Source organism: Lineus longissimus, chromosome 6 (assembly GCF_910592395.1).
Source record: "Lineus longissimus chromosome 6, tnLinLong1.2, whole genome shotgun sequence".
Lineage (NCBI taxonomy): Eukaryota > Metazoa > Nemertea > Pilidiophora > Heteronemertea > Lineidae > Lineus > Lineus longissimus.
Window position 1 is genome coordinate 14,593,461 of NC_088313.1, and position 126,876 is coordinate 14,720,336.

Sequence of the window (126,876 nt, forward strand, 5' to 3'; positions counted from 1 at the left end):
TCAGATGACCACATCACAAGAGTCAACAATGAATGGTTTATCTTCAGTATGAATCCCTCCTCAGATGACCACAATCACAAGAGTCCACACTGAATGGTTTATCTTCAGTATGAATCCCTCCTCAGATGACCACAATCACAAGAGTCCACACTGAATGGTTTATCTTCAGTATGAATCCCTCCTCAGATGACCACAATCACAAGAGTCCACACTGAAGGGTTTGTCTTCAGTATGAATCCCTCCTCAGATGACCACAATCACAAGAGTCCTCACTGAAGGGTTTGTCTTCAGTATCCCTTCTCAGATGACCGCAATCACGAGTCCACACTGAATGGCTTATGTTCAGTATGAATCCCTCCCTCAGAGTACCACAACCGCAAGAGTCCTCACTGAATAGTTTATTTTCAATATACCACAATCCCTCCTCAGATGACCACAATCACAAGAGGCCACACTGAATGGTTTATCTCCAGTATGAATCCCTCCCTCGGATGATCACAACCGCAAGAGTCAACACCCGATGGTTTATCTTCAGTATGTGTGTTGTCAGTACTTGTATGTTTTTCAATTGATGGAGGGGGAGGCTGTTGAGCTCGTATTTTCATGTGCTGTGGTAGGCCAAAATGTATCGATATATCTAATCTCGTCAGTGACTCTTATAGTCGTCATAGTGGTGGTACTCACGAAAAATCGAGACCAACACCACCAACAAGAGCTTTTTTTTACAGGTAGGTTCGTACCATTGTGTACATTGACAGCCAATCAGAGCTCAGTAACTTCGCCTGACGTCTGTCAATGTACACAATGGTACGAACCTACCTGTAAAAAAAAAACTTGCGGCCCGCTCTGGACACTGGTCTGCTCTATAGGAGACATGTTATGTGGCTTGCCTGCGCTCTAGGAGACGAGTCACAGGGATCACTCTTGATATTGGCTTGCTCTTTAGGAGACAAGTCCCAGGCCTCACTCTTGACGCTGGCCTGCTCTTTAGGAGACATATCACAGGGCTCACTCTTGACGCTGGCCTGCTCTTTAGGAGACATATCACAGGGCTCACTCTTGACAGTGGCCTACTCTTTAGGAGACATGTCACAGGGCTCACTCTTGACAGTGGCCTACTCTTTAGGAGACATGCCACAGGGCTCACTCTTGACGCTGGCCTGCTCTTTAGGAGACATGTCACAGGGCTCACTCCTGACAGTGGCCTGCTCTTTAGGAGACATTTCACAGGGCTCACTCTTGACAGTGGCCTACTCTTTAGGAGACATATCACAGGGCTCACTCTTGACAGTGGCCTGCTCTTTAGGAGACATATCACAGGGCTCACTCTTGACAGTGGCCTGCTCTTTAGGAGACATATCACGGGCTCACTCTTGACAGTGGCCTACTCTTTAGGAGACATATCACAGGGCTCACTCTTGACAGTGGCCTACTCTTTAGGAGACATATCACAGGGCTCACTCTTGATATTGGCTTGCTTTTTAGGAGACGTATCACGGGCTCACTCTTGACAGTGGCCTACTCTTTAGGAGACATATCACAGGGCTCACTCTTGACAGTGGCATGCTCTTTAGGAGACATATCACATGGTTCACTTTTGACATTAGCCTGCTAGGCGACAGAATGTACAGTTGAATTAACAAAATTGAATAGCCTTCTTGTTATGTTTCGATAAAAAAAACATTTTAAGGATGTAGTGATAGTTTTTTCATTACACTGCGAAGTGTATTTGTGTGAAACAGTTGTGTCATAGAGATGTAAGATTTTAACAATGATCGGCGCAGACACGGCGCTCGGTGTGATCAGGTGACAGCACGACCGATCACGCACGAAATGGCGCCAACTTCGAACAGAATTTGTGAATTTATGTAGGTTTCTCGCCATATATCTATTTTCTCAGCCATGTGACCTTCCTCGGCGTCGCTCAGGCAAGGAAAATTCCTTTTTGTTTTGGAACGTTTTCTTGCAAATTTGGACATTTGAAAAAGTATTTATAAAGTATATGCATATCTGTCTATACAACGGCATTGATGAAATTTATATTCAGGTCATATTTACACAATTTGTAAAATTTTCAAATTGAGGTGCAAATATCAATTTTTTAACGAACAGCGCAGGCCTAGGCCTTTAAGCACTCCTTCTGTCATTTCATACCTCTGTGGTAAAAACGTCTTCTCAAAATGCGTGTAATATACTGCATTGCAGAATGTCAGCATGGGTCTTTTATCGTTCAATCGCTCTATTGACATTGCGTAAAAGTCTGTTATTACAGATAATGGGTAAGACAAGTCCTAGCGGGATTCCTCTCGATTTTTGGTCTCGCGCCGAGAGCGAGTAGCGGGCATAATCAATTCGTTTGAGTCAGGTGGCAGGTTTATATCGAACAACTAATCACAAATTATAGGAATAAAAGACTAAGAAAAGGTAGGATGGATTTTACAAGTCTTCTTGGCAACTGATTTTTCTCAATACTGCTATGGTCATGATTCGCTTTAAAGGCCTACACTGTTAGGGGCGTAGCTAGCTTTTTGGTCTTGGAGGGGCCAAATAACAACACTTTTTGAAATGTTTCGGCCAAAATCACGGACAAAAACACACTTTTTTGCGCGACTTCTGGGGGGGGGGGGGGGGGGATTTGGCTAGCTACGCCCCTAGCCGTTCGTTCAGAGATTCGATATTTGGTACGGTGAAAATTTTCAATGGATTTTCCTCATATGGAATAAATAAAGAAATATGAATACTTTTATAGAAACCCTTTCAAGCCATTATTTCCTGTTTGGATTTAAATTGGAGCAAAATGAGTTCCAGGTTTCACTCACTCACCTACACTACACTCTTCTACAAGAACCAGCACCATGCCATGTGCACTGACTGTCATCTTATAAAATAAGCACTTTGGGATGGCGCTGGTTACTAGAATCAAAAATGTGTAGGATATGAGGACGCAAGAACTCTTCTCTCTCGACCTCTAACGCATATAATGTATGGAAATGGGTTAATAACGGTAGTCTTGTTCTGCGTAAATATTGCTTTTTAGGCCTAGTATTTGATAAAGACCTCAAGAAAACGCCACAGTAATCAATTTAAGTATTGTAGTACGAAAAACCAACATTGATTTAGTTAAGTCAACAGCAAGTAACTGGTATGCATGCTATTACGATCCGCGCACGCCAAACTTATGCCAAGGGCTGAGGTTTGTACATCAACGAGGCTTTGGGACCCGGGTCGTATGTTCTTTTATCGGGTTTGTCAACTCCGGGCAATAATATTTAAACTGGATTACCCGGTGTCAGTTAGATCAAATTAACGCGTTTGGTTTCTGTATGAATGGTTACGAAGCATGATATCGTCGTGATCTATTCGTAGGGTTGTTTGTACCTACAGGTGGTGAACTGTGTCTATCCAAAATGGTGGTTCCTATTGCCAACCCTTAAAGTTGACGAGTCATATAATTTTTGTTTTTGTGTAAGGCCGAAGCCGAGCTCTCGGGAAGGACCGTGATGTGGATTTGTATTTTCTTCCGTACCCATTAACCCCCCCCCCCCCCCCCCGGCACGAATCGAAAGCGAAGCTTTCAGAGATCAGTATATGAACTATTCGGACTATAAAAAGCAGAACACGACTCAATCAGACCCACTCGGTGTTTTAAGAGTACTAAAGTAGAGATGACGCATAAAGTTGTTGCTCCAAATAGGTTTTCGTTTTTGTGTTGAAGTTCGCCGCGAAAAATATTTGACTTTGATGTTCCCGTTTACAAAATGTTTCAGATAAAGCAGCGAATACAGCATGGCGGCAGAGATAAGCGATATACAATGTGTATACATATTGAGAAGGAAAATAAAGTTCCTCTGCAGTCTGCTTTCGCCCCGAGGCGCTGAGGGCTGCACCACACAACTCACATGCCTGGTATCCAGATTGGCATCGTGTGACCTTGGAATACCTCCGCCCTAAACGCACATCCCGGGGAAAACATAACTACTACTCTCTGTCGCTTGTTGCTGTCTTCATCTCGGTTTTTGGCTCCACCTCGAAGTTAAAAGAATTCAGGCCTAGCCAAATAAACGGTTAATTGTCTTTTAACAAAGCCGGCTTGCACCTAAGCCTAAATTCTCATTGTTCTACCGTGTCTCTTCAAAGGGTTATCAGGGCATATGTCGATAACATCGACCCTTAAGAAAGAGATTTAATGGGAGTCTATACGCCAAAACTGGCAAGGGTAAATAATGAAATGTTCGTAAAATGTTCTTTGGGATATTCAGAAATCACTGGCAATATATCGAGAAACCTCATCCACAGTGTTATGGGGAGGGAGGGAGGGGAATAATTCCAAAGCCAGAGGAAATTATTCCGGCAATTCGAAAGAAGTCTCCCGTGTCCCCAATATCCTCTGTCCTCCCAAACAGCACACCGCCACGATTGTCAGCAGATATCACCACACGCCTAGAGACTTGCTGACATCATAAATTTTCCCTATTCTCGCAACTCATGTTATTTTCGAAAGTGAATTCTGTGGGACAGCATTATATCTATTGTAACTTAAAGTGGATTATATTATTATCCCTGTATACTTAAACCCGAAATGATTTTATAAAAGAGGACGACATTATTTTGTTGGGGGAAATTAAGATAAGGTGTACCACACTCTTAAAAATAAGGATTTTGCGCGTTTAGAAAACCATAAAGGGTTTTTGGACCAACACAAATATGCACCCCCAGGGTAAATGAAAAAACCCTGAAGTTTTTTGCCCTTGTGAAAGTAGGTTTCCCTGAAAAGGTGCACATTATTGGTGTTGGCTGAAAAACTCAAAAAGGTTTTTAAGAACCTGAAAAACCTTTACTTTCAAGAGAGTAGACGGAATACATTGAACCCCGTCATGCGAGTATGTTCTTTTCTATTGTCACCGTGTCGATATGGCACCTGTAACATATTCCATCGATGGTCCATCCATACGTGTTTCCAAACAAATTGATTTTTATCCACTGCCTTCGATCCGTGAATTTCTACATTCCATTGTTTCATCGCACAATTCTTCTTTAATCTCGACCTTCTCCGTGAAAAACAACTCTTTACCAAGATGATTAAATATGATCGGGATGAATCGATTCTTAATAGGGTCAGTCCCAATTTATAATTTGAGTATATCTGTCAAGGCATCCCAGTAACTGACAGGGCGCACCATTTTTGTGCGGTCAGTCCCATGTGAATGTTAGGAAACAACGCATAATCCATTGCATTTTTGTACCCAATGCAAAAATAAGCAAGCGTATCAAAAAATATAAACCCATATTGTATCTTGAACCCTTGATCCAGCATATACAAGGGGAAGGACTTTTCAACGGTGACTGTGCTATTACGTATCAGTTGAAATAGCAATTCGCCATTTTTGGAATTCGAAATCGCATGGTACAACGTCACTGTCCATGCGCTGTTCCAAATCTTCTCACCAGTGAAAGCGAATAAAACCATATCATCGATATTGAAACCTTTACATTTCTCCGCTGACGGAATCAAGATTCGCCCAACGATTTTCCCGGCCGTAAAATCATAAATTTTACCATAACTACTAATGGCCCAGCATTTGGGCAATCGCTTAGTTGAAAACTCAATTATGTAATTAGAAACTAGATGATAAATGTGTTTTCCTGGTCCGGGGTAGTAAGAGGAATTGTAGAGCATTCGTGAGGTCTGAGCATTGCGGCCAAAGCTGTAGAAAATAGCCCTCACCCAAGGGACAGGATGCTCCGTATACCTTATCATAACTAAAGAACGTGTAGGATGGAATTCAATATTGTTGTGTTTACCTTTCCCCATCATAATCGGCGGAACAAAAGACACGAACTGGCCAAATGGATACTTGAGGATGGGTGGCACCTACAAACAGCACTATGTAGCAATTGAATTTATCATAGATACAAGTATGGTGTATAGACATCATTGCACTATTGGTGTACTTAAAGTGCCGCGCAGACGAGTGATTCAAATTGAGCCACCTGCGATTAAAATCATTGCTATGTGCGACAAAAGGATCTCTCATCCGCACGGGTAAAACTTGCATTCGCTTGGTTTGATATAAACTTGCAGGTCGATGTGGCCCGGCCTATTTAGATGACCGCCGCAAACGAGCAGTTTTAGTCGCATGCGATTCAAACGGTAGGTTGCAGCGATTTAAATCGCTGGTTTGCGGGGTGCTTTTAAGAGATGGGCATTCCATTGAATGTAACAAGACAAAAAGAGAGTACATCTTGTATGGTTTGGTGCGATGGTATGATATGTTTCGTTGTTGTCGCTGTGCGTGTTTCTGTGATCCCAGGTACATGTACATGTATATATCCTATGGAGAATCAGCTCACCAACTGAACGAGAATCTTATTATAATCCTGTGTATCCATACATATCACGTTAAGAGGATTTTTACTCTGCCCCCAAATGTTGTAACGAATTTAACCCCCCTTTTTGATCAGGCCCACGGCCTAGACTTCATCTCAATTTGAACGCGGCGGTTGGGCACGCCGGAAAAATGTGCTGAGTGTGAATACACTCAGCTTGTTGCCTTCTGTAGTCTTGAATGATATTTATTACAATCCTTTGTAAATTGCTACTGACGTGAAACATTCCTTCATTTCGGTTGTTTTTAATTTACACTTTATTCGCTGCAACAGTGATCCATCTTTTGGATTGAAGACATACTTTTCGCCGCCATTGACGAATTCAGGGTAGAAAAACGCGCGAATTGGCCGAACTGACATCTCAGCAGGCCGATTCGTGAGGAAACTGTCTTTTGTTTGACAGTACTCTTCCATCCCAACAGCAGCAAGTCGAGTTGAGCAAAAGGCAAAAAATAAACTCTCCGTAGGGCTAAACAACAAACGACGCTTAGGACCACAGGATGTTGGAAACGATGATGTGATCGGGAAAGCCACATTATATTGGTATCTATTTTCATGTTGATAAATAACAAGACTACAATCGCCACTTATGGACCACTGAACAGTGTAAATATCTTTGTTGATAACGCAGGGAACCTTCTTTCTAAAAAAAGGAATACGAACACCCTTTATGAGAAGGAGTTCAAACTTTCCAGTTACATTATGCTCTGCCGAGTCATAAATCGTTCTGTGTAAACGACCCTGGATGGTACAAGAGAGTAATATTTTCCCCCGAAATCCCATTTTAATGAAAAGATGCTGTCCAGGGGTGTAACATTTTTCTGTCGCAGGAATCGCAAGTCGACCAGGAAAGGTACCTTTCGCAGCGTCGTAAAACATAAAACGTGCTCTTAGCCGCTTTGGCCCATTTATGAATACCGTATAATGCTTGTATGCGAGGTTAGGACACCATTCAGTTATATCCTTATAAAAGTTTGATTTGTACAAAATGCGATAAGCTCTTCTGCTGGGACTGTACACAAGGACATTGACCAATGGCATCCTGCCTGGCGGTTTCACTACCATAATTCTACCTGATTTAACATCGAAATGCGACAAATCGCCCTTCGTCAACTGAATTTTTGGTAAAATCGGAAACGTTTCATAAAGCTTATATATCTTGTTGTTGCCCTATCATTATTCGAGACATTCGGTATAAGTTCACCCAGATCGAAAAAGTCTAGAGCACATTACTTGAAATAAAAACTCGAAAAAACTTGTAAATCACAGTATGTTTGTTAAACTCAAAATGCTATGGTAAGGTAATATTAATCTCACGAAGAATTGGGTAGTATAAGAGAGATGTTTAATTTCAGGATTTTATTTTATATTCTGGAACACCTTGGTTACGATTTAGCACTGTTTACGGTGTATAAATGCACAGTGCCAAGCTTTGGAGCCACTCGAATTGGTGCAAAATATCGCAGTAGTCAAAAGCACATTTCAGCTTTTAGTTGGACGTGTTCTAGAATAGAAATTTAAAGTACCTCACCGTTGATATTGGTTGTCTTACCAAACATCGCTCAGGAGAGCTGTCATTTTGCTGAAAACCTCAGCGAGGCGCCGCGGTTTCTCCTGCATTTTACCTCCGCCCCAGCGGTGTTTGATGTGAACCAATACCATTTCCTAAATGGGATTTCGCACGGCCAGCGATTCAACCCCCCTCTTTACATTTTCTCGGGCGGTGAAAATGAACTCTCTCTTTTCCTGTTTACAAGTCCGGCGCAAATCAGTAAACTAGACGCAAGGGCCCAACGCGCCGAGTAGCGGCAAAAAAGCGAAGCTGGCGAAACATTTATAACGGGTCACCGTCACTTATTATTGGACTTATAGCGCATTTACGGGGTTGCAACTATTTTGCTTTATAGTGTCACCAGGAAAGAAAAGCATGCGACCTAGCGCCGATCTATTTGTATAAAGTGATAATTGGAAGGTATATAGTAGGAAATATCAATAAAATAATCATTCCATGTCGTCTTTTGAGGGCATTTTCGATTGTAAAAAATATATGTGTACGTCACCGGAGTCTCTGCAATGATGATTTTATCACAGCAGTCTCGCGCAAGTAGAAGATCTTTACCTATTAGTTCTTCACTTATTAGTCTGGCGTAAAGCCAGACGTTTTCCATTACGATTTCACTACGATGTTTGACCAGAAGGAGCAGTGCGCGAGATATGCTAATGAGCAGACTTCCCTCGCTTGAGTTTCGGAAGAATGTTCCATATCGCGCTAAGCTGACCACTGCCATGACTGCTGACCATGACAGGCGTGCATTGGACTGGTACAGGTTGGAACTGAACATTGAATATGCTTGTGGTGACGCTTTCTGATGAGAAGTTGGTCGTGACTGATGCAGTATCCTTGGAATTGTCCACAGCATCGTTCAGTCATTGCTCTCTGAGCTGCCTTGATTCTGTACTTACCCAAATACTGAGACCAAATGCCTCGAGACATTCGGTATAAGTTCACCCAGATCGAAAAAGTCTAGAGCACATTACTTGAAATAAAAACTCGAAAAAACTTGTAAATCACAGTATGTTTGTTAAACTCAAAATGCTATGGTAAGGTAATATTAATCTCACGAAGAATTGGGTAGTATAAGAGAGATGTTTAATTTCAGGATTTTATTTTATATTCTGGAACACCTTGGTTACGATTTAGCACTGTTTACGGTGTATAAATGCACAGTGCCAAGCTTTGGAGCCACTCGAATTGGTGCAAAATATCACAGTAGTCAAAAGCACATTTCAGCTTTTAGTTGGACGTGTTCTAGAATAGAAATTTAAAGTACCTCACCGTTGATATTGGTTGTCTTACCAAACATCGCTCAGGAGAGCTGTCATTTTGCTGAAAACCTCAGCGAGGCGCCGCGGTTTCTCCTGCATTTTACCTCCGCCCCAGCGGTGTTTGATGTGAACCAATACCATTTCCTAAATGGGATTTCGCACGGCCAGCGATTCAACCCCCCTCTTTACATTTTCTCGGGCGGTGAAAATGAACTCTCTCTTTTCCTGTTTACAAGTCCGGCGCAAATCAGTAAACTAGACGCAAGGGCCCAACGCGCCGAGTAGCGGCAAAAAAGCGAAGCTGGCGAAACATTTATAACGGGTCACCGTCACTTATTATTGGACTTATAGCGCATTTACGGGGTTGCAACTATTTTGCTTTATAGTGTCACCAGGAAAGAAAAGCATGCGACCTAGCGCCGATCTATTTGTATAAAGTGATAATTGGAAGGTATATAGTAGGAAATATCAATAAAATAATCATTCCATGTCGTCTTTTGAGGGCATTTTCGATTGTAAAAAATATATGTGTACGTCGCCGGAGTCTCTGCAATGATGTTTTAATCACAGCAGTCTCGCGCAAGTAGAAGATCTTTACCTATTAGTTCTTCACTTATTAGTCTGGCGTAAAGCCAGACGTTTTCCATTACGATTTCACTACGATGTTTGACCAGAAGGAGCAGTGCGCGAGATATGCTAATGAGCAGACTTCCCTCGCTTGAGTTTCGGAAGAATGTTCCATATCGCGCTAAGCTGACCACTGCCATGACTGCTGACCATGACAGGCGTGCATTGGACTGGTACAGGTTGGAACTGAACATTGAATATGCTTGTGGTGACGCTTTCTGATGAGAAGTTGGTCGTGACTGATGCAGTATCCTTGGAATTGTCCACAGCATCGTTCAGTCATTGCTCTCTGAGCTGCCTTGATTCTGTACTTACCCAAATACTGAGACCAAATGCCTGTTGACTGTGCTTTAAACGAGACTGGCGCCATGCCTAGTCTCTCTTAAAGTACAGTCAACAGACACCAACCCCCTCAGACTCAGAAACCACAAACGCACAACCCTTCCTGCTACCTTAATACTTCTGGATATGGCCTGATGAACATGTGGACAATAGGGCTCGCAATAGGGTTCCATTCAGAGCCTTGCGCATGACTTGATGATGCATCAATAGCTTTGATATTGACTGATGTTGCAATGCTCGTGCAAAATCTGATTTTAGCGCATTTTACACCTTGTTTGTAAATGTTTTGCAATGTAAACCTGTGTAATTTGATCTATCCGTCATTTCCTTAGGACGCTGCGACAACACAGCTTTACGTTGATTGAAACTTGAGGTAAACGTGAGTCCCTCTCGTTGCAAGCGAAATGCAAAGTCTACCCGGGTTGCCGAACTGTGCAAGCAGTTATCATTGTGCTACCCAGCCCCACCAACCCTCACTGCTCCAAGGGTAGGTCGGGCGGGTATCAAACAAACTGTCGGCTAATGTGGATCATTACCAGCTATTGCGTGCCTGGCGAATTAAGCCACTGATCACACATGCTAAATTGGTGTTGGCGCACCTAATAGAAAATGCATTGGAAATATTAATAAAGTTGGCTTTTCGGGCAGGGTGTTAATATATTCCCGGCTCTCGACTTCTGACTCTATATTTCTACAATTCTGCAATTCTATATTTGTCAAGGTATTTGCAGACAAAAATGGAGCAATTTTGGATGGAAATTCGATGTGTCCATCTGTAGGTTGAAAATGTTGGTTTATTTGTACTGCTAAGCTCAAAACCTGTCGTGTGAATTCATGTGAAATCGGAATTCGGGGGCTTTTCTAGCTGTGCTAGCCCTGAAACTACTCATTTAATATGAATTCCAGATATATTCGAATTATCTCAGAATATTTGAAGAGAAAAAGATTCTGAACAATTTATTAATTTTCCGATTTTTACCTTCCTAAATATTTTTTGGATTTTTACCGTGAGGATTTTTACCGTTAGGATTTGTACAGTTAGGATTTTTACCGTTTGGAATTTTGCAGTTAGGATTTTTACAGTTAGGATTTTTACCGTTAGGATTTTTACCGTTATGATTTTTACCGTTAGGATTTTTACCGTTAGGATTTTTACCGTTAGGATTTTTACAGTTAGGATTTTTACAGTTAGGATTTTTATCGTTAGGATTTTTACAGCTAGGATTTTTACTGTTAGGATTTTTACCATTAAGATTTTTACAGTTAGGATTTTTACCTACATTCGATTAATTCACACCTCTCCCATCTCAAACACTAGGAATGAGTGAGTCGTCCTCTATTCAATTGAGCTCTGACAGGATGACGTCTACCTGTAGGTTCTCAGCCCCAGGCAGCGTGTCACAGTGCATCGGTCTTCACAAACATTATCTCTGCACAGTGGCTTCACCTGGGTCAAGTAGGAATTTAAATCCACATAGCATGATAATTCAGCCAATTTTGTATTATTTTTGAATTTTTCCATTTCAAGTGTTAACGATGCTAACTGCTACTGTAGAATGGAAGGTGATTCCGCAGCAAACAGCTTGGTAATCATAATAATGCAATTGGTCCTTTAAATCACCGCAATTGTTTCTGGGCATAGTTTGGAAGGCTGGTTATAAAACATCACAGAATGTTTACTTAAGCACTCAAACACACTTTTCTAGTACCATGTGTATACAAAGCATCCGGTCGCTACCCTCGATTTGCACTTTGACTCCAAACCCGGGTAAGCATGCGCAGTGTACTTCGACTCTAAATCCGGATAAGCATACGTAGTGTACTTCGACTCTAAATCCGGATAAGCATGCGTAGTGTATTTCGTCTCCAAACCCGGGTAAGCATGCGCAGTGTACTTCGACTCCAAACCCGGGTAAGCATGCGCAGTGTACTTGACGTCAGGGCCATTAGAAAACAAATCGGTCATTGCTTCTCCACACTCCTCGGGTTAAATCGACGTCGACCAAGCATAGATTGCAAAGCTGGCAATGGTAATCATCTTTACACCAATAAATTCTAATCTTACCTTCATGCATTATGAAATAAAACGTGTCACCTTTTTCTGATAGATCCGCGATCCCGAATTCTTGAAAGTCTCTGTCTTCTCCATACACGTAGCCTTCCGCTTACTCATCTGACAAGCAACAGATCTGGCATCCTCAGGCAGAACACTTACTGTCAAACATTTTGGATCATGACATAAAATAGCACAAGCTAAAAGGGAAACTGCATACTGGGCGCCCATATCGGGATTCATTATGCTCCAGTCCAGCGCAATTTGTTCAAGATGTGCAGTGTTGCTAGTTTTAGCCATTATTAAGACTCAGCCTTCTGAATAGAAGGCACCTAGACTGAGGCTTGAATGCTCATCACCGTCGCAAGTTCTTTAATTCTCGTGCTGTGTGAGCCGATTCCGAAGAAGTCGAATTCCTTTATCCGCGATCCGTGACATTTTGTATTAGACATTTTCACCATCTTCATAGAGGAGAAGTTTGAGCTTGTGGTCTCACTAACCAGTGGGGACGTTCCTGAGGGATCCGCCGTACTGGCAAGTGGGACATGTGAGAGGAAGAGTCTCAGTCGGTATGGCTGTGTCGAAAATCACATCGATGACTTCATTTAATCAATGAAGAGTCAAAACAATCTTTAAAACTTCAACATACCCACGGAATCACCTTGAAAAATATTATCAAATCATTCTGGAAAGAAATCGCAATCATGAAAAATGACATTTTATGGTTTTGACATTGGGATTGACCTGGTGCTTACAGCCTTTTTAAAACCAGCTTTAAATTGTCAATCTAGAATAAGAAACAGGTCAATACTAAATGTATTTATCGTGATGGTGCACAAAGTTATAACAAAATCCTCCTAAAAATGAACATTTCATGCGCTAAAGTTGCACGGTCACTTTCTCGCAAACAATGTTCCCATTCAGGTGAGATCTAGAGTATGAATGCATCGTGACACTCTTGACAACTACAGGCCAATGTAAAAAAGGAAATTGTCGAGGAAGGTACAGGCTGCTCAGCCACCAACAGTTAGTGAAAGTATTGAACTACTTTATCAAGTCTATTGGTGGAGAGACCAACCTGGGAAGATCATCAGTTGTATTATACGCGCTGTTCACCCAATGCATCCAATTCTTGACTGTACTCGACGCTGCCTAACTTCCAGCTCTGGGGCCATCCCGCCAACCACTTGGCCATAAAGTAAGTCCTCCATTGGCGGCCATAGAACTTGGGGTACAGTACAATGCCCTGGAGTCGATATCATCAACAACCTCATAAAAAGGCCTATTCATGCGATCAAATCAAGAGAAATCGATATTATCTTATTGATCGTATCATTATTATACTAGCCTAATCCTAAAAAGGCATCAATATGACACATAAAATTGCACATACAGGGCGCCCACAAAAAAAATGTGCAATGGCAATTTGCCATAATTTCTGCTGTAACTCTGCATGACTTTTTTCGTCATTTATCTTAATAATCAAAAATAAGTTTGATTTTCAGAATGTCACTTTTTCCACACTTCTGATGTGAACGTTTCGACTTAAATGGGGATGTGAATTAGGCCATACACATATCGAGGTTTCATTTCATCAGCAACCTCGATCACGATTACGATCACGCGCTATGACGGAAAACATTTTATGACCACGCGCAGTGACCTTGACACCGACGTCAGCAATGAACACATCCGCCTCTCTCTGAATAGCCAATCAGTGGCTCAATTATTTCTCACCGCATGGAGCAGCTCAATTTGACATCAACAAGCTCGATGAGTCTGAAAGAAAAGGCGTTCAACCCTAATCATCGGATTATCCCTGCGAGTCTACACCCTGGTGGGGTTAGCGAAGTAAACATCGTCAACTCGTGCAGGTCAGTTAGGGTCAAGCGGATACAGCAGATACACAATGTATATTAAAGGGACAACTTTGACTTGAGATATGTTAGATTTTTCCTACAAAAATCGTTGCTTTTTTATGCTTTAGCCCCGCGGAGGGTTATGAACTCTGAAGAGGGCCCAATATTTGGTTTGGTGTTAGGTTTTGTGGCGGACTGGTGACATGACGTCGTCAAGAATTCCCCTTTTTACAAAAAAACCTGCGATCTGCGACAATTGACAAGCGGAAAAGCAATGTACTACTATGGAAAAGAAGAAAAACGCATGTGATTGTGATTATAGCAGTAATTATGGACAGGCCTGTAGGAGTTTGCACTTTTACAAAATGCCCTTTCTTTAGGAGTTCAGAGCTACATGAGGTGTCATTCAACTTGTCTTGATCATATTGTAAGAATATAAAAACAGTGGGAATTTAGTAACTGCCCCTTCTTTAAAAGCGAACCTCTGTTGGTTTTTCTGAAGTTCAAATTAACACTTGGTATTATCAAGTATAGATAAGATTCTTCAATACATACTTGGTATTATGCAATTGCTTAGCAGTGTCGTGAAATAAAGATCACAAGGACCGATCTTCGGGAAGATAGCATAATGATTATAATAAAACGTACACATACACGTACTTCTACTTGGTATGGTAATTTGATTGACAACTGTCAATTAGTATCAATTAGTGTCCACTTATCGATCACAAGATTACACAAGAAATTTGTTAACAAGTTTGAACCCTTGTTTGGGGATGATCGTTGTGAAGATACATGGTGTTGCTTCAGCATAACATGACCTTATATTAGACTACCGTGTATGATGTACAGTTCATGTCTTTAAAGGAACAACTTTGGCGTGGGATTTACCTAGCCAGGAGGATAATGCCCCTGCTTGACACCATGCGCCGCCACACTAATTCTAATGTTTGTAAATAATTTTCGCCAGTGTTGCGGTGTATTTTTGAACTTGGCTTGCAAATTTCAGGCAGGCCAAATGCTACCTCCGTTCTATTGCATTGTTTATTGCAGTTAAATGATTTTTCAGTGATCGTATTTGGAGAAGTTTTCAAACTCAGAGGTATATATTGTTTTTTTTGTGACACCTAGTATGCAATGGACGGTCAAATTTAATTCCACTTTTGTCTTCCAAAGTACATGCGGTTATCTAAAACCGTATTGGAATTGTGAACAAAATTCTTCGTAGATGTTTGCCCATTTTCCGACATGATTGGTTAATACTTTGACAAGGTTGTGTCCGTGTCCTGTGAAGTCCCGCTAATTCAAAGGTCTCGGGTTAATATATAAACCGCAGATTGAATAATTCACATTCTTGTGGGGCCGTTACGACCATCGGGCTTCGCGCGGCATCGCGGGCAAATCAATCGCGGAAGTTCAACGCCTTGGTATCTTTGGTGGGGCCAGGGGGATTATTCAAGAGAACGGCTTCCCGGCGACTTCTCTTTCTTCCAGCCATCAAAGTGTTCGTCCCTATCGGTAAGCCTTCTTTTTAAGATCTGTATTTGTCGGTTTTGTTTTTTAACCTGGCTACACACAACTAATAGATCTTAAGCCATTTTCCTTTTGACATCAACTGCCATAACGTTTCCCAGTTACATGTTTCATATGATAGTAAACCAATCAGAAATTTGGGGTGATCATTAACATTCCTGCCATTCTTTCCATAGATAACTATCGCTTCTCCCCTATTACCAACCTAAAATCAAGAAAGCTTTATTTTCAAGCAAAACATCAACGGGTGTAACGTCACTCCGTGAATGGGCTCGGGTTTCGGCGTGAGTGCCACTTTTTGGTGCCGGCCGGGTAGTTATAGAATCGTCTTGAATGACGAGTCGGCGGGTTTTGTTATGACACCTGTGGGGCTCCATTCATTCAGGCCGAGCAATGCTAATTTTGGTCGTCCCACTTCACTCTCCCCCGGGGCGATTTTGAGACACTCGTTGCCGCGGTCCTGCGGGTGTTACTGCATTGTCCGCAGTATTTAGGTAAGGGTTTAATCCTTGGTAAACTTCCCCCCAGGCTCAGTTCAGAAGGGTATGGTAGTTTAGCTGTGCATTTATTCACTGGGTGCCTACTGTTGCAGTGCTCAGAGACAGTTTGGATGTACTAGTGTGCTGTGTGCATGTGTCATGTGTGCGGAGACAGTACGAGACAAAAAGTGAATTACAAGAATTTTGGCGTTTTTTTCTGATTTCATGTGTGGCTATTTGCTGAGATAGTTCAAGGTAGGACACGTTTTATAACTTTTTCTTTATAATCTTTGTTGCACACGCAATCAGTGTTTTTGAACTTGACTGGTTTTGATAAATCTTGATAGCATGGGGGACCATGCCAGTAAGGTGGTGGTCTTGTGCGAATCCAGATAGTTAAAAAAATTCTTCTTCTTGGCGTTCGATTTACTGTATAGGCCTCTATATAGTTGTATTGCCATACAAATAGTTTAGTTTGTGCATCCGATTAGGTTTGTGCAACTTTTTGAGGACCCTTCTTGGTCCTCACTGTGCCGGGCCGTTAGGCTTACTGGCAGGGACAGAACATCAATTTTCGTCCCATATATGCATGAACAGCACATTTCATGAAATCTATTTTTTTTGGTCTTGGGGGAGGAGGCAGTAGGCTCCTGGGCGGAAAAACACCACATTTCGTCTCAAAAGGGCCAAAATCTGCATAAAAACACGTTTTTCGGCGATGTCCGGGGTTGGCAGTTGCCCCTCTGCTCCCCCGCTAAATACGGCCCTGCAGTTTTACGGGAGACATATGTGGGACAGAGCCCGCTCCCGCTGCCAGCTACATGTAAATACGACCCTGTCTCTTAATGAAACTGCGGAGGGCCCCCCTCTTCGGCAATTTAGTCGGCCCACTCACCTCCACTTTGATCTCTCTTGGATGTTTGAAAGGCCCTTCAGTGCTTCTGGGGTCATCAAACCGCACAGGCCAGTGAAACATGACACGATACATGTATTATCGCCCAGTTCCACCAACCTAATTCGTTCTATATTACTCTAAAGTCAGCCTCGCCTATTCAAACGAGACGGACCAGTCAATAGATAGAGCGCTCACAAAACGTAGCGAAGCAGGGAAAACAGGGAATTTCTTCCTCCATTTGCATATTCTACAAGATGGCACTTTCATGGGCCGTGAACTGTACCAAATTACTTCCTGTTCCTTCAAGAATATGCCTAGCTGAGCACCATGGCCATTGTTGTAATGGAGAGCAGCCCATTTTCCAATTTCATTTTTTAATATTGTATCAAAAACTGCAAGTGTTGCATGTTTTGACACAGCCTGGGAATGCATTCCGGTAGGCCTCAGTGGAACACCGCTCGCCGAACACTTCAGTAACGCGACCACCCCGCCATGACGACCAAGATTCTCTGGACCCAAATAATTTCCTTTTTAAGTTCTATTACAAGACCGCCGGTAACACGACCACCCCGGTACCCAGACCGCGACAACTTACTTGGTCGGTCCCAATCTTCAATTCAAACCCCCTACGCGACCACGAGTTCCGGCAATGTTGTTACCTTGTTTATAGCTTTTTGTCACAATTACATGTTCAAGATATGTTTTTTGGGTCTGGCAAAGTTCGGTAAAGCGAGATAATAGTTACCACCGTATCTCTGCATTCTAATTTGGTCCCGTAATTTTGAGAGTTACGGAAAACCAGTTGAATATTGGCCTATTTTCGGTTCTTTTCATATTTACAAGTTCTAATTGCGGCACTTTCGATTGAAAGAGGTCATAAGATGAAAAAGACTTTAAATGCTCATTAAGGAAATTGATGATGTAAACATGAATGTTTTTATTTTCTCATAATATCGAAAAGGCCTATTAACGTTCATGCGATTTGACAGCCATTTTCGATTTGTTTTGCTAATCTGTTAAAGCGATTTTGATTGTTATTAAATGCTTTGGGTTGGCTACCTTCTAGCCAAGAATATGACTTGTAAATAGACCGAGCGGCCCATTTTGTTTAGAATAAACATATGATTACACTTATAAATATGCACTCATGATAAGGTCAGTGTGTAGGGTTCGATGACCAGCTAGTATCGAACTGAATTGAACCTTCCTGCCGAGCCAATTTGGGGGTAGGCCCGGAGTGGGGGTGTTAAGAAATCCGTTAGGCAACAGTTGGGACGACTTACCTAAACAGCCACGCACATAACACATCCTCGATTACCAGATTACCTAAATATCATGATACATGTATATACAAGGGACGTTGGTTGGTACATGGTCCATTGCTTTGATGGATTGTGGACTTAATTAAACACAATAGCGTTTATCCAGCCGAAAGTAGCCGTGTAGCACATATGTCACAACACCATGCACTTATGGTAATATTCGTCCCTCTAGAACAAACATATTGAAGCACGAAAAAATACACTAAAACAATATACATTAAAGCTGTAAAAACGTCTTTAGTTTCGCAATTTCAACATCGCAAATATACGAGACAAGACCACAATTGATTTTTTAAGCCTTTTAGCAGTTAAATTGTCAATGTTTGACCGCGACGCATCAAATACTGCGTGGGGTTGTGAATCTGAAATTTTGATACGATATTCCGGACAGTCGGGCAAGTGAGACAAGACCACTAATGAATATTCATAGGTTGGAGGGTCGAGGCCTATCAATTAGACGAGTGCATGTTTTTAACTCTCAAGTACATATTTGGAGAGGTATTGAAAAAATATTTGTTGTGGCAAGTCTACAGATATAAAGAAATTATTTGATGAAAAAATTAATTTCGAATTTTGCTAATTGGGTAATAGGGGGCGTGTTTTGAGTTTTTTCTGCCATTTGGCTGAAAAGAGTGGAAATATCAAAGTCTGTCTAATTTGTCGATTATCAAAAAATTTCCGTGGTCAATCACCATTTTATTTTTCACCATTTACTTGCCCGACTGTCCGGAATAACATAATCTAAATTTCAGATTCACAACACCACGCGTTCTTTGATGCGTTGCGGTCAAACATTGACAATTTAACTGCTAAAAGGCTTAAAAAATCAATTGTGGTCTTGTCTCATACCAAATCGAGATTAAAGGGCCGCCATGTTGGAACTGACCCTGACGTCATCAAATCTAGCCTCCTTTGCGGCCGCCATCTTAGATGAGCAAATGTCCAACTTCATTCGGCTAAAATACGACTACCCAGGCCCCAGGCACCTGTGTACCTGATCCCATACAATTACATGACATAGTAAACAACCGTAGAATAAAAAATAAGGCAAACAGTCGACATATATTGCCACTAATCCTGAGCTTATAGATGAATGCCGTGACCTTTTTCTATGATATAAACTTAGGGTCATGTTTTTTCCTTTACCTGGGATTAACCCAGTGGCCCTTAATATAGCGACTTACGTCTCATTACGAGCATTTTATTGATACTTATCATGATTGCCATGCACCTGCAGCAAAACCTTATGAGCTTGTTTAGCAACTCCTAAGCCATTTCTGTAGAGAAATTGGATTGAACTCGGCTAATGCAAATAGGTTTATAAGCTTTGATTTAAAGAGCTAATACGAAACCAGATAGTCTAGAGTCTCCTGCGCCCTGGTAGCTATAGTGCGATTTTCTTTGGAGCGTTTCCGTTTCTGAGTGCTTCCCTTATTGTTGGGAACGCTAAAATATAGATTTTGTATCTTTTTCTCTGTTTCCCCCTATTAAAATGTCATGGTCTTTCTAGCACTGCTGTGGTGTCTATTATGTCTAGAAACACTGGCATATGGGGAAAAGCGTAAGCTTCCTTTGGAAGTGCGCCAAGAAAAATTACCAGGCAAGCCTTGTTTGAGCGTTGCAAGTTTTGTCACAAAATAAGATTAATATGTGAGAAATCGTACAATCAAATACCCCACCAGCAATTAAACTACGATATCAGTTTAGGCTACTTGGGGTAATTGTGTGGTAAATCCGATAGCTCGAGACACAAATGTTTGATCTGCTAAAGATACTCTACTTGATTTCGTGATACTCTAGTTTCACTGATATGAGACTACTCAGTAAATTACGACGAAATTGTCACAAAGGCCATAGGCGGACATGACGTCATGACTATCGGAAAAGTTGGTGTCGCCATCCTATTGTTTATCCAAATTGAACACATTGAATGAAATCAAATGACCATGTGCACATTCTGGGGCCTGATGTTGGTCTTCGATCGGTGAAACTACAGTATGTATATGACCGACATACCCAGAGAATCAATTGATAAATCAGCCTTATTCGGTGAACATGATTTTTTCAAGTTACGAAACTTAGGGCAATTTACCCACTTTTTTTATTCGCCACATACTTTTCTGATTCGACCATGACCTATCGCTTCTTCTTTCACAAGCATCAAACCTCCCTTTTAAGGGGTACTCCGTTCGTTCACGTAGATTAATTGTTGGGCAAACTATATCTATTTCTTATTCCGAACGCCAGGCGTCGCTGATAGTCAGTCATAATGCATGCCACATGCATGCATGGTTCCAGGTTTCAGTTTTTTTCCGGTCTCTCGAAGGTCTGTCGGCATCCTTTATTCCCTCCTTGTCTTTAAGTCGCATTACAAACTTTGAACACATTGCATGTCAAGCCTCCCATGACGGCTTGTCATGAAAACATCAAAAACAGATCTGATGTGTTTGTGAGTCAGCGCAGCATGAACTATTGACATTTTGAAAAGATCGTCTGCTCGTGAAATATATCAATGGTCTTTCGGAAACCCGCGGTATTGATAAGAATCGTTTGGCATCAACAGGTTCTGAGGTGAATGTCTTCGCAATCGTGTCGCGGAGATCTTGAATCATTGTTTGTAGCAAATCGATTCGTTCAATTTGACATATTTTTCAAGTCCACGCTTGTGAAGTATCATACTTTTCCAGCTATAGCATATCTCGCCGCCGAAGTTATAACGGCGAGCACAATGACCCCGGCCGTTCCGTTTAATGATGTACTGTATAAAGATATTTCGAAGAATACGCTTGGAACCTTGATATCAAGGCTATCTTCACAATACATTTCTTCCATGTAAACATCCAGGGTCGAGTATCAATTTTTGTTCAGCTTTCTTCGAAACCTCGCCGTCCAGGTTACCCGATATCTTTATGAATAAACATCTTACCAATATATCGATGAAATCCCGGCGTTCCTGGAACAAAATAATATCGAAGTCCTACTCTTCCACCCCCTTATATTAGCTATTTAACTGATTTTATGTTATCATCTCGCCTTGCTATATCGAGTTTTATTTATCTCCGTTTGGGAGAATTTGTGCGAAACCTAGCTGTAAGCTGCAAAGTTGTCCAGAAACACGTCGTTGGTTTTAAGTGGAGTGCGTTCATTCTTGAAACGAAACGTAGTCTTGGCAAATTTCACGGTAAGGCCGGTTCTCCATCATTTTATTTTCGCGTCATCGTTTTATTCGATCTTGTTCACGTATTCTCGCTTTCAGGGTAAGGGTGTGTTTTCATTGAACGCGATTTTGCTTGAATTGCACAGGGCATGCGTAATTGAAATTTATACCCCACAGTTGGGTCTCTGTACGAAAATTAGATTGTGTCGTTATCTTTGCCTTGACAAATTCTGTAAAACAGGTGGTACAAAATTGTCCTAAAATTTCAATTTTTCGATAAATATTTACATGTACTGTACATGTGTACGATTAAAAAAGCTTTTCGACAAATGAAAATCCGACACCATCGCAGCAGAAAAATGTCGTACATTTATTTCCGTTGGCCGGCGGCAGGATGATTCCGAAGACACACACACTGAATGGCTTAGGGTCATGAGGGTAAAGCTTAATAATACCGACCCCCATGAACGCATTTCATGAGGGTCGGTTGGGCCTGAGCCAGCAAGTGCAACATAAACGTGATAAATCTATACCAACCAGTGCATTTCCTCGAACATGTTAAAAACTTGGAAACAAGACCACCTTATTACAAACATCTTTATGTTCTCATCGACGGACTTTGCCTTGAATCATGATATGGATTTCACCCTATTCAACCCACAGGTTTCTTGGATCGATCGCCTGTTTCCTAGAATTCTTCTCAGCGGGAGTTTTGTGTACTTGGCTGTTTATGATTGAACGAGCACCGGATCGCCTCGCGCGCCCCAAGGCGTCCAGGGGAGAAGGTTGCAAAAACATGATACGGTCAATGGGGCGACCCTGTACAGTTAACTACGTGGCATCCTCTGCTAAGTGGTTCAGATCTCCGGTCCTTTTTTCCGTCCAATGTTTTACATCGTCCATTCAAGTCTTCCTTGGTCGGTCGCGTCTTCGGTTGACTTCTACTGTGCCTGTCGGACTGATGATGTTCGCAAGGGTTCTCTTGGCTCTTGATATGTTGCCAAACCGCCAAAGCTTCCTCTTCTTATACCTAGCCGCAGTCAGCAGGCTGTCAGTCGTCCAATGTGCTGAAGATCCTGCTCGCTGACATTATTGATAATGGTGGTAGGAGACGCTGCCAATAAAAGACCTAATCTCGGGTATTGCCACGCAATGAGCGCTGCTCCATTGTGAAGCACAATAGCAGACGAGAATTTCTATGGACTATAGAAAACCACCCGAAAATCACCCAGGCTGCTGCATTCGCGAATCAGTCCAAAAAACCTGAAAAGATGTAAGTCACACTCTCTTTTAATGTTTCCGGGTTTCATTGTCAAGGCCTTCTTTAAACGCATGGGGTTGCGCAGTTTTAGTTTTCAGTTCTTCAAATACATGTATCTGCAGTTAGGGACCTGGGTTATGTTTGATTCAGCGACAAGTATATTCCTCACACACGCGGGAATGGCTTCAATGTACTGTGAGATAGGAGAGATCCCAATCTGATCTACCTGACTCCTGGCTATAGTCTCCCTTTAATGGTTGCAAAGCTCGGAGAACTTTTTACGGTTTGTTCTCCTCCTTCCTACATTTCTTACCGAGTGCGAATAGGTTTTTTAAAAACTCTGTACATGACTTTCACCTCAGTCGGTACCAAAGCAAATGATGCATCATCGCATCACACGCGACTTTCTGAATGGAACACTACTGCGAGCCTATTGCCCACATTATGCCGAATCTAGTTGACTGACCTGCGCCGGACTTTTAAACAGGAAATGAGAGGTTCATTTTCACCGCCCGAGAAAATGTAAAAAGTAGGATGAATCGCTGGTCGTGCATATATGCCAGTGCTATAAGGTGATTACAAGCCTTTTTTCTGCAAGCGGCTTATAGTCCCATTTGGCTTATTGGCAGTATTATTAAGAATTGTAGCTGCTTACCCGCTCTCGTTTTAAGACCCTAGTATATTGCACTTTAGCCATTTCTGAGAGATGCAACATGAAAAAGATAGTAATTTTCAACTTCAGTAAATTGAACAGAGTTAAAGGGCTACACCATTTTCATTTACTGGTGGCTCAGGAAAGTAGAAATGCTGTTGACGGTAGTGAAGCTATTCTGTATACAAATTTGTTGAAACTTGGTATTTAATCTATCTGTGCATTTATCTGTTTACCCAACGCGAACGGCATTTTTGAAATTTATATTCAGTAAATTTTGAAATTCAACTGCAAAGTTAGAATTTTTAACTAATGGCTAGGGCCGCTTTAACTTATACATGCGAATCGACTGCTCTTTATATATTTCAAAATTTAAATTCCCTCCGTTTTCGCGTTGTCACTTAATTATGTTAAGTGCGCTCGGCGAAGCCTGACATTAATTAGATGTCACTTAAAGGATAATAGATAATATGGTTACGTAATAAGTAAACGGACTGTCGGAGCGTCCTTGTCGTTTGAACATACATGTACCTGTACGCACATGTAAATGTACACGTGTACGCAAGTACTGACGTACTTAAATTTACCGATAGTTTAAAGCTGACCCGCTCATAATATAAGGCAGAGTTATATTTGTCAGTCTAAAATGTCCCTTGAAAAAGTGTCCGTCACTACTATGTGGTGACGGATTAAGGTATATTGTTCTATAGAGACCATGACTATCGGAGATTTAAACAGCGCATAATAGAATTATGTGTTCCCTGGACTTTCTATCCAAGGACATTTTGAACATTAAACGTGCTCTCTTACCGTGGCAGGGACGAGTTATTATACGTCACTTTTGCTGCAAGCAGGATTTACGCAAGGCTGGTCTAAAACCATTTTGAAATGGGTCCGAATTAACCGCGATAAGCGGAAATGACGCAAATCGATCCACTTTCGATAAGGGCGAAAAGCAATTAAATAGCTTGATCGGCCTTCCGCCAGTCGATCGAGGGCCCTTGCCTGTCTGCATTTCTAGCCCAACTTGCAACTCTCCACGCCCCCTCACAGTTTTTACTCTAAGGACTTATGCGCCACACAGTCATCGCACTTTATCATATAAACATGTAAAAAACCTCCTTCAGCCAAGGAACTGCGAGTAATGGTGTCATAGCTGAAGTAAAGGGGCACTTTATTTTCTCGTTCATGTGTTGGCGCACTTTTTACGTTCCCTCGCACGCGGCCTACGCGAATTCCCACCACTATTTTCTGATCTGTTTTTCCGGTATCATCAGCGAGCGGCGACGGGAAGCAGTGAATGTGTGGGAGGTTCCTTTTCACTTTCTGCCCGGTGTAGGATAATTGGAAGTGGCTTCGTGGATGGCTGTTAAAACATATTGGTAAAGGTCAGTGCTGCGGATCAGCGGCGCCGGGGCTCAGAAAGGTCGTATAGTCCCCGGGTGCCTCGGCAGAGCATCCAGCCAAAGTGACCAAAGAAATGTCAAGGCGACTCGTCCTTCTTGTCATTTGCATATTTCTCCTACATCTTCTTCGTTAGCATTTATTCTGCACTTAGATGTGTTATTCCAATCCATACCAGGGAGTATTTCTCCTCCAAAGCGAGATAAGCGCTTTTACGTGCGACTACGGTTAGGGGCCAATAGGGTTTATTGGCTTAGTGTCTCTGTCTTCTGCTGGAGTAGGATGCCACGCAAGTGGGATCTTTTGCTTGCCTGGCATTGACACCAGATACAAGGAACCTCGGTTTTACGTCTCATTTGAAAGACAATGAAGAGGGAATTTTTAGTAAATTGTTGAAAGCCACGCCAGTTCATCCAGATATACTTACCTAGGTTGTTCCCGGGATCAGACCCGGGCCCTATTACGTGCCAGAAGTGTCAACCACTAGGCTATCATTGAACTCTCCCTTGCTCGTCTTACCTTAGGATGAACGTTTGGTTAGGTTGAGGGTTCTTGTACTTAGTGTACTCGCTTGTCATGATATACAAATATGTAGTTTATTCATCATTTATTCATCTGTGAAAATGTCATGCCTTTGTCTCCAGAGAAGAGAGGGTTTTAAACCGCCGGAAAAGTAATTATGAACGTAAAAATGTACAGAGATATTTGCGGCCGTGACGGAACGTAACGACGAAAACTGGCGTGACGTAATCGACTGTCGCCACCTGGAACCTTCTTCAGAATTTTACTCGTTGGAGACAGTGTTACCACGCCCTCTGTGACATTGCTGCACTGACTAATTTCCGAACTTATATCAGGACTAGGTTTCCTTATTGTGGAAGAAGGGTCAAGGAGTAGAAAATGAGGGGTCTTTTTAATGGTAAAACTTAATCTATTATTTGACTTGACGACTTCCTGGTTGCCAACAATCACTGCTTGAGACAACAAATCAATGGGTCTCAATTTAACCTGTCACTTCTTGTGGCAACGTCAATGAGAGCCTGGGGTTGAGCTACCCTCGTGTCAGGTATTCTGATAGTCATACGCAACGCACACAAAGGCCCGCACCATGTGTCCAAAACCAACACAATCGGGCCCCAGCTGTGAGCATGCGCCTCCCGCCGCGTTCATTGAGCGCGCAGGTTCAAAATGTCGGGTTACTCGGGTCAGCCAGTTCGAGGAATCTCCCATTCATAGTCGTATTTATTTTTTGCTGATTGGCAAGATTAGATCGATCTCCGTCGAGTACTATCAGTGCACCTGAGATCGATAAAGGCGTACTCGCAGCAGATACTGCATTGTCGCGAGATTTTCGCATCGGGGATTAATCTGCTCGTCTTCGGTTGTCCTCGGCCGTTTCCGTGGTGGGGCCGGGGATTCCTTAATCAAGGTCTGACGTCACAGTTCTCTGCGTAACAGAATTACATGGTCATGGAACCTTGCATGCAACAGAACTAGTCTCTTTTTTTCAAACATTTTTCACTTCCTTTACTACAGCACCTGTACTAGGGATATGGGCTCCCTCTCTGCGGGGGGGGGGGGGGGTTGTTATTTTGTAAGTGGATCCTTGCTTTGTAGTATAGGGGTCTTTGTTTTGCAGTTGGGTCTTTGTTTTGTAGTGTGTGCGGGTGTGTGTGTGAGGGAGGGAGGGGTCATTGTTTTGTAATTGGGTCTCAGGTCTTGGCTCTCGGGCCTTTTTTGTAGTCACCCAAGGGAATACCTCTGATTGAGAGTTCAGAATAACAAACCCTGTCTTTTGTCGCTTACAACAATAATAATAAAAACTGACCTCGAGAACGCACTTTGTTTTGTGCAATCATGAATAGGGAAGTAATCAGTCAGTCAAGGTCACTTTTACTTTTTACATCCGAAGCTTAAACTATTGCTTGCTTTTAAACAACACAATCTTTCATGTTTAGCATGTGTATTCAATACGCAAGTCCGTCCGCTGCAAACTATTCACTACAGAGGCACAATTGTGTGTGTGTTTTCTCTGACAACAACATTGTACACATCCGCGGAACACACCAATGAAAAAACTCATTCCCGGCCCGCCATGTTTGCGTTAGGACCTAAAATAGGATTAGCCGCCGGATTTATCAGCCTTCGACAAACACTTCTTTCAACTTCCATTTTGTTGTCAAATTTATTGTCAATGGTGTGTAAGCTACTCCGAGACCTAGCTTATGTTTTTTAAGAAAAGAACACAAAGTTGTAATTCACGGATTTAATCCCGTACGTGACCTTATTTCTGAATCACTGAACGTGCGAGTATCATCTAGTGCCCTATTTCCCATGGCCCCTTAAATGTCTACTCAATCTGTTCGCTCGTGGTAACAAAATAAAAAGATTGAACTGAACATTTCAAATTGCGTAAATACATGCCAAGTTTCAGCGTATTTGCGCCTTATCGACTGTACTCTGGCAATGTTTATTTGTGCCACAAGAAAGCACATGTACAATGAACACCAACGCCGGGTAGGCCTTTAAGAACGGTACGGTCGTTGCTAGTGGTACCGTCGTATGCAGGGGTGTATCGGGGGGGGGGGGGGGGGGAAGAAGTCAACCCCCACCACAGGAAATACTGTAAGTGGCTAATTAGGCGTTCCAGATTTTTAAACAGTGACGTTTCACACCAAGGGCTTCCCCGCCCCTCGCCGCGCTCCCCCTACGGGGATTTGTGGCCATTTTTAAAGCTTATCCGCTCACTCAAAATCTCAGACACGCCCCCGGTATATTTCTTCTCATCAGTCTCTTGGTGGATATTCGCTCAAATATGAATATTCTCCCCCCTCCCAAAAAATCTCAAATAATTCGGTTGGTTTGAACAATGATAGGCATGGCTCAAGCTGCGGTGGACTAAAATGACCAATCGACCTCTGATCACCAGGCAAAAAATCAACAAAATCGTCTAATCGGCCTACAAGCGGTCAATCAAGAGTCCTTCCCTGACTGATATCGATTGCTCTCAAATGAAATGGCGAGACTCGGTGGCATCGGTGTCATTTCCAGGTGCCACATCCACTCACAATCCGATCAGGCGAAAATCAATCGTAGAATTGAATCGCAAGATTTGATCCACAGTCCTATCAGCCCTGATTCCGTCTCCAATGCTGATCAGTTCTGATATTGACAACCATGGACTCGCCATGGATACCCTTGGGGTCACTGAGTGCAATCGGTCGTCTGCTTAACTAATCTTGTCTCCAGAGAGAGGCTTGGACACCGCGGGTCCGCGCCATTCACCGGAACTGATCAAATTGCGGTCACCTCTCGACGGATGGGTAAACGCACTTGTTGACCCCTGATTTGGGAGAATGGACCCCTGGAATTAGCAACGGATGGATCGGGTCCGCTGTTGGGGAACCAAGGACACAAGGGTGTGAAGGCTAATCTGGCGACGCGGGGATTTGGGAAGGGTGGTGACACCGGAGAGGTAAAAACTCCCTGGTGACGCCACTGACGTGACTGAAAGACTTTCGAGTGGAAACGAGCACTATGTGAAAATGCGGAGAAAAAAAACGCATTTCGAAAATTTTTCTCTAATTTTGCCAGCACTAGTTCGCAAAACTGTCGAAAAGTAAAAGACGAAACATGTCGTTTTTCATATCAATGTTGTCTTTGAAACTATATCGGAAAAGGTTTATAGAAACCAGTAAATTTGAAGGTAGCGTTCATTGCTTTAGAACACAGCGTTTGTAATGGACATGTTCAGCTGATCGAAGAATTTGTTGAAGCTCCAGTTAGGTCAACGCGTGACACAAGAGAGCTCTGTCCCGACGCGCGTGTTTCGAAACGGACGACGCATGGCTTTGATGTTGAAATCATACGTTCCATGCTAGTTGCCTGACTCTTATTTGAAAGACTCTGACAAAGCCAATGGAGTACCTTGGTTGTTTTGATCCTTTTAACATTGATTTTGCGTACGCGTTTGCCAATCACTCTGATTCCAATGGTATCAATATCAATATCAATACAGGTTCATTGCTCCTTTCAAAATTCGGACAATTCCACGTCCAAAATCACAATAACCACCTGAGGAATATGCTAAAGAACCCTTTAATTTTCCATTGTAGTGGTTTCTTTGTAAGCCACGCGGTGGGGGCGTCAACGACGTCGCCACTGTCGCTGCCGTTATCAACAATAGTCACAATCAATGGCACTGTTTTTCCATTGGCTCCTAATTAACCCTCGAATTAGGCGCTCTCTGGGGTCATTCGGTGCACAGGCTAACCAGCGACAAGCCGCTAAGCGTTTATGTATACAAATTCACAAGGAGCTGCCTGGCACTGGGCCAGTTCTTAGCGTTCTCTTCAATACGCATGTGGATATTTTTTTCCCTTATGTTCAATATTTGAATGACGGGAATAAGTCTTGGACGTTATTGGTCATCGAGGTTCGATCACCTGCGGTCGCGTTTCCCTAGGTTAGCATTGGATTAGCATTAGCAAGGGAGCTTTTAGGACTGTTCTACCCGAGCATCGCGGACAAGTGTGGCGGGCCCCCTACGGACTAACAGGCAAAGATACGACATACTATGCAGTATGTTCATACCTTTAAACTACATGTAAGCGGCTGCTAAGTTTTGAACCAGGACTTTAAGGTAACCAATCGGAGCTAACCAGTTGCACGAAGTGTCAGATCATTTCTAGAGAGTATCTGTTTATGTGACAGAACACTGCCGGTCAAGCTGGCCGTTTACTAAAGGAAGGACATCTCCAGGCGATATGGGACTTCTAAACACCATGTCCTTCCTATGGGACAAACGTCACACCCAAACGAGACCATGCGACACAGAGGGACAAAATGTGTAAGTAAGCGAGTTTTATTTGCACAGGGGGAGGGGAGAGTGGTCAATAAAGGGCTCCATGGTTCTTCTTCTGGTTTGAGTGCCTTACTTCCGTCACGTTACGTCAGCTTTGCAGCAATCATCTGCAATCTTCACTGCTGATGCTTAGTGAATAGTTGTGTCAAGAGGTACGGCACCCGTCTTCTTCGATCAAAAATTTTGGGGTACGGGAGTTCCTTTGCGCTCACCAGAAAGTTGTTTTCCGCAACCCCGCAGATGTGCTTAGTTCTGGCGTATTTTCATAAAACAATAGGGAAAATGAATTATTATTTTCAACAAATAGGACATGTAAGCCTGTATCATTCTTGGAAGTTAGTAATCAAATGGAAGTATAGGCTCAGGGTTCGTGCGGGCCTCGTTTCATAAATACCTAGGGGTCTTTCCTGTTACCGGTACAAGGAAACTATTCACGCGTATAGTACGGGGAAAATAATCAAACACGGCACAGTCCCCCAACAGCATATGATCGTAGTCACCTGAAGATGACCAATGTAACCCCCTAGCTCCTGCCTATAGTCTCACTTGAAGATGAATCCATGGAAGGACAAGCAAACAGTACAACGCTATAGTTTGAAACAAAACGTAGCCTGCCAGTGGCGATTCTAATATTGTCTCGAAACCAGCAGAGCTATTGGCAATACTGTCCCCAAGAGCAAGCAAATACCGAGACCTTGGTCCATGACTTGTAAAGGCTGAACACTGCTGAAATAAAGGAACCTTAACTTAGGTGACCCCAAGACTAAGGACAAGCAAATAAAGAGAGACTCTGAAACAAAGGCTATCGTGCTCAGGGCGATACGGTTTCGTAAACTAAGAGGTAACGCCACGAAATCGTGCGGATTGGACGGAAATTGGCACAAGTGATCTACACGACAATTACTTGATAATAATCAAGTCCATCTGGTGATATTGACCGTTTAGGTGCGTGTAAATACGGGGATCAACAGTTATTGGTGAAGCAAACACGGTGAATGAATAAGTAACGATAAAGCAAGTAGGGATTTTGTTTTGGTTTTGGTGGGAATATGCTACGTGGTTGCATGAGGTGTCCTGCGCGACACATGGCGTTGTTCGAGCATTTCTCAGGCCAGGTTGTTCTTGCACGTGGCGTCCTGACACATGGGGCAGTTGAGCATGTCATAGACCAGTTTTGGGATTTTTGCCGGATGTTTTGAGTCCACTAAAGTCTACTGTCGACCAATGTGGTATCGTTTACTTGCCCAGGCGCAAGGGACCACGGGACATGCGATAGACCCTCGAAAATTTATGCGTTGTGATGTGAAGCTGGAGACAGGACTTTTAGCTCCTTGAAAACCACGCCGGTTTATTCAGAGTTCTCCCCAGGATCAAACACGAGCCCTAGCGGTCCACTTATAACAAGCGCGTTCCACTTCTTCTTCGGGTTACCCAGTATGATATGTCTATTAGACGCGACTTTAGAGTATCAGGCCGACGACATACAGCGCAACTTCATGCAGTTATATGCAATTCAAGTCATGCTAATGCACGACACTTGATAGTCGCCGCTTAAAACCGTGATATCAGCATTCAATGAACAAGGAAATAAGTATGATAAGAACTGCTTTGGCGGAACACTTTTTGCCACGTCTGCCATTCTGATGTAATTTGTGATGCTAATCGAAGCGCCGATATTGATGCCAAGCCCCAGGTCCTCGCGGCTGAGACGATTCCACAGTTTTCATATTGTTTACCTTTTTGCCCTTGGGTCCGGAACCAAAGTGACCGGTGATCTCTATGTACCGTCTTGGTCATGAAAAATTACATCCATGATTTTGGATATCTTCTGGTTTGCCGGTGTAGAAGTAGAAAATGTCACCATGGAAATGTGTCTGGCCCTATTGTTTTCTGCCGGATTATGGTGAATGGTTTTATAGATGACATGGCCGTAAATAGCTCAGAGATTAATGCGCTTAATAAGACCATGGCAATAAGACTTCGTTTTTTTTCCAAAATGGGCTACATATACTTATGCCATAGACGGTATGCAGTTTCATTTGATATATTCCTCTCGTTCAGAATACATCAATGGTAATTGATGCTATTGTGGTTGTGGCCCTGGGCCATTGCGCTTGTATGCGCTTGGTCAACGATGGGTCAGTCAGTCTGAATCGGCTCTCCTGAAAATCATGCAGATTGAACGAAGACTTTCTCGCTGACATACCCTTGCCCCAGCTCACCTGCTTCTGGTGTTATACGACGTCCGTCCCCTGTAGAACTTTGAGCCGTTGCTACTCCGGGCGATCAAAGTTGCTTGGAACTACAGAAAAGCGGACAGAAAAGCTGCATCGGTTTCCGTAAAGGTTAGTGGTATTCCAGATACAAGTTGAAATAATTGTCAGTTACAGCACGTCCTTACAATCTCTTTAGGCACGCCGAACTGGAGTAACCTCGTACTCGTTTGTGTTGTGTAATTTTACCCTTGTTCGACAAAGGAACGAAGATTTCAGTTCAACAAGTTACAGTTTGAGGCAGCACCACCTTGCCGCGACTGAATGCTCTTTTTGCAGCTTTGTAGAAACCCCGGCAGATACCAATTTTCCCGACTGGGCTGCTTGTCGCAAACAGTCGACGGCTGGGGTTTGGTTCGGCCGTCTCACGATGACAGACTGCAAGGTCAGTTGGTTTCCCAACGCCCATCAGCAACGCGCGTGAGGCATCTTTTCAAGTGCATTCTCACCCTGTGCTCCCCTCGTGGCGCCTCGGTTCTCCAGCCACACTGTACCACTCTGATACAATTCTCACTCTCAACGTGCTGGTTCGACTGTGAGAATGATAATCACGGCTTTATTTCTCAGTCTTGAGCAAGGCACTTAAGTACAACGTAGATTCTCCTTTCGATATGTTTGTTCTTTTCCTGTTTTATCAGAAGCCCATTTCTCTTCAGGTATTTTGCGTTTTTCCAATTCTGTTCCTACTCTTAGTTACATGGCGTAGAAAAACGCATTACTTGACATTTTCATCAGGCACGTACTAGGCCTGATGCGGGAAACTTTCCCGCCCATCCCGAGTGCACCAGATTTTGGACCTCGCGACACCCCGATAGCGAAACTCGAACGGATGTATTATATATAGCCAGGAATTAACGAAGACAAGTCTCTATGAAAAAATGCTAGAGCAGGTTTGTTTTTATCATTCTGCACTTGCGTAAACTCAAGTACCTCTTGTCCTTGGACACTCCTGATGTGACTATTTCTATATGTTTTCCCGATCGCGCACTCACTGATCTCCAAAATATCAAAGTAGGCCTTATCATCACTTGACAATGTTTGTCCGTGTTGTACTTCTTGATCTTTTCAAACTAGGACTATCATTGACGCGTCTTTTGACCTGCTTGTTGATCTGCCGCGGGAACTTACTCCAATCGCACTCGTCTGTCCCAGTTCTCGCTCCGAGGCGCCTCAAGCCTCGGCTCGCTGACAGCGCGTCGGGTCGCCGTCGGGGCCTTTGTTGATCTGTAGCGTTCATGGTGTCACCCGCCAAGCGACTTGTTCATTTGTTGGTCGATGTCCCACCGCAAATGTAAACATGACAGCAGACGACCCATCAATGGCCTGTCGTCTGTTCAATCAATACTATAATTGGCACTACGCCATTCATCGCTGCCCCTCCCTCTATTGATATATTACGATAAGTGGGCATATAGTAAGACGAAGTGGGTCACCCAGTACAGTATCTGTACTTTAATGACCCATCAAGACCCTGTCATTTTGTGAAGACATCGATCTTTCCAATGACCAGATAAACCTAGCCCTTCATTCACTCGTGAGCGTGCGTAATATCGGCTCGGACTTGATTGGCGGCGGCTCGGTCTTTAGTGAATTAAAATTCGGTGTCAATTCGGTGCTATCTTGATAACACCACTACTTAAAGGAAAAACCACTCGTGCCACAAGTATTTGTGGTTTGTTACCGCATTCAGAACGGAACAACATTTGTCAAATCTCGAGACATGGTTGATGCTTGGGACCTTCCACCGGAGAGCGCTCGGTTTGAGTTGTATCGCGAGCCGCTGCAGCCGATGGCGGAGTCTGACATGTCCGAGTCAAGGTAGGCTCTCTTCATTTTCACGTTTATTACTTATTTCACTCAAGTTTTCAATCAATACATGTAAATCATTTATCCGCCAAAAGTCGTATTCCATTTTGCCAATCTAAGAAACACCAAAACTCATCTAAAACCCACAAAATGGTAAAAGCATTACCCGGAGGAGTTTCCCGTCCCAGTCCTACATGCAAAATAAACATTTGATGAACGCTTCTTTTTCGTCAAATAATGCGTCCCGAGACCTTTGGTCCATGCGAAATAACTCTGCGATGCTAAGACTGCTTGCTTCTTTCCACCTGCAAACAGTTTCACAAACGTATAAGAATTGGCAAAAACGTGATAATAATCGTGATTTTGTCACACCCTGTGTGCTGACGATTCCCAGTAATTCATACAAACGTGTCGCATTTCATTTGACTCTGATGTACTATCGATTCCTCGCAATTTGATCGATCCCTGGATGTTGCGAGTTTCCCGTCTGCGGCCAATCGAGTACGAATATCGATCGCTTTCGTAACGGCGCGGATTAATCAAGGTCATATCACGGACCTTTAAGTCCGTGGTCAAATAAACCTGAGCGTTATTTGTATTATTATGCTTCCAGTGAGTTCTTTTAATGTTACATTCAAAATAAAGGAAATGTTAACGGTGTTGAGAGGCTGAGTTGTAGGTATCAACCGTCATAAACAAGCTGATTGAGAGTTTTCGCTAATCCCCTGAAACACCAACCTGGACGCCTATCTCAGTGTGTGACAAGGAAGTCGTACAGTGGGATAGGCGTTTGTGTTGACATTTCGGGGGCTTGCGAAAACTCCCTAATTGTCGTTGACGCAAACAACAGCACCCTGTAAACGAGCGATTTTCGTTGCTGCGATGTGTGATCACGAACCCATGTGGCAGAACTATCTCGCAGGTAATGAAGTTGCTTGCGAAAATAGTTCAGTTTGAGATCAATGCGTGGTCTCACCATACCAGTCGTATGATATTTTCTATTTAAGTTATATTTTTTCTTAAATTGAGAATAAGTTGTGTTTAAAATGAAGAAAATGATGAAGTTTCAGTCCAATTGGCTTACTTATGTGGTTTTGAGGCTCCATTCAACCCGTCGTGGTGAAAAAGCTGACTCGCGGGTTAAAAAGCCGTCACCCCCCCCCCCCCAACTTCAGACCCCCAAACCCTAAAATTATCATGCATAATGTACAACGAAAATTTGATGGTTTGACAGGCTAGGATAGGCCTATTTGGCTTTGAAAGCGTTCCTCCGGAATTACGTCTCGGAAAAAGATATGAGCATGTAGAAAGTACCGTTTTAGAGGGATAACGGCTTAAAACTTTATTACAGGTACGTGGCAGTCTTACCCATGTTGAACCTGCAGTCCACATTTCAGCATTAACCGTGCGCCAAGCGGTTGAATGTAAAATCACGCTTCCCGCCAATTCGCGCTGACGATGATTGATTTCCCTCTTTTGACGCGAAAAATGGGAAGTGACAGGATTATAATGAACGTGAAAAATGTGTCTGATTTATGACAGGAATAGCCATGTGCATTCATCGGAAGGCCTACCTTCCGTTTCAGATACGTCTACCTGAATAACAAAGGCAATACAATGCTATACATTTACAACACAAGTTGATTTAATTATTCTCTTTGAGTAGACCTTTCTGTTCTTGGAGGTAAATACTGCTTCCTCCTTCCTTGGTGTGACTTCCGCACATCTACCTCAGAAATAATTGCAGTTTCCTCTTCCTACCCATCAGGAATTTATGGCGTTTCGTTGAAAGTTCTCGAAAAGTCAAATGTTTTATAACAAAACTGTTTTTTTTACAGTAAGCGTCACGCTACCTTGAATATCTTCTTACCGCAGTTCATCTTTGTCATTAGGTTTATTTCCCACTGGTTGTTTTGGCCTATCAACCCCCACGGAAGCTGTTTCCTCGGGGTCGGTATTGTCAAGATTTCCCTTGATAACACATTGAGAAGACAGTAGAAGTTAGAACAATGGGAATTTAGGCCTAGGCGCGAGAAGGCTTTGTTCGAAGTAAGGGGCAAAAAAAGAAAGTAATGGTATTTGATTCGTTCAAGGGTAAACGGTCTTTATTTGAGCCATGACCAAAATTCGATTTGATGATAAAATTGCCTGTGCTGTAGTTCATTACCACACCTGTCAAATGTCAATGCGCGTTAATATATTGGCTTATGATTCTGGAACATCTCAGCGGAACCTGACTACTTGAAATACAGTGAAAAACACTAAAGTGCCAGTAGTTAAAGGTCAAGGACGCCGTTCGATGAACATTTGCAATTTCTGATAAGATTCAAATATTTCCAATTGCGTAAATACATACTGTATAGATTCGAATTTCAGCATTGCCATTGTGTAGACTGATATACAAATACTATGAACACCAAGTTTCAGAAAATTCGTATGAATAATAAATGCACCACAGCTTTCTGTATAATTGCATTTATATTTTACTGTACGAACGGCGTACCCGGCGTTTAAAATTTTGGCGACTTTGTGTAACTTCATCCGGCGTACCTTAATTCATCCTACATGTATTGACTCCCTTTAAGAGCGTTATATACGAGAAGATCCTGTATATCAAACTTTATCATTTTATATCCCATACATACTGTTTGATATATTGCTATCTAATTGCGTTACAAGTGACAAATTGGGTAAATCTCTCGGGAAGGAGTGATATGTCGGCATTCTCAGAAATAGGTCTGCCCCATTTTTTTTGTATAAATTGGTCCAAGGCCAGATTTAGCATCCAGTTCCAAGAAATGTCAATTTATGAGACATTGAAGCTTCCTTTGCGCTAGAGATAGGAGAACAGTATGACTAGACGCATTTGAAATAGCCCCTGGGGAGAAATTGAGTTTCCTTTAAATTCCGGGAAAACCAGTTGATTATTGTTAAAGGAAATCGAGTCCCCTCGCAATACGGTCGTATCGAGAGGGTACCGTGAAAATTGTGGTTGCATTGTTTCCCCATTGAGGTAAGCATAAAACTGTGTATGTACAGTTGAACACTGGAGGTTCTGTATAAATTTCGATCCTTATACGTATAAGGATTCGTTATAAGTCACTGATTTCAATCTCCCGAATATGTCTCCTTGGACCCATCGACTTCGAACCACCTCACATTCCGCCGAAACCATGACTTCTGCTCGTTGTGGCGCCTACGACCGTGACGGCGCAGCCTGTCATCTGTTGATTCAGCCCCCGGGATCATTCAAACACCACTCAGAGCGATATAAATGCCCCGATATTTCACTTTACGCAGAAATCATGACTTGTGTTATGATTTGGCGCCCACGCATGCGCAGTGACTCGCTGTAGTCCCGCAGAACGTCGACATAATCAAAACAATGATTGATGTCGTCTGCAACCTGACACATTACAAATCAATTATCAGTCATTTTTCTCGCGATTTGGATCCTGGTGGCTATAAATCTGATGTGACAATCCTTGAGTCAGACGACCCAGGAGGTTTATTGACTGGGGCAGGTTTATGTACTGGTGGTTTATATTTACCAACAAACGGTTCTGGAGGGGAGAGAAATCGTTGAAGTTATGTGAACGTATGGTAACAGTGTGTTTCGGGAGGGGGGGGGGGGGGGGGGGGGGGGAGGGGTGTTTGGCTGATGGGTTATGGTGAGGGTTTGGGGAGTGACTGAGGGGATGGGTCGGGGGCGAGCGGGTCTAAGGGGTTTGTGGGCTAAGGGGGGGGGGGGCTTAGATGAGGTTAGGTGGGTGGAGTTGGGGTTGGATTGGGGTGAGATGGCCTAGGGTGGAGGCAATCAGGATTTCATTCAATCAATTGTTTGTTTTTTGCATAGTGGAGTCGGGCTTCTGTATTTTTTCCGAAAATGAATTTCATCAACTTAATAGTGGCCCCTGCCCTTCTCTGTTCCTTAGTCAAATCTTGTCTGTATTTATGAAATCTTACAATCAAGTATTTCAGCTCAATGTATCGATATAACAACAATTTCCGAATTCCCCGAATTCAGCAAAACTTTGCAATGGAACACGTTGTCCAGCGGTTATTCGCAAACTGTTACAAATAACATTTAACCTCCGTATTATCCCATAATACGGAGATAAAAGATCGTTTAGAAGTTTATCACGGGAATAACGTCAACATCATTGATGACAACAAAGCAGAACTTTGTTGATATTGTAGTAAGACACGCATCGCTTATTTCGCTTATCGTGTTAATGTAATTTTATATACGTTGAGGATTTGTCCGTTTTTCCATTCTATCATATTCAAACAAAATCTTTATTCTGGTGGCCAACCAATCATGTTGGACTCGATGGATATTCCACGGTATGTCTGGTAAGAAACCCAACCCTTTTCATATGTTACGGTGGGTTCCATCATTGTGCGTGTAAAGTGTGAACCAATTGGAGCGACTGTAACTGTCTTCGAAGTTCTTGAAGGAATAGTTCGACATTCCAATATCAATTCTATGGTAGTCTTTGAATTCATCAACTCTATAACGTATTCCGTCATAGAATCTATGACGGGCCATGACAGAAGATATGATGATTGTCATCCGTCATATTGTCATCAGTCATAGATTCTATGACGGATGACAATAATCCGACATAGGTTCTATGACGGGTGACAGATTCTTTGACTGATGACATAGATTCTATGACGGATGATAATAATCCGACATAGATTCTATGGCGGATGACATGGATTCTATTACGGATGACAATCAACCGACATAGATTCTATTACGGTAACATTTGCCTGTGGGATAGCAAGCCAAATCTAATTGGTGCGATAGTCGCATCGCACTATTAAAAGGGGTATCTTTTATTGCGGCTACTTAAACGATAGTTACGATTCAGCAACCGATTAATTGACATGTCTCGTTATATACTTATGGGATGTCCGGTTATAAACTTGTCACAAAAGTCACCTATATGCCATTACTGTCAATGATACTAATTTTATCGGGTGGGATATAAATAACCGATGACTATCAATTGTGTCAGGGAGAATGATTTATACTTCGGAGTAAAACTGACGATCGCAAGCCACAAGTCGCAAACAAGAAAAACGACAACCAACCCGCGATCGTGCTTGGGAAATGTTTTATCATATTTGGTGAGGTTGGTGAGATCATGGCCGCGGTGAAAAATGGTATTACTAGAATAGCAAAAAGTCTAGAATGAACTGCAGACCAAAACCTTGGCAATTTTTAAGATTCCTCGTTTTCTAGCTCCCTTATAATCCATGTGCCGGCCCAGTCACTTTGACATGCTGAAAGATTTAGGAAGGGATGACAGCAACTGTCTGTGGCGGAACCACGGGGACCTTTCATTTTGTTTACATTCGAAAAGTGCACTCGAACTTTGCGGAAACGAGGGAAATGGCCAAGTTATACAGGTTGGAATAGCTTGTTTGGGCCAACTGCAGTTTAATTTATTTGCGTTATATTTCTGATCAAAGATCCCGGCTTGCTGTTGATGAATATGACGATGATGATGGTGACGACGACGACGACGATGTTAAGGATGGCGATTGTGATTAGCACATTCCAAATAAACGGACTATCTCTCTACCTGCCGGGAGACTGTTGCGATGTCCAAGCTAGGGGGCTATCCAATCACCGTGTTCGGTCAAAAGTGCCTCATTCCAAGAGCTGTCCTCGGTGACCCTGCACAACTCATGGCCACAAACAAGGTTTGTGTCGGAGGAACTCGGTTAAGTACCAAAATAGGGTCGAATATCGACCAACAGGCAGACTCCAATAAAGTACAGTTCAGAGAATATCTGGAGGACTAATACCAATCCCTGGCATATCGTAAAGAAAATAGCCGAGCGAGTGTGTAGTTGAAACCTTCGACAATTATCGCGGTCTAGAGCGAAGGAGAGTGTTCATCTGCGGGTATAACTGGTTATCGCTAGTATGATATTGAACGCTGGTAGGACACAGATTCTATTGGACACGCGATTCCTTGGTCAGTCAAGGTAGCGGCGCAGCCTTGGAACCATTCATCGCTGACTCTCAACTCCAGGAGAAGGTTCTTGACACCAAATCTCCCCCGTTAAGCGGGTGCTTTTAGTACATTTTACTCGGCGGATGAACAATTCTATTTTCCTCACAAAAGCCGCTTCTTCTGGTTTTAATGACAGGTGCGCTGAGCTAACATTCGCACTCTCGGCTGCACCTAACGTGCCTCACACCGTTCTCCGTCACCTCGTGTTCGTCTAACCTTTACGCGGGGGTTCAGCAGGTCCTGCGAATCTAGCTAGACTAGTTGTTGCTTTGAGCGACGATAGCCAAGTCAATGAGCTGTCTTTTGTGATTGCTTTGACACGCCGGGTGAAGCAGTCTAAAACTTCCCGTCGGAAAAGTGTCCGTCCCAAAAGTGTCTGGTGACGGATTTAGATATCTGGTCCCGAGACCATGACCGTCAATACCTCAGAGATTTACATCACATAATGTACTCATTTGTTCCCCGGACACTCTTTTTACGACACTCAATCTTTTACACCTCGGGTCTCAAGACCAAGCATGCGGATAGCAAATCCGTTAAAACAAACTTGTAAAATCAGGGACTTTTAGGGGATATGAACATTCTCACGAAGAAACTGTAGAAGGTTTTTATCTTTCCTCACTGAACTAATATGGTAATAAGCAATTATTTCAACACTTCAAAAATGTCAAAGGCTCAGTTTCGGTTCGGAATTCCCCCAGTTGTCTCTGAAATATCTAAAACATTTTGAAAATGCGCTTTCAAGTTGTTCACCGCAAAAGCGCGAAACGGCACCCCGTGTTAATTGAGTGGTATGCGTTTGGAGCGATGCACCGGTTTCACTCGCGGCTAACCCCATGTTTACGGCTCTCGCCACGGCTATCCCCGTGTTTACGGAGTGTTCTCAGTAGCCGACCAATTTAGCCATACAGATACCTTCACTCGAAGTTATGCTAATAGGCCTATCTTTTTCAAGCTTTCGCCGATTAGTCGCGTAATTGCCTCTCTCCGGCGCTTCGTTCATTCTCAGGTGCGAGTGAGTGCGGTTCAGATATTTAGGGAAGTGTTCCAAGTACGTTTACCACCAAGCAATCCAAGGATGAGAGGAGGACTGAGGGTTAGTTCATCGCTAATTGATTTTATATCCACTGATCGAACGATTGCACTCGCGGGCTTAGTCGTGATTTAGCGCTTTCGGGACTCTCTCAAACTGGCGTCTGTACCGGAATAACTTGAGATATTCTGGTCTTGAGACAGATCATGTTCTTGAATAGAGTACCCTCATTGCTTTTTCTATTCAATGAATATCATATTTAAAGCCCTACGTCGTTCGTTAGGAAATTGATAACTGCATTTCTATTTTCCTTGACCACCAGTAATTACGATCGGGGTACCCCTTTAATGTTTTGAATCGAGACGCTGAAGAGAGTGATTAAGCACCCGTTTCCTCTCACTGTAAAACAATGCCATCTAAAAATTTAAGACCATATTTTTATGTTGACCAATAAGATGGCTTGATATCATCATTCCAAGATTCGAACAGTCACATTTTAAAACATTTCTGCTGAGGCCGCGATTATACAGCGTAACGTGTCACTGTTCACTTTCTTCCCTGACATGAAGTTAACAACCCGAGCAGCTACAAACGATTCGCAAGGTCACTTTTCACCCTCACGTCGTTTTCGCAAGCCAGTTAACTCGTGACAGGAGACAACTTGAATCCTATATGACTACGGCCTGATATACCTCACACGAAAAGCAGTCCAGTCGATTTCGCGCTATAGTCTTTTTGTGCGCTGGATCTCCCTCAATTCTTTGCTGGTCTTGATGCCGGGCGGGAACGGAAGAGCGCAAGTTACATCCGCCACAGCTTCTCAATTCGGCGCCGGGCAATTTCCCGACGAGATGATTGCATTTGATGTGTAAATCATGCTCCACTGGGTATTGGATTCCGTTTCATTGATTTTTGAAGCAGACGACAGCGGCGGGCATGTCGATTCTCGCATGAGTTGTCATCTCGCGTGACTCACGTGGGATCCTAACATCTGCGGATGATTCAATCGTCGATAGGATGCGATGCTGCTTATCGGTTTCGTAAACTCGGCACGGCAGCGGAGGGGAGGGGAGGGGGGCAAATATCCCTCACTCCAGAAGTCAGCAAAAAATATATTTTTGATCGTGATTTCGGCCGAAAGTTTTCAGAAGTGTCATTTTGCGCCTCCCCCAAGGCCAAAAAGCTAGCTACGTCCCTGTTACTCTGCTTGGATAATTTGGCGGAGGGTCCCAACTGAGTGATATTATCTTTACTTTGGCTTTTCTCCGCGCATCGCCAGCATTCCTTCTCTCACCAACATCGCAACCAGGGCACGTGGTTACACCCAGGAACTCCACCATCTAGAAAAATAATAATTATCAAAGATGCCAAGAGATAATGCGGTGAAATCGACAAGACCACAGCGGGAGAACACCTGGTCTGGTTTTGTTAGCTGCATTCCAAGCTTTGCGCCCTTCAGAAGGCATCCCAAACATCCCAAACACTGGAACGATAATACAAGAATGGCACCCTGGCGCGAACTGCGCATGCTCCTCCCCGCACGGGTGTAGCTAAATTAAGACTACAGTTGACGAAGTGCTAATCTGTGGGCAAATTCCGGGCCCTCCCGGAAATAACAACTCCAAAGCAAGTTTCAAATGAAGTCTACCCACTTGCAGTTATTTTTGCCGCAGTTTTCCATTCATTGCTCATGGCTTCTAATTGGAATTTCATGCTTTTACGCAACTTTTTTACCTCGAGGCACGCTCGGAGGTAGTTACTTAGGTAAATTAACGGGACTGAGTCGAGCTTTTTCTTATCTGGGGTAGGGAGGGCTACTTGGTGATATCAAATGAGGCTAAGCATATATCTACAAACTACCTACAGCCGAGAAGTCTTGCACCCTACCCTCTTTAAACCATCCGATGAATTGCCAAAGAAACCTCAGATGATGCAAATTTTCGGTTGCGTTAAACTCGCTAAGTATTCCTGTCTACTGTAAAACGCCAAATTTCGCGCCTCCCCTGAAAGAGAATTGTATTTTTTTTGAAAAATGTCTTCAAGCCCGAGCACATTTTCTTTCAATGAAGCTATTTACCAATAAATTATCCAAATAACGAACACCCACTCGCCTTCTTCTAAATGATCGCGATACACATTAACAGTAACCCACTTATCTAAGTCAAGGGACTCTTGACACGGCCCCCGAATCCACCTGTTGCGTCCGTTCCCAACAGGAACAACATCCCGACGGTAGGTCCGCGGCGCGCGCGGAGGTGCGCGCGAGCACAATATACGGAAGAATCCGCTTTCTTCTAACGTACCCGTTCCCCCTCCCCTGCGGAGGAGAGCTTCGCGGCCGTAATTGGTGGCGGTCCCTCTTATAAAGTCTGACACATGGCAGACTCATAACCAGATTGTGCTCGACCAGCTGAGCGAACGGAACACTTGCATCCCACTCCGCCTCCGCCGTTGTAGATTTCACTGGGATTCGTGATTGTTGATTTCACTTTGGACTATCGTCTTGTCTCTGCAGGTCCACCATGGCGATCGGCAGCGTCATACTGACATTCACAGCATGTTGTCTTATAGCTATCTATTGGTAAGTACAATATTTCCCAATTAGTCTTTATTACGCTTTATTTTATTATTGGTAATGAAATGTGATCTGTATCATCAAGAATAAATATAGTCTTTATCTATTCTTGGTATCATTGATAGTGCAATTTATATATCTCATAACCTTTTGCCCGACTGTCACTTTTAGCGTAAGTGTTAGAAGTGTAGTATTTCCGCGTGTAATGACTACACTCCTTTGACGACTTTTATTTTCCCGTGACGATTTCGGCCTATCGAACCCCGTGAAAGCCGTTTCATGGTGGTCGATTCTATCAAGATTTGCCCGGATAAGGGTTTGGTGTCATGTGTATCATTGATAGTGCGATTTATATATCTCATAACCTTTTGCCCGACTGTCACTATTGATTAAGTTTTACCTGAATTAAAGAGGAACTATAGGCATGAGCGAGGGCGTCATATTGATGGCCTTCAGGTAATTAATAATGCACAGTAAGTGGCCTGGGTTGAGTTTGATTCAGTGATGATTATATATATACATTATATGCATCATACAATCGTGAATCGTTTCGATGTACTGTGAGAGAGGAGAGACCCTATCGCCGTCTTCGTGAAACATAATCTTACCAACCTTGCCCCTGCCTATATGCCTCACTGTAAGGTATGTGTTTTTCTTCATGTCGGCTCTCCTTTAATTACAGGTACAAGAAATGGCGGCACAACGTCTTTAAACAAATGAACCTCCCCGGTCCACAGCCAAATATCATATTCGGTAGTCTTCATGAGAGAGTAAGTTTTTTTCCAATTCTTTTTGTCAAAAGGGACTGAGAAATCCGGCGAGCATCATTTCGGACTTCATTCTGAGATCATTCCGCGCATGCCAAGTTGACATCTTGCAATTCTTCATAATGACTGTCCGTGGATGGCATGAGAATAATGTCAACCCGACGTTAGTAGAGATCTTCTCTGAGAAAAGTGCAAATTATGCATACTTTAGTGATACCTTTAAGTTTATTGATTTATGATACGTCATCGTGGAAATAAAATATTCTGCTAGTGTACGGTACACATTCATCATTAGGCAGGTTTCGCTACCTTGACGAAAATATACGAACGACGAAATACAAAGTATGTAAATCGACGAGTTTTTAAAAAGTTCCTCCGATTCCTCTTTAACGTAGCACATGAACAGAAGATGATTCAAGATGATTAGTGAATCAACGCAGGACTTGATGACACGATAGACGTTCGTACTTCGTCGTTCGTAGGTCTTGCTAAACCTCTCTATTGTTGAGTTGTATCAGAATCTTAAACGAACTCTTTGAACTTGCCGTTAAACATTCTCTGTACCAGACAATGATAAAGGAACCCTTCCTCGTATGTTTATGTAATAAATTAATCGAAAAATTATAAATGTTTCAGCCGCTGTTTAAGAACTTCCAAAAATGGACAAAGCAGTATGGGAAAACTTTCGGGTAAGTTGTTTCATCTTGGTTTATGTTTCCTAGTATGCAAACGTTACTTCTTAACCTATTGTCTTTCAAATGTTACTACGCTACGATGTAACTTGTTGAAAAATAAAGGCGGGGTTCAAAGATCTCTGGAACTTCTCATTAATGAAAAATGATATAGTGCAATAGTGATAGCGTCTCCCACCCTATTTATGTATTTTGTAACAAATGATAGGGACCCTGGGCCTAATTAGTGTCAATATCAATGCAGTGATGTCGAAAGGCCTGCGTGCATGGTTCGAAGAAATTGATAAAATTAATACATGCTATTCTCGTTTGTTACGAGTTCATCTGGTACATCTAGTACGTCGAGACAGTTGTTTGATAATAGGGAGTTTTCGCAAATCCCCGAAACGCCAACGTGAACGTCTATCTCATTGTTCGACCTCTTGATAACGATGTCGAACAATGGGATAGCAGTTCACGTTGACATTTCGGGGGCTTGCGAGAACTCCCTAGTATGTGTAAAATTCAACGCGGAAAGGCTAGCAAGCTGGTGTAGTAGGGAAATATGTCCTGGGATTGAGTGTCCTGGGTGCAATGGATTTCATGTATATTATTCGCTTTGATGTATCAAAGGTGTAGGCCCTGGGTATCTTTAGAAACCTTAATCCGCCACTGTACAAGTGGGTCGGTCTCTCTTCTCGGGTGACATCTAAAATTGTCAAACACATGGGTATGTTAGGTAAAGTTTGACAGCAAAATATCAAATAATCCAACAGCTTCATCATTTTTTAGGATAGGGTTAAGTGAATTATAGCAGGTCTGTACTTGCTTTTGGTCGTTGGGGCGAACACTTCTTTTGTTCTCCATCAGTCTGAAAATCGGCGAAAATCGGCATTAAAAACAAGTGTTTTGTAACCCTTTAGGGCACTTTCCCTCATGGCATCTGTTCTTCGCGTGGTTACATACTAATTTCTCCTTCAACAGGTACTACGAGGGCCCCGTCCCCATCATCGTATCCTCGGACCTAGAGTTTCTCAAGCAAGTCTTCGTCAAACAGTTCTCAAATTTCCATGCTCGAAAGGTAGGCCGCATTTCGTTTAAGGGTTGACCGCCATTTTGGCTAGAACTTGAAATCCTAAAGCAATCAGAACTCTTTCAAAACGAAGTGAATGCCAAAATCAAGGATGGGAGTCAGTTGTTTGTCTTCAAACGAACAGACTCTTACCCTCGACATTGGCATTCACTTCATTTTGAAGGAATTCTAATTGCTTTATAGGATTTCAAGTTTCAGCAGGGGTGAATTTCACGCTCGTATCGGTTTCACGTATGACCGCTACACAAATTACGTTACATCATACGTAAAATCGATACGGATAAGTCACACGGGAGAGATTTTTGTCTTTGCTGAAACTCGCTGCCGGTACCTATGGTCAACACTGAAGGTTTTATATACGATCAGATCTGTTGTACATTTTGTATGCAATGACTGTACACAGATTTTCAGGATAGGTTTTTTCTTAGAATTTCTGTCAACCCCGGGTTTTCGGGCTTGCTGTCGTACTCGTACCTTCAGACTTTAACATATTACAATTAAATCAAATTCAAATGATTTTAACACGTTATTTGTAGTCAATCATTCTAACGATATATATGGTCAAATATTATGAAAAATTGCTACTGGTTTACTCAATCAGAACACGTTACGGTTATACAAAATACTCTACATTAGTTCTACACATGTATATACAAGGAATGCTGCGGCTTGGTAAATCTTGTTCGCCATCAAAAAGTTTTAAAATCCATTCGAAATTAGATGTAGATGTGGATGTATATTTCAAATTTAATCAGTGACGTGTTCTATGTGGTCACAACTACGTGTATGTCACAACCACATCACGCTCTACGTCATTCCATTGAAATATGAGAGCATGAATATGTCCTCGAATACTTCCTACAACATCAGAACAAAAGCAAAAATGCGCCAACGATATTTGAGAGTAATTCAAAATGAATTTTTCCGTACTCCAAAAAAACTTAAGAACCTCTTTAACAAATAACTCTGAACTTAAAAACATGGCGGAGGACAGTTTTATACAGCGGAAGTGGGCGACGAGGCCCCTTGATATTGTATCGGCGCACGCAATAGGACGGAAGTGCATTTTCGACCAGGGCATTATTTCACACTTTCCCACAGTGTCTGTTGGTGGTACAGATGATGTATAACCGGAAGTGGGTCGAGTGCGGATGTAAACATCGCTATTTTTTTAGGATGAAATGGCATTATAACATATATCGGTAGTTTTGCGATACAATAGTAACCTACTGAAGTCGTTGTGACATTATGCAGCTGGACAACATTTTTAATTCCCGTGAAAGATATCCCCTGCCGCCCGCCCACTCCGCCTGCCACAGCCCCTCCCGGCAAAATTTAACATATGTTACGAAGCTAATCGGTGAAGAACAAGCTCTTTAACTTTACCTGCACACGATATTCCCTTTTTTATTACCCCCCCCCCCCCCACCATGTACGCATGCGTACGCTAGAGCCTCTACCACCACGTGCGTACGTACTCAAACGATCGCCGTTGCTTCTGGTGTCTGTTATCTAGGACATAGATGTCGTCATGCTGCAAGATAAAACACACAGAAACCTGAGACCCCCCCCCCAACGCACACGCGCACACCGTTACGCAGGCGTACACAAAATGGACATCAAATTTACAAATGCCCTTCCCTCTGTGCGTACACACTGAATGAACGGCCCCTTATTTCTTTAACCTCTCGACCGGCCTTAGGCGCATCGATCAAACTGCACTGACTGACACCTCGAGATCGATTGTAAATCAGGAAGTGGTTGAAACTGGATATGGGTCAAGGTACACACGACTAGATATCAAAATATTTACTACTTAATCAATAATCTGACTTATCAATCGATGGAGACCACCGCGGTGTCCAATTAAAACGTTAATTTGACATCGAGTTGGTCTCGATCGATTGATAAAACTGATTGATGCTTCGTTGATCCAATCAAGTGCCGTGTTGACCTCAGTCGACTGCAGACGACTTTGGTGGGCGCAATTTTTTCTCTCGTGGTGATTGATTGTTTGTGAGGTGGTTTGGAAACATTTGTACAAGTGTATACCAGAATATCGAAGCCACCTGTGGCGTTTGAACACCTTTCAAACAAACTTGAATCAACTGTTAGTCTGTGAACAGAGCGCGGTAAATAATAGTAGCTTGCCTATCAGTTTTTTTATTATTTACGACCTACTCCATTACAGTGTTTTCTCAGTACTCCTTTGAGGTATTTTAATCAGCGTCGCGGTCGGGAGAAGTTGGAATTAAAAAACGCCACCAGAAATATTACTTCCATTCGAATAGAATATCTTTCGACTCATTCGCGCATTCTTCTCCCAACACTCGGTTAGTCAAGACTAATCTTAACTCATTCACCTTTCTATCATGACGTGGTCACAGGTGTGGGCGGCGAAAGTAGGCAGGTTTCGCAAGCCTTGCGAAGAGCTACGAACGGCGAAATACCAAAATTGTAAATGTATTTTACCGAACATTTCTTTTGGTTTCCCATAACTCACAAATAAAATATGATTTACGAGTGTCGCCTAATGAATTAGCACATGACTTGAAGATACCACACTGTCCTTCATACTTCATACATGTACTTCGTCGTTCGAACGGATTGCGAAAGAGCTACGAACGACGAAGTATGTAGAAGCATTTTATCGACAATTTAAAAAACAAGCTTCCCGATTCCTCCCACAACCGAGACTTGGTGACACCACAGACTCGTACTTCGCACTTTGTTGCTTCGTACGGATTGGGAAAGCTGCCTCTTGATGAAAGTCGTATCGAAAAAGCGAAAGTTGACCTTCTCGTACAGTTTGCCGGAGGAAAAACCTAGCGCTCGCCCGGCAGACCAAAAAATCGACATAGCAGTTACTGGTATCAGACCCATGACCTTTAATCCGCTAATACCAAAGTTGAGGTATGCAAGCAAGACGGCGTGACATCCGCTTCTGAGACGGGAGCGAGTCTGTCTGACCTTATGTAGTGCTAATTTTGAAGCAGTTGTTAGTCTTAGCAAAGGCAAGAATACGCCGTATTCTTAGTTGATATAAATGTTGTCACTTTTGTGTGGAAAAGCTTTTCTGAGCAGTTGAAGGAACTGGTGAAATATTTATTCGCGATGCGTCGTAATGTTTTGAAAGAAGCCTGCACGAACGACGGCGAAAGGAATGGCTGGCATATCTGGAGCGGCCAGAATGCATGGTGGGGTCGAAGCATAGCGCGGTGACATTGTCGAACTTTGGTATTCTACTTGTTCAAAAATACACAGTGCCTGCTACAGCACTCGTTTGGGCCCCATTATCAATCTTTTATAAAACATCGTCAAAGGGGTCGAAGGATTAACCAATATGATATTGACGGATGCCCCCTACTTATATTGATGAATAAAGAGATCAAAACCTCTGCTATAATCCTAAGTGATTGCTCACTTATCTCTTCTTAATAGTATATCGTATTGGTGCACACTTATCGTAGATAAATACGATACAAGAATGGAGGTCTCGTGACCTTGCTCTTGTTTGCACAGGTTCTGACAATGGCGGTCGGGGTTCATCGGGTGCAGGTAAATCTCAACGCGAGTCAAACGAAGCGGGAGATGGGGGGAATGTTGATATGGCGTTCCAGTCGATCAGATAGCCCGACAGACGATCGTGAATGCGATAATTTCGGCTCAAAATGGCGGCGACTGAAGACCACTCTGTTGAAGTTTTAAAGGGACAATTTGAGCCGGAATGACCTTTCCAGGAGGATGCGTCGCACATGTAGTATGAAACTTATGCTGATCTCTAATAATGACATTTCGAGGCAGCTTGGGACATGGGTTAAATTTAAAGGCAGTCCTACCGTGACATCCTGTTATTCTCCTCGATGGAGAAGTCACGGTCCTACTGGAAGCCATTTTGCATGGAAAAACAAAGCAGCTCATGCCCAGGTTGTCCCTCTATCGAAGCAATAGCCAAACATGAAAAATGACGTCATAGCATCGGACAACTTGGTGTCGCCAAGCCTTTATCATAAAAACGGCTCTCAGAGGTGGAAAATGGATACTTTTCAAAATTTTGCGGCCAAAATCATGCTCTGACCTTTTATAGTCGACCCGCGACCTTTAAGAGGCCAAGTAACGGCAGAAAACGAATGGCATGATGAAACCTTTTCGATTCAACTTTTCTAAGATAAGTGTAGGGTAAAGGGCCATCTGGTGGGTGCAATCAGTGTCCAGTATCAAATTAAAGGGGCCGATTTATATATTGGCTAAAAATCGTAGTCCAAGCCCAATAAGTCCAACCCCCTGTCCCTTGAGATCGTTTAAAGCTTACAGCGTTGGTTTACTTTGGTGGTCGTTTCAATGAAAATGACACGCGCCACTGCCGTGCCAGCACCAGAGAAAACTTGCCGTTGTTTTGCAGATTTGCATGCGATGATTGATACCTCTTGGGTGGCTAAAGGGCTAAAGATGGTCTTACTTTCTTCCCAAACGGACGAAGAGGTTTATTAAGCCATTATCCCCCAGACGATTAGGGAACAGGAAATGCCAAAGAGTTGATGAAGAGATGGCTTCAATATTGAAAATGTGGTAGTCAACTTCTCGCTAACAATCTCACCAGCTAGACAGGCTCTTGAACGTTAGCACTACAGGTTAGCAGGGCAGGAATGCCATTTGATACATTCACGACTTATCATTTTCATATCGTCTTTTTCGAAACATGACTTCGATTATTCTATTATTACTTACTCGTTGCGGGCGGGCTGGTGCCGGTGGGCCGTTTGCACTTGCCAAGTCGAATTTTATAGGAAGCCAATTGGCCCAGAATGCCATGTTGAATCGGAGCATATGCCGTTTTTGATAAAACATTTAGCGAATTAAGAGGACACGGCCTGCTAATTAAAAATCTATTGTAACACTTGGACTTATAAAATGTTTATAACTTTCCCTTCTTGCAGTGCTCTGGAGCATGCGTGCATGTCATGTATTGATCACTCAAATACAGTAGAACCTCTCTACTACGGGACACCCTTTGAACTGGCAAATGCTGTCCTTTGAGATATGTCCTGATTACAGAGGTCAAATTTAATGGAAATCACCCATATTGAACGAGGAGGTGTCCTTAATAGAGAGGTAACTGCTAAGATAGGTTCCACATGTATGGTATCTTAAAATCATTTCCAATTGAGTCCTGGGGTATCCCGTAATTCGAAAAACAATATCTTTACGATATTCTTGAAAATATCTTATCAAAGTTATTTTCGGGTTACGAGTGTCTCAATAAATCACAGTGCCTAGTGCCGAGTAACCCCGTATTCTGACCGGTAATTGCACCGGAAAAATAATACTGCCCTTAACCACATTGGTGGAATATCACTGGCAGTTACCCAGTCCATCGCAATATCACCGAATAACTCCAAAGAAATTTTGTTATGAATAGAATAAATTGAGTTGAACTTGAAAACCAGCGAGTTGGAACGTTCAAAACATTTGATTAGACTACCGTGGGTTACTCAATACTGGCAAACTGTCAACATTCTTTCTAGGAAGCCCAATAAGACCTCAAAATGCATTGTTAGGCGCGTCAACTATCGTGCTGGATAACCCCCCCCCGCGCTCTTCCAAGGCGAACGTGAACCAAGTTCAGTGCTGCGAGTTATCCCAGTACAAATAGTCTATTCAATTGGCGCACTTTGATTTTTCGCTTCTGGTTGTTATATAAATATTATGAATCAGGTGCTCTTTGCTCTATTTTGAAAAGACATGGCCCATTTTGCCACCGTTTACTCAAAAGAAACCGAATTCTATGCTGAGGTATGAGATAGAAAAATCCTTTCTTAGAGATCAGAGATCGCACTTGCAAGTCCTAGGTATATTGATAGATCTCTCAAAAAGGCTTTTACGGACCAGCAGAGCATTCTGGTGCAGATTTTCAGTACAGTGAGACGGGAGAGACCACTACTGGTGACTTCGTGTAACATTATCTTGCCTACCTAGCTTTTGTCTATAGTCTATTTCACTAACAGCTAAAGTCGGACATCTTAACATTAAAATGCGTTCTTTGATCTTCAAAGATCGTTTTAATGCTTACACAAAGATAGCGTTCATATTCCCTTCTGAAGTTACGGAATCGTCTTAAAGGTCAAGGCCATGATCATTTTAAGGTTGACGTCACATCATCACGATTATCTAATGATTTTTTTTGCGTATGGCGTTGTTCGGAAGGTTCAAAAAGTACATTTTAGTACATCCTCTGCATTAAAAAACGTGAAGGTCAGTCCAGTCGCGGCGACAAAAAACCGCTCGTTTGCGGTGTACTCTACGCGACACTTGTAAATCATCTTCCTAACTTATTTGAACGAAGAATCGGGAATCTTTGAAAAACATTATCGATTAAGAACATTTACATGCTTCGGCTGTAGCTCTTCGTAAGGGTTTTATTCGCCGCCTTATTGTGACGTTGACGGGCTAAAAGCGAAACATCAAAAGGCACTTTACTGATAATATTGAAACCCTATGATTTCTTACTTTTACGGGCTTCTGTGCTTGTCTAGAGACGTACTTTTTCTGAAAATAGGGAGGTTTCGCAACCCTTACGAAAAGCTACGAACGTCGCAATACGAAGTATGATGTCCTTTAGCTTTTTTTGAAACATTACTTCGATTCCTTCTACAACTTAGATGATTTACAAGTCGCCTAAATGAATTATCATAGGACTTACTGACACGACAGGTCTTCGTAGTTTGTAGTTCGTCGTTCGTAGGGGTAGCGAAACCAGCCTAATGGCCGGCATTTTGAGACTTCAAACGATGAAAAAGGTCAATTCATGCTGATAATGAAACAGTGCAGACACCAAAGTCAGCAGACGATGAGATGAATAGTAGCTTTGATAATATAAACGCTGAGATCTATAAAAAGCTCTCCGTTTGTTGACATGTTTTTGTTAGTGTCAAAAATGACGTGAACTGGCGGTGAAATGACGGATGGCGGTCTAGGGGTCGACCGCACTGGATGGGCGAGCTGCCAGTGATTGAAAAGGCTACCGCACTTGCCGACGACTAGTCTATGCTTTTTGCTTACCTGCCAAATCAAAGATCATATCAAAATAGAATAGTCAAAGACATCTTTATCAATACGTACACGTTTTGTCCCAATAAACTTAGCGACCCACGAGTTTTTGGGTTTGACTATCAAAATCCACTCGGCTGAAACTGATATCAGTGGTTTTGAACTGAGTGACTTTTAATGCGGCGAGACCACCAGTTGTTGAATGTCATGAAGCCCGTCGTCTGCTTTTGTTAGTTTTATTTTGTAAACGTTTCCTGACGTCACGTGTTGACAAATTGAACCTAACAATTATAGGGCCGAGTACATGTGGACTCTAGCATGAGATTTGTTTCGAGTTCATCGTTCTGAAGGGAAGATGTTAAAGACAAAGTCCGTCCGTTAATAGCAGTTTCAGATAGATCTGCCTCGTGGTTCGTGGCTGTCCTCTGGTCGCTAAACTGTAATAGAGTGTGATCACAAATAGTAATGTCACACAGCCATGGGAAGCCGCTGTTCCTCAATGGAACCCAGAAGCACTTTCATTACTACCCCCCTCTCGTCCCCTCTTGCTACGACGACCATGCAAACATGCAATCACGTCAAATATATGCTGCCGGACACTCATCAACATTTTTTCCCGATTGTTTCTTTATACAGCTATTCCCGATGCAGCCCGACCCCGATGACGTCATGTGTTCCATGTTCTTCGCCACCGGAAACAGATGGAAGCGGCTGCGCGCGATCATCAGCCCCACATTTAGTGCTGTTAAAATGAAGCAGGTGCGTAACCCCACAAATAAAAAAGCTGAAGTCAATCAAAGCGAGAGGGTGATGATTTCATGATGCTTTGATGTGTGTTCAAGACGAGTGAGGGACAATAGAGCAAGTCGCGTGTGGGGCAGACGTTTCGCCGCTACATCTGGTGTCCAACTGAATAACTAGTAGTTTATTCCGTTGACGGGTGACGGCGACATCTGAAGTCTTCGTAAATCGAATATTGATTGCGCGAAAATTATCTTTCATCAATATAAAACTCTCAGATAAATAAGCTGACATTACATCAAATGAACAGACATTACATGAAATGAACTGATATTGCATAGTTCTTTTTTCCACCCGTAGATGTCGCCACTGATGAACCAGTCAATCGATGACATGATGGAGCTCTTAGAGAAAAAGGAAGAAGACGGGAAGCCATTCAATGTTTACGCGTAAGTTTATGGCGTCATCAGTTTTGTTTGAGTGTGAAAAGTTTGTCATCACTTTCTGTTGATTGGGCAATGTCATGAGATTCATCGCAAAACACGACGCGCCGTGTCCGATATTTGGGACTAACCATACCATGGCACATGTCCTCCACATTTCAGAGCAATGATTTGATAACACATGTAAACTTAAATTTCCCTCTTTCTCGTGTACGACGACAGATGACAAACTGTGCTAAGTGCTACTGATGAACATTCACTGTATAAAGTATTCAATATGATTAATTTAGTATTCCAACACAAGCGAAATTTGTCAAGAATTTGATCAGAATTTCCATATGCCGTTTCAAGAATAACCACTGGCTCAAAAACATTTCTACAGAAGGCATACATACTTCCAATGGCAACTTAATTCTTATACTTCCTATAAAATCCTTAAAGATTAACCATAGGGATCACCACGTCCTTCAAAACAAAGTGAATGCCAATTTCAAAGCAGTGAGTCAGTTCTTTGCTTTCCAGACAACAGACTTCCACCCTTGAAGTTGGCATTAATTTCCCTTTGTAGTCGTTATAATTGCTTTAGGATTTCGAGTTCTAGCAAAAAACGGTGATGCCTATGTTCAATCCTGATTAGAACGAAGTTCCCAATGCCGAAACATAGTATGACTTTTTGATTGTTTTCTTAATTCTGTCGATTTCAGGATGTTCCAAGGGCTGACGCTCGACATTATCGGCGAATGTGCCTTTGGCATGCGAGTGGAGTCCCAGAAGAATCCAAAGGACCCCTTCCTTCTGCGATGTCGCCAAATATTCCTCTACGGCGCCCAGAGGCCCATTCTGATCTTATCCGCCATGTTGCTGCCGGAGTTTCGGAAGTTCTGGAACTCCCTGTTCAAATTGCTCGGTCATTTCCGTGAGGACCCGACCAAGTGGTTGATGGATGCGCTCTACGGGATCATGCAGCTCAGAAAGAAAGAGCAGGTAGGTGGCAGCACTGTGATTTATGGCCTCGCCATTGCTAACGGTTGTAGAACAAAATGGAGAAAAACATTCTTTTTCACTTTTGCCCTTTTTCTTCCTTGTCTTGAAAGCGCCTGTTTTTGCCAGGGCAGGTCACATGTATATCAGAATAATGATGTGAAAAATTGTAGCTATAGTGTTCAGTCTCAATCTGTTTTGAACTGAAACAACCAATTGATAAACTATTGCTGTTCTTCCAGTACCGGCGTGTTGATCTCCTCCAGTTGATGCTGGACGCCGAGGAGCCACCAACCTCACGGTTCGAGTGGATCCAGTCTTTATCTCAAACCGACGACGTTAAGCTAAACAGCAACAACAACGGCTACAAAAATGGCTACGCCAACGGGCACGTGAACGGACATGCGAACGGCATGAGTGGACTGAACCATGAGTGTAGGAATGGATTCACAGCGCCACATACGGAGGATAATGGGACCTCAAATGGCATTGGGAATGGACACGTGGGTAATGGAGTGGCCAATGGACACCACAAACCAGGTCACGTGAATGGGTACAAAAATGGCGTCAAAAATGGCGTAGAGAAGAACCATACAAAGCGAGCTCTCACAAAGGAGGTAAAGACTGATGATATCAAATACTTTTAAAGGCAACAAACTGGATGTTTATTTTTTTGTGCCACAAATAAATAGAAATAAATATTGTCACTGGAAGGTGTCCTAAAACACCTTAATTAAGAACGGCAAAGTCCTTGAAAGGAGTCTAAATGAAACTACCGTCTTTAAATTCCGTGTTGTCCTTTTGTGCTGCGTTGTTGAATTGAGCGGGTCCCTACGTTTCATTTTTTTAGGAGATCACTGCCCAGTGCACCCTGTTTCTCCTGGCTGGCTATGAGACGACCAGTAACACTATGGGCTTCGCCGCCCACGAGTTAGCAATCAATCCAGATATCCAGACCAAGTTACAAGATGAAATCGATGAGCATTGTTTAGACGGGGTAAGTTAGATCAGAGGAGTTGAAGGGATGATGAATATACTGTTTAGCCGGCCATTCGGATCCCGAGTAAACAATTTCGTCACCTGCTACCCAGCCAAAGTGACCCAAATGCTTTATCTCCAGTACTAGTCTCCTTGAATAGCGAGTTGTTTGGCGTTGCCCGGGACAGGTACGTTAGTATATATCTTCGGATATAGGTGCTCTTTGCTAATTCATTAGGAAGGTGTAGAAGAGCATCTTATCTTTATACGTCTATGAATAAAACTCCGTAGAAAAAAGGACGAATGTTGTGTACATTTGTATCCGGAGGCGTATAAGGATCCGTCACTAGTGTCAACTTTACCTGACAATCCTAAATCATCTTCCATACTTAGTTAGACGAAGAACTTGGGACATTTTCATATAAAGTCGTCGACAAAGTACATTATTTACATCTTTCGTACTTCGTTGTTCGTAGATACCTGTCTAATTATACATGTTTTAATTGGCTCTCTCTTTCAGAATCCGACTTACGATACGGTACACAACATGCCTTACCTCGACATGGTCATTTGTGAAGTTCTGAGGAAATATCCACTCGCATCCCCGTAAGTAGCGATATCATTTTTCATCAACGAGACGTAGGGAAAGTATCTGGTACTAATCCAACACTCTGAATAATGAGGTGTTTTAAGCTTTTGAAGAACCTGTGACGTGTCGGCCAACAGAAATCTAAACCACATGGAGATTTTCTTTCGGAGAAATGATAAGCCCTGAATGGTTTTTGAGCTGATGAAAACCCTCAAAGAGTTTTTCATTCCCTGAAAAACCTCCGTCGGCTGCATATTTGTGTTGGTCGAAGAACCCCAACAGCATTTTCAAAAGCAAAAAATGTCGTTTTTAAGAACCTTTGTTAAAAATATTCCAATTCCGATTTCTTTCTCTTACAGTGTGATATCGCGGATGTGTACAGAGTCGTGCTCAGTCGACGGCATCCATGTTCCAAAAGATATGGTGGTCAGTGCAGATGTGTGGTCAATACACTACGACCCAGAAATATGGGGACCGGTTGACCCGGAAAAGTTTCACCCAGAAAGGTGTGTACATGCACATTTTTGGTTCCAAAAAGCTAAACTAAAAAGATGTCGCATAAGTAATATGAATAACTATATTAAAAGGCTGTAGTGTGTAGAGATTCCCTTTTTTATTAGGTTCGTTCACTCTTAAAAATAAAGGTTTTTGAGCGCCTGAAAAACCTTTGAATATTTTTCGCCCAACACATACATTCACCCCGTAGAGGTTTTTTCGTAAAGTGAAAAGCACCAAATGGTTTTTGAGATGGTGAAAATTTCCTTGGTTAATGGTTTTTACTTCGCGGAAAAGTTCCTCTATTTGTTTGACTCTTGTTAGTGTCATATGAAGGCTTACATTAAATGTTGTCCGTTTTCTTTCAGATTTACGCCAGAAAAGAAAGCAACGCGTCATCCACTGGCCTGGATGCCATTCGGAGCAGGACCACGCAACTGTGTGGGGTGGCGGTTCGCCATGATGGAGATCAAGATTGCCTTGTGCCGAATTCTACGGAAATATTCCATTCGACAGTGCTCAGAGACTCAGTTCCCGCTCCAGTTTCAGGAAGGCGGCACCGTCAGCCCACGTGATGGCATCGTCATCAAACTCGAGGCACGTGACTGAATCTCGTCTGGACGATATCTTGTTTTGATAAGATGTTCGATGACCTTTATACCTCATCGTAGTTCCGCCTCATTAGGAAAGCATTTAGGAATGAAGTCGTCTGTCGGAGCCCGCGAATGCCTTGTTTGCGAGTGGGCCGACGGGGCAGGAGCCGGTAGTGATTGCGTTGAGTGTGGAACTGTGACGTCAGAGACTAACGTAAACATGTGGCAATAGTTACTTGTATTGATGAATGACATTACTGCTTATGCGCAGGAGGTACATTTTGGGAAACGTGCAATTGGTGACTCTTCTGTCAGCTCTTCTTGATGTGAACATGTGAGACACGCAATGGGTGGAACTGCCACTGACTTTTCTTGATGAAAATCTGTGAGGCACAAAGAGGGTGGTTCGTCAGTCAGCTGATTTGAATCTACCAGAAACTGTTAGTATATTTTTAGGATGTAGCAGCCATTTTTCGAGGGATATGCACGGGTTTTAGACAAGGACATTGCAGGTGTGACTGTGTATGGTAACCATTGTATCATAATCTTACCATCGAACTCATGGACGCATAAATAGTTTCATCCCCCATAGCTCCTAGCTACTGGATAAATATAAAGTCTCGACTCCCGATCGTACAGTGATAGATAATTATTCTTACCTTATGTGAACAAATAAGCCAACATAAGCATCAACCCATACTGTAACCAGCTAAATTTCGCGTTTTTTTTCACCGCGAAAAAATATATTTTCGTGAAAATAAAAGTCACGAACATACAGTTTTTGAATGGAATATCGAAAGAAATTTCGATATCTGTCGTCAAAATGAAAATCGTCGCGTGATATTTTAAAGGAAATGTGGTGAATTGCAAAAATGATGCGGCGCAGAATACACTGGTTCACAGTCATTGGTGTTCAGTATCTCTCAGTGTTCTTTGTTCGTAGTGTGACAAGTATGGGTATCATTTGTGGTCGACGGCGTCCAACGTGATCTTCACTTTCGTAGTCAAATACAATACTGAAAGGTTGCTGCTTTTCGCCATTTTTCCCAACTTAAAGACTTCTACAGTGGTTTTTCCAACAATATGTAGAATAACTTCTCATTCTTTGACAAATGGTGAATGAAGTCACCAAGAGGGAACTGGGTCACATGACAACTGCCAAATTTTCTGATTTCAGAATAACTAATTTTCATGTACCGTAAATGTGTGTTCTTTTGGGATGCGTATCTCGATGATCTGAAATTTCATATGTGGTTTAGGTGCTGCGGAGGAGCCGATGTTAAAGGGGTACGCTGTTCGTAAAAGCATTCCGCGACGTTACTATTTATAGCTCACAAGGACATTTGAATAAGATATTGATGACGTTTCAGTCACGTGACAGTCGGACATCGACACTTATTTCTACGCATTTGAGCTTATTTCAAAGTCAATTATCTTTGACCCTGCATTGTTTTAGCATAAATGATACCATAGAATCAGAGAGAGAAATATTCAGAACAATTATGTAGTATTTCCAACACTCGGACATGTGCTAGATTGAATCCAACTGCCCTAGTTAGAAAGCCTGAATCCATTACGAAACCGCATGTTTGTCCGACATTGCCTGTAATTCAGCGATGGGGAAATAGAGGGCAGCAGCTGCAGTGACGTCATCTTCGCGGAATGCTATTACTGATGGTCCAGGAGAATAAAAATGCAGTTATACACAACGCCGTGGTGCAGTTATTATGCGTACGAATTTGCTGAAACTCTGTATTTCTAATATTTTTTTATCTGTCGATACAACAGCATTGTTGAAATTTATATTCAGTGAATATTTACACAATTTGAAATTTCCAAACTCAAATATGTACATGTATTTCAAATTTTTAACGTATGGGGTGGGCCCTTAGAATGTGGGCATTATCGGTGGGTATGGCACGTACTGTGGTGTGCAATTATCGGCCATATTTTAGGATGGGCCAGTCTTTCATCCTAGGGGATCACACTAAAAATATCAAAGGAAAGATATCAATACACACTTTTTGAGAGTGTTAATAAACTTATTAAAGTTTTTAGGCCGGTAGGTTTCATTGAAAAGGTTTATATACATACGAGTACCTTGAATCTCATGTGAGCAGGCAGTTTATAGAGCAGATTGCATAACATTATATTCTCCAGCCAGTGAAGCTAAAGGTATCCACTACTATCATGCAGTCAAAATAAGGAATTCGTACCCGAAGATGTTTTAAGCAACATTATCTCTCTAAAGGGACATCTTTGGCGTGTTGAAGAGAAGGCTTCCAGAAGGACCGTGACAAACATAATCATTGAGAATCATTAAAACAGTGCGGACTTGAACGAAATATGACCGCAGGTCTATATCTGAAATTACCAAACTATTTGAAAACCATCTCTCAACACCGGTGTAATGTTTTTGAGTGTTTCTGTTTTTGAGTGTTTCCCCTCATTGTTTGGGAACGCTCAAAAATAGATTGATGAGTTTTTCTGTGTATCCCCCTATTGAAAAGTCATGGTCTCTCTAGCTGCCTATTGTTTGAAAACACTGAAACATGGGGAACAACCACAGATGTTACACCGGCAAAAACATATTTTAATTTGTCCCTTTAATCGTCTCCTCTTCGGGAACCCGTCTGATGGTCTGATAATTTTTTTGTATACATATCAAGTTTAAACCTTGATACACACTGTACAAACTGTGCTTTGTAAATAATCGAAAACAAATCGAAATCGGGTAACTGTGTAAATTTATTGTATGTTTTTGTCTTGTAAATGATGGTAGTACGTACATGTACGTGTATATTATTGAAATATTGAAAATAAATGAAAGAATATATGGTTTAGCTTTTAGAACTTTTTACCTTCTTCTTTCTACCGACCTCTGTCAAAATGACCCTCCACTTATCTCGGGGACTGTGAAAGTGACCGTTGTGCTTGGAAACAACAACAGGTCACGCGGGGGTTTAGACTTCCGGAATGACAAGGACTTTTACAGTCGCGTACGTCAGCCATAGAACATCTCGATTCGAGTTTGATGCAAGTTGATCGAGCATCGTGACGCTTGCGCCTTGTATTACATACACGTAGTCTTTCGCAACTTTGACTGGCGGAAAAGTATAGCCGACACATTTCAGAATATGCGGGAACAGGAGAAATCCGAAGATTTCATTCCAAAACTGAGGAGCACAATCGATCTGATACCCTGACCATGCATGGTTCCACGTGTCCTAGCATAGCCTCGCCACAGTGTGGAAGCTGTATGTTAGATGTACGTTACATCAAGGGCTATTGGTCCGACTAGCACTCAGCCTGAGATAAGATTCACTCGGAGAGGTGGCTGTCCTTCACTCGGAGAGGTGGGAAATCCTTCGATAAGTACTGCGTATTCCCAAGGGTAAATAGGTTGCCTGGAAGAAATCAGCGAGAAACTCGAGAGTGGTTGATAATGGTATGCGTCATTCTACCTGCTTTGCGCCAAACTCACTCACTTGTTTATCTTATCCGAGATGTTTGTGATATATAACGCGTTTTATATGCTTCCTACGAAAGCAAGGCGATATGCGGTGTAATCGGACCTTTTGGCAGGTTGCTGGCACGGGGAAGTAAGAAAGTTGGTTGATCTACAGAAAGTGCAGGTGAAGGAGCATTAATAGTATCCTGGACTCTGATATCTTCGAGGTGCAATAGGTGCCGTATTTTACTCCAAAGTCTCTGAGGCCTTGGTCAATTCTAGTGCAATATCATCTGATATGACGCGATTCAACGCTTTGTCGGGATACCATGCGGAAACAAACTTATCTGAAATCGCTTGAGATGAACTACGAGTTAGAGCGCTGTTGAGCGGATCGACGGGTGTTGAATTTGATGCTTCTTCGTTTTACCATTAACTGAATATTGAACGAATTTCAAAGTTGATTATAGGAGGAGATAACACTTTTACAGAGCCGCACATCATATTTAGTAATTCGTTTCGTTGATTGCTGCGATTTGCATCGTCGACATTATCGCTCAGTTTTTTACCAAGAAATTTGTGAATACGAAAAGAATGATGGACGGTTTCAAGTGCTTTGCAACCTTTTGCATTTTGATAACAGTCGCATTGGAGAATTTCGTTGGTGGAAACTTCCAAGGTAAGTTTCTCAACGGGTTTTTGAAGTTTTGATATGGACATGTGTAGGCGACAAATAATCCTACAGACTACACTCAAAGACATTTGTAGTGCTGTTCATGAATATAGAAAATTCTTGAAACCAAAATTTAATTGCTACCGCTGCGATTGGCTACCAATACCATCGTGACTACCCAGTTCGAAAGCCAGTGAGATTTTTACAACTTGGTTAACATCTTGTCAGTTCCGTGTAAATGTACAAACGTGTACATGTACAATCGATTCAGGTTTAAGATTAAGGAAGAATTTTACAAGAGTTGTGGAGATTATACATAGATGATGCATACGAAATGAAATAGAATATTTAACTTAGAAACTTGTAAAGATGGTACGCTGATATGCATAAGATTTTAAACAGAAATCTTATGACTTGAGGGTAAAACGCGACCTCGTCAATCCTATGTATCCGCCTCTTTGGAAATGAACTTACTGACGCGTCACTTAAGGGTTCACCCTGGGTACCACCATTTTGCTGGAACTTTGAATCCTAAAGTAATTGGAACTTCTTCAAGTAAATACCAATTGCAAGCTGAGGGTAGACGGCTGTTCTCAGGAAACCCAAGAACTGACTCCAACAAAAATATTCTATCACCAATATTGTTGTACGTATAAAGCCTGGTTTACATACGATCCACGTTGTCACCTTTCATGGTTCACATGTGTTTTTTTTAATTGACTTAGGCTCGAAAATGTGACATGACTTGAATCAGTTCGTGAAGATGCATCACGAATCCTATGTAGCCCTCTCTTATGGAAAAACTGAGTAACAAGTCACAAGCTTCAAAATGAACTATATGTGAATTCATGTTGATACGCAAGCAATACACTTTTATGCAGCTTTTCTGAAAGTAAAATATGCTTCGACATGTCTTCGCTTGGTCTTGAATTAGATGTACCACCACCTCTCGCAGTAGACATTCTTGCCTGACAGGTATTTAATAAGTATTTGATGGACTACCCTTGGCTGCCAAGAAGATCTCCTGATGATCAAACCTGGTTCTAATTGAGGATGGAAAGAGTGATGAATTGCACTCAATAATGCATTGCCAGGTTCCAAAGGTATGGGATAATCATGCCTGGGAGGGTATGCAAAATGAGGTGTCACCCACTCTCGGGCATTGGTATCAAAATGCATTATGCGCTGCATTACCTATGGGAGCTTCGCAATTCAGTCGCTGTATCTCAGTCATTGGTCTGAGAACCGGCCACAGACACGTACATATAAGTGCTCAATATCCCCCACAGCCCCCCCCCCTCCCTACTTGACTGATGAACACTATCCCACTGGCAACACGCGTTCTTTTACGTGTTGTCAGTGCGGGTGCGTGTGTGTGTTTGGGGGGGGGGGCTGTTTTTCAGTCGAGGGGGCAGTCGGCGGCTATTGCGCTCTTTCTTTCACGTGCCTGTGAAAGGACTTCACGAAACTCAAAAAGAAATTGAAAAATATGCTGAGGTCACTAATGGTCAATTCGATATACTTGCATCTGCATTTTTCTCTCCATGTGTATCGTTTATAAGTAATTATTGTTGATCTGATAAGATGGTTTGTTTATGATTTCAACGTTTAAAATGATCTTCTCGAATAAACTCTTTATAGAATCGAGAGGTTGGCGCCATGATTGTATCAATGGCGCTTTTAAACTAAAGTTCGTGTCAATTTTCTTGGACTTGATCCAAAGATGCGGTTGGTTAGGGACGCTCGGGCTAGAACGCCTGCCTATTGATGATAATAAAAGTGACATGCTTTCCCCAACTGGAAGACGTATCCCCTGACTCATCATAGAAGCAGCCAGCATCAAGCACCACTTCAAAAACCTGATATAGAAATTATATGAAGAGAGACCTGAACGAATTTGCTCAAGTGTCGACACGGTATTAAGAAATTCCGATACCTCAAATCAGATTTGGGAATATCATTTGCAAAAGTGTATAGATCATGAATGTTGGTTCTGGTATCTCACAACTCATGTTGTATTGCATCAAAACGTGTAACTTTAAACTGCTCTAAGAAATCGAAATAGTGTTGCCAGATAAGCTCAACTTTTTCATTAACGAGACATACATTCATGATCTATACACTTTTGCAAATGAGATTTCCATATCTGATTCGGATTTTTTAGTACGGTGTCGACACTTCAGCAAAATCGTTCAGGACTCTTATCCTTGCCTGGTTTCTATATCATGTTTTTGAAGTCGTGGTTCTTGATGCTGTCTGCTTCTTTGATTAATGAAGGGTGACTACGGCCTGCATCAGTCACAGCCACGTGCCATAGTTCGGCTAGTCTAATCGTCATAGCGCCAAGTCGCCAAATTCAAATACAGAACGACTGTGACAGCAGCGACAATAAATATTTACTGCTAAAGAGAAAGGAAGACAAGTGTATTAGCGCTGTTGAAGGGCATATATCTCACAGTGAGTAGTAAAATTTTGGAAAAAACAACCTTTCTTTGACAAGAGCAAATTGACAGTGCTACCATGTACATCGTATCATCAAAACTATGCATTGGTAGTGCATTTCATTGGGCCAGGCTTAGAGCACGAAGGACACAAAAACACTCATGATGCATAATTCTAATGATAGGTGGTGACCCGGTCTATCTGCTTTTGTCAGCAGTTAAGACCTCTGTGTCCTCTGTCTTTTGTGGTCTTAATCTTTCGTTTGAACACGTTTATGGAGTAGATTTTTCCCTTTTCAGGTTGTGCGGGCAGCGGATTCATCGCGTTCAAAGACCGCTGCTACTTCTTCAGTATTTCCCAATGGCTGAAGATCCGGAACGCTGACAACACGTGTAAGGCCCAAGGAGCGGACCTGGTAGGCATACAGACAAAGGAAGAGTTCGATTTCCTCGTGGACGAGATTGAGAGACGGATTGGACTGACTGATGATGATCCGTTCAAGTAAGTTTGCAACACTTGCAAGGCGGGGTTACATAGGATTCACGTTGTCACGTGTCACGGTTCACGTGTTGATCATATGTCACTAGCATGTTCGCTCATTGACTCAAGCATGAAAATATGACGGAAGGGTGAAAAGGGAATCATATGTTGCCTACTCTTTAGAGAGACTTCTTCGTTACTAAAGTTACTCATTGCATGTGATCATGACAAGGCGAACTTTATGTAAACATTTCGACACCGACCTGGTCGACATACAGACCAAAAACAGTTTGATTTCCTTGCAGACGAGCTTGAAATCAGTGATATAGGCTTTTCAAGCTAATAAGATAGTGGTATTATAATGAGGTCCAAAATTAAACCCCTCTTTGAAATGCGAGTATCCACGATTTCGCGCTATGGCGCAATGATTAGTTCACTTAAGGAACAGTTGGGCTGGCCTTTTGATAAGGAAATTGTTTTTACCTCTTCTGAAGTTCTAAAAAGTTCTTAGTCTTTATTCATTCTTGCAGATACTCAACGTGGTGGCGGAAACAGTTCTGGACGAGCGGACGCCGTGAGCCTGGCAAGCTGGGGTGGAGGTGGGACCAGTCTCGTATTCCGATGACACAGGCAGAAGTCAACCCGGTTAGGTAGGATGTGGACCATTTCTTCCCTAATATGTTCATAAAAAAACATGTGTTGTTACTTCCTGGGTAGCACAGCCAAAACAGGATCTATGATTGGTTCCAAAATTCGATTCCAGAAACAAGGAAACATTTTGGAAATAACCAGGCAATAGCCCATAGAAACGTTGGGCATGATTTATTTTTTCTGCCAATTATATCATCTAATATGACTCTAAATCTAATCCAGGTCCACTGAGGCACTGACGTTCACCGCGTGGCTTCAAGATGAACCAAGCAGGGTCTACGAGAAGGGAATCACCCTGGTCTTCTCAGGGGGAGTCTGGGGATGGAATGATTACGTCATCACGGATGATCTCAGTTTTATTTGCGAGAAGAAATTGGCTTCGATCAGATCAAGTGAGTTAACTATACCATTAAGAAATTTAAAATACTTTCACTTTACCAAATTTTACCTGGCTAGCGTGCTCCAATTACCTTGGCAATAACTACGTGTATCTAAAAAACAATTCATGTCTTGGTATCTTTCCACTGAATGCTTCTTTTTTTCTCTATGCAGATTGTCCCCCCGACTTCCGCCGCTTCAGGGACAGTTGCTATTTGTTCGTAGATTCGTCCGACAAGGGGCAGAAAAGGGCCAAGCTCCACTGCAATGAGTTCGGCGCCTACCTGGTAGCAATTAACGATGAGCCGGAGTTCGAGTGAGTGTCATCCTGATTATTATTACTATGCTTTCCGCCGTGAAATCATCTTTTTGTGAAGTGGAACCACATCTTTCATAAATGATTAACCATTTCAAGACCCCAAGAAACCAAATGAAATGGCCAGGGCCATTGTGCTCACCTCATGTGGAGGAAAGATGGATAAAGAGCATGGTATTGTGTCATGTAGTGTTAGGTTTGATGTAGGTCCAAGCAATTACAATTTCCCCAAAATGGCCAATTTACAGTACATTCGACCTCTGTGACCTTGAAAAGTAGGTCAAATCAAAGAAGACCCGGGTGACACATTGAATGGTTGTTAGAATTAGATGTACCTATGATATAAAATTGGTGCCAATCGGGCAAGTCATTACTAGGAATAATGGCATTTTGAAGAATTTAGGATTTGGCCCCCTCCCTGGAGGCCAAACGGCAAATCAGATCGCACCAAACTTCGGTACCTAAGATCACCTGACCAAGGGGTACATGTGTACTTAATTTGTGATCAATAGTCATTGCAGTTAAGAAACGTGCCATAGTTACGGCCTGACGGCGAATTTACGCCATTTGACCTCTGTGACCTTGACAAGAATGTCAAATTAAAAACCTGTGTGACATATACTGTATGGTGGTTAGATGTACCCATGATATCAAATTGGTGGCAATCGGGCAAGAAGTTAAGGAATAATCACATTTTTAAGGTTTTTGGATTTTGCCCCCTGGTGGTCAAGTGGTGAATCATATTGGACCAAACTTCGGTCCCTGAGATCACCTGACTAAGGGGTAAATGTGTACCAAATTTGGTATCAATAATCATTGCAGTTTAGAAACGTGCCATCGTTACATCCTAACGGCCAATTTACACCATTTGACCTCTGTGACCTTGAAAAGGAGGTCAAATCAAAAACCCGGAGGATATATGATGCACCTTTGCTAGAAGTACCTACCATATTTTTTTCAAAATTTCCCGACTACTATTAAGGGAGATATTGCATATTTTCACTTTTAACGTTTAGCCCCCTGGTGGCCAAACCATGAAACGAATCGGACCGAAACTTGGTCTCCAAGGTGTCATTACATAAGGGTACATGTGTACCAAGTTTCAACTCAATAGCTTTAACAGTTACGAAACGTGCCCTGCTAACGGACGACGGACGACGACGACGACGACGACGACGACGACGACGACGACGACGACGACGACGACGACGGACGACGGACGCCACGGTATGGGATAAGCTCACCTCTGCTAAGAGGTGAGCTAAAAAGTCTGTACCTTTAATCATTGCTTTCTGGCGTGGAAATATATTTTAGAATGTACCAACGACTTTCATTATATATCATGTCATAATTTATGATTACGATGCCGAACAATGTGATGGGCATTTGCGCTCGCGTTTCGGGGGCTTGGCGAATACTCCCTAATAGTCTCAGTAAAAGATCTTGCAAAGATTCTGCATTCACGTGTTTAAAAAACTGAATGTCTAGAAGAATCTTGTCGGGACTTTCGACCTTTACTGTTGCATGAATTGAGTTTTCTATGTTTCCTGTTTTGCAGTTTTCTGTGCAAGTCCCTCGAAAGTATCAAGCGATCGCAGGGGTTGAGGGTGGAATACGAAGAGTGGTGGACGGGAGGGACGCAGACTAACTTCAGCGCCAGTATCCTGAGTGCGCCTTGGATGGAATGGGTCTGGGACACCACTGTACCGCAGCGTAAGCTAATTATCTTGCAGTGATTCTGACCCCGTGTCGGCAATGACAATAAGATGTAAAAAGAAGAGGGCCAATAGCTCAGAAACCGGCCGCGAGGAACAGTAAATGATACCTAATTTACCATGCCCTTTTAATGATAATTTTCTTGCAGTGACCCTAAGCCCGTGGTTCAGGAATCGGCCGCGGGGGATGCTAGATGACACCTACCTTGCCCTTTATTTCAAAGATAGCCGCTGGTGGTGGTACGATGAGGATCGGACATCGAGCCTCGATTTCGTCTGCGAGAAGGCCATGCAGAGAGCATTACTTGGGGGCGAGGATGAAAAAGGTACCGTGTTCATGATTATAAGGTGTTTCTGCCAAACATTCTGATGGACTCAGAGCCTGATATGTTTTGGGGATCAAATTAACCCGCTAAGCCTTGAAACGTGGTGGACGGGTGAAGTTAAGACAAAACTGACCCCCCAACTTCAGCCCCCTAAACTCTGAAATTATCATAGTCATGACCAATGAAAAATTATATGGATATATCATGCCCTTGGGTCTCCCTGTCCTGCAAATAGTAGGTTCGAGTGAGATGTTGGAAAAAGCTATGGCAGTTGATATCTGAAGGAAAATGGCTTAAAAATCTATAAGTGGTGTAAAGCGGAAGATTGATCTTAGTTGCAGCGGGCATGAGTGGCGGTGGCAAACCGGTAGGCGTAAGGGAGAACTCGTCAATTTGAGAGCCTTGCCTAACTGGTTACGAATGGTAAAACGATTTGCACTTGTCTTTCAGAGTGCCCACAGCGCTGGCGAACGTTTCAGGGACATTGCTACTACTTCTCGATTCATAATAACAAAGCCCGCCAGGGCGCGGAGGAAACGTGCATGCACATGGGCGCGCGTCTCGTTGCCTTGGAAACGGAGGCGGAACTAGAATTCTTGAGAACGACGATGCGCGAGGTTAAACATTTTGACGATGTTAAGTGGTGGACTGGAGGTATTCCGATAGCAAGACAGTGGGTCTGGAGCAAGGACTACATGTTGTTCAAAGGTACGTTATTTGGATGAAGGTATCGGCCACAGCAGTAAAGTAGGCTCTGTTCTTAGGCTTTTTCACCCCTTCTTTGAAAATCTCATGTCGCAAATAAAGATTGCCAAAAGATGGTCGGTTTGGGCGAAATTTATTTCGTGGTAGGGGGTTTGAGACGGTTACTCCAACTCGTGACTAATTTAAAAGGAAGCTACCAGAAACGGTACGCAATACATATATTACGAAATTACTTAGTATCATATGAGTGGCATGGGTAGATTTTGCTGCTGTTACAATTTTCATGGATGACGAACTGGTAACTTAATTACATGTAGAAATAAGGCATATGCAAATTGTATAGAGGGACTTTGCGGCCGTGACATAGTCCCGTAACAACGACACCCGGCAGCACCTCAGTCTGAGTTAAAGTTTTAAAGGCCTACGCCGTTCGTTAAAAAAATTAGATTTGCAATTGAATTTGAAAATTTTTCCATTGCGTAAAAATGCGTACCAATTTCAGTATTGCTGTTGTGTAGACAAATATGTGTACATCAGCTGCATTATTTTCCTGGACCACCAGTAATTACGAGCGGAGTGTCCCTTTAAGGGCATCTCTTCTTTGTTGTGTAGATTATCCTGACCAGTTCCTCGGCTGGGCACCAGGGGAGCCAAACAACTGGGATGACCAAGAGAACTTCATCACTTTGCTCTACAATAATACCTGGGGTCTGAATGACGTACCTAACAGGGATCACATCTCCCTGCCTTTCATCTGTGAGAAGCAACGACAAGGTTTGTACGTTTAAAGCGTTTCGGTTCCGCGTTCCGCTCCCTAGCTGTAAGTGGCAAATGACTATGAATCCACCTGTTCTACCCTTAAGAGATAGAGTACTAGTACGTAGCTGCACGTAGGTTGAGGGTTGACCATCAGGCACCATCATTTTGGCTAAAGCTTAAAATCCTTAAGCAATTCAAAATCCTTCAAAATGCAGTACATGTAAATGCCCATTCAAAACGTGGACCATCACTTCATTTTGAAGGCGTTCTTATTGCTTGAAGATTTCAAGTTCCAGCTATAATGGTGGAGCCTATATTATAGCCAACCCTTAAAAACGATATTTCTTTGACAACGTTTTCTTTTCAGATAATGATGGCGTCTACTGCCCAAGCAAAATCGGCCGGACCAAGCTCACTAAGCTGCCGGTGACAGGTGACAACTGGGCGACACTGATGCTAGATAACACATTCCAGTGCAGTGGGCACATAAAGATCTGGCGTTATTACCGAGGGCATTCGAATGGGACTGCATACGCCGGTGTCTGGCGTAAGATCAGCGACCAGAAGTACCGGCTGATCAAAAAAACAACATTTCAGCCAGCGGGCATAGGAAGAAAAACGGTCATTCTGCGCCATCCAATTGGAGTGGCCGCTGGTGACATCATCGGCGTTCATTACGATAACGCGCATGCGCACGGTGGCATTATCACGTCAGCAAAAATGGAAGACGACGCTGTCGCAGAGAATGAACTGTACACGACGCTTAGCGCTCCTATCTACAATGACCAAGTACATGACGGAATGATAGTTGACTTTAATCTGCATGACCCTAAGGTTGCCAAGAAAACCTATGCACTCTTCGCTAAGCTGATGAAAATCGACAGAGTATGAGACCTTTGCGTCAACATCCCTCTTGGTAAGGTGATCACCGCTTGGGTTGGTGCAAAATATGGAGGCGGTCAAAAAGCATTTAAATTTTTGGTGATTTCTTGTCAACATCATATTCAACAAAACATGGAATTTGAGGACAAAATCGACACACTTACTAATGAAGTCTACTTGAAGTCGATTACGACTCACACTGTCAACGCAATTTTGAATGACTTTGATAATTATTTGATTTAAAGCATGACATTTCTCAAGTTGTCTGTGGAAATATTTGGGTAATTTCAGAATAATTATCGTTTGTTTGAAACCATGCGTTTTAGCATGTAACCTATACAGTCTGAATAGGTTATAATTGGCATTATACCATTACGACAGTGTCGTTCCGCCATATTTGCGCTCTTCGCCACCAAATTTATAACGGCATATTACAGTGTAAACAACTTCAGCCTTCAAATGAAATGTAGCAGTTTTGATGATTTTCGAGTTTCCATTTCCCCAGCGGGTGGCTAATGAAGGTGAGATGACGGGCAGTTATTGATGAAGTTCAGCAAGGGTTCAATTTAACCATAACTCATGGCGAATGGCGTACGGATTTAGTGGTCCTTTGGGGATATTTGATAAGGTCACGGAGACTTATACGTGAAATTTGATGGCAGAATTTCGCAAATAAAACTGACATCTCAAGTTTAACCGCTGCTTTACCTTGTTTATTAATATACGAAGAAGAGTTGGCAATGTTTATCAGATTGCACTGGGTGATATCAGGAATCAACAAACACCGAGAATTTGAAACTTCAATATTACCAAAATATTTTCCTTTTTAAAAAGCTCGGTTACTAAACTCGGGCTGTTATTTCTATTACTTATTGAAGGATATGAATAAATCATAACCATAGAAATCATAATCATATAAATAATCATCATTTAATTTTTTCCTGCGTCAAAACAAAACGAAACATCATTTAGCTCCTGCCCAAAATAAAGAAGATATAGGGCAATACGTCAGTGGTACTTGTACTTGTTGTTCTTCTTCTTCTGCGTTAAACCTGCCTAAGCTATATGTGCAGGCACCCGGTTAGGCCCTACGACAACGTCTATCTATTGTTCGGGTGATATCACACAATAGATAAACGTCGTCGTAGGGCCTAACCTGGTGGTTGCAAAACCTCACTATGTTTGCGTGCGCACGCGGTTTAGACACCAGTGTGGCCGGTGCGTTTCGTCTTCGGTCAGTTTTTGTTTTGGAGTTTCAGTCGTCTCCGAGACTGGTTGCCATTTCCCGGCTGACTAGTCCAGACTTTTCCCGGTTCCATTTCGGAGTTTTCTCTGCAAGGCTGGTTGCCTACCAGGGCCAAGGAGGCCAGTCTCCTCCAGCGTCAATGGTACGAAATCGTACGATGTGATAAATTGTGGTAGTGGGCAATCGCAGGACCTCATTAACATAACTTTACCAAGCACTACCATGAACAATGTCGTTGAAGATGCTTTCGTTGGTGAAGGTGCTTGTGGGACTAATAAGAGGCATTTTCATCGCCACCTATCTGCTGAGCTGTTCACGAATTGCACAGTCACGCATAATCTATCGATCCTGAACCTCATGTTATGTCCGACTTACGTTTCACGTATCACGTTTCCGTATGCGCCATAGGTATGATCCATACGGATACGTGATACGTTTGACGGTGCTGAAAGTCACTATCACCAGAATCTTTCAAATAAATTTGAAAGACTCTGCTATAATCCAATGTCAAACGTACTCTACAAACATCAAAATCAATTGATTTCTGATTGGCATGCTTGATCAATAGCAATAGCAATCTCCGAAACAGTAATTCTTCTACGCATGAGCGATCCGCTAGATCACGTGGCGAGATGCTTGGAGTTTGACGGTAGGACTGAAGGAATGCAACAATCAGGTCACAGAAATCCTGATACTCAATCGCGTCGGTAATCAAAATTCCAAAATTTTGAATTAGGATAGAGAGATAGACTGCTGCGACTCTTAGAGATCCTTGTTTATCACATCTTAGTGGGATAATAAAGGAACAAAACTTTTCTTTTGGGAGGTGGAATATCTTTAAAAGTCATCGTAAAACGCTTTTCTCGTTAGGCAACGGAGTTCGCCCGAATATCAGAATGAAAACCGGAACAGTTGCGTGCTTTCTTTTCGTCTGCATGGTAAGTAAACCGTCGATGTTGTCAGGCCATATTCTGTTGGAAGATGAGCAGTGTTGCTGTTAAAATCGTTACTAAGTTTTATGGCGAGAGAATTTCAAAGGCAAATGTTTGCGATGAGACACATTCCAACCAGTGTACAAGCAGTGTACAAGTCTGAATTGTCGTTATCTGATGTACAACCAAATTTTTTGCGATTGCATGGCAATATCAGAGCATATGATGATACATTGTGAAGTACATTGAGTAGCATATATTCATTGCTCCCATTCTACGCATTCTTCTACAAGTTCAAGAAAATTTGAATAATTTATTCCTGACGTCACAATGGCCACCTCCACTGACTCAATTGTCAATGAAAATGGATTGAAACGATAATGCAAAATTTGGTAAATGGCAGCGTTAGTGACTAACGCTAATTGAGCAACTTTGCCCATGGTACGATTACTTATACGCTTTCCCTTTTTGGCGAAGATAAAGATAACGCCAAAATTTGGTGAGAGAATTGGGTAACTTTGCCCATGATGATGCGATCATTATAAAATATGGGGACTGCGCTGTCTTTGATACGTTCCTATCTGTCTAACAGGTCACAGCGTGTACGCATTGGTACTGATGCATCAAGTCCGGTGGGTTTTAGTTGTGACGTTCCACAGGGCTCCGTTCTGGGACCGGTTCTCTTTTCCCTCTACACAAATCCCCTGGCTGACATTCTTTAACGTGGCGCAGATGACAACCATGATGGAGGGTACCTCTCGTATGCCGACGATACTCAAGAGTACTTGCTGTATTCCTGTCAAATGCATGTGCCGCTGTTGAGACAATTGGTGAAAGTGCCACTGACGTTAGTCGATGGCTCGGCGAGAATGATCTTGCATACAATAATGACAAGACTGTGTTCCTGTTCATACGACCTATGTGCACTCGCTCTATGCCAGATATCTGTGGACTGTAATGTTGAGTCATCTGACTGTGCAAAGAATCTTGGAGAGATTTCCGACAGCCTGTTTACTATTAAGCAGCATGTCTCCTCCACTGTCAAACGTGCGAACATGACAATACGCAATATAGGCAAGGTCAGGAGGTATTTTTCAGCGGATACAACTCGCTTGTTTACACAGCTTCTGGTAACTTCAAGACTGGATTTCTGTAATTCCCTACTTGTGTCGGCCTCCCTGCGATCACAGTGGGGTCATTGCAGAAAATGCAGAATGCAGAATTTGCTTAGAAACGGTAGAAAAGACAGCGATATGCAACATTTCTCGACATCTTGCAGTGGAGCAATCTTTATCAGGCGACACTGATGACACATAAGAGTATTCATCGACACAGATTTTACCCTATTGACTCAAATTTCAACGCTCACTGACCTGTGAATTTCTATTATATGCAATTGCCAACTTTCATCAAATAAAAAAGTTATAAGATTGCCACGAAAATCTATCAGAAACATATTGCAATGTTGACAACGGAATATTGTGTCCTTTTTCTTCAAGCATGACGAGACTATATTTCCACATTTTATTTCAATTACATGCATTACGCCATGTGTGCCAAATCGTCGACGACAAAGAATCCGTTGGTAAGTTACGTCCCACAAACAAAACGTTATCCCCTTGGGCTTACTGTACCATCCTCCCGACTCAAATATCTCCTCCTTGTAATTATTATTGCCTCTGAAAACAGTAAAATCAACGTCTTCTTCAACGGCGATGACGTCATCAGTATTGGTCATCACTATATCACTTTGACTGACAAGTTCTAATATTTTAATGACGTTCAATTTGAGCGTCAAGTCAGAAAGGCCATCAGACTTGTTGTAAGTTTTCATTACTTGATACAATAATGTATATTGACCAAAGCATTGTCCGACTGCAGTTTCACCTCCGAAGAAAATGTAAAAATGGACTTTACCGCAGATTCTGGCGTCGTTAAACTGAACACTTCCTCTTTGTTTTCGCCTAGCAGGGTCAAAAAGTATATGGTGAATGTTCCCTTTCCGTCCACAATTCGTAATAACTAAAAGGTCATTGAATTCCATCTGTACCTGCTTGCATTGTCCGACATAACGCGGGAACCGCCAACGATACTCCGATTTTGTTTTCAGGTCGAATACCAAAATTGCTCCGAGAATGTTGTCAAGAAAAATAATCAGCAGGTTTGAAATGACCGTCGTGAGCACGCGGACATCAACGCCTCTTGCCGCAAATGGTTTCTTCAAACGGTGTGTTTTCTCGGGTTTTTTCTTGAATGTATGCTATCACGGGCAAACAGCATTTAAGTGGTATTTTCTTCGGCGGGTAAAAACATGCAACGCCCGAAGGCTTTAAGGGAAGTCAAAAACCAAACAAATGGTTTCTTTCAAATTCGTCATGTTTTTTTTTAAAGATTGAGACGAATAATGTTTAGTGTTGTGTTCTCGAGCAGCCTTATTAATAGGTAGGGTGGTTGCTTCGTTGCAACCTAAAACGCTATTAAATGCCAACTGTCCATTTGATATTCATTAAATTAGCTAAACATGCCACGCTTTAATTAAACTTTTTCTGCATGCCCTACACACACCAACTTGTTATCATATTATTATGCCATGTATTGTTTGAATAATAAAGGTTGGCAATTGTGAAGCAGTTCGCCCCCACTTGTTGAATAGATGAGCCCCTTCCCTCTGATTCAGACCCAGCCAGGGTAAACTCTTCAAAACCCGAGGCCCCATGATAAACTTTTTTTCGCGACTGTTTATTCTGCATGGTTGAAGTAGAATGCATTTACAGACAGTACCCAGCTGAAATGTTTCGACAATGCAGTCACCCTCGACAAAAATCGCCTTTTAATCGATATTTTCTTGATATTTCTTGAGACGTGTGGTATAGGATAAAGAGAAAACCGCACTCTTGTCTAAGATGAATTTCTCTGGCCTGAATACTCTCGAAAACTGCGGTATCGAGCTAGATAAAATCATCTTATGCAATCTGGTGATACGGATCAGCCATTCGACGTGCAGTTTTTCTTTGTTCTCGATGATGCTCAGCTCTCAGCTCTCAGCTCTCAGCTCTCAACTCCTATTTTCTATTCTAATAAAGATTTAGAAATAGGTACATCTTGCGACAAGCTCATTAGCCATCCAAAACGTCACTTGCTTGCATGCAACGCAGCTCCTGGCAGCACAGCTCACAGACCGGGATCTAAAACAGATATAACTGGCCTGGCCTGTGAACATGATGGCCGGGCTGATGCTACGCGCTCTGAATCGGTGTTTTCTAGAATATTTTTGTTTCGCATGTATAATGATGTATTTGCAGCTGACTTTCGTATCGAATGTCAATCGTGATTACATACATATACTGTGGGGAAGCTATTTGCCGATTTTGGTGTATTTGTTTCACATAGACCTATCACGTGCAATATTGGCATTTTGTCCTGACGCCCTTCGACCGGCTTAATTGCGTCTACACTGTTTGATCAGGCCGCCTGTTTTTGTAAGATTTTGTTTATTTCATACGTATGCTTGATTAGGGATGACATAATAGGGCCGTTTAGACGCTTTCCAAAAGGACCGCATTCCGATCCGATCCGATCGAACCCCATTCCAGACCGGATGTGGTCTCATTTTAATGTACCCGTTTAGACGCTAACAGCAATGAGGACTGATGTGGACTAATTTCTTTTGGTTCCACCAATAATCCGCAGGATGTCGCGGTGGCGTCACCGATTTAGCGCCACAATGCGGGTTATAATGGTACTAGGCAAGCTCGTTCTTATGGTAGCTGCTGTCTAGCTTCCGCTGAATGGATTGATCGCTCCAAATATGTATGAGATCGAAAACAACCGTGTCTGTGAACTTATCCTTCACCATATTGGAATAATGAAAATAAGCCAAGAGAAAATACTATAAAACTGACAATCAAAATGACATTAATTCCCGCAAAAATACACGCGTTCATAATGAAAGGAAGTATTGCCGAAGTACCATATCCAATACGCATGCGTGTAGGTAAACAAATTAGTCCAGATGAGACCGCATTAGGCCCGATCGCGTTTAGACGACCAAATTTGATCCGGATGCATCAATCGAGTGTCTCCACAACATCAGATCACACAGTAGGATGTCGCAAAGACCCTGTAAGCAACTGCCGACACGATCAAAGTGTCTCAATCGGGAACCTTGCTTGATATGATGTCACAACCTGAGCATAGATCAGTCCCTGGGGACACACAATCGAGTGTCTCAACAACATCTGATCACACGGTAGGATGTCGCAAAGACCCTGTAGGCAACTGCCGTCACGATCAAAGTGTCTCAATCGGGAACCTTGCTTGATATGATGTCACAACCTGAGCAAAGATACCTGAGCATAGATCAGTCCCTGGGGACACACAATCGAGTGTCTCCACAACATCAGATCACACGGTAGGATGTCGCAAAGACCCTGTAAGCAACTGCCGACACGATCAAAGTGGGATATCCATATGAAACGCTTTCCTCCTTTCTTCCTCAAAGAAAAATGAGAAGTGATCCCAATCCCCTACACGTGACTATAGATACAGAATCTTCAAACAATGGCGTGGATTGACGAGCAGCAGCCAATCAATTTGTAAGGAGGATTTCAATTGGCCAGAGTAATTGGTGGGCGGGACTAGCCAATATAATTGTGATCGCTTTCGAGCGCTTGTAATATCGTCATGTCGAAAATAACGCTCAAAATACCCGACATGACAATATTAATAACGACATTAATATTGTCATGTCGGAAATAATAATAACGACATGACGAAATTAATAACGACATGTCGTAATTGATAATATCGACATGTCGTAAATAATATCGTCATGTCGTTATTATAGAGATATGATCGCTTTGGAGCGCCATAGATGGGACTACATGCGACCCGATCGGTTTGCGTTTACACCAGGGAAATTTAGACCGCATTCGGATTCGATCGGATCTCATCGGGCCTTTTTTCTGTCGTCTAAACGGCCCTATAATAATACAGGATAAAGCATGTTTTTGTAACAATCATTTTACATACATGTATAACTCCGGACGATTCTGAACAATAGCTGAAAACCATCGATTGCACACTCGGGCGGCCATTTTCGGACAATGACATGTTAAAGCAAATAAAGGGTTCCCGATGCGAAATGTATATACGCACACTGACAAAACTGACCTTAAATTTACAGCCCCTTCAATGTGTACTTTTTCTAAATGAACGCCCCATGACCCAATCAATGAATAATACTTGCACAAATTGACCTGGTGAACCCCGTTCCCTCGCTCACGTCATTCACACACGGCCGGTTAAAGATGCTTCTCTCACACGACGAGTTCCATTGTCGGTAGCCGAAGGTAGCACATTTACTCACGCTTTAGGCATACAAGACGCACATCATTGAGCAACCCAGCCAAGAACGAGCATTCACTTTTGCTAAACTGGGCTGACGTAATGCTTTATTTTTCAGCTGAAATTGCAAGAATTTGGTACCACAGATGAGTTGGATCCGTACAGCATATAATATGATAATCACCAAATGCTCGTAACATGGTGAGCGATTGGGGTTGAAATGTTGATGGTTTCGTTGGCGAAATTTGTAGAATGATGATGAAATTCTGAAGGCAAACGATTAACAATGTGTCCCTTTTATACGCATGGACCGGACCGGAATATCGAAGACTGATACAAAAAAATGAGTTATAGATTTATGACAACTTCATGCTAGGCAAACTCTCTGCCTCTGTTCGGCTGGGACACAAGGGTAAAGTAGGAGTGACACGTGGTATTACGTCATATCTAAAATAATCCTCTATCGTCTCGGATTTATTGTCCCCTGATTTTCGAGTAAATGTCTCAAAGGTTGCTAAGTTTGTTTGAAAATAATTCAGCTCTCAATTCAATATTTTATTTCATCACGACATCTCAAAAAGGAACTAAAATTAAACTGAAGATTTGTCTGCCTAACTTTTCCAGTATTCATAAGTAAGAATAACAACCGTTGTCTCTCCGGTCGGCGTTACTAACACCGCGATTGCTATCCCATTTCGTCGATTAACATTGATTAAATATAAAGAAATTGCAACGAATGTCGGCGAACAGGTTCGCCCCCAATTGACCAATAGGTCCATTTCTGGCAGTATATACCATTCCAATTCTTCGACGGAACTATCATTAAACCTAAGTGTGGATTTGACCTTTTGTTCCCAATACGATCATTGCAATATCACGGACTGCGGACGAGGTTTACTGTCGTGGTTGTTTGTTTCACAAGCCTGCGATAGTTTGCCAAAACAACTCATGTACATGTACATCGACGGGTACCGTTGAGCCCGACCATACATGCAATGACGTATAGCGTTAAAGCAATTACATGTAGATGCATCAAAGAGCGTAACAAAATGCCTTGTTCGATGGAAATTGTGGTATCTCAACCACTTTATTCCGATTCTTTGACATCTTGTTGAATGAATTATGTTTTGTTTCCCCAAAGAATTCGTGTTCTGGGGTTTTTGTACATCGATACTTACAACAATGGTTCGAATCCGTTCATGTCTCTTTCGATTTATTGATAATATCTTACGCATTGATTTTGACAAGTATACAAATGAATATACCGTCTTTTCATGGTTCATGCCCAATTCGCCTTGTCTTTTTTCGCCTTTTCCCATTTTGCCTTTAAAAAATATACATTTCGCCTTCTCCTATTTCGCCTTTTCCAATTTTGCCTCTTCCCAATCCGCCTTATTCTATCTCGGCTTTGTCTTTTTTCGCCTTTTCATTTTTCGCCTTATGCTATTTTGCCTCTGTTTTATCTTGCCTTATCACAAGTTGCCTTATCCATTCTTGCCTTCGTCTCAGTTTGCCATTGTCTTAATCTGCCTTCTCCTATTTCACCTAATTTACCTTTGTCCTAATTTGCCTTCATCCTATCTCGCCTTTACCCGCCCCGCCTTTGTATTATTTCGCCTTCTTCCCATTTCGCCTTCTTCCTACTTTGCAACAAACTTTGTGTCTTTACCCATGTTTGTTGAGTCAATCTTTCATATGAAAGTGTCTTCAACAGTGTTGAAGGGCTTCTAGGGTCAATTCGGGGGTACCCCCAACCAAAACCCGGTGGACATTGCCAAAATTACAAGTGTAGATAACTTCTCAGCCATTATAGTCATATTACATTACATACCATATTACAAAAGACTTTTGTCTCTTTTACCCATATTTGTGGGGCAAGTCTTTCATATAAGAGTGTTTCCACGAATTATGTTTTGGTATCCTACCCAAGGCTGTTGCTTAATTACCAATATTTTCAAATCTTCATAACTTCTGAACCATCTACATGTAAGCTTACATGTATCTCCAAAACCAACTTAGTATCTTTACCCATGTTTGTCAAATCTTAGAGTTTTCCAAGTCTTTCATGGAAATATTTTGGCATAGTGTTTTGGCATTCTTTGATGAGTAAGACTTGTGACCTGGTACTATATAGGAGGGATGGGGGTGCTAAGTATTTTATTGATCATTCAAAGTGTGAGTGCTTCTGAAGTTCTTTATTATGGACTATGGTCAATAGGCCTACTCAAATCCAGCAATCTGGAAGATGTATTCCTTTGATCATTGGGGAATTATGAGGCCTTCTCACAGAACGAGTTAGCTCTCAAGAACGTCCCACGCAGTGTTCCCTTTAGATGGTTTTGGTACGTTTGATGTTCTTCATTCACAGCAATGCTATAACTTAGCATGAGATAATACAAGTACCAAAGTTTTTTTGAACAGAATCATTAAACTACTCAAAACACTGCCCCCCCCCCCCCCCCTGCGAATAATAGACTCCTTGCTTAACGAAGGGGGATTGATAAAAGGCGAGGTGAGATATGGCGAAACGAGAGAAGGCAAAATGGGAAGAAGGCGAATTGACACTACAAAGGTCAATCAAGAAAAGGCAAGATGAGATAAGGCAGGATGGAACCAAGGCAGAATAGGACAAAGGCGAAATAAGAAAAGGCAAACTAGGATGAGGCAAGATGAGAGGAAGGCGAGTTAGGAAGAAGGCCAATTGGAACAAAGGCGAGATAAGACGATGGCGAAATCGTAGAAGGCGAATTGAGAAAAGGCAAGTTAGGAGAAGGCTAAATGGGAGAAGGCAAAATTGGATAAGGCGAATAAGGTTAAGGCGAAATGGGCAGATATCCTTTTCATCGATGTAAGACCGGTTCATTAGGCTTAATGCATACGCCTACCGCTCGCGTTTATTGTGGTTCGCGGTCTGAGTTTGCGGTTTCAGTGCGGTTTTGCGGTTTGGGTCTGTTTGATAGATCAACGTTAACCCTTTCTCCAATAAAACGCGTTGGAGTGGGCATCACAGGCCTTTTGGGGGCTCTACCAGCATCGCTTCAAGACAGCGACGCTTCATGCATTCAGGTTTATTCAGATTGGCTTTCATCCAATCTTTATTCATCTTTTTTTGCCTTTATTCAATGTTTTTATTTTTTATTTTTTATTTCTCATTTCTGTTTTTTAAATTTTTTTATCAATTTTTTGGATTTTTACTGGTCCGGTTGCCGATTGTCTCTGTTGACCCGATTGCTTACTGCCCTGCTATCTCAGGCTCAAACTCATCAGGCAGATTGAGGAATTCTACCCCCTGTTCGTCGTCATCGTCGTCATCTGGAACTGGGTGTGGACCTGCGTCTATGTTCTGTGGGCGTAACGCTTTCTCAAATCCATGCTCGACGACCTCTGGGCTGATCGCTTCCAAGGCACGGCTGACGATGTTGACAACATCTCTGAGTCCAATTGGATCACACTGGCCTGCTTCGTTGGTGTTTTCGGTCTTCCATGACTTCCATGCTTGTCTGGCGTGACATTTGAAGGATCTCATTGACAGCCACATCCAGGGGTTGTGCCAAAGATGTGCATCCGGCCGGTACAAAGTTGAGTCTGCCCCCTTCTGCAGTGAGACGATTCCTGAAGTTCTCCGTTCGATGTACTCTGAACTGATCGTCCAAAAGTATGAACTGTTCAGCATGGGCCTCATGGACGTATGGTATGAAGATTTCGTCAAGCCAATGGTGAATCGTCTCCTGTCTGACCCATCCCGTGGCGGACGATGTGACCACAACGTTTTCGGGCAACTCGGCCTCTTCCAGAGCTCGAAGCGCGCGAACAAATCCTCTTCTCGGAAAGGTGATGTGGGCTCGCATCTTATCGCCATTCGCCGCCACGCAAAGTGTAACAGAACATCCCAGCTTTGGATTCTTCCTGGAGGTTCGTACATCAACAGCCGTGCCGCCTTTCTCATTGAGGGTGTACATTAGGCGGAGGTCAAAAAGGAGGAAAGTCTGGTCCATGTTAAAAAACAGGCGCATTGGTACACCAAAATTTTCGATGGTGTTGGTTATTTCATCGCGAAAGTTTCGAACCAGGACAACGGCGTTTTCTGGAATGGTGGTAGTGTTCTACGTGACTTTTCGCAGGCTGATGTCCTTCCTCTTCATAAAAAGTTCCACCCAGCCGTTGGATGCATGGAAATCATGCATTAGTGGTTTTGCTTCTGTGGCGAGTTGTCGGCGCTCTTCTGGGAGGGCATCCCACCAGGTGTGGAATAGTTGCACGGCCTTCTCCTGGACATCCTGGATCACAACAGGTAGACGTCTTTGCCGAACATCCCGGAACCAAATTTCTAGTTGGTCTTCGACCTCAGGCCAGTAACCAATCAACCTCTGCTTCACCTTTCGGTCTTTGCCCCGGTTCTGCTCCTCCTTCAATTCCAGGTCATGACGGTTCCACCTGCGAAACGTCTCAAAAGGTATGTTGTGGTGGTTGGCAAATTCTGTCATCGTTCGCACAGTGCCATTTCCAATGGCAATCTCAAAGTCTTGCAGGTATCGCAGCTTCTCCGACACGGAATAACTACGCTTTCTTTTAGGCAGTGGCTCATCCATATTTCTACAAGTTGTAGGCAAGGCAAGAAGAGGTTTCCGACAGTACCCAAACTTTATATACGCCTGAAACCTCACTGATTACTCAATAGTTTTTGCCCTTTTAGCCTACGTGGTGTCCCAACTAAAATGCTAAGGTAATTCTCCCGGATTCCAAACTATGGACCAGACATTGTTGTTCGAAGTTCCTTTCTTTCGATCATCCATTACACTTAGCAAACAAGCCTTGATATGCCTTTTTTACGCTTTTTAAGGTACTCAAATTTTGAAATTAAACACCCCGTAAAAACCGGTGGAGTATTTTGTGGGACACCCCGTATTATACCGCCGCGGCACTCGTCCGTACAAATGACGCAACCCTATTAGGTCACCTGTGAAACATACAGCAGCCCCTCTAAAACCTAGGCCTGCCTTCCAAGTTGACAGTCCACTGCTATTGGTCGTTACCATGCGTGTATTGTGATCCTCTACTACGTACCATCATAAGGTGGGTTTGGCCTGAATATTAGGAACCTGTGTTTATCGATGAAAAGACAGTAGACTTACAGCTTTTTGAATTGTACATGCAAATGTACCCGAAGTTAAATAAGATCTTACGAAGAAGCAGTAAGTATTTCATCTGGATGACCAGCATTTGACCAATGGGTGATCATGAACATTTCTTAATAGTATTCCGCGAAGTAACTATTTATAGCTCACAAGGTCATTTTCATAAGATATTGATGACGTTTTAGTCACGTGACAGTCGGACATCGACACTTATTTCTCCGCATTTGAGCTTATTTCAAAGTCAATTATCTTTGACCCTGCATTGTTTTTTAGCATGAATGATACCACAGAGTCAGAAAGAGAAATATTCAGAACAATTATGTAGTATTTCCAACACTCGGACATGTGCCAGATTGAATCTAACTGTATAGTTAGAAAGCCTGAATCCATTACGAAACCGCATGTTTGTCCGACATTGCCTGTAATTCAGCGATGGGGAAATAGAGGGCAGCAGCTGCAGTGACCTCATCATCGTGGAATGCTGTACTGATGCAATTTTTTCCTCTTCTTTTTTAGTTTTTCCTTGGGCTGTTGCAGATGGCACACCAGAGCGGAGCGGTCAATTCGCGGCACCCACTAACCAAGTTTCAGATGTTAGACAATGGTAGGTATCGTTGAGATAAGAAGTTTTGTCGAGTGCCACAAGAATATGCATTGCACCGTGCATCTGAAGAAAAAAATATTGTACCAACTTTGCAATTGTAATGCTCATTTAAAGTCATCAAATGAGCATACTAACATGCCGAAGGGTGTTCCAATAAAACAAGTTGATGTAGAGCTAGCCCGTGGTCAATACACCAAACAATAAAAGTGTACGTTTCTGTGTTTCAGGTCTTGAGTGGGTTGTCTACAAATATGGCGGCACCATGACCTTTTGTTTCTGTACGGAGGGTGACATGATGTTTCCCCTAACCGATTGTAAGGATCCCGTACCATCTTACTGCCGGAACTACAGGCGTAGACCATAGGCAAGCATTCATCCAGTGTCAGGTCACGGTGCATTTATACTGCCATAACTATATCGGTGCCCTAGATAGTCTAGCTTCAGCATGGAAGGTTGCACGGTGTCCGAATGATCTGCAGACTGGAGGAGGACCTTCAGCAAACTTTTTACCAGAATTGTAGAAGCACCTAACATTATTTGACATAAAAGTTTTTGAGCTTTTGAAAGTACATTAAAGTTGTTTTTGTGCTAACACATGCAACTCGTAAAGGTTTACGGTATATGAAAACCCCAATGGTTGTTGAGATCCTGAAAAACCATGGAATATGAGTCTTTCGTTTCGCTGAAAAAAATCTCTGGGGTACACATTTGTGTTAGCGAAAAACCACTAAAGATTTTTCAAAAGCTCATAAACCTTTATTTGTATCTCTTCGAACGATGCCTTTGATTCCTACGGAAGTGTATACCGCTGAGCCAGCCGTTGCCTACGTAGCAATCATATTACGCACAGGCTGGTTACCGTGAGCACCCGCTGAACAGTTGTTACCATTGTAAACCCAAAGTTGCGCACCATTGAGGAGCCAGTGTGCATTACAAACGACGAGGTACTGTAGGTCATTTCAATCTGCCCAGGAGCGGAGTTCATATTATGAATCGACTGTTTAGGCGAATCAATATCTCAATAAACATAAATTCGGGAAAAGTATCAAACTAGCGTGTAGTTGGTACTAGAAATGTTGGGGGTCTTCTTGCCTATTGAGGGTTTTTTAAACAGTAGTAGAACCTACTGGATTCCTGATATTCTTTGACAGGGGAGAGCATGGTGATTGAGTTCTTTTATGATAACTTCGGCTGCAAAAGATATGCAAAAAAACAACATTATGCACGTGCCAATGTTAAAAAACAAGATGAACTTCTTTATTGTTAAGATGTTATTTAGTTTCTAAAACATACACCCAACTTGTTTGCTTCTCATGTATTGCTTAGTGGTTGTATGAAATTAAGAATCGGGGTGAAACGTAACCTCTCAAATACCCACCATTCGAATTTCTGGCCCAGTCATAATTTGAATAACATCAGGAGATTGGTTAGTTATACCTTGCTTTGATTAAAGTTTTTTTTCACCATAACCAGCTCGTGTTATCCATCGATCATCTCAAATGCATACGAACCCAACTTTTACGAATTCATCGATTAATACCTCTTGCCAATCGAGTAATTGCACAGTGAGACGCAAATGCCAGAGACGGAATTAAAAGGATATGTTTGAATATCCCCCACAGGCCAAAACCGATCACTTACTCCATTAAAGCTGAATTAGGTCCATTAAAAAATTCCAAATAGCGACAGAGCTAAAGCGAGAGCGCCCTGAAGACCGTCTGAAACATGATATATCGGTGATTGAACTAACCCGCTTGATCCACACACCAAGAACCCCCCGAACGAGGAGGTTTCAGGAATTGGTCAAGTGGAGTTTCAATTTCCGACGGATTTCCGACGGCCCTTCTCAGGCGACCATATCAATGTTACGGTCCTTATACGAGTGTAATGGAAAAAATATCTCGTGTAGCAGTTCGCCTTTGATATTTAGTATGAGGTTTGTAACGAAGATTACCAAACTTATATGGACATTGCTTATAAATTCCTGATATTTTACTATAGCACGTTGCGATATGAAGTCAATATTTCGAGCATCGGGGCGATGCTTAAAGGCACGCAGCGTACTACAAGACCACCAATGCCATTTGTGATGAAGACATATACTTTAAGCCAATCGTATAGTTTATGTATCATTTATTCAGATGTGAAAATTTCATGACTACGGCTTCAGAAGAAGGAGTTTGAATCCACTGAGAAAGACATTCTTTATGTAAAAATCTACTGAGGAATTTTGCGCTGTGACGGACGGAGTGTCGCAGCGTCGAAAGCTGGTGTAACGTAGCAAAGGCAACTCCCTTTCTGAAGGCTGTTGTTGCATATACAAGGAGTGTTGCATGGCGTGATGTTGCTCATTAAAAACATAAGAATCAATAGTCGAGTCTCAGGTCATGTAGTTTTACTCGCTTTTTGGAAGGCGTTACCCCGGTCGTCGGAGCATACCTATAATTTGACTCCAAGCTTTGCTTCTCGAAGGCAGTTCAACTTTAACTTGGCGTTGACGTGACTATTGACTGATTGGCCACAGTAATTATGGGAACATTAGCTTATAGAGTGGTGGCAGATCAATCGAATCGTTAAACGTGATCTAGTGGTGGATGAAATCAATAATTCCTCCAGCGCTATGAGTTAGGACTAGATTTGTCACGCTGGTAGGATAATTAGCTGATTTTCTCATCGGGTTTTGAGAAAGAGGGGGAAGCGATTTAAGAGTGTAAAATATGCTTACTCTGCTTTTGAGTTCAGCAATAATACATTCATTTAGACAAAAGTGTCAGCCTTTACCAAAAACACCAGACAGAGAGGTCATTTCAGCAGCATGGTGGAGGTTTTTGAATTGAAATTAGATATAAGATTTATATACGGTGAAATAACGCTTGATTATTGCACAATGAAGTACTACTGTACAGGCTATTTTTTTAAACTTTCAAACCAGAACAATGCATTGGGATGAAAGCATGGACAATCGATTAGGATCATTTTTGTTGTCAGAGGATCGATATAAGAAATTGCTTGGCATTGTTTCGAAATACAATTCACAGCTACATTGAGCCGATGATGAATAAAAAAGCGAATCTAATCGATCGAATTGTAAATGTAAAGTAGTCTGATGGTTTGGGGGAAATGTTATTTACGAAATTATTCATTGAGAGTAACGCACGCTTCTGATATGTTTACTTCAATTTTATTATGCTGCGTTTTGACAATTTTTCATTTCCACCGCCCCAGCTGGCTGATAGTTGTCATGATGAAGAACCGTAATCCCTTGTCTGTACGTCTAACATATCTGTGAGTACTGGGTGACTCAAAAAATATTTACCACTTTTGATTATGAGATTTCATTACGTGCATTATACATGTAGTTATAACGTAGTCTGAATTTTTTCATTTTTCAGCCATTTTGTTTCCGAACCAGTTCAATTTAGTGATAAGTGGTCAAAAAGCAAACACTCGTACAGTAAAAACCGATGAGTGATTATTTTGGTGCTTGGATGGGGGGGGGGGGGGGGGTGGATAAGATAGCCTTATACCATTATATGCCTAACTGATGGCGCCAAATCGACTACTGTCGAAGGTCTTATTATACCCGTTCTATTTCTGTTATGTGACAGGATTTTTGTCAAGGCATCATCTTCGCCAAAGAATAAACTGATCACTTCTAAATGTTCTACCCGACGCAAAAAAAGTTGATTGTAGCTACTGAATCTTCGCGTCAGGTGTCTTTTCATTAAAAACTATACAAAAAATATTGTGATTTTGATTATGATTTTATTCTATGAAATGTGTCATGTGTTAAAATCAACAACCTGAAGAAAAGAAAAACTAGCCATAAATGTTTGCCTATGGCTTGTTAGCATTTGGAGTAAAGTTGTGCTCTTTTGCTATATAGACATGGTAAAACGTATGTCAGTCAATATCTCATTAGAAAGTTTTGCGTAAGATAACCAGACTTGTGATATTTTGCGTGAGAAAACCAAACTTGGGTATTTTGCGTGAGAAAGCCAGAATTGTATAATCTGTGTGAGGAAGCCAGAATTGAATATAATAATCTGTTTGAGAAAATCAGAATTTTTAAGCATGTACGGGATATTGCGGTATAGAGGAATACACATAAACTCCAAAAGACCTTATGGGACGCCTGTTGAGACATCCTCTCCATCAAGGATACTAGTTTTTGTCCCGAATTGGCGATTTACATCCGATTTGACCTCTCTAGGACATCACTTGACGACCTTAATAGTGCGGTTTTACAGTATATGTTATGTATGGTGCGTTATCGTTTGATCGCAGTTTGTTCTTTAGTTTTCTATACGACCAATGAAAATACAAGATCTAATTCGTATTGGAGAATCATTCGTTTCACGCAAATGTGTACAACAGGTGACATACAATACAAGTGCAATGGACACTGATACTGGCAGAGTCAATATTGCTATGTCTGCTTTCGGAGAATCGTTCTTAATCACAATGAATTATGTATCAAGTTTTCTTGCTTTTACAGCTTTATCAATTAACGGTCCTCATCTGTGTAATAGCACTTGGAGAGAATTCGTGCCTGAATTAGCAATGGGCATCTCGATCGGGTTTTCAGTTGATTACATGTACTATGTGTTTTCTCTTTATATGTTATTCGCTATATGTCAACATCTTGCCTCCAGTAACACGACTTTAACTTTTAACATGATTGTCGTAAATGGCTCAATACTTCAACCAGACCTGGGGAGTCACGGACCCCTATCTCTTATTCAGTGTTCAGCAAAGTGCTTCAGGAGCCAACTCTGCCACACATTTGACTTCTGGACCTCAGAAAAGGTGTGTAGACTCAGCAGCACCACGAACGCGGGACATCTAAAGCTTTATGACAGGAAAGATGGCAGCCTCGTGTTTTCAAGGAGTCGACATGATAAGGTAGTGATGGATTCGCCTGAAGAGACTGTGTAAACGAAAATTGCACGATTTTGAACACTTCTGAAATTCGCCCCCTCTGTGCCCCTGCTCTCTTTGCAAAGGATTGACCATAGCAGGGATGCAGATTTGCCCATGTTGGTAATCTCAGGAGTGCTGCGAGTGATGCCAGGGTTGCTAGAAACCTTCCAAAGAACTTTTACCCCAGTGATCAATTTCGACCAGCCAAAACAGATTCCTGCAATTTCAATGTCTATTTGCCCTTATTAGTTTATTTACCCAAGTCATTCGACCCCTATGAAAGCCGTTTTGTTGGTGGTCGATTCTATCAAGATTTGCCCGGATAACCGTTCGATAAGACAGTAGAACAATGCGCATTTTGAGGCCTATGGTGTGAGCGAGCTTCGTATAAAGACAACATACCGTGTATCGGGTCGGTCTGACTTCCTTTAACTGAGAGCAAACAAAATGAGATTTTGCTAAGTGGAAATGTCAAAATAATATAAGTTTTTAATTATATCATTATCAACCATCAGTTTCGCGATTAATTTTCTTGTTGTGGTCGTTTCCGTAGGTAAAACTCCTCAGATACAGTTATATTCGCAATCGTTTATATCCCGTCAAGGAGAGGTTCACTTTTGATGACATCTTCTATCACAGTGAAATGGATGTACTAGTTCTTCTCAAAAACTCGCAAGGCCGAAAAAGTTACACCATTGCTCAAATCATCCGATTTCACGACAGTGGTTATTTAACAATCAAGATCCACACACTCAATCACCGCATCAGTTACTTTGGAAGATATGGACGCGTTGTCGTCTCATCAATGTACTCGAGATTTTCTCTCTATGACATGGAGTTTGTGCAGGTGGGTCGAATACATTACGTTTTAAGTGCCCGATTGCGCCACTTGAAACTACTAGTGACACACACCAGCGTAAAATTCGTTTTTCACGAACAAAGGGCGACAACGAGAGCAATTACATTTTTGAACCCGAAGCCCAGACGTGCTCTTCCGGCGTTGGTACTGCATTGTAAGGTTATGGAAGGCGAAGATTGGAAGAACCATCAAAAGCGAATGCTCGTGACGGTACACTGCAACACGATTCTGCATGAAATAAGGAGAAGTTTCGTATATTTTGACAATGGCCTGTTTGCCGAGAGAACAGGTGCAACTGACACATATGTAATATACTTTTATGACCCAAAATCTGCAAAGATATATCATCATTCTCAGACTTTTAAGACGGGTTCAAAGGAAATTGAAATCACGGATCTTTTTATTGACAATCGGACACTTATTGTACTAACCAATGGTGTGCATATGTCATTTATTGATTTGGATAAATCAAATCAAAACTTGAGTGAAAATACTATACCGTTTAGTGGATATCATCAATTCTATTTTCGTAAGAATGGGGATATCATCACGCATGATTCAGTTAAGTTGCATCTTGATGCAAAGATTCGATTGACCACAATTACTATTTATGAGGCAGTTCAGATGCAGAAGATTTAAATGTCCTGGGATAATTGTCCGATGATGTTTTTAATATTCGCTTTGAAGCCGAAATGACCAAAAATAGCGGCTTAGAAATTAAAAAATCTGTAGAGTTAAAGTGAACAATGTCGCGTCTTCATCATGACGGTGATGTCTTACGGAAAGGTTGTTCAACCAGAAGTTTCAGTCTGTCGGATGAGACTTAAAGCCATGGTCCCGCGTGTGTACCTGTGGGTGTCTTACACCACGTCAGGGAGTAACTGTTGAAAATGCAGTGCGGACTCAAAATTTTTCCCAACTCAAGGCCTAACATTGAATCAAAAGAGCTGTTGACAATGTTATGATGATGATGTCTCATTAGTAGATTTCAAGATCTAATTTTGTCAGTTGCTTTCGAAATAAATCACAAACATCAGGGTGCCATCTGATCAAGAATTGTTTTCAATTTCAATACGACATCTGTGACACTGTCAAACAGTATCTAATATAAGATGATCTGAGCTTGAATTGCCTTTCACACACCACTGTCAGACTGTTAGAGTTAAAAGAGGCAAAAGGAATCATCTATTGCCGCACCATCTATTAGTGAGATGTTGCCTTCACAAGCCCCTCGTCATCTGCTTGGATGCAATCTGAGATTCAGGGTTTTTCACTCCTTCGTCATTACAAAACCCTGCACTGAGAAAAACCAATGAGATGCACTCTGGAGTAGCTGTTCTAATTACTTGACACAGACCCGTATATGTGTTTTTTTATTATTAAAAAATACAGATTTTAAACAAGTTCAATAAAGACTTTCTAACGCTTTCGTTTATTAATTTGTATCTATTTTACGCGGTTAAACACACTGCTTTAAAGTGTATATGGTGAAATGTATTAAACCTGCAGGGGGGGAAACATGACTGGTATAACGGCGATGACCGATAGCAGTTGATAACAACCAATGAAGACGCGTGTTTGAATAACGTTGCTGCAACGATGATGATTCGGATGCAAGCCACGCTCTCATTGGCCGTTTTTTATTCTTCTACCACAATTCGTCTGAAGGGTATGATTTCACCAGGGGTTTGAAGTGTCGAGAGGCGGAGTATATTGAAAACCACTGGTGCGCGGATGGCTGGGATGTTGGATTCGTCTTGCATGCCATGGTGTGTTCATCGGGATCAGAATCAATCCATACGGAACCTGGCAACGAAAAAGATGAGTGCTAAATTAGATAGTTTGAGCACGCAACGCTAAGGACGTATGCTCCATAAGATGGTTTCAGCACGCACACTCTTTAACAGAGATCGGGCCAGAAAGCCCTTTTCTCCTCGCACCAGTGGTTAAAGTATGTTTGCCGGTCAGGATGTTGATCAGTCTTGAAAGTTCGGCAATATCCTTGATAGGCGTATTAAGCTCGGGCACATGATAATGAGGAAAGCCATATTTGAAATGAACAGATGTTACTCGCTTTACTACTCATGCAATGATCAGCATCTTGTGGAGACTGATCCCTGTGAGGGTATTGCGCATTGCAATCACCTGGTATCTAGCTGTCCTGCGCTGTCCATGTCGTTACGATGGCGGGCTCTGAGTTGATGTGGAAAATAGTGACAACGTTCTGGCTCTCCTGTTCTTACATGGAATTGGTAAGCATAGCCTCATTACCCTGGCGAGCTCTGAGTTGATGTGGAAAATAGTGACAACGTTCTGGCTCTCTTGTTCTTACATGGAATTGGTAAGCAAAGCCTCATTACGCTGGAGGGCTCTGAGTTGATGTGGAAAAGAGTGACAACGTTCTGGCTCTCCTGTTCTTCTCCTCGTCAGAGCCTAGGCCAGCTCGTTTGTAGAAAGTAGAAAGTAGAAAAGGTCACCCTCGGAAAAGTGCCCAGCCGTATTCAGACGACTGTCTACCTCAGAGATTAAAGGAGCATGATAGAATCATTTGTTCCCCGGACATTCATTCCTACATGTAGGACATTTAAAACTTCTACACTGGACAAAGGCCATGCCGAGGCCATCAAGTTGTTCGCCATGTGTACTTCAGGACATGTGTGAGAGAGGGGACACTGATAACTATACGCCTGATAATCCTTAGCTTCAAGCATAATCTTCTTCTCGTTTCAGGGTATCTGCCTCTTTTTACTCGGACCCACCCAACTGGACATCCGCGACCAAAATGGTGTCGATTACAAAACGACAGCGTGGATATACATTTCTCAGGGTATTGGTATCATATGCGGTTTGCTTCTGAACTGTCTTCATGTTTTTACTCGCCTTGATGGTCAGTTCACGATTGGACTGAGTTGCCTGTTGGCATCCGTGGGAACTTTCGTTGCAGGCTGGAGCAGGAATTTCTTCCTCACAAACGCCGGTTTCTTTGTCCAAGGGATTGCTATTGGTGTGGTTGAAACAGGTATGAAAGTATTTCTTCTTGTTTAGATTGACGTGTGCAAATCAAACAGGTATGAATGTATGTTCTGTTTACGTTTTGCAAATCGAGCATATTAGAGTATTTTCCTCTTTAGATCAATTCTGACATTTTCGTCAACTTACTTTACTGCAAGGACTTATGTCAGGTCTGATTCCACTTAAGCAGTTTCCCGTCGCGGTTTAGCAGCGTTCACAGGCCTTGCAGTCAAAACTAATTCATTCGTTGTTTCTTCTCGGTTTCAGTTGGATTCTTCGTGTGTGAAGAGACCTGGGCCAGCAAGGCCCCCGCAATGTACCAGGCGATAGTGGCGGGTATGGGGCTCGGGTCGCTACTTGCCACCTACCTCGCTGCCACATTCTCGCCATATTCCTCGGCCACCACACCTGAAACACCAGAAGTTTTCTCAAACCTATCCAGTGTAGTCAGTACCAATGCTTCAGTAGATACAGTGATGGTCAGTGCTCCAAGGAACTTCTCAAGCGGGTTTGTTTCGACACGTGACGCCTCATCCAATCAAATACGATTCGCGTACGTCATCACCAGCGCCATGCTCCTCTCAACCTCGTTGTGGTTTTTAGGCCAACATGCCGTTAGATGGCGCTCCTGCTTAAAGATGATGACCTATGAAACTCTGAACGTGGATAATTTGGATTCTTCACCTGAAAAAAAACGACGCCCGTGTTGGTATTTTGTCTATGCTCTGAACGCACTAATGGTTTGTCTGGCCACTGGTGAACAAAATGTATTGGGAAACCTCCTCCCGATGTATATCTTCCGAACGTACACGGCGCAAAACCCCTATCTTAATACTGCCCTCTGGTGTGAGTTTCTAGGATCACGATTTGCTTGCGTATACATCACGTTAAAAACAGGAACTCGCAACGTCATGCTTTTGAGTTTGACATTTGCAACAGTAGGGGCTTTGATGTTCATGGTCTCTTTCGGAAACATTGCCCTTCTCTGGGTGAGTGTGATCATCATTGCCTGGGGCATTGGCCCCACTTTCCCCGCCAGCGTCACCTGGGCTAAAGAGAACCTCGGGATCGGTCAGGGGGGCCTGAGTCTGATCTTCATCCTGGCTACCATCAGTCATGCAGGCCTTGGCGCAATCGCGACGTATATTCTCTCAGTTGCTTCACCGTGGTATTATGGTTGTAATGTCTTTGTGTTAACAGGAGCAATGTTAGTTAATGCCGTGGGTATCGCTTGTTTTAACAACTTTACAAACTCCATAAAACATTAGCTCCAGGTGAAAGTCAATTGATTTGGTGAAACTCCTCTCTTGGGAAAACGACATCTCCTTTGATCAGAAATTTTAGCATACCTATGACATTTGTCAAGACTCCGTCACAATGGGTGAATATTCACAAACAATGACAAAGGTCGTTCGAGGAGTTTCGAAGAGTTACGTGTTGAGTAGCTGTGGCAGACAAAACGGGCGCAGTCTGATCGACGGGGGGATAGAGAGAAGTTTAATCAGCCTGATCTGGCTACCCCACGTGGATCTAGAATCTTTGCCTTTCAGTTTATGTTCAGAATTTATAACCAGTGTCAAAGGCCGGCATTCTCCTGCGCAGTAACAGTAGTATGATGAGGCTATTGAATCTAAACGTGCCCCCGGTTTGAGCACGCACACTTTTTAACAGAGATCTTGCCAGAGAGCCCCCTTCTCCATACACCAGTGTGGTTACAGTATGTATGCCGCTATAAGTCTTAACAGTTCGGCAATATCCTCGACGATAAAGAGCAAATGTTGTGATACTCCTGATCGTCGAGCAAGGCTTATACTGATGGATGCTGGACGAACTCCTGAATCTGCAGAACTAGCGAGAGAGCACCGTTGAATGGATCAAGTTAATATGGGCCAAGGAATACTCAAAGTCTGTTGTGTCTTCAAAAATTTGTTGCACTTATTATAATTATAATATAGATGTTCTAGTACAGATGTTACTTTGTTCGGATCGCCTCTTGGTGTCGGCAGGAGGGCAGGCTGTTAAAAGGGCAGATTAATTGGATGACATGTGATCAGTCACCACGATTGTCATTGGTCAAACGACAATTTGTTGGTCCAGCAGACTCCAAGGAGGTGGCGACCCCACTTCCAAAGAGTCACCTGCTTCACAAAATGTTCCTCATCGTACACGTTACATTGCACCCTCATGATATCGACCACCATGCTACAATTTACACTCAATTTAGGATATTCCTTTTGGAAAACAAGTTTTCAACACTAACCCAAAAATGTACGTAAAATAACTTCATGTATGCTATGAATGCTGTATGATGGTTTAATTTTACTCTCTCGAACAATGGTAGTCATTTGAAAAGGCTTGAAATGTACTTTATAGAAAAGTAGAAAGGGCATTTGAAAGTGTTTGAAACATTCTTGATAACACATATAGAATTGAACAGATGTTGGCTCACTTTATCTCTCTCACTGTCATTGCTACAACGCACGTCTAATATCATCGGGGGAATTGAATTGAACAAATGGTCTCTTTACTCCTCTTAATTGTAATTATGGCAGGAGGCAACGGAGACAATGCCAGCTTGAAGTTCAGTATGACTGGCAATAAATAACAGCTCTTGGGGGTAGACGCCTGTTTGGGTATAGGCGCATCGCAATTACCAGCGCTGCCCGTGTCGTTGTGATGGCGGGCTCTGAATTAATTTGGAAATTAGTGACAACGTTTTGGCTCTGCTGTTCTTACATGGAATTGGTAAGCATAGCCTCAATACGATGGCGGGCTCTGAGTTGATTTGGAAAATAGTGACAACGTTTTGGCTCTCCTGTTCTTACACGGAATTGGTAAGCATAGCCTCATTCCGATGGCGGGCTACCTTTTTATGATGGACGACCGGATCTTTCACATGGTCTGGTCGGAGCCTGGGCCAGCTCGTTTGTATATATTGTATATCACGATCGAAGAGCGTAATAGATTCCGTTGTTTCCCTGACATTTTATCCTCGGATATTTAAAACTTCTACACTGGACAAAGGCCCTGACGAGTCGATCAAGTTGTCCACCAAGTGTACTTCAGGACCAGTGTGAGATAGGGGACACTGATAAATATTCGACTGATAATCTTGAGCTCTCTCTCGCCGATTCCAGCATAATCTTCTTCTCGTTTCAGGGTATCTGCTTCTTTTTAATCGGACCCACCCAACTGGACATCCGCGACCAAAATGGCGTCGATTACAAAACGACAGCGTGGATATACATTTCTCAGGGTATTGGTATCATATGCGGTATGCTCCTGAACTTTCTTCATGTTTTTACACGCCTTGATGGTCAGTTCACGATTGGACTGAGTTGCCTGTTGGCATCGCTGGGATTTTTCGTAATAGGCTGGAGCAGGAATTTCTTCCTCACAAACGCCGGTTTCTTTGTCCAAGGGATTGCTATTGGTGTGGTTCAAACAGGTATGAAAGTATTTCTTCTTGTTTAGATTGACGTGTGCAAATCAAACAGGTATGAATGTATGTTCTGTTTACGTTTTGCAAATCGAGCATATTAGAGTATTTTCCTCTAGATCAATTCTGACATTTTCGTCAACTTACTTTACTGCAAGGACTTATGTCAGGTCTGATTCCACTAAAGCAGTTTCCCGTCGCAGTTTGTCTGTGCTCACATGCCTTGCGATCAAAACTAATTCATTTGTTGTTTCTTCTCGGTTTCAGTTGGATTCTTTTTGTGCGAAGAGACCTGGGCAAGCAAAGCCCCCGCAATGTACCAGGCGATAGTGGCGGAAGTGGGGCTCGGGTCGCTACTTGCCACCTACCTCGCTGCCAAATTCTCGTCATATCACTCGGCTACAACACTTGAAAAACCCGAAGTTCACTCGAACCTATCCAGTGCTTCAGAAGATACAGTAATGTCCAGTGTTGCACAGAACTTCTCAAGCGGGTTTGCTTCGACACGTGACGCCTCATCCAATCAAGTACGATTCGCGTACGTCATTACCAGCGCCATGCTTCTCACAACCTCGTTGTGGTTTTTGGGACAGCATGTCGTTAGATGGCGCCCCTGTTTCAAGATGGTGTCCTTTGAAAACCTAAAAGTGGAGGATTTGAATGCTTCACAAAAAGAAAAAAGGCGCTCGAGTTGGTATTTTATCTGTGCTCTGAACGCACTACTGGTTTGTCTGATAACTGGTGAGCAGAATGTGTTGGGAAACCTCCTCCCAATGTATGTCTTCCAAACGTACAGGGCGCAAAACCCGCACTTTAGTACTGTCCTCTGGTGTGGGTTTCTAGCATCACGATTTGCTTGCGCATACATCACGTTAAAGATAGGAACTCGCAACGTCATGTTTTTAAGTTTGATATTTGCAACAGTAGGAGCTTTGATGTTGATGGTTTCTTTCGGAAACATTGCCCTTCTTTGGGTGAGTGTGATCATCATTGCCTGGGGCATGGGCCCCATTTTCCCCGCCAGCATCACCTGGGCTAAAGAGAACCTCGGGATCGGTCAGGGGGGCCTGAGTCTGATCTTCATCCTGGCTACCATCAGTCGTGCAGGCCTTGGCGCAATCGCGACGTATATTCTCTCAGTTGCTTCACCGTGGTATTATGGTTGTAGTGTCTTTGTGTTAACAGGAACAATGTTAGTCAATGCCGTGGGTATAGCTTGTTTTAACAAATTTATAAACTCCACAAAATATTAGCTCCAGGTGAAAGTCAATTAATTTGGTGAAACTCCTACGACATCCCCATTGATCAGAAATCTTAGCGCATATGAAATTTGTCAAGACTCAGTCACAATGGGCGAATAATCACAATTCTAAAATATATGATCTGGCTACACGTCGATCGAGAATCCATGTTCGAAATTTTTACCAGTGTCAAAGTCCCGCATTTTTCTGCGCCAGTAACCGAATCACTGCTTGAACTGGCCGCCATTGAATCTAAATGTGCTGAAATACCTCATCCACGAAACGATTGGAATTCTTGTGCCAAATTCATCTAAAAAATTAGGGTTGTCAATTAAATTACATATCATGTTTTTGTCTGAATTATTTTTCCCTAAAATGAAGTGATTTTTGGTGGTTTTGTGTGCACTCTTTTCATAGCGTACGTGGAAAATAGATGCTTGATAAGGTTTTTTTCGTGCAGACGATTATTTGAAGCATATGAATGAATATTCATAGACTCTAAGATTTTTAGTAAATTGAAGCATTCTTGCATCTGTTCTATCATTCCTACTGCGTACATTTGTGTAGATCATGCATGCAATACACGTGCAATGGACACCAACACTGGGAGAGATGATATGCCTGAATGGAGAATGTGTCAAATGGTAACTTTGCTTGGTGAGTCGACATGATAAGGTCGTGATGGATTCGCCTGAAGAGACCGTGTAAACGAAAATTGCACGATTTTGAACACTTCTGAAATTCGCCCCCTCTGTGCCCCTGCTCTCTTTGCAAAGGATTGACCATAGCAGGGATGCAGATTTGCCCATGTTGGTAATCTCAGGAGTGCTGCGAGTGATGCCAGGGTTGCTAGAAACCTTCCAAAGAACTTTTACCCCAGTGATCAATTTCGACCAGCCAAAACAGATTCCTGCAATTTCAATGTCTATTTGCCCTTATTAGTTTATTTACCCAAGTCATTCGACCCCTATGAAAGCCGTTTTGTTGGTGGTCGATTCTATCAAGATTTGCCCGGATAACCGTTCGATAAGACAGTAGAACAATGAGAATTTTGAGGCCTATGGTGTGAGCGAGCTTCGTATAAAGACAACATACCGTGTATCGGGTCGGTCTGACTTCCTTTAACTGAGAGCAAACCAAATGAGATTTTGCTAAGTGGAAATGTCAAAATAATATGAGTTTTTAATTATATCATTATCAACCATCAGTTTCGCGATTAATTTTCTTGTTGTGGTCGTTTCCGTAGGTAAAACTCCTCAGATACAGTTATATTCGCAATCGTTTATATCCCGTCAAGGAGAGGTTCACTTTTGATGACATCTTCTATCACAGTGAAATGGATGTACTAGTTCTTCTCAAAAACTCGCAAGGCCAAAAGAGTTACACCATTGCTCAAATCATCCGATTTCACGACAGTGGTTATTTAACAATCAAGATCCACACACTCAATCACCGCATCAGTTACTTTGGAAGATATGGACGCGTTGTCGTCTCATCAATGTACTCGAGATTTTCTCTCTATGACATGGAGTTTGTGCAGGTGGGTCGAATACATTACGTTTTAAGTGCCCGATTGCGCCGCTTGAAACTACTAGTGACACACACCAGCGTAAAATTCGTTTTTCACGAACAAAGGGCGACAACGAGAGCAATTACATTTTTGAACCCGAAGCCTAGACGTGCTCTTCCGGCGTTGGTACTGCATTGTAAGGTTATGGAAGGCGAAGATTGGAAGAACCATCAAAAGCGAATGCTCGTGACGGTACACTGCAACACGATTCTGCACGAAATAAGGAGAAGTTTCGTATATTTTGACAATGGCCTGTTTGCCGAGAGAACAGGTGCAACTGACACATATGTAATATACTTTTATGACCCAAAATCTGCAAAGATATATCATCATTCTCAGACTTTTAAGACGGGTTCAAAGGAAATTGAAATCACGGATCTTTTTATTGACAATCGGACACTTATTGTACTAACCAATGGTGTGCATATGTCATTTATTGATTTGGATAAATCAAATCAAAACTTGAGTGAAAATACTATACCGTTTAGTGGATATCATCAATTCTATTTTCGTAAGAATGGGGATATCATCACGCATGATTCAGTTAAGTTGCATCTTGATGCAAAGATTCGATTGACCACAATTACTATTTATGAGGCAGTTCAGATGCAGAAGATTTAAATGTCCTGGGATAATTGTCCGATGATGTTTTTAATATTCGCTTTGAAGCCGAAATGACCGAAAAAAGCGGCTTAGAAATTAAAAAATCTCTAAGCCGCTATTTTTCGGTCATTGCCTCTATAGAATCATAAAGCGTAATCCGTCAAAGTAGAATGGGACATCTTTTCTAACGGGACATGTTGTACTTCTACACCGGCAGTTTGCGAGTTCGGGGTAAAACAAATCGAAGCGGAGTTAAAGTGAACAATGTCGCGTCTTCATCATGACGGTGATGTCTTACGGAAAGGCTGTTCAACCAGAAGTTGCAGTCTGACGGATAAGACTTAAAGCCATGGTCCCGCGTGTGTACCTGTGGGTGTCTTACACCACGTCAGGGAGTAACTGTTGAAAATGCAGTGCGGACTCAAAAATTTTTCCCAACTCAAGACCTAACATAGAATCAAAAGAGCTGTTGACAATGTTATGATGATGATGTCTCATTAGTAGATTTCAAGATCTAATTTTGTCAGTTGCTTTCGAAATAAATCACAAACATCAGGGTGCCATCTGATCAAGAATTGTTTTCAATTTCAATACGACATCTGTGACACTGTCAAACAATATCTAATATACCTATAAGATGATCTAAGCTTGAATTGCCTTTCACACACCACTGTCAGACTGTTAGAGTTAAAAGAGGCAAAAGGAATCATCTATTGCCGCACCATCTATTAGTGAGATGTTGCCTTCACAAGCCCCTCGTCATCTGCTTGGATGCAATCTGAGATTCAGGGTTTTTCACTCCTTCGTCATTACAAAACCCTGCACTGAGAAAAACCAATGAGATGCACTCTGGAGTAGCTGTTCTAATTACTTGACACAGACCCGTATATGTGGGTTTTTTATTATTAAAAAATACAGATTTTAAACAAGTTCAATAAAGACTTTCTAACGCTTTCGTTTATTAATTTGTATCTATTTTACGCGGTTAAACACACTGCTTTAAAGTGTATATGGTGAAATGTATTAAACCTGCAGGGGGGAAACATGACTGGTATAACGGCGATGACCGATAGCAGTTGATAACAACCAATGAAGACGCGTGTTTGAATAACGTTGCTGCAACGATGATGATTCGGATGCAAGCCACGCTCTCATTGGCCGTTTTTTATTCTTCTACCACAATTCGTCTGAAGGGTATGATTTCACCAGGGGTTTGAAGTGTCGAGAGGCGGAGTATATTGAAAACCACTGGTGCACGGATGGCTGGGATGTTGGATTCGTCTTGCATGTCATGGTGCGTTCATCGGGATCAGAATCAATCCATACGGAACCTGGTTTCAGCACGCACACTGTTTAACAGAGATCGGGCCAGAAAGCCCTTTTCTCCTCGCACCAGTGGTTAAAGTATGTTTGCCGGTCAGTATGTAGATCTGTCTTGAAAGTTCGGCAATATCCTTGATAGGCGTATTAAGCTCGGGCACAAGATAATGAGGAAAGCCATATTTGAAATGAACAGATGTTGGCTCGCTTTACTACTCATGCAATGATCAGCATATTGTGGAGACTGATCCCTGTCAGGGTATTGCGCATTGCAATCACCTGGTATCTAGCTGTCCTGCGCTGTCCATGTCGTTACGATGAACAGTCTATTAAATGGATTGGGATTTATTATTTCTGGGATTGGGCATTTGTCTACCAACACCAATACCGGTACTGCCCCTATCAAATGATCTGCGACCCACGGTCAAAGTGGAACAAAAGTTCATCACCACGGCTCTTACAGTCCATAAGGTCGACTCCCGGTACAAAATAAGATAAAACTCCATGACAATGGTCGTAATCACTAAGAATTTCTAGGCCCGGTACACATTGATAGATAGCGCTAATTACCCCAGCAGTAAAATAGGCCTAGATAGTGACCCGGGTCGCTACGTAGCGCCCCGGGACAGATTGTTTGGAGATAGGTTTGTCCCGGGGCGCTACGTAGCGGCCCGGGACAGATTGTTTGGAGATAGCATTGTCCCGGGGCGCTACGTAGCGGCCCGGGAAGGGTTGGATGGAGTTGGCGTTATACCGGGCCGCTCCGTGATAGGTTGTCGGGAGATTGCGTTGTACCGGGGCGCTACGTAGCGGCCCGGGTAGGGTTGGATGAAGTTTGCATTATACCGGGCTGGTCCGTGATATGTTGTTAGGAGGTTGCGTTATACCGGGTCACCCGGGTAGGGTTGAGTGGAGATGTGGTATACCCGGGACGGTTTGTTCGACAACGATGCTACCTGTGGTTGGAATAATTTTATTAATGATCACCTTGGTTTCTTTTGATGATTAGTTAGCCTAAGACCGCAGTGGGGTCTCTAAAATGCGCTACCGGTTTCACGACAAATCATCCGATTTCCGTAAATATGATATCAAATCGCATGCAGACACAAGCTAGACTTCAGACATACATAATTCTGAAGCCTGGATAAAAGATACAATGTACATGTGCATGTAGTACATAATTCTGAAGCCTGGATGAAAGATACAATGTACATGTGCTTGTAGTACATATATATTGGCCTGGCAAAGTCATGAAGTATAGGCCTTGCTTCAGAGATGTTATGGACATATTAGGTCATTGTCATATGTTCTTTCCTCCGTCTGGATTCTCTCTTGGGATGAGGCACTGCTCTTGATAGGTCTACTACATGCCATCTCAACCAGGATAGGTTTTACCAGGCCTACCCCCTCAGAGGAGACTTACTATGCAACTGCAATGACGAACAGGGACATCTTCTAGAAGGATTCTCCTTTGGGTTGGGGCACTCCGCCATTGATAGGCCTACTGCATGCCATGTCATCCACGGTGTGGGTTCTACCAGGCCTGCCCCCATAGAGGAGACTATCTATGCAACTGCAATGACGAACATGGACATCTTCTAGAAGAATTCTCCTTTGGCCTGCCCCCTCAGAGGAGACTATCCCTGTAACTGTAATATCGACCAGGGACATCTTCTACAAGAATTCTCCTTTGGGTTGGGGCACTCCGCCCTTGATAGGCCTACGTCTGTTACGGATCAACTCTGAAACAGTTTCAACTCTGAAGGACACCAACTCAACTTTGAAACTGCATCTCTGAAAGTATGAAAGCCTATGACCGCAGTGGGTTCTCTAAAATGCGCTACCGGTTTCACGACAAATCAACCGAATTTCGTAAATATGATATCAAATCGCATGCAGACACAAGCTAGACTTCAGATAAACATAATTCTGAAGCCTGGATAAGATAAAAGATACAATGTACATGTGCATGTAGTACAAATATATTGGCCTGGCAAAGTCATGAAGTAATAGGCCTCGTTTCAGAGATGTTATGGACATATTTATTAGGTCCTTGTCATCTGTTCTTTCTTCCGTCCGTTTCATATTTTCTTATTGATTTTGAAACCTTTTGTCCTTATATGTTAATGTTTTTGGAACAAAGAGATTGATACCCTGTTCACGGATGTGTAACAGCGCACTACTCCATGACTTGTGTAGGCCTACTACTGTACGTGCATGCGTGTGTGCACATACAGTCTGTTGATGTACACACACGCTGTGTATGCCCTATTCCTAATTGACTCCTTCCCGCGCTCGTCACCAAGGCAACTCCAATTAGACATAAGGAAGTCCAGGCTTCATTCGTAGATGTTCGTATCAAAATTGCCGAGCACTACCGAAGTTGGATGGGATATAGCAATGCAGCAGGCGGGTGGGAGAGGGGGGGACTCTTATAAATAGGCTAGGCCTAGAGATAGGTTGTGTCGTGACATGTCCTCGGCGACTGTTGTCTCATCTTTAGGCCTACTCTCGGAATAAGACACCAGCTGGGTGAAACACTAGGCCTACACCCCCTGCCTTATGAAGTATATAGGCCTAAAGGTTGTGACAATCCTCACTGTTAATTGTCTCATCTCTCCGAACTATGGGTTGTGACTTGTCTCCAGCGACTATCCTGATAGGCTAGGCTACTAGAGGACACCAAATTTGGTCCTGCCTAATATTATTAACATCATTATCCGCATCATCATCATCATCATCTTCCGGTAGGCCTAAATGGTAGGGCGCAGTTTGCGCGTTATTAACCATGAAGTAGTTGCTCATTACGCAGACGGTGCACAGACGTTTATAAAATCTTGGTCGGTGCGATTAAAACGATAAAATCTGGTGGTTAAAAAAGTTGTGGTCTACGCGGAGCTGGAGGCTAGGGGTCTTGGCAGATGTTGTCGCTTCTGGGAGGGTGTTCCAGCTTCTGATCGTTCTGTGGAAGAAGGATGATGCCTCTTGCTGGGTGGTATCTGTCCAGGCCTCGGGTCCTCGGGTCGCCCATGGTGATAGAGTCTGGGGCGACGAAGTCCACGAGACTGTGCCGGATATTGTAAAGCACTGTAGTGATGCCTTCCTTCTCCTCTCTTTGAGTGTATCCCGCGGTAGGGTTTGGAGTTGGCGGGTGACAGATCCTGATCTTCGGTCTCTGTATTCATTGGAGACAAAAAAAATCGCGCTCCTCTTCGTTGAATATGCTCTAGTAGGTCGGTTGTGACTGCCCTTTTTACGACTATCTGCATCTTAGTAAGGACACCTTGGTCTTGCCTATGTAGGACACTGTCAGCAGCACAGCAGCAGTATGTTGTTCTTTGCGATCTGTCTCATCTTGGTAGGTCTAGCCCCCCCCCCCCCCCACAGGACACATTGGTTCTGTCTATGATATCATAGGTTGTGACATGCCTTTTGCGACTATCTGTCTCATCTTGGTAGGCCTAGCCCCCCCCCCCCCCCTCCCCACAGGACTTGTCCTTGTAAGGCCATCTCGATCTACCAGGGACAAATTTATGCCCGGGAGATATGCGTGTTTCGACTCTCTCTGAAACATACACCCCATCCTGTTTCTGTGGGGACTATTGAGACGCTGCTTTAGTCGAGCAGTCTAGACAGCCTAATGCGTACGCTTTATACCTGAAAACAAGGGGCCTTTGATAATGGCCCCCTTTCCTCAAAATGAATGTTATTTCAGTATTAAGTACAGGCGACTTGCAACCGGCTTAAACCCGCAGACAGAGTATACATCTAGGCCTAAGCCTAGGCCTTTTTAGCCAGCAATTGATCGAGGATGAGAAGATGAATAATGTCTTCTGTGTCCGAGGGTTATAGCCGGTGCTAGGCATGTCACTGCACATAGGCATATTACAGGTAAAACCAGGTATTATACCAGTAGGCTTACTAGTCTAGGCTACTGTGTCCGCGGGTTTTAGCCGTTTGCGGGTCGCCTGTAAAAATACCTTTTTTTATACCTGTAATAGGCCTATGTGTGGTGCTATTCTAGCACCGGCTAAAACCTGCGGACACAGTAGGCGTATACAATTATTTATTTTGTACAGGCGACCTGCAACCGGTAACCCGCGGTCATAGTAGTTGGCCTATCTCGATGTAGCCCCACTTTGCTTTGCTCGAATAATTATATAATTCGGGGACAAGCACTTCAGTTTAAAAATAAACTTTTTCATGCCGGTGAGAAGTTTAAAATGTCCTAGGTTGAAATGTCCGGGAACAAAGGATTCTATTATGCGCTTCAATCTCTGAGCTATTGACGGTCAGGGTCTCTATAGAACCATATTGCAGAATACAATAGGGCCGGACACTTTTTCCAGGGGGACACTTTTTACTTTTACACCGGATCCACAGGGCTAAATCAGAGTCATTCTAAACAACTGTTTAGAATGGCTCTGGCTAAATGAATCAGATACAGTACCGGATTATTATCAATTTGGTTTATTATTTGGTTTATTATTTTGTATCTCACAGAGATATTAAACACCAAGTGTTTTCTTATAGTAAAGCATGGTACAATTCAATTTATTTCATCTTGTTAATGCCCATGGGGCTGTTACAGATATATCATGAAGCATAGGCCTATGAGGAGAGACGAAATAATGTTCAGTAGGGGCCCATGTAGGCCTATACCCTATAGCTAGGTAGGCCTATAGTACAGGACGCCAACACACGACCCCCAATAAGCAACCCAGTTCCTCACCCCGACCGCTTAATAAACGCGTGGGGATTACATAAAAGGCCTGCATTCACCCATGTGTATGCCACGCGATTGTGTAATTAAGATTGGATATAGGCCTAATTATTGTGTTTGTTGGAACCAGCTTCCCTTGAACCAAGCAGCGTGTATTATTATAGGCTCTTTTGGGCTACCATCTTGGACAGGTTTAGGCATGCACTGTAGTGTATAAAAGATGACTTTAATGGAGTTTTTCTGTAGAAATACTGATGATTGTTTGCACCTCTTTTATGCTTCAGCCCAGATACAAAATCTTCTGAAAATAGCATTTTAGTGTTCTGCTTATAACATAACTTTGTATGACTGTGATTAGATTAAGTTTTCACCAAATGAAAGACAAATAAATGACATTTAAGGCCCTACTTGTTATTCGTTGTGAAGATGATTCGTCATTCAAAAATGTCATGCTCATACATAATGTGGTATGAAAGATTGGTGTCCTATTGTACCAAAATGAAACAGATAGTCGCAAAGGACATGTAAACCCTTGATAAAAGGCAGGGCAAGGTGTCGTGTTCTATATACTAAGATGAGACCACAGACTCGCAAAGGACATATAATATCATAGACAGAACCAAGGTGTCCTGTTGCACCACGATGACACAGTAGACGCAAAGCTAGGGCATGTCAGAACCTTTAATATCATAGCCAGAACCAATGTGTCCTGTGGGAGGGGGTAGGCCTACCAAGATGAGACAGATAGTCGCAAAGGGCAGCCACAACCTATAATATCCATAGACAGGACCAATGTGTCATGCTGTACCAAGATGAGACAGATAGTCGCAAAGGGCAGCCACAACCTATAATATCATAGACAGAACCAATGTGTCCTGTGGGGGGGGGGGGGCTAGGCCTACCAAGATGAGACAGATAGTCGCAAAGGGCATGTCACAACCTATGCTATCATACCCCCCACAGGGGTTAGGCCTACCAAGATGAGACAGATCGCAAAGAACAACATACTGCTGCTGTGCTGCTGACAGTGTCCTTCATAGGCAATACCAAGGTGTCCTTACTAAGATGCAGATAGTCGTAAAAAGGGCAGTCACAACCGACCTACTGGAGCGAATTCAACGAAGAGCAGCGCGATTTTTTTTGTCACCAATGAATACAGAGACCGAAGACCAGGATCTGTCACCCGCCAACTCCAAACCCTACAGTGGGATACACTCAAAGAGAGGAGAAGGAAGGCATCACTACAGTGCTTTACAATATCCGGCACAGCCTCGTGGACTTCGTCGCCCCAGACTCCATCACCATGGGCGACCCGAGGACCCGAGGCCTGGACAGATACCACCCAGCAAGAGGCATCATCCTTCTTCCACAGAACGATCAGAAGCTGGAACACCCTCCCAGAAGCGACAACATCTGCCAAGACCCCTAGCCTCCAGCTCCGCGTAGACCACAACTATTTTAACCACCAGATTTTATCGTTTTAATCGCACCGACCAAGATTTTATAAACGTCTGTGCACCGTCTGCGTAATGAGCAACTACTTCATGGTTAATAACGCGCAAACTGCGCCCTACCATTTAGGCCTACCGGAAGATGATGATGATGATGATGCGGATAATGATGTTAATAATATTAGGCAGGACCAAATTTGGTGTCCTCTAGTAGCCTAGCCTATCAGGATAGTCGCTGGAGACACGTCACAACCCATATAGTTCGGAGAGATGAGACAATTAACAGTGAGGATTGTCACAACATTTAGGCCTATATACTTCATAAGGCAGGGGGTGTAGGCCTCGTGTTTCACCCAGTTGGGGTCTTATTCCAAGAGTAGGCCTAAAGATGAGACAACAGTCGCCGAGGACATGTCACGACACAACCTATCTCTAGGCCTAGCCTATTTATAAGAGTCCCCCACCCTCTCCCACCCGCCTGCTGCATTGCTATATCCCATCCAACTTCGGTGGTGCTCGGCAATTTTGATAAGAACATCTACGAATGAAGCCTGGACTTCCTTATGTCTAATTGGGGTTGCCTTGGTGACGAGCGCGGGAAGGAGTCAATTAGGAATAGGGCATACACAGCGTGTGTGTACATCAACAGACTGTATGTGCACACACGCATGCACGTACAGTAGTAGGCCTACACAAGTCATGGAGTAGTGCGCTGTTAAACATCCGTGAACAGGGTATCAATCTCTTTGTTCCAAATACATTAACATATAAGGACGAAAGGTTTCAAAATCAATAAGAAAATATGAAACGAACGGAAGAATGAACAGATGACAAGGACCTAATAAATATGTCCATAACATCTCTGAAACGAGGCCTATTACTTCATGACTTTGCCAGGCCAATATATTTGTACTACATGCACATGTGCACTCATGGTCAAAAGTTTATGGACACCAGATTTTGCACATTTTCTCAAAAACGGCTAATCCTTTTTTACCCAAATTTTCACCAATGTTGAACAATCTTCTTGGCTATCGAATGATATCATAGTTGATATCAGGACCAATTGCATAACAAAGTTATTACATACTTTTGAGGGGCATCTATTTTTCACTTTTTGGTTGATGGATTTTTTAACTCGAAGTATAAATCTTGCATCATACAGATAACAATGCTAAGACTTTCTGTGAAGAAAGTATTTGAAAATATCATTTACTTTTCATGATATATCAAAATATCAAAATTTTTATTTATCCATATTCTGAAAATTTTTAAATTTTTCTGATTTTTCGATATATCCTAGTAGTACCCATGTCCCCTGAATGAATGGTGATTTTTTTCTGATTTTCAACTAAAGGAACATCTTGAAATTATAATATGAACATTTTCATACTACCAAGTATCCACCTTTTCTCAGCAATATTAGTTGCTAGCTGTGCTAAATTGGTGCCATTCATTATTTGGGTATGACTTCTCAATGATACAGTTGCAAAAAACCCAAAAATATCAAATTATCAAAATATCAAAATATCAAAATTTTGATATTTCGATAGGCTATATCTCAAAACCGAAATGAGATTTATCCAATTTTTTTCACAGAAAGTCTTAGCAATGTGCAAGATATAATGTAGGGTAAATTTGGTTTTGAAAAATTGATTAACAAAAAGGTAAAAAAAGATGCCTCTCAAAATGATGTAATAACTTTGTTATGCAATTGGTCCTGATATCATCTATCACGTCATTCGATAGCCAAGAAGATTCTCCACCATTGGTGAAAATTTCGGTTCAATAGGATTAGCCGTTTTTGAGAAAATGTGCAAAAACTGGTGTCCATAAACTTTTGAACATGATTGTACATTGTATCTTTTATCCAGGCTTCAGAATTATGTTTGTCTGAAGTCTAGCTTGTGTCTGCATGCGATTTGATATCATATTTACGAAATTCGGTTGATTTGTCGTGAAACCGGTAGCGCATTTTAGAGAACCCACTGCGGTCATAGGCTTTCATACTTTCAGAGATGCAGTTTCAAAGTTGAGTTGGTGTCTTTCAGAGTTGAAACTGTTTCAGAGTTGATCCGTAACAGACGTAGGCCTATCAAGGGCGGAGTGCCCCAACCCAAAGGAGAATCCTTGTAGAAGATGTCCCTGGTCGATATTACAGTTACAGGGATAGTCTCCTGTGAGGGGGCAGGCCAAAGGAGAATTCTTCTAGAAGATGTCCATGTTCGTCATTGCAGTTGCATAGATAGTCTCCTCTATGGGGGCAGGCCTGGTAGAACCCACACCGTGGATGACATGGCATGCAGTAGGCCTATCAATGGCGGAGTGCCCCAACCCAAAGGAGAATCCTTCTAGAAGATGTCCCTGTTCGTCATTGCAGTTGCATAGATAGTCTCCTCTGAGGGGGTAGGCCTGGTAAAACCTATCCTGGTTGAGATGGCATGTAGTAGATCTATCAAGAGCAGTGCCTCATCCCAAGAGAGAATCCAGACGGAGGAAAGAACATATGACAATGACCTAATATGTCCATAACATCTCTGAAGCAAGGCATATACTTCATGACTTTGCCAGGCCAATATATATGTACATCATGCACATGTACATTGTATCTTTTATCCAGGCTACAGAATTATGTATGTCTGAAGTCTAGCTTGTGTCTGCATGCGATTTGATATCATATTTACGGAATTCGGATGATTTGTCGTGAAACCGGTAGCGCATTTTAGAGACCCCACTGCGGTCTTAGGCTAACTAATCATCAAAAGAAACCAAGGTGATCATTAATAAAATTATTCCAACCACAGGTAGCATCGTTGTCGAACAAACCGTCCCGGGTATACCACAATCTCCACTCAACCCTACCCGGGTGACCCGGTATAACGCAACCTCCTAACAACATATCACGGACCAGCCCGGTATAATGCAAACTTCATCCAACCCTACCCGGGCCGCTACGTAGCGCCCCGGTACAACGCAATCTCCCGACAACCTATCACGGAGCGGGCCGGTATAACGCCAACTCCATCCAACCCTTCCCGGGCCGCTACGTAGCGCCCCGGGACAATGCTATCTCCAAACAATCTGTCCCGGGCCGCTACGTAGCGCCCCGGGACAAACCTATCTCCTAACAATCTGTCCCGGGGCGCTACGTAGCGACCCGGGTCACTATCTAGGCCTATTTTACTGCTGGGGTAATTAGCGCTATCTATCAATGTGCACCGGGCCTAGAAATTCTTAGTGATTACGACCATTGTCATGGAGTTTTATCTTATTTTGTACCGGGAGTCGACCTTATGGACTGTAAGAGCCGTGGTGATGAACTTTTGTTCCACTTTGACCGTGGGTCGCAGATCATTTGATAGGGGCAGTACCGGTATTGGTGTTGGTAGACATATGCCCAATCCCAGAAATAATAAATCCCAATCCATTTAATAGACTGTTGATGGCGGACTCTGCGTTCGTGTGGAAAATAGTGACAACGTTCTGGCTCTCCTGTTCTTACATGGAATTGGTAAGCATAGCCTCATTACCCTGGCGAGCTCTGAGTTGATGTAGAAAATATTGATAACGTTCTGGCTCTCCTGTTCTTACATGGAATTGGTAAGCATAACCTCATTTTGCTGGAGAGCTCTGAGTTGATGTGGAAAATAGTGACAACGTTCTGGCTCTCTTGTTCTTACATGGAATTGGTAAGCATAGCCTCATTACGCTGGAGGGCTCTGAGTTGATGTGGAAAAGAGTGACAACGTTCTGGCTCTCCTGTTCTTCTCCTCGTCAGAGCCTAGGCCAGCACGTTTGTAGAAAGTAGAAAGTAGAAAAGGTCACCCTCGGAAAAGTGCCCAGCCGTATTCAGACGACTGTCTACCTCAGAGATTAAAGGAGCATGATAGAATCATTTGTTCCCCGGACATTCATTCCTACATGTAGGACATCTAAAACTTCTACACTGGACAAAGGCCATGCCGAGGCCATCAAGTTGTTCGCCATGTGTACTTCAGGACATGTGTGAGAGAGGGGACACTGATAACTATACGCCTGATAATCCTTAGCTTCCAGCATAATCTTCTTCTCGTTTCAGGGTATCTGCCTCTTTTTACTCGGACCCACCCAACTGGACATCCGCGACCAGAATGGTGTCGATTACAAAACGACAGCGTGGATATACATTTCTCAGGGTATTGGTATCATATGCGGTTTGCTTTTGAACTGTCTTCATGTTTTTACTCGCCTTGATGGTCAGTTCACGATTGGACTGAGTTGCCTGTTGGCATCCGTGGGAACTTTCGTTGCAGGCTGGAGCAGGAATTTCTTCCTCACAAACGCCGGTTTCTTTGTCCAAGGGATTGCTATTGGTGTGGTTGAAACAGGTATGAAAGTATTTCTTCTTGTTTAGATTGACGTGTGCAAATCAAACAGGTATGAATGTATGTTCTGTTTACGTTTTGCAAATCGAGCATATTAGAGTATTTTCCTCTTTAGATCAATTCTGACATTTTCGTCAACTTACTTTACTGCAAGGACTTATGTCAGGTCTGATTCCACTTAAGCAGTTTCCCGTCGCGGTTTAGCAGCGTTCACAGGCCTTGCAGTCAAAACTAATTCATTCGTTGTTTCTTCTCGGTTTCAGTTGGATTCTTCGTGTGCGAAGAGACCTGGGCCAGCAAGGCCCCCGCAATGTACCAGGCCATAGTGGCGGGTATGGGGCTCGGGTCACTACTTGCCACCTACCTCGCTGCCACATTCTCGCCATATTCCTCGGCCACCACACCTGAAACACCAGAAGTTTTCTCAAACCTATCCAGTGTAGTCAGTACCAATGCTTCAGTAGATACAGTGATGGTCAGTGATCCAAGGAACTTCTCAAGCGGGTTTGTTTCGACACGTGACGCCTCATCCAATCAAATACGATTCGCGTACGTCATCACCAGCGCCATGCTCCTCTCAACCTCGTTGTGGTTTTTAGGCCAACATGCCGTTAGATGGCGCTCCTGCTTCAAGATAGTGATCTATGAAACTCTGAACGTGGATAATTTGGATTCTTCACATGAAAAAAAACGACGCCCGTGTTGGTATTTTGTCTTTGCTCTGAACGCACTAATGGTTTGTCTGGCCACTGGTGAACAAAATGTATTGGGAAACCTCCTCCCGATGTATATCTTCCGAACGTACACGGCGCAAAACCCCTACCTTAATACTGCCCTCTGGTGTGAGTTTCTAGCATCACGATTTGCATGCGTATATATCACGTTAAAAATAGGAACTCGTAACGTCATGCTTTTGAGTTTGACATTTGCAACAGTAGGGGCTTTGATGTTCATGGTTTCTTTCGGAAACATTGCCCTTCTTTGGGTGAGTGTGATCATCATTGCCTGGGGCATTGGCCCCACTTTCCCCGCCAGCGTCACCTGGGCTAAAGAGAACCTCGGGATCGGTCAGGGGGGCCTGAGTCTGATCTTCATCCTGGCTACCATCAGTCATGCAGGCCTTGGCGCAATCGCGACGTATATTCTCTCAGTTGCTTCACCGTGGTATTATGGTTGTAGTGTCTTTGTGTTAACAGGAACAATGTTAGTCAATGCTGTGGGTATAGCTTGTTTTCACAAATTTATAAACTCCACAAAACATTAGCTCCAGGTGAAAGTCAATTGATTTGGTGAAACTCCTCTCTTACGGCAAACACGACATCTCCTTTGATCAGAAATCTTAGCATACCTATGACATTTGTCAAGACTCCGTCACAATGGGTGAATATTCACAAACAATGACAAAGGTCGTTCGAGGAGTTTCGAAGAGTTACGTGTTGAGTGGCTGTGGCGGACATAACGGGCGCAGTCTGATCGACGGGGGGATAGAGAGAAGTTTAATCAGCCTGATCTGGCTACCCCACGTGGATCTAGAATCTTTGCCTCAGTTTATGTTCAGAATTTATAACCAGTGTCAAATGCCGGCATTCTCCTGCGCAGTAACAGTAGTATGATGAGGCTATTGAATCTAAACGTGCCCCCGGTTTGAGCACGCACACTTTTTAACAGAGATCTTGTCAGAGAGCCCCCTTCTCCATGCACCAGTGTGGTTACAGTATGTATGCCGCTATCAGTCTTAACAGTTCGGTACTATCCTCGACGATAAAGAGCAAATGTTGTGATGCCCCTGATCGTCGAGCAAGGCTTACACTGATGGATGCTGGACGAACTCCTGAATCTGCAGAACTAGCGAGAGAGCACCGTTGAATGGATGAAGTAAATATGGGCCAAGGAATACTCAAAGTCTGTTGTGTCTTCAAAAATTTGTTGCACTTATTATAATTATAATAAAGATGTTCCAGTACAGATGTTACTTTGTTCGGATCGCCTCTTGGTGTCGGCATGAGGGCAGCCTGTTAAAAGGGCAGATTAATTGGATGACATGTGATCAGTCACCTCGATTGTCATTGGTCAAACGACAATTTGTTGGTCCAGCAGACTCCAAGGAGGTGGCGACCCCACTTCCAAAGAGTCACCTGCTTCACAAAATGTCCCTCATCGTACACGTTACATTGCACCCTCATGATATCGACCATCATGCTACAATTTAAACTCAATTTAGGTTATTCCTTTTGGAAAACAAGTTTTCAATACTAACTCAAAAGTGTACGTAACATAACTACATGTATGCTATGAATGCTGTATGATGGTTTAATGTTACTCTCTTGAACAATGGGAGTTATAAAAACGTAGAAAAGGCATTTGAAAGTCCTTGATAACACAAATATATAATTGAATTAAACAGATGTTTGCTCAGTTTACTTCTTTTAACAGACATTGCAACAACGTGCGTCTAATATCATGGGCGAAATTGAATTGAACAGATGGTCTCTTTACTCCTCATAATTGACCTTGTGTGCGGAGGCAACGGAGGCAATGCCAGATTGAAGTTCAGTATGACTGGCAATAATAAACACCTTGTGGGGGTAATGGCTGTTTGGGTATAGACGCATCGCAATCACCAGCGCTGCCAGTGTCGTCGTTCTGGCTCTCCTGTTCTTACATGGAACGGTAAGCATAGCCTCATTACGATGGCGGGCTCGGAGTTGACATGGAAAATATTGACAACGTTTTGGCTTTCCTGTTCTTACATGGAACTGGTAAGCATGAACATTTCGGACATTTTGATAACACATGGATGTTATTGTAATGTTTGTGAATAGCGTTGAGTTTGAATGTGTACACGGCCAAAAGTGTCCATGCATGGATCTTTGATGGGTCCAGGGATGGTTCTCTGATGATTATCACAAACCACATTTTACGCATGGATCCCATCATAGATTCCATGATAGATCCGCTGAAGGCCCAATGTCGATCCATTGATGAGAGTTCAATCATAGAGCCAATGACGGTTGGTCCCATGAAAATGAACCTGTGCAGCAAAGTACAAACCAATTTTGATATAACAGTCTTCAGTATTTGTGAAAATAAGAAAAGTTCACCAATTGTAATATGAATTACATGTATTTGAAGGCCCGTACAAATTTTATAACGGATTCCATCCATGGATCAGTGATTGGCCTATGGTAGATGATGGGCCCATGGTACATGTAAATACGACCATGAGTTCAATCATGAATTCTCCATCATCTGTCATGGATGAACACTTTTGCCTGTGTATGATAATGCTGCTTGAAACCTCCTAGCATTCGGCTTCATGGCACCACACTGGTCCTTTGTACCTTTTTATGATGGACGACCGGATCTTCACATTGGCTGGTCGGAGCCTGGGCTCGTTTGTATATATTAGACAGGATTAGCAGACGCCCGACTCCGACTCCGAGTACGAGGTGATTCCCTTTTTGCGCTTTACGTCATCAACAGTGCGGGGATTTCCCAAGTGGTCACTCGTACTCGCTCGTAAACTCCGAGTTGGACGTCCTCTATTCGTAAGTGCGCTCCCAGTGCAAATTTCTCTGTTATCATCGTAGATTCGGAGTATTTCCTGATCATTTTTAAATGTAAATGCTTTCAAGGATATGTCAATGCCCAGCAATGTAGTTCTGGTGGAAAAAGGGTGCTCTGTATGGGCATCTTTGTTGGGTGGCATTCTCGCGATTTTTTTGCACATCGATGCGCATGCGATGCGTGTACATCATGTGTACATGACATGCATCATGTGCACGGTAGTAGTTATCAATGGTTATTACAAGTGAGGAAGCATGCAATTGCCCTTGGGTTATTTTGTGCTCCCAAGTCCAAGATGTAGGCCTAGTAAAATCTGCCATTTCTCTATAACTGGTTTAATTCACGATCAAAGGAAAATCACTGCCGATCAGCTGATTGTTTCCGTCGTCTGCTATGTTTACGTTTCGCAGCGCCATCTAACGTAAAACACCTGGAACTGAGATCAACTCTGACCGGGAGTCGTGACGTTGCTAATCGATCAAACTGAACATTCGCGCGCGGATCCGACTCTGACTCGTACTCGTACTCGGAGTCGGAGTGGGGCGGCTGCTAATCCTGGCTATTGTATATCACGATCGAAGAGCGTAATAGATTCCGTTGTTTCCAAGACATTTTATCCTCGGATGTTTAAAACATCTACACTGGACAAAGGCCCTGACGAGTCAATCAAGTTGTCCACCAAGTGTACTTCAGGACCAGTGTGAGATAGGGGACACTGATAACAATACGCCTGATAATCCTGAGCTCTGTCACGCTGATTCCAGCATAATCTTCTTCTCGTTTCAGGGTATCTGCCTCTTTTTACTCGGACCAACCCAACTGGACATCCGCGACCAAAATGGCGTCGATTACAAAACGACAGCGTGGATATACATTTCTCAGGGTATTGGTATCATATGCGGTTTGCTTCTGAACTGTCTTCATGTTTTTACACGCCTTGATGGTCAGTTCACGATTGGACTGAGTTGCCTGTTGGCATCCGTGGGAACTTTCGTTGCAGGCTGGAGCAGGAATTTCTTCCTCACAAACGCCGGTTTCTTTGTCCAAGGGATTGCTATTGGTGTGGTTGAAACAGGTATGAAAGTATTTCTTCTTGTTTAGATTGACGTGCGCAAATCAAACAGGTATGAATGTATGTTTTGTTTACGTTTTGCAAATCGAGCATATTAGAGTATTTTCCTCTTTAGATCAATTCTGACATTTTCGTTAACTTACTTTACTGCAAGGACTTATGTCAGGTCTGATTCCACTTAAGCAGTTTCCCGTCGCGGTTTAGCAACGTTCACAGGCCTTGCAGTCAAAACTAATTAATTCGTTGTTTCTTCTCGGTTTCAGTTGGATTCTTCGTGTGCGAAGAGACCTGGGCCAGCAAGGCCCCCGCAATGTTCCAGGCCATAGTGGCGGGTATGGGGCTCGGGTCACTACTTGCCACCTACCTCGCTACCACATTCTCGTCATATTCCTCGGCCACCACACCTGAAACACCAGAAGTTTTCTCAAACCTATCCAGTGTAGTCAGAACCAATGCTTCAGTAGATACAGTGATGGTCAGTGATCCAAGGAACTTCTCAAGCGGGTTTGTTTCGACACGTGACGCCTCATCCAATCAAATACGATTCGCGTACGTCATCACCAGCGCCATGCTCCTCTCAACCTCGTTGTGGTTTTTAGGACAACATGCCGTTAGATGGCGCTCCTGCTTCAAGATGGTGACCTATGAAACTCTGAACGTGGATAATTTGGATTCTTCACCTGAAAAAAAACGACGCCCGTGTTGGTATTTTGTCTTTGCTCTGAACGCACTAATGGTTTGTCTGGCCACTGGTGAACAAAATGTATTGGGAAACCTCCTCCCGATGTATATCTTCCGAACGTACACGGCGCAAAACCCCTATCTTAATACTGCCCTCTGGTGTGAGTTTCTAGCATCACGATTTGCATGCGTATATATCACGTTAAAAATAGGAACTCGCAACGTCATGCTTTTGAGTTTGACATTTGCAACAGTAGGGGCTTTGATGTTCATGGTCTCTTTCGGAAACATTGCCCTTCTCAGGGTGAGTGTGATCATCATTGCCTGGGGCATTGGCCCCACTTTCCCCGCCAGCGTCACCTGGGCTAAAGAGAACCTCGGGATCGGTCAGGGGGGCCTGAGTCTGATCTTCATCCTGGCTACCATCAGTCATGCAGGCCTTGGCGCAATCGCGACGTATATTCTCTCAGTTGCTTCACCGTGGTATTATGGTTGTAATGTCTTTGTGTTAACAGGAACAATGTTAGTCAATGCCGTGGGTATCGCTTGTTTTAACAAATTTATGAACTCCACAAAACATTAGCTCCAGGTGAAAGTCAATTGATTTGGTGAAACTCCTCTCTTGGGGCAAAAACGACATCTCCTTTGATCAGAAATCTTAGCATACCTATGACATTTGTCAAGACTCCGTCACAATGGGTGAATATTCACAAACAATGACAAAGGTCGTTCGAGGAGTTTCGAAGCGTTGCGTGTTGAGTAGCTGTGGCGGATATAACGGGCGCAGTCTGATCGACGGGGATGGAGAGAAGTTTAATCAGCCTGATCTGGCTACCCCACGTGGATCTAGAATCTTTGCCTTTCAGTTCATGTTCAGTATTTATAACCAGTGTCAAAGGCCAGGATTCTCCTGCGAAGTAACAGTAGTATGATGAGGCTATTGAATCTAAACGTGCCCCCGATTTGAGCACGCACACTTTTTAACAGAGATCTTGTCAGAGAGCCCCCTTCTCCATGCACCAGTGTGGTAACAGTATGTATGCCGCTATCAGTCTTAACAGTTCGACAATATCCTCGACGATAAAGAGCAAATGTTGTGATGCCCCTGATCGTCGAGCAAGGCTTACACTGATGGATGCTGGACGAACTCCTGAATCTGCAGAACTAGCGAGAGAGCACCGTTGAATGGATGAAGTTAATAGTGGCCAAGGAATACTCAAAGTCTGTTGTGTCTTCACAAATTTGTTGCACTTATTATACAATGTAATTATAATATAGATGTTCTAGTACAGATGTTACTTTGTTCGGATCGCCTCTTGGTGTCGGCAGGAGGGCAGGCTGTTAAAAGGGCAGATTAAATGGATGACATGTGATCAGCCACCTCGATTGTCATTGGTCAAACGACAATTTGTTGGTCAGCAGACTCCAAGAAGGTGGCGACCCCACCTCCAAAAAGTCTCCTGCTTCACAAAATGTTACTCATCGTACACGTTACATTGTACCCTCATGATATCGACCATCATGCTACAATTTACACTCAATTTAGGTTATTCCTTTTGGAAAACATGTTTTCAACACTAACCCAAAAATGTACGTAAAATAACTACATGTATGCTATGAATGCTGTATGATGGTTTAATGTTACTCTCAGAAACAATGGTAGTTATTTGAAAAGGCTTGACATGTACTTTATAGAAAAGTAGAAAAGGCATTTGAAAGTGTTTGAAACATTCTTGATAACACATATAGAATTGAACAGATGTTGGCTCACTTAATCTCTCTTAACTGTCATTGCTACAACGCACGTCTAATATCATGGGGGGAATTGAATTGAACAAATGGTCTCTTAACTCCTCTTATTGAAATTGTGTGCGGAGGCAACGGAGACAATTCCAGCTTGAAGTTCAGTATGACTGGCAATGATAAACAGCTCTTGGGGGTAGACGCCTGTTTGGGTATAGACGCATCGCAATCACCAGCGCTGCCCGTGTCGTCGTTCTGGAACTCCTGTTCGTACATGGAACTGGTAAGCATAGCCTCATTACGATGGCGGGCTCGGAGTTGACATGGAAAATAGTGACAACGTTTTGGCTCTCCTGTTCTTACATGGAACTGGTAAGCATGAAAATTTCGGACATTTAGATAACGCATGGGTGTTATTGTAATGTTGGTGTATAGCTTTGAGTTTGTATACACGGCCAAAAGTGTCCATGCATGGATCATTGATGGGCCCATGGATGGTTCTCTGATGATTATCACAAACCACATTTTACGCATGGATCCCATCATAGATTCCATGATAGATCCGCTGAAGGCCCAAGGACGATCCATTGATGAGAGCTCTATCATAGAGCCAATGACGGTGGGTCCTGTGAAAATGAACCTGTGCAGCAAAGTACAAACCAATTTTGATAATAACAGTCTTCAGTATTCGTGAAAATAAGAAAAGTTCACCAATTGTAATATGAATTATTCGTAGGCCCGTACAAATTTATAACGGATTCCATCCATGGATCAATGATTGGCCTATGGTACATGTAGATACGACCATGGGTTCATCCAAGGATTCCCCATCATCTATAATGGATGAACACTTTTGCCTGTGTATGATACTGCTGCTCGTAACCTCCTAGCATTCGGCTTCATGGCACCACACTGGTCCTATGTGCCTTTTTATGGTGGACGACCGAATCTTTCACATGGGCTGGACGGAGCCTGGGCCAGCTCGTTTGTATATATTGGTATGCCAGGCCAGGGAAGCAAACAATACGGTGGCCCATAGAGGACATGCGTTTATTTTCAATATATACGAATATTTTTCTTTTTACAATGCGATTTTTCTCTCTCCAATTACAACCGCCGTCGGATTTATTTCTCACCGCCGAAAAATAATTCCCACCGCCGGGTTGAAAATAATAATTCCCACCACTGCCAAGGAAAATAATATCCACCGCGGTGGAAAATAATCCACCACGGTGGGAAATAATATCTACCGCGCTGGAAATAATATCCACCGCGGTGGAAAATAATATCCACCGCGGTGGGAAGTAATATCCACCGCGGTGGAAATAATATCCACCGTGGTGGATAATAATAATATCCACCGCGGTGAGAAATGTTTACAACCACGATTGTGGCTGGGCTAGTATCAGGTCAAGGGGAGTAACAGCATAAGAACGATCGGAGCGGGAGCTAATTCGTTATTGACATCGCAAGGATGAAGACAATTGAAGACGTAGGTCATTGACATTGTATTATTCAGGTCTACTGCCACAAGCTACTAAATCAAAGCAGGTCCTATCATTACAAAGAGCCGGCATCTTCACAGCACAGGACATAGCCTAGCCTAGTAGCTGACCTACCTCTTCAATTGTCTTCATCCTTGCGATGTCAATAACGAATAAGCTCCCGCTCCGATCTTTCTTATGTTGTTACTCTCCTTGACCTGATACTAGTCCAGCCACAATCGTGGTTTTAAACATTTCTCACCGCGGTGGATATTATTTCCCACCGCGTTGAATATTATTTCCCACCGCGGTGGATATTATTTTCCTTGGCGGTGGTGGGAATATTATTTTTAACCCGGCGCTGGGAATTATTTTTTCGGCGGTGAGAAATAAATCCGACGGCGGTTGTAATTCGAGAGAAAAAAATCGCATTGTAAAAAGAAAAATATTCTAATATATTGAAAATAAACGCATGTCCTCAATGGGCCACCGTAAAACAACGATCGAAGAGCGTAATAGATTCCGTTGTTTCCCAACATTTTATCCTCGGATATTTAAAACTTCTACACTGGACAAAGGCCCTGACGAGTCGATCAAGTTGTCCACGAAGTGTACTTCAGTGTGAGATAGGGGACACTGATAACTATTCGCCTGATAATCTTGAGCTCTGTCTCGCTGATTCCTGCATAATCTTCTTCTCGTTTCAGGGTATCTGCCTCTTTTTACTCGGACCCACCCAACTGGACATCCGTGACCAAAATGGCGTCGATTACAAAACGACAGCGTGGATATACATTTCTCAGGGTATTGGCATCATATGCGGTTTGCTCCTGAACTGTCTTCATGTTTTTACACGCCTTGATGGTCAGTTCACGATTGGACTGAGTTGCCTTTTGGCATCCGTGGGAATTTTGGTGGCAGGCTGGAGCAGGAATTTCTTCCTCACAAACGCCGGTTTCTTTGTCCAAGGGATTGCTATTGGTGTGGTTGAAACAGGTATGAAAGTATTTCTTCTTGTTTAGATTGACGTGTGCAAATCAAACAAGTATGAATGTATGTTCTGTTTATGTTTTGCAAATCGAGCATATTAGAGTATTTTCCTCTTTAGATCAATTCTGACATTTTCGTCAACTTACTTTACTGCAAGGACTTATGTCAGGTCTGATTCCACTTAAGCAGTTTCCCGTCGTGGTTTAGCAGCGATCACAGGCCTTGCAGTCAAAACTAATTCATTCGTTGTTTCTTCTCGGTTTCAGTTGGATTCTTCGTGTGCGAAGAGACCTGGGCCAGCAAGGCCCCCGCAATGTACCAGGCCACAGTGGCGGGTATGGGTCTCGGGCCGCTACTTGCCACCTACCTCGCTGCCAAATTCTCGTCATATCACTCGGCTAAAACACCTGAAAAACCCGAAGTTCACTCGAACCTATCCAGTGCTTCAGAAGATACAGTAATGTCCAGTGTTGCAAGGAACTTCTCAAGCGGGTTTGTTTCGACACGTGACGCCTCATCCAATCAAGTACGATTCGCTTACGTCATTACCAGCGCCATGCTTCTCACAACCTCGTTGTGGTTTTTAGGACAACATGTCGTTAGATGGCGCCCCTGTTTCGAGATGGTGTCATATGAAAATCTAAACGCGGAGGATTTGAATGCTTCACATAAAGAAAAAAGACGCTCGAGTTGGTATTTTATCTGTGCTCTGAACGCACTACTGGTTTGTCTGGCTGCTGGTGAACAGAATGTGTTGGGAAACCTCCTCCCGATGTATATCTTCCGAACGTACACGGCACAAAACCCCTACATTTCTACTGCCCTCTGGTGTGGGTTCATAGCATCACGATTTGCTTGCGTATACATCACGTTAAAAATAGGAACTCGCAACGTCATGCTTTTTAGTTTGACATTAGCAACAGTAGGGGCTTTGATGTTCATGGTCTCTTTCGGAAACATTGCCCTTCTCTGGGTGAGTGTGATCATCATTGCATGGGGCAGTGGCCCAACTTGTCCCGCCAGCATCACCTGGGCTAAAGAGAACCTCGGAATCGGTCAGGGGGGCGTGAGCATGATGTTTATCATGGCTATGATCAGTCATGCAGGCCTTGGCGTAATCATGACGTATATTCTCTCAGTTGCCTCACCGTGGTATTATGGTTGTAGTGTCTTTGTGTTAACAGGAACAATGTTAGTCAATGCCGTGGGTATCGCTTGTTTTCACAAATTTATAAACTCCACAAAACATTAGCTCCACCAGAAAGTCAATTGATTTGGTGAAACTCCTCTCTTGGGACCAAAAACGACATCTCCTTTGATCAGAAATCTTAGCATACCTATGACATTTGTCAAGACTCCGTCACAATGTGCGAATATTCACAAAAAATGACAAAGGTCGTTTGAGGAGTTTCGAGGAGTGTTGAGTAGCTGTGGCGGACATAACGGGCGCAGTTTGATTGACGGGGGGATAGAGAGAAGTTTAATCAGCCTGATCTGGCTACCCCACGTGGATCTAGAATCTTTGCCTTTCAGTTTATGTTCAGAATTTAAAACCAGTGTCAAAGGCCGGCATTCTCCTGCGCAGTAACAGTAGTATGATGAGGCTATTGAATATAAACGTGCCCCGGTTTGAGCACACACACGTTTTCACAGAGATCTTGCCAGAGAGCCCCCTTCTCCATGCACCAGTGTGGTTACAGTATGTATGCCGCTATCAATCTTAACAGTTCGGCAATATCCTCGACGATAAAGAGCAAATGTTGTGATACCCCTGATCGTCGAGCAAGGTGTACACTGATGGATGCTGGACGAACTCCTGAATCTGGAGAACTGGCGAGAGAGCACCGTTGAATGGATCAAGTGAATATGGGCCAGGAATACTCAAAGTCTGTTGTCTCTCTCAAAACTTTCTTGCACTTATTATGATTATAATATAGATGTTCCAGTACAGATGTTACGTTGTTCGGATCGCCTCTTGGTGTCGGCAGGAGGGCAGGCTGTTAAAAGGGCAGATTAATTGGATGACATGTGATCAGCCACCTCGATTGTCATTGGTCAAACGACAATTTGTTGGTCCAGCAGAATCCAAGGAGGTGGCGACCCCACTTCCAAAAAGTCTCCTGCTTCACAAAATGTTCCTCATCGTACACGTTAAATTGCACCCTCATGATATCGACCATCATGCTACAATTTACACTCAATTTAGGTTATTCCTTTAGGAAAACAAGTTTTCAACACTAACCCAAAAATGTACGTAAAATTACTACATGTATGCTATGAATGCTGTATGATGGTTACTCTCTCGAACAATGGTAGTTATTTCAAAAGGCTGGAAATGTACTTTATAGAAACGTAGAAAAGGCATTTGAAAATGTTTGAAACATTCTTGATAACACATATAGAATTGAACAGATGTTGGCTCACTTTACCTCTCTTAACTGTCATTGCTACAACGCACGTCTAATATCATCGGGGGAATTGAATTGAACAGATGGTCTCTTTACTCCTCTTATTGAAATTGTGGGCGGAGGCAACGGAGGCAATACCCGCTTGAAGTTCAGTATGACTGGCAATAATAAACAGCTCTTGGGGGTAGAGGCCTGTTTGGGTATAGGCGCATCGCAATCACCAGCGCTGTCCGTGTCGTTATGATGGCGGGCTCTGAGTTGATTTGGAAAATAGTGACAACGTTTTGGCTCTGCTGTTCTTTCATGGAATTGGTAAGCATAACCTCAATACGATGGCGGGCTCTGAGTTGATTTGGAAAATAGTGACAACGTTTTGGCTCTCCTGTTCTTACATGGAATTGGTAAGCATAGCCTCATTACGATGGCGGGCTCTGAGTTGATGTGGAAAATAGTGACAACGTTCTGGCTCTCTTGTTCTTACATGGAACTGGTAAGCATAGCCTCAATACGATGGCGGGCTCTGAGTTGATTTGGAAAATAGTGACAACGTTCTGGTTCTCTTGTTCTTACATGGAACTAGTAAGCATAGTCTCAATACGATGGCGGGCTCGGAGTTAATATGGAATGTGGTGACAACGTTTTGGCTCTCCTGTTCTGACACCATGGAATTGGTAAGCATAGCCTCATTCCGATTGCGGGCTCGGAGTTGATATGGAAAAATAATGGTTTCCTGTTGTTGGGGTCCGAGTTGATATGGAAAATAGTGATAAAGTTCTGGCTCTCCTATTCTTACATGGAACTGGTAAGCATGAAAATTTCGGACATCTAGATAACACATAGATGTTATTGTAATGTTGGTGAATAGCTTTGAGTTTGAATGTGTACACGGCCAAAAGTTTCCATGCATGGATCTTTGATGGGCCCATGGATGGTTCTCTGATGATTATCACAAACCACATTTTACGCATGGATCCCATCATAGATTCCATGATAGATCCGCTGAAGGCCCAATGTCGATCCATTGATGAGAGTTCCATCATAGAGCCAATGACGGTTGGTCCCATGAAAATGAACCTGTGCAGCAAAGTACAAACCAATTTTGATATAACAGTCTTCAGTATTTGTGAAAATAAGAAAAGTTCACCAATTGTAATATGAATCATTTGAAGGCCCGTAAAAAATTTATCACGAATTCCATCCTTGGATCAATGATTGGCCTATGGTAGATGATGGGCCCATGGTACATGTAGATACGACCATGGGTTCATCCATGGATTCTCCATCATCCATCATGGATGAACACTTTTGCCTGTGTATGATACTGCTGCTCGTAACCTCATAGCATTCGGCTTCATGGACCACACTGGTCCTATGTACCTTTTTATCGTGGACGACCGGATCTTTCACATGGGCCGGACAGAGACTGGGCCAGCTCGTTTGTATATATTGGTATGCCAGGCCAGGGAAGCAAACAACGATCGAAGAGCGTAATAGATTCCGTTGTTTCCCAGACATGTTATCCTCGGATATTTAAAACTTCTACACTGGACAAAGGCCCTGACGAGTAGATCAAATTGTCCACAAAGTGTACTTCAGGACCAGTGTGAGATAGGGGACACTGATAACTATTCGGCTCATAATCTTGAGCTCTGTCTCGTTGATTCCAGCATAATCTTCTTCTCGTTTCAGGGTATCTGCTTATTTTTAATCGGACCCACCCAACTAGACATCCGCGACCAAAATGGCGTCGATTACAAAACGACAGCGTGGATATACATTTCTCAGGGTATTGGTATCATATGCGGTTTGCTCCTGAACTGTATTCATGTTTTTACACGCCTTGATGGTCAGTTCACGATTGGACTGAGTTGCCTGTTGGCATCCGTGGGAATTTTGGTGGCAGGCTGGAGCAGGAATTTCTTCCTCACAAACGCCGGTTTCTTTGTCCAAGGGATTGCTAATGGTGTGGTTGAAACAGGTATAAAAGTATTTCTTCTTGTTTAGATTGACGTTTGCAAATCAAACAGGTATGAATGTATGTTCTGTTTACGTTTTGCAAATCGAGCATATTAGAGTATTTTCCTCTTTAGATCAATTCTGACATTTTCGTCAACTTACTTTACTACAAGGACTTATGTCAGGTCTGATTCCACTAAAGCAGTTTCCCGTCGCCGTTTGTCAGCGATCACAGGCCTTACGGTCAAAACTAATAATTCGTTGTTTCTTCTCGGTTTCAGTTGGATTCTTCGTGTGCGAAGAGACCTGGGCCAGCAAAGCCCCCGCAATGTTCCAGGCCATAGTGGCGGGTATGGGGCTCGGGTCGCTACTTGCCACCTACCTCGCTGCCAAATTCTCGTCATATCACTCGGCTACAACACTTGAAAAACCCGAAGTTCACTCGAACCTATCCAGTGCTTCAGAAGATACAGTAATGTCCAGTGTTGCACAGAACTTCTCAAGCGGGTTTCTTTCGACACGTGACGCCTCATCCAATCAAGTACGATTCGCGTACGTCATTACCAGCGCCATGCTTCTCACAAGCTCGTTGTGGTTTTTGGGACAACATGTCGTTAGATGGCGCCCCTGTTTCAAGATGGTGTCCTATGAAAATCTAAACGCGGAGGATTTGAATGCTTCACAAAATGAAAAAAGACGCTCGAGTTGGTATTTTACCTGTGCTCTGAACGTACTACTGGTTTGTCTGGCAACTGGTGAGCAGAATGTGTTGGGAAACCTCCTCTCGATGTATGTCTTCCAAACGTACAGGGTGCAAAACCCGCACTTTACTACTGCCCTCTGGTGCGGGTTTCTAGCATCACGATTTGCTTGCGTATACATCACGTTAAAGATAGGAACTCGCAACGTCATGTTTTTAAGTTTGATATTTGCAACAGTAGGAGCTTCGATGTTCATGGTTTCTTTCGGAAACATTGCCCTTCTCTGGGTGAGTGTGATCATCATTGCCTGGGGCATTGGCCCTACTTTCCCCGCCAGCATCACCTGGGCTAAAGAGAACCTCGGGATCGGTCAGGGGGGCTTGAGCCTGATCATCATTATGGCTACCATCAGTCATGCAGGCCTTGGCGCAATCGCGACGTATATTCTCTCAGTTGCTTCACCGTGGTATTATGGTTGTAGTGTCTTTGTGTTAACCGTAACAATGGTGGTCAATGCCGTGGGTATCGATTGTTTTAACAAATTTATAAACTCCACAAAACATTAGCTCCAGGTGAAAGTCAATTGATTTGGTGAAACTCCTCTCTTGGGGCAAAAACGACATCTCCTTTGATCAGAAATCTTTGTATACCTATGACATTTGTCAAGGCTCAGTCACAATGGGCGAATATTCACAAACAATGACAAAGGTCGTTCGATAAGTTTCGAGGAGTGTTGAGTAGCTGTGGCGGACATAACGTACGCAGTCTGATCGATGGGATGGAGAGAAGTTTAATCAGCCCGATCTGGCTACCACACGTCGATCTAAAATCTTTGCCTTTTAGTTCATGTTCAGAATTTATAACCAGTGTACAAAGGCCGGCATTCTCCTGCGCAGTAACAGTAATATGATGAGGCTATTGAATCTAAACGTGCCCCCGGTTTGAGC

At 42.8% G+C, this 126,876-nt stretch overlaps 2 protein-coding genes and 1 long non-coding RNA gene across 5 annotated transcripts; all 3 read left to right on the forward strand.

Annotated features, from left to right (window-relative positions):
* Positions 1-16,102: 16,102 nt before the first annotated feature.
* Positions 16,103-60,637, forward strand: LOC135489529 (cytochrome P450 3A9-like). 3 transcript variants are annotated; one of them, XM_064774922.1, is made up of 13 exons: positions 16,103-16,121; positions 43,324-43,389; positions 44,066-44,153; positions 44,787-44,839; positions 45,806-45,902; positions 53,598-53,720; positions 54,063-54,151; positions 54,850-55,129; positions 55,369-55,743; positions 55,977-56,123; positions 56,625-56,710; positions 57,053-57,199; positions 57,557-60,637. In XM_064774922.1, exons 2-13 carry the CDS (start codon positions 43,331-43,333, stop codon positions 57,795-57,797), a joined length of 1,785 nt encoding a protein of 594 aa, XP_064630992.1. In that variant the 5' UTR covers positions 16,103-16,121; positions 43,324-43,330; the 3' UTR covers positions 57,798-60,637. The 3 variants fall into 3 exon arrangements, with proteins under 3 accessions (XP_064630992.1, XP_064630991.1, XP_064630990.1); XM_064774921.1 differs by lacking the exon at positions 16,103-16,121 and adding an exon at positions 29,581-29,646; XM_064774920.1 differs by lacking the exon at positions 16,103-16,121 and adding an exon at positions 33,481-33,752.
* Positions 60,638-61,393: 756 nt separating this feature from the next.
* LOC135489699 (C-type mannose receptor 2-like) lies at positions 61,394-71,255 on the forward strand. The gene is made up of 10 exons (XM_064775188.1): positions 61,394-61,911; positions 64,647-64,848; positions 65,358-65,477; positions 65,701-65,870; positions 66,031-66,172; positions 67,731-67,885; positions 68,037-68,213; positions 68,664-68,921; positions 69,531-69,692; positions 70,045-71,255. The coding sequence occupies exons 1-10, from the start codon at positions 61,827-61,829 to the stop codon at positions 70,566-70,568; spliced, it is 1,995 nt and encodes a 664-aa protein (XP_064631258.1). The 5' UTR covers positions 61,394-61,826; the 3' UTR covers positions 70,569-71,255.
* A 1,212-nt stretch (positions 71,256-72,467) lies between these two features.
* Positions 72,468-87,321, forward strand: LOC135489720 (uncharacterized). Its single transcript, XR_010447200.1, has 3 exons — positions 72,468-72,743; positions 83,735-83,822; positions 84,050-87,321. It is a non-coding gene; the product is annotated as an uncharacterized LOC135489720 (long non-coding RNA).
* Positions 87,322-126,876: the final 39,555 nt, after the last annotated feature.

Excerpts from the sequence above, each read along its gene's own strand:
- LOC135489699 (XM_064775188.1), top strand. The coding sequence starts at position 61,827 with ATGATGGACGGTTTCAAGTGCTTTGCAACCTTTTGCATTTTGATAACA. Across the intron at positions 68,214-68,663 it reads TGGGGGCGAGGATGAAAAAG|AGTGCCCACAGCGCTGGCGA; the intron begins GTACCGTGTTCA and ends CTTGTCTTTCAG. Across the intron at positions 68,922-69,530 it reads GGACTACATGTTGTTCAAAG|ATTATCCTGACCAGTTCCTC; the intron begins GTACGTTATTTG and ends TTTGTTGTGTAG.
- LOC135489529 (XM_064774920.1), top strand. The coding sequence starts at position 33,655 with ATGGTTGATGCTTGGGACCTTCCACCGGAGAGCGCTCGGTTTGAGTTG. Across the intron at positions 54,152-54,849 it reads AAGCCATTCAATGTTTACGC|GATGTTCCAAGGGCTGACGC; the intron begins GTAAGTTTATGG and ends TGTCGATTTCAG. Across the intron at positions 55,744-55,976 it reads AGCGAGCTCTCACAAAGGAG|GAGATCACTGCCCAGTGCAC; the intron begins GTAAAGACTGAT and ends TCATTTTTTTAG.